This window comes from Microcaecilia unicolor, chromosome 8 (assembly GCF_901765095.1).
Source record: "Microcaecilia unicolor chromosome 8, aMicUni1.1, whole genome shotgun sequence".
Taxonomy (NCBI): Eukaryota; Metazoa; Chordata; class Amphibia; order Gymnophiona; family Siphonopidae; genus Microcaecilia; species Microcaecilia unicolor.
Window position 1 is genome coordinate 18,899,622 of NC_044038.1, and position 121,896 is coordinate 19,021,517.

At 45.1% G+C, this 121,896-nt stretch overlaps 2 protein-coding genes across 2 annotated transcripts; both read left to right on the plus strand.

Moving 5' to 3' along the window:
- Positions 1-34,004: 34,004 nt before the first annotated feature.
- PSMG3 (proteasome assembly chaperone 3) lies at positions 34,005-44,355 on the plus strand. Its single transcript, XM_030212703.1, has 3 exons — positions 34,005-34,124; positions 40,121-40,362; positions 43,714-44,355. Exons 2-3 carry the CDS (start codon positions 40,147-40,149, stop codon positions 43,864-43,866), a joined length of 369 nt encoding a protein of 122 aa, XP_030068563.1. The 5' UTR covers positions 34,005-34,124; positions 40,121-40,146; the 3' UTR covers positions 43,867-44,355.
- Positions 44,356-58,216: 13,861 nt separating this feature from the next.
- On the plus strand, positions 58,217-112,620 carry TMEM184A (transmembrane protein 184A). The gene is made up of 9 exons (XM_030213068.1): positions 58,217-58,691; positions 80,316-80,567; positions 90,784-90,949; positions 94,359-94,449; positions 94,758-94,833; positions 95,337-95,428; positions 97,883-98,052; positions 101,315-101,512; positions 111,601-112,620. The coding sequence occupies exons 2-9, from the start codon at positions 80,316-80,318 to the stop codon at positions 111,846-111,848; spliced, it is 1,293 nt and encodes a 430-aa protein (XP_030068928.1). The 5' UTR covers positions 58,217-58,691; the 3' UTR covers positions 111,849-112,620.
- Positions 112,621-121,896: the final 9,276 nt, after the last annotated feature.

Here is a 121,896-nt window from a genome sequence, read left to right on the forward strand (position 1 = left end):
AGAAGCCTGCGCGGCCGCGTTGCTGATCTGCAAGGGCAGGCTTCTATACTACTTTAAATCATTTCTATAGCGCTACCAATCGTACGCAGTGCTTCACAATTGAGCATGAAGAAAAGACAGTCCCTGCTCAAAAGAGCTTACAATCTAAATCAGGACAGGCAGATAGGACACATAGGGAAAAGGGACTATTGAAGAATAACAATAATGCCAGCAAAGTCTAAACTCGAGCCTAAGCTACCAAAGGCCGTAAACCCTATTTATATATTAATTCTTGCCATATATGCACATCCATGCTTATCAGTATTGACAGATTAGTCTATAAGGAAAAGGACGTCGCCTGTGGTGTGCCTCAGGGATCTGTCGTTCGGCCGACTCTTTTGTAACATCTTTGAAAGTGATATTGCAGAAGGACTGGTAAGGTTCGTCTCTTTGTGGACGATACCCAACTCTGAAATAGGGTAGACACCCCAGAGTGGGTGGATAACACGAGGAAGGATCTAGCAAGGCTTGAATGCTCCAGAAATTGGCAAATAAGATTTAATACTAAAAAAATGCAGGGTCATGCACTTGAACTGCAAATCTCCAAAGGAACGGTATAGCAGTGGCATAGCTACATGGGGCCCTGCCCCCCCCCAATTTCTTGTAGACCCCTGGTTTTGCTGGTGGGGGGTCCCCCAACCCCCACCAGCTGAAGTGTTGTCCAGCGCCGGTCTCCGGCGCCGCGTTGCCTGCCCTGTTTTGTCTTCCCCTCACGTCCAGCATGCTCGCATGCAGGATGTGAGGGGAAGACAGAGCAGGGCAGGCAATGTGGTGGCACTGGAGACCGGTGCTGGACAAGGGGTTCAGCTGGCGGGGGTTGGGGACCCCCTGCCAGCCAAGGTATTTGCTGCGGCAGTGGGTGGGGAGTGGCAGGGTGGAGAGTCAGCGGAGGGCAGCAGTGGGGCTGCAGACCAAAATGTGCCCTCCCCCTTCGTGAGGTCTGGCTATGCCCCTGTGGTATAGTATAGGAAGAGAAGTTCTTCTGTTGTCAAAAGACAAGCAGGACTTGGGGGTGATTGCATCTGATGACCTTAAGGTGGCTAAATAGGTAGAAAAAGGCAACAGTCATAGCCAGAAGGATGCTCAAGTGGATAGGGAGAAGCAGGGGGAAAAAAAGAGATAATAGTGCCCTTGTATATAAGTCTCTGGTGAAACCCCATTTAGAATACTGTGTTCAATTCTGGAGACCACACCTATGAAAAGCTATAAACAGGATGGAGTCGGTCCACAGGATGGCTACAAAATTGGTCAGTGGCCTCTGTCATAAAATATATAGGGGCAGACTTATAGACCTCAATACGGAAGCAAGGCGGGAAAGAGGAAATATGATGGAGACATTTAAATATCTCCATGGCATTAATGTACAGGAGATGAGCCTTTTTCAAATGAAGGAAAATTCTGGAATGAGAGGGCATAGGATGAAGTTAAGTAATCTAAGGAAATACTTTTTTTTACGGAATAGCCTCCCAGTGGAGGTGGCGGAGACAAGGACTATATCTGAATTCAAGAAAGCGTGGGACAGGCACGTGGGATCGCTTAGGAAGACGAGGAGCTGGTGTATGCTGTGGGCAGCCTGGGTGGGCCATTTGGCATTTATCTGCCATCATGTTTCTATACTCCATTTCCCTGTCAGAAGACTTCGTTAGTACTATAATTTCGGCGCAGTTGAAAACAAGCTTGGACTATTTTAATCTGATTCTATGATTGCAAATGACTGCTTGGCATGTAAGAAACGCCCCTGAGAAGTTAATGTTTCAGGTAATGGAGGCCACTGGTACTGTAGATGCATCATTTCACTTTGATGTAGGATTCCAGCATTTCTGACGCGCTAACGTTGCCACCCTTTGACTCCGAATCAAACAGGCACAGAAGCGTCCCCTGTGTACGAGTCGGTCTTTTGTGCAGCTGCAGAATGGGAGAGAAGGGATGAAAATCTACGTGCAGGAAGTTTTGCTTTCTGAAGGGAATGGGTTTCTTAGCGAGATGAAAAATGGATACCATTACCGCATGCAAAAGCTTGAATTGCAACCTGGAGAAAGAAGGTGCACCATCCCTCAATGTTAGTATACCGGGCATTTGGCTCATTGCAGCTATGAGTGATGTTAAAAAAAAAAAAAAATCAAGTCACCCATCCTGGTTATTAAACAGAAGAGCCTAGAAAATATTTAGCCATGAGTCTTTGCTGCCCTCTAGTGGATTTCAACATAGTAACATAATAACAATGAAGTTCATTTTCAAAAGATTTAGAAGATGAAAGTAAATTGGATCTTTGAAAAATTTAGCAGGGTGGCCGAGGCCAGGGTTAGAATGGGGGAAGGGGGAAAGAAAGTTAAGCAGTTATTTCCACCACTTTTCAGCACAAACTTCCTGATCTGGTCAACCAAACCTAGGCACAGGAATACATTGGCAGAGTTCAACTGCTTTTGGGGGGCACCAATGGGGAGGCAAGAATGACTTTTTATTAAATTCTCCCTGCCCCCCTACCAGGCTAGACACCAGTGCCCTCCCCTTCCTAATCCTAACGCTCTCTTTCTTCCTCCCTATATCAGACTTCACCAGCTTCTATAACTCTCCCACCTCTTGCTTCTGCTCCTCCACATTGGCCAAGTTGATTGCAACCTCCTCCTCCTTCTGGCCCTTACAGGCTGAAGCCAATGTCTCTTCCTTTCAGCTTATACAAGCCAACACAAAGAGACTCAGATCTGGCTTATGTGGACTGCCAGAAGGCCCCTTAAGTTGCAGGAGGTGTTGATCTCACATCACCCTCAAACTGAGAGCTGACCATGGTGCTTGTGTCTTGAAGCCAGAGCTTCTACCCCCTTCCTTCCTTCCTTCCTTCCTTCCTTCTGATGTAAAATAAATCCTTGCAACCCAATTTCCCTTTCACCTGGGCAAAATCACCTTAAGCCCTAATAGCCTTATTCCCTTTTCTCAGACTATTGCCCTCAAGTCTCCCCTCACATGCCACCCAGAATCTTCCAAGGTATAGCCAGTTGCCTACAGTGGGCCATGACCCAACCAATTTTCCCCCTCAGAGCATCAACAACTATTGATTTTTTTTTGGATTTAGCTCACAGTGCTCACAGTGAGTTATATTCAGTCACAGTAGGTATTTCCCTGTCCCCAGAAGGTTGGCAGATCATGAAACCCACATGACTCCACCTGTCCTTGAACTAAAGAACTGATATGCAGTCCTAGAAGTGGAGGTGAGAAAATCCCAGAGAGAGGTGGAATCGGAGCTCGAAATCCCTAAAGTTAATGACCACTAAGAGGCAAAAGGTAGTGGTGGTTAGCGATTCTCTTGAGGGGTACAGAGGCGTCCACCTGCAGACCAGACATGATGTCCCAGGAGGTGTGCTGTCTGCCAGGTGCCAAAATTTAAAGATGTTACAAAACAGCTTGCAGAGACTCATCAAGCCTAATAACTATTATCCAATGCTGCTCATCCATGTTGGCACAAAAGATACTGCTAGGTACCCTTCCAAATATATCAAAAGTGACTGGGAGAAAGGGTGAAGCAGACAGGTGCACAGGTGGTGTTCTTGTTAATCCTTCCTATTGAGGGCAGAGAAGCTCACATCCTGCAGATGAATATGTGGCTGTGGAGATGGTATTGTCCACAGCTTCCTGGAACCATGAGATGCTTTTCCAAAGGCTGCTGTGCAGAGATAAGTACATAAGTAATGCCACACTGGGAAAAGACCAAGGGTCCATCGAGCCCAGCATCCTGTCCACTACAGCGGCCAATCCAGGCCAAGGGCACCTGGCAAGCTTCCCAAACGTACAAACATTCTATACATGTTATTCCTGGATTTGTGGATTTTTCCCAGCGGTTTATGGACTTGTCCTTTAGGAAACCGTCTAACCCCTTTTAAACTCTGTTAAGCTAACCGCCTTCACCACGTTCTCCGGCAACGAATTCCAGAGTTTAATTACGCGTTGGGTGAAGAAACATTTTCTCCAATTTGTTTTAAATTTACTACACTGTAGTTTCATCGCATGCCCCCTAGTCCTAGTATTTTTGGAAAGCGTGACCAGACGCTTCACATCCACTCATTCCACTCCACTCATTATTTTATATACCTCTATCATGTGTCCCCTCAGCCGTCTCTTCTCCAAGCTGAAAAGCCCTAGCCTCCTTAGTCTCTCTTCATAGGGAAGTCGTCCCATCCCCGCTATCATTTTAGTCGCCCTTCGCTGCACCTTTTCCAATTCCGCTATATCTTTCTTGAGATGCGGCGACCAGAATTGAACACAATACTCAAGGTGCAGTCGCACCATGGAGCGATACAATGGCATTATAACATCCTCACACCTGTTTTCCATACCTTTCCTAATAATACCCAACATTCTATTTGCTTTCCGAGCCTCAGCAGCACTCTGAGCAGAAGGTTTCAGTGTATTATCGACGACGATACCCAGATCCCTTTCTTGGTCCGTAACTCCTAACTTGGAACCTTGCATGAAAGAAGAGAAGTATGTTCAGCAGAAGACTAGCTAACCTACTGAAGAGGGCTCTAAACTAGAATTGATGGGTCAGGGTGATCAAAGCCCCCAGGTAAGTGAAGTATTAAATACCTCTACACAAATGGGCAAAAGAGGCAACATCTGGAAAGCAGTATATACTAATACCCAAAATATGGGAAATAAGGAAGGATTTAGATCTTCAGGCTGTGATGGAAGATGCTGATTTGATTTTAGTGGCAGGGCTGCCGATTGACACAGCTGGGCCCAGGGCAGAACCGGACCGCCGTGCGCCCCCCCCCCCCCCCCCACTTGCTCTGCTGCTCCCTCCCACCCCCCTAACCTTTATCTCTCTGCATCCAAGAGGGCCAGCAAGCCTCATCCTGCCTGCCTGCTCCCATGGTCTGTCCTCTCCTGCTCCTGTCCATGCCAGGAGTCAGGACCTGGATGATTGCATTAATGTGATATCACGCTAATGCAATCAACCGGTCCTGGGCGGATATAGTTATACTGGGCTTTAATCTGTTCAGGAAAGACAGGGTAGGAAGAAAGGGAAGGGTGGCATTATAATGATAAAGATAATATTAAAGCCGCAGAACTGCAAGACTTACAGGATAAGGAAGAAGCACTGTGGGTCAACCTGGAAAAATAGAATGGCAAATGTATTTACATTGGTGTGAGATACAGGCCTCCTTCACAGACAGCGGAAGAGATTCAAAATATAGCTGTGAAAGGGAAAGCAGGTGATTTTATTACATCACATGTTTGATTGGGGTATCCCTTTTGCGGGCTCTAAGGGGAAGCTATTCCAGAAGTTGGTAATGGAACACACGTGGGATGGGTAGGGTTCCCATATGGCTCCAGAAAAAAAAAGAAGAGGAAGACACATTGATCCAGGCCGGGTTTTGCTTCCATTGAAAGCAATGGAAGTAAAATCCAGATTTGGCTCAATCTGTCCTCCTTTTTCTGGAGCCATATGGTAACCCTAGGGGTGGGGCCATACTGGACTTAGTGCTCACTAATGGGAAGAGTGTTTCTGATGTTATAGTAGGTGATCATCTGGCATCCAGTGATCACCAGGTGCTGTGGTTTAATATTAAGATAGGTGTGAAGAGGGTTCATTCAGAAGTGAAAGTTATTATTTATTGCATTTGTATCCCACCTCTTTGCAGGCTCAATGTGGCCTACAATTCGTCGTGGATACTGGAAATAGAAGAGACTATGCATTTGGTTTTACAGAGGGTTTTGGGTTACATGGTGGTGAAATACATGGTTGTATTAAAGCAAAAGACATTATAAGACATTCCTATATATATGAAAGATTGTACAGTTACAAGTGTTGGTCTTTGTGATATATTTTGTCGAAGAGATAAGTTTTCAGTAGTTTACGGAAAAGTTCTAGACTTTAAAAAAAAAAAAAAACTAACTTCATTCAGATGGTGGATTACCTCAAGCATTTGCCTGGATGGGAACATTTGGGACAAGTTGGAAAGCAATGGGCAAAGCTGATAGGAGCTATTGTCACGCAACAAATATTTTTGAAGGAAAGTAAATAGAAGCAAGAGGAAAAGGAGGATGCTTTGGTTCACCAAAGTAGTAGCTGAAAAGGTAAGGAAAAAAAAGGTTAGCTTTTATAAACTACAAGAGATCACAGAAAGAGGAAGACAGGCGACAATATCTGGAAAAGCTAAGAGAAACTGGTAGAGTAGTCAGGAAAGCCCGTTGAGGGCGCCCAAAATCGGCTTTCGATTATGCTGATTTGGACGACCCTGAGAGAAGGACGCCCATCTCCAGATTTGTGTCGGAAGATGGGCGCCCTTCTCTTTCGAAAATAAGCCTGATGCCCCCCCTTTAGTTCAGGGGTCGGGGTGGGGAGAGGTTTAGTTAGGGGTTGGATTTATTTTGAATGTTACACTTGAACCACTGTATGGGTATATTTGCTTGTATGTCAAATTCTTTAATAAAAAGATTTAACATAAACTCTGTCACAGTTTTATTGTCAGGTCTCCTTGCTGGTGGAATATTCCAGGCATCTTCCTCCCTCTCAGTAATGAACTATTTTCTCATGTTCCCTTTGAACCTTCCTCTCTGGTACTTCCTATCCTAAGCCCCTTGTCCTTGAATTTATTTTCCAATGGAAGGTTACATCTTCCTGTACCTCGCAGAAACCTAGACTCAAAGTACTGTAGTCAGCTTGCTCACAATTTATGGACATCTAAGCAGTGATAGCGAATAAAACAATCATTGCACTTCTTTAAAGCAGACCTACTTTCAGAACCGGACCTAGCAATTGTGGGGCCCTGTGCAGACCAGTTCAGTGGGGCCCCTCCCCCACAAGCCATAAATTATCAGAGTTTAAAAGGAGGTTTAGAGCTCTCGGAACCCCACCTCACCCCATACCTTGATGTGCATCCAGTACGTTTCAGTAGAGAGTAGCAGACAGCGGCAGCGATTTTCATATCCAGTCAGCTGCCGAGCCCAGAGCCTTCTCGCTGCTGCAGAAGCAGGAAGTGACATCAAAAGGGGGCAGGACCCAGCAGCGAGGAGGCTCTGAGATTGGCAGCTGACGGGATATGAAAAATCGCTACCACTGCCTGATGCCCTCTACTGAAATGTGGATGCACATTAAGGTACGGAGCAAGGAGGTGTTCCAAGACAGGAGGACAGACGTGCCAGAGATGCGGGGCCCTGTGCAACCTCCCCTATCGCCCCTGCGTACTTTGATTCAATCAAGTGTGTGGCAGGATCTTCCCTATATGAAGCTGTGCTGCCTGGAGTGCTACACTTACTTCTAGTTGTCACACTATCTGCAAATGAACTAGGTGTGAGTGGAGGGATAGCCTAATGGTTTTAGAAGCAGGCTAAGAACCAGGGGAGCCTGGGTCAAATCACACTATAGCTGCTTGTGATCTTGGGCAAGTCACTTAACCCTCCACTGTCTCAGGTAGAAATTCAGATTGAGCGCCCTCCAGGGACAGAAAAATAGCCACTGTACTTGAATGTGTCACCACTTTGATGCAGTGATATAGCAAGAATAGGGTAGTGCCCCGGTCCACCCCAAGTGCTGGCAGTAATGGGGTGCATCAAGCAGTTGCAGAGCCATAGTCTACATGCACACAAATATAAGCTCTGTCAGCCCCCTGCTCCCTCCCCCCCCCCCCCCCCAACATCAACTTCCTGTTCCGGGTCAGGGGACTGGCAGAGCCAACAACCACCTGCTTGTAGACTGCAGTTCTGCAACTGCTCAATGCACCACTTTATTGCTTGGAGGGGGGGGGGGGGAGAGACGGGTAATACACCTGGAGGAAGGGAGTGTGCTCCACCTCAGGTGGTAACCAAACTAGGTACACTACTGCTTTGACGGCTTGCAAACAGTATATTAAATAAATATGATGTCACTTGAACATAACTCCAATGGTAAAAATCAATCTGAAGCTTAAGATAGGAATAAATGTTCACAGACACCAGGCACACCACTTGTTATAGTGCGAGAACGGAGAGAGGACGAACATTACACACTTATCACCTTTAAGTAAATCTTTCAAATCCCCAGTCCTGTCTTCATTTTAAGCAATTGCCCTCATTCATACATCATTTACCTCTACAAAGTTCAATGGCATCATTACCTCATTACCACTGAGATTAGCCAACATTTATGACATTTCAACAGTCTAAAAATTGTTAAATCTCTCTCATTAGTGAAGCAGAAGTAATTATAAGACATTGGCCATGCTTTGCTAGACAAGGCTTTAAGCCGATAGGCTCTAGGGAATTGTGCTTTGCAATAGCATTCCACGAGCTGGCCAGGGAGGAGACTGGATACGTCAGAAAGCTTTGTGTTTTTGGAGATGCTGTTTTCATTTAAACGATTAGAAATACATACTATTCTATGCACGGAACCTTTTCTCTTATTTTATGTAATGAGCGTCTGGTGGATGGGTTAAAAACCTCACCTTGGTTACTGGAGTTAACACCACCTCTGTATTTGCAGATAGTGTGACAAAATCATTTATGGAGATGCCCCGACCTACATGCTAGACCTAGTGGACCTACCACCCAGAAACGCAGAAAAATCTTCCCGCACCTTTCTCAACCTACATTTCCCCAGTTGTAAAGGATTAAAATACAAACTAACTCATGCGACCAGCTTTTCTTATATGGGCACACAGCTGTGGAACGCACTTCTAACTCACCTGAGAACGATCAACGAATTAACTAACTTCCGCAAATCTCTGAAGACTTACCTCTTTGACAAAGCCTACCACGAGAACCCATAACACAACACCCTTCCGACTTTAGGCAGAATGTATCTCTCTACAACTAATTGATCAAATCCTCTTGTCTTCCTTGACTTCTTTGTATCACCAAATGTATACTCCATCCTGTATGGCGATGCCACAACAGGTCTTTGTAAGCCACATTGAGCGTGCAAATAGGTGCGGAAATGTGGGATACAAGTGAAAGAAATAAAATAAAAATAATATTTTATTGCACCAAGGTAGGATAACCATAGAAAATAAATAAGTCAGGGGTCCTTTGTAAAAGGCCCACTGAAAAATGGCTTGCGGTAGTGTAGGCGTGGGTTTTGGGCACCAATCCATTTTCAGCACACCTGTGAAAAAGGCCTCTTTTTTGCCAAAAATGGACGTGCGGCAAAGAATCCGGGCGGTAATGACCTACGTGCCTCAAATGCCACTTGGCGCACATCCGTTACGCATGTCCGAAAATAAAAAAACATTTTTCAGATGCACGTACCAGACGTGCGCCAAAAATGAAATTACCACAAGAGCCACACGGTAGTCAGGCGGTAACTCCATTTTGGCATGCCTTGGGCGTGCGTAGATGCTTACGCAGCTTAGTAAAAGGACCCCTCAGTCCTAGACATAGCCTGGTTGTACAAACCTCTAAGGCTGTGCTCTATGTGAATAGCGGAGACCTCTAGTGGCTGAAGTAGTGTACTGTGATTTGTGAATACCCTGCACTTTCTAGAACAAAGGGAGGGCTGACCTGACCACCTGTAATGGCTCTACTAGTGAACTGTGATTTGGAAATACCCTTACAGTTTCCAGAATAAAGGCCGGGCTGTTCTGACCAGTGAGGTAAACATAAGAAGAGACCCCATTTAGAGAAAGTCTGGGATTAGTATAAGACCCCCCCCAACCCTGTTTCAATTCTTTGTTTTTGGCTCTTATTTCCCAGCCACTGAACTGGTTCTGTCTGTGAGGGAATCAAGAACTTTAAGTAGCACAGGAAATAGTGAAAAGTGACAGGCTGAGCTTAGGCTTCTGCATTTGCCTTGAGAAGTGATCTGGAATGGGGAGCCAGGCATACCACTGCTTATAGGGAGGAGGAGAAAGGAGTTAAGCAGCTGGAAAAACAAGAGAACAAAAAGGGACCAGGGTCCTGTGAAAGCAGGAGAGGACACAGAGTATGGTTCTTGGGCTCTACAAAATAAGAACCACGCAGTGAAGAAACTGACAGCGGTGACTACATCTGGTGTAAGCCAGCAAGGGACAAGGAGGGAAAGAGTCCTGAAAAAAATGGACTGTGTTTGCTGTTATTTTTCTCTCTGCCTTACTGTGGTTATGATTTGTATTCATTTGTTTTCTTCTGAATAAAAACCTTTTTTGGTTCAGAACCCCAGTTCTAGCCTGGACTGAATTACTGAACAACAAGCAAGGGAACAGCAAACTCCCACAGTGCTCAAAGCAAACCAAAATGAGTGGAAGAGTAACGTTCCAGGAAATCAGTCTACAAAAGTGTGAAGTCCAAAGCTTCTTCAAATTCTTTATTCTTCAACAAATATTCCAATGTACATATAGTCTGAGCCCGATGAAAGTGCATGGAGTCTTGACCCTACACGGGCCATGTTTCGGCATAAAGACCCTTCATCAGGGGTCTTCCGTAAACGCTTCAAGAGAAATAAATGCAATTGGAGAGCAGTGCTGTCAGCACCAATGATAAAACTGTCCACTGGTATGCACGAAAATCTTAACATAAGTTTGAAGTACAGGATAGAGAATGACATGGGGACGGGGAACCACAGTAACTACGGGGATGGGGATAAACTTTGTCCCCATGTCATTTTCTACTTTGAAGCCTGTTAATGAACTGGACTGTTATTGATGCCTACAAAGATATTTTGATTTTTTGGAAAAACAAGCAAACATACTGGCCACAACTAGCAAAATTTGCATGGGGGATCCTGTACATCCTGCTACCAGCACATCTTCTAAGAAGACATCTTCTATTGCAGGAAGGACCGTGGAAGACAGGAGAGCTAGACTGAATCCTCAGATTGTTGATGATTTCTTATTTATCCACAGATTAAAAAAAAAACATAACAGTGCTTTATAGGGCACATTTTTCCCCTCTAGGGCATATAGAATGGGTTGTATTTTATATCCCTGGACATTTTAACAGTGTGAATTAGGATTCCTTGGTGTAGTAGAAATTACCTATTGTTGGGGTTGGAAGGGTAGAGGGTGGTGGTGAGAAGGAGGGTTATTATAGCTGCTCGCTGTTATTACTGTTTTCTATTTGTAATTTATACACAACAGTTGCACAGCATATTGTTCGTTTTTATAATTTTAATAAAAAGATTTAAATATAAAATCATAAGTGTTCGAGGCTTCTGCAGATGAGGACAGAGCCCAAGGGGACGGGGCGGGAACAGAACCTGCGGGAACGGAGACAAACTTTGTCCCCATGTCATTCTCTAGTACAGGACACCAAACATCCAAACCAAATTTTAATACGCTCTGGACGTCAGACTTTTTTAGACTGATTTCCTCAATTACTGAATGACAAGTGGAAAGTACGGAATGTTTTTCCCAGTGAAAGTAGTTACAACATAGACCCACCAAAATTAGTTTATTCAAATAATCCCTGCGAGGACAACTCCAAGAAAGAAAGGGTTGCATATTGAATGCAACAAACAAGTTATTTACTTGGGTGGGGGTGGGGGGAAGACAGACATTATAATGTAGTATACTCTGCCATACTTTGTATTGTTTACATATTTTTACTACTGTAATTGTCTATTGCTTAAGTTTGACTTATTCTTCTTGTACACCACTTGAGTGAATTCCTTCAAAAAGGCGGTAAATAAATCCTAATAAATAAATATCTTGTCAGAACTCTACACCACAAGCACTGCTAGGGAATCCCAAAGGTTTTTCTCTTTACATTAGACTTCTATGGGGAGGTGCACCACCGAGCTCGGTGCACCACCGAGCTCAGTACACCCCATCACCAGTAGCCAGAGAACCAGAATACAGAAGCAGCTCAAACAAGGTGAACTGGAGAAACACACAGAGGGGCATAATCGAACGGGGCGCCCAAGTTTTCATGAGGGCGTCCTCGCAGGAAGGCCCCCGTAAAGGGGCGGGGCAACCCGTATTATTGAAACACGATAGGCATCCATCTTTCGTTTCGATAATATGGTCGGGGACGCCCAAATCATGAAATTTAGGTTGACCTAAGAGATGGTCGTCCTTAGGTCATTTTTGAGATGGTTGTCCCCAGTTTTCGGCGATAATGGAAATCTTAAAAATGACCAAATCCAAGCCATTTGGTCATGGGAAGAGCCAGCATTCGTAGTGCACTGGTCCCCCTCATATGCCAGGACACCAACCGGGCACCCTAAGGGGCACTGTAGTGGACTTCAGAAAAAGGTCCCAGGTACATGTAGCTCCCTTACCTTGGGTGCTGAGCCCCCCAACCCCCCCCCCCCCAAAACCCACAACTGTACACCACTACCACAGCCCTTAGGGATGAAGGGGGGCACCTACATGTGGGTACAGTGGGTTTCTGGTGGGTTTTGGAGGACTCACATTTACCACCACAAGTGTAACAGGTGGGGGGGGGATGGGCCTGGGTCCGCCTGCCTGAAGTACACTGCACCCACTACAACTGCTCCAGGGACCTGCATACTACTGTCAGGGAGCTGGGTATGACATTTGAGGCTGGCAAAAAATATTTTTTTTAGGGTGGGAGGGAGTTAGTAACCACTGGGGGAGCAAGGAAAGGTGATCCCCAATTCCCGCCGGTGGTCATCTGGTCAGTTCAGGCACCTTTTTTTATGCTTGATCAGGAAAAAAATGGACCAAGTTAAGTCGCCCAAGTGTTCGTCAAGGATGCCCTTCTTTTTTCCATTATCGGCCGAGGACGCCCATCTCCTAAGCACGCCCCAGTCCCGCCTTCGCTACACTGCCGACACCCCCCCATGAACTTTGGTTGTCCCCGCGACGGAAAGCAGTTGAGGGCGCCCAAAATCGGCTTTTGATTATGCCGATTTGGGCGACCTTGTGAGAAGGATGTCCATCTCCTGATTTGTGTCGGAAGATGGGCGCCCTTCTCTTTCAAAAATTCACCTGATAGGGAAGTCCCTGTGATAGCAGACCATTAGCTCATTTATTTATCTATTTCATTCATGACATTTATACCCCACATCATAGGCGGTCGGTGGCCCAACTGTTTGGGGAGACTAAAGGGGCGGGGTAAGGGGTGGGGCCATGGGCGGGGCTTACATCCATAATTGTCTGACAACACACAGAAAAAAAATAATAATCACAATTAATACCTTTTATTAAATTTAGATATTAGATATGTATCATATGTCAAAGAATAAAGTGGTTGCTCAAAGCATATACTAACCACAATTGCTCAACTGCAAAACACTATGCACAACTTTGTGCAAAAACACGCTCATAACCTTACTGTACCATAAATATTACACTGGGCAGAACCTAATACACCAACATACAACCCATACAGAAAATGCAGACCGTCAACAATATGAAACAAGGGCTCATAATATCACAATTCTCATGTAGAGCCACAAAACACCCTTTTAGGGTGGCTAGTGTTCACAATGAGTCCTTTTATTAACGACCATATGTAGATCCTTCAAGAGGTAGTGTGTCATGATTTAGGCTCTACACCCTTTCTGATGTTTTGGTGCCACCTCAGTAAGGCCAACACACAATCTCTCCACTGCAAAACACTATACACAAACTTGTGCAAAAACACTCATAACCTTACCAAACCATAACAGTACTAATTCCAAGGACAGGACAAGCTACAACCTTATGCGTGGAAAGGCAGCACTGTAATTACACCGGGCTCTAAAACACCAGTACACTACCTAATGAAAAACAAAACAAAAAGGGCTGCAAATACTACACACTAGCAGAATACTGCACCTTGATCACACATGAAAAACACATGACACAACAGATATGAAGGCAAAATACTGAACTGGAAAGCTACCTCAAGAAGTCAGACTCAGCATGCAGCAATACTAGAATAATTGAAACTTGCAAGCAAAATATCACAGATGCACAATTCCAGGGTCCCCCTCCCTCCCCCCTCCCTCACAGACAGTTCCAGGGTCCTCCCTCACAGGTCCAGGGTCTGTCCTCCCTCCCTCCCCCCCTCACAGACAGTTCCAGGGCCAGAGCTGAGAGACAGAGAGAAGGCAAAACAACTAAAGCACGGAGCCCAGCCTGCAATGCTTTTTCTGCTGCTCTAACACCAACGAAGTATGATAGATGACGTTTAAAATTTGCAGGAAGCCTGGAACTCGAAGGGAGGAGGGACAGCGGGAACAAATTTGACTTCCGGTGGGTGGAATATTGACGGAGTCGGCGCCTATGACTGCAGGGAGGGAGTGATAGGGATAGATGCTGCATTGGGGGGGGGGGGGGGGGGGAAGATAGAGAGAGAGAGAGAGAGATGCTTGGGGCTTGCGTCTGGGGAGGCTTAGCCTCCCTAAGCCTCTTATACCGGGCGCTTATGCCCCACATTAGTCCGAAATAGACTCAAGTGCAATGTGGCTTACCAACAATAAGAATAAAACATAATAATGTACAGAATATAACACAAATGATAATAAGTTCAATAAGCAAATTAATACACGTGCAGTAAATAACGAGGGATTTAGACTCTCTCTATTTACTAATGCACTTAAGCAGACATTCCCATAAATGTGTTAAAATTTGTGCTTGAACCAATAATCTAAAATGTTCTTTATAAAACTACAATCTTTTCACACAAAGGGGCTCATTTTCAAAGCACTTAGACTTACAAAGTTCCATGGGTTACTATGGGGCTCATTTTTGAAAGAGAAAAGTATCTAAGAAGTGGCACAAAGCAAAATTTGGACATTTTTCTCACATAAACATCCAAATCAGTATTTTCAAAACCTATTTTCTATGCAATTTGTCTGCAGTACGTCCAAATCTCAAGGGGGCGTGTTAGGGGCATGTCAAGGGTGGGATTTGGGCGCTCCTAAGAAGTAGACATTTTTCAGCCATAGTGGAACAAAACATCCAGGACTAAAACGAAAACATTTTGAGCTAGACATATTTTTAGAACAAATAAGCAGTAGCGTAGGAAGGGGGGGGGGCGGTGGGGCGGTAACCTGTTCCGGGGCAGAGAGAGCAAGGAACCAGCGAGGCGCCAACACCCCCCAGCGGCGTGCACTCGGCGGATTGGCTCTCCTGCCCGCCCCTCACCGCCTTCCAGGTATGTACTCGGGGGGGGGGGGTTGCGCAGCGGCGACCCGCCCCGGGTGTCAGCTGCCTTCGCGACGCCACTGCAAAAAAGCCACAAAAAAAAAGTGGCCTAAATGACCAGATGACTACTGGTGGAATAAAGGAATTACCTCCCCTTACTCCCTAGTGGTCACTCCCCCCCCCCCTTCAAAATGTAAAAGAGAGTACATACCAGCCTCAGATGTTATAGCCAATCCTATTAGAGCAGCAAGCAAATCTCTGGAGTAGCCTAGTGGTCGGTGCAATGCACTGTGGAGAAGGGGACCCAGGCCCATAATCCACTCTAACGGTTACACTTGTGGTGGAAAGTGTGTGTCCTCCAAAACCCACCAAAAACCTACTGTACCCTAATATAGGTGGCACCTACAGCCATAAGGGCTATTGTAGTAGTGTACAATTGGGTACAGCAGGGTTTTGGAGGAGTGGCTTAGTGGTTAGGGTGGTGGACTTTGGTCCTGAGGAACTGAGTTCGATTCCCACTTCAGGCACAGGCAGCTCCTTGTGACTCTGGGCAAGTCACTTAACCCTCCATTGCCCCATGAAAGCTGCATTGAGCCTGACATGAGTGGGAAAGCGCAGGGTACAAATGTAACAAAAATAAAATAGATACTATTGGAAATTCTACATGGAATGTTGCTACTATTGGAGATTCTACATGGAATGTTGCTATTCCACTAGCAACATTCCATGTAGAAGGCTGCACAGGCTTCTGTTTCTGCGAGTCTGACGTCCTGCACATACGTGCAGGACGTCAGACTCACAGAAGCAGAAGCCTGCGCGGCCACATTGGTGATCTGCAAGGGCCGACTTCTACATGGAAAGTTGCTACTATTGGAGATTCTACATGGAATGTTGCTAGTGGAATAGCAACACTCCATGTAGAATCTCAAATAGTAGCAACAGTGGAGGAGTGGCCTAGTGGTTAGGGTGGTGGACTTTGGTCCTGGGGAACTGAGGAACTGAGTTCCATTCTCACTTCAGGCACAGGCAGCTCCTTGTGACTCTGGGCAAGTCACTTAACCCTCCATTGCCCCATGGAAGCCGCATTGAGCCTGCCATGAGTGAGAAAGCGCGGGGTACAAATGTAAAAAAAAAAAAATATCCACTACTCTTCAAGCTTAACCTGTTTTCTCCGTTCTATACTTTGTAATCCTACTGCTATGTAAGCCGCATTGAACCTGCTATGAGTGGGAAAGTACGGGGTACAAATGTAAAATAAATAAATATAAGGGAGCAATGGTGAGAAGTGTACCTTGGCGATTTTAGATGAAGTCCACTGCAGTGCCCCCTCATGTGCCCCACTGCTCTCCTGGGGTGTTTATGTGCCCAGTCTACTAAGAATGCAGGCTCCTCCTACATCCCAATGACTTGATTTTGTGCATTTTTCACTTGGACTTTTTTTTTTTTTGATGGACCAAAAAAGATAAATGCACAGAGCACAAAGACATATAGCAAAACGTCCAAAGTTGGAGTTAGATGTCACATCGAAAATGCCTCTCTATGTAACTTCGCAAGTCTAAATGCTTTGAAATTATGCCTCAGAGTTGGCAGAGCCTCCAATAAGTTCAAAATAGAAATCTATGGATACATCTATATCCACAAAAACTTGACAAACATCTAAACGAAGTTACGCAATCCTAATTCTTCCCACCAATGGTAACTTCTTTATCCAAAAGAAATCACTCTAACCAGGGGCGGGCAACTGGGCAGTGTCCAAGAGCCCAGAGGTTCTAGGGGGCCCAGAGGCTCTGCCTGGATGCCCGCTGTATACTACAACCCTCCCTGGTCCTACGCCGTTGGTGATCTAGTGGCCTCTGGGGGGGGGGGGGGGGGGGAGAATATGTTCTGTCAAGACCCGCAAGAGTACCGTGGGAAGACTTGGCTGCCGGCAGGCAGGGGAATAGTGACAGTGCAGCGAGCAGGAAAGAACATGCTCCCCCTCCCCCCACACAGAGACCACCAGGGCCCTTCAGGTAGGACCAGGACAGCGGTGGTGGTGGCTGCGATGGTAGGGGGACGGAGATGTTGGGCAGCAGCCAGGCCCAGACCACCCTCAGAGCCTGGGGGTCCAGACCCCTCTCAGTCCGCCCCTGACTAACTGAGCTGGATCAAAGAAAGTATACTGATTAATTGAAAATTTCATGAGACATCTACAGGGAAACCACACAAAGAAGAAAAAATGTAGCCCCCCCCCCCCCCCCCCCCCATAGCAAATGTCCACTCCTGGTGCAGCTCTAGCCACATAATTTGTGGCCACAAAATTGAGCTTCCTTTTGCCAGAAAGAAGATTTGAGAAGTATAGCCACATGCAAAAGTCTGGAGTAGGCTGTTTGCAATGTGAAATTTCAGTATCATTAGCATTCATTTCACTTCTATTTTTTAACATTTGTGCTTGTTTATTTATTGAGATTTAAGTGCCTTTATGAAGAGACTCCGCCAAGGCATTGTAGAGCAAGCACAGCCTGGCATAAAACTTACAATTTTGTTAAACAGCATAACAACGGTGAAAGGGTGTCAGACAATCATAAACAGAATCAATGAGGTAAATTTGGAGATGGCAAATTGAAGCCTAGAAATAGGAGTAACACGATGCATTATCAGAAATATACACATTTACCAGTGCTGTAGAACAATCGTATAACAGAAATATGACAAACGTCAGTAGAATGCAAATGATAGATGATTTAGCACATTCATATCACAATATTTAATGTTATTATTCTTTGTGGCTTCCTGCACATTCTGTAATGCTGTTTCAGTCAAATAAATGTTACATATCTGAAACAGCATACAACACAGGTACTGATCTATACATTGCAATTTCAGTCTCACTCAGCTGTTATGTCCATGACGTTATGGAAGAGATTCTATATATGGCGCACAGAAATCATTTTCGCCTAAGTGTATTCTATAAGATTTACCGTATTTTTCGGACTATAAGACGCACCGGACCATAAGACGCACCTAGGTTTTAGAGGAGGAAAATAGGAAAAAAAAAATTTCCTTTTTCCCTCCTCTAAAACCTAGGTGCTCCGGTGCGTCTTGTCCGAGTTCGGGATCGCCCTCCCCCCGGCCCTGTCACCACTTCTCCCCTACTCACGTCACGCGATCTTCCCTGGTGGTCTAGTGATGTCGGGGCAGGAAAGAATTGAAGTCTCGGCGGCCATTTTGAATCTCGCAGAGACCGTCAGGCAGCATACAGGAGGACGGAGAGCAGCGCGCTGGGCAGGAAAGAGGGGGCTCTTTCCTGCCCCGACGTCACTAGACCACCAGGGAAGATCGCGTGACGTGAGTAGGGGAGAAGTGGTGACAGGGCCGGGGAGAGGGCGATCCCGAACTCGGGGGGAGGGCGGGAGGGAGGGAAATCGCTACCTTCGGACTATAAGACGCACCCCCCATTTTCCTCCCAAATTTGGGGGGAAAAAAGTGCGTCTTATAGTCCGAAAAATATGGTAGGTCCGGTTTATAGAATATGCCTAGTTGATAATCGCAAAGCCTAAAACTACGTGCATCCATTTACACCAACGAAAACGTGGCGTAAATCCCTGCACATAGATTTATGCAGAGTGGGCCATATTTTATAACAATGTACGTAAATTTGGGAACACCCATGAAACGCCTATTTCTCCACCTATAACCATGCCCCTTTTTTGGACGTGTGCATTCGAATTTAGGCACAGTGAGTTACAGCATACGCTTAACAAGTTATGCGCGTAAATTCTAATTATTGCCAATTATTGTTTGCTAAGTGCTGTTATCACTGATTGGCTTGTTAAGCCAATTAAGTTATGCACTTTGTTTATAGAATATGCTTATATTTAGGCATGCAACGCTAGGCGCGATATATAGATTAACACATGCGCCCAGCTTCTCCTACACGAGCACACAACTGTGGAATGCACTGCCACCTTACCTGAAGACAATTTACGACCTAATCAACTTTCGTAAACCACTGCTCTCTTCAACAAGGCATACCACAATGATCAATAATAGGAACTGTAATGTATCATCACTTACCTGATATTCTGAATGTTTTCTTTCTATACCCGATTGCTTAATTCTATTATGTTATCCTTGTTCTTTATGTAATACCAATTGTATCTTTTACTCCGGAATGGCGAATGACTTGACGGAACATTATAAGCCACATTGAGCCTGCAATTAGGTGGGAAAATGTGGGATACAAATGCAACAAATAAATATATAGAATCTACACTATATGATTAAAATAAAGATATCATTTAATGTGTGCTAACTGTTAGCACACACTAAGGGCTTGGTTTGCTAAGCCACATTATAGGCGCATTAGCATCTTTAACGCACTTTAACCATGTATGCACCTTCAATATCCCTATAGGCGTCTACACAGCGCGCGCCTTAATTGTAGGCACGTTAAAAATGCTAACATTTTTTTTCTCTTCCTTGGGGCGGGTTAGGAGGGGTTATTGGGAGTATCGTTTCTAAACTACATAAATATTGAAGTTCACTGGGTTCTAGTACCTTATTTGGGGTTTCTTACTAAGCTCGACAATATATTCATCCTGACTTACTTTTTGATTGCCACTTTAATGTTTATAATTTGTTTATTCTCCTAATTCTGAATAAAGACTTCTTTCAATTAAAAAAAATGTCAACACACCTTAGTAAACAAGGCCCCTTAATGTGGGAGCACAACGCCTCTTAAATAGAAGGCGGTAAGTGCTCATGTGTTAATATTTTTGCAGGTCTCATATGCCAATGGAAAAATTAGCATGGGACCTGCTAAAAAGAAAGAAAAACTCATTTTAGGAACACCTCAGAATGGGCTTTTAGCATGTGCAAAATGTACAAATGGTCTGTGCTAAGCCCATTTCTTCGTACGTCTTAGTAAAAGCTCTCCTTTATTACTAGCTATTTGAATAGAGATGTCATATTAAAATTATATCCATACAAAGCTAAGCAAGAGCGTATGATGACAAAGACTATGCTTTAATAATCATTTCCCCAATGAGCTGTCAAGTAAAGGTGAGGCCAAGTGTCTTCAGTTACAAGGACATAAGGTTTTATGGGACAATTCCCCCACAAGCCTTAACAGTTGTTATGAACAAGAAATATAATGAAAAAAAACAGGAAACTGTTAACAGCATAATCAATTTTGATTTAAAAGAAGAGTGATTGGTGCCTTCACTTCCATCTTCCATCCCGAGACAACCCGAAATGTAAGATCATTAGATCTGAAACCCCAATCAGCTGTTGGCAGTATGTAAAACAGGTATTGAGACACTAAACCTGTCCAAGTTTAGTTGTAAAATATTGTATATGGATACTCAATATCATATACCAGAGGGGAGGTTAAAACAACTATGGGACTGATATTCAGAGAAAATTGAGAACATCGGTATTAGGTGACTAATTTTAAAATGTTTGTCTAACCTAAGCTGTCAATGTTTTATTGTGAATAACTAAATTGCCATTTGGGTGTATGTTAGTGACAGTTAGTAAGTATTTGGTAGGTCAGCCTTTTTAGACTTACAAGCAGCCTTGCACCGTTTTGTCGCTGAATGCACCGCTTTAGAAAATGGTGGCTGGTGACCACTTGATCCCAGGCTGCAATGAGTGTCCTTGTCAGCTCTAGGAAAAGGCACAACAACCTGCTGTATTTTCTGCATAAAGTAACTCAAATGTACATCAGGTGAAAAGGGTAATTCCAAAGACTCTACTCCTCTAGCATCAGTTGGAGAACAGAGTACAGAAAACAATTCCTTAGGTCGATTTAAAGACTCCATAAGCCACTGCTGATAATACTTCTCCCTCTCATTGGAGACAGCCATGGTGAACTCATTTAACTTTATGAAATAGAAGTCTTTCACATCCTGATCCCTAGACTTACGCCGTTCCCTTTCAATACACCTCAACTCTTGGCACACACTCTTCAATCCAGGGGGTACCCAGGAACCGACGTTCCTACCTTCTATTTTCACAATCACTTTACGCCTAGGGGCTAGAATATCTAAAGCCATCGTTAAAGACTCATTCCAACGCATTATACCTTAAATTTCACTCACCAAATTCTGGCAACCAATGCAGAGGAAGTACAATTGGTTTTATACGATCAAACTGATTTGCTCCAGTCAACATTTGGCAGCTGAATTTTGTATGGCTTGCAAAACTTGGCAGACCAAAAAGCATGGGATTACAGTAATCTAGTTTGAATAAAACAAGTGCCTAAAAATCCCAACCACCGGCTCTGGCACAGACCGTATAAGTCTGCCCAGCACTATCCTCACCTCCCAACCACCAGCCCTGCCTCCCAACCACCGGCTCTGGCACAGACCGTACAAGTCTGTCCAGCACTATCCCCACCTCCCAACCACCGGCCCCGGCACAAACCGTATAAGTCTGCCCAGCACTATTCCCGCCTCCCAACCACCAGCCCCACCTCCCGATCTCGACTAAGCTCCTGAGGATCCATTCCTTCTGCACAGGATTCCTTTATGCTTATCCCACGCATGTTTGAATTAGATGTTGTTATGCATAGTATAACTATTTGGACCAGTGAAAAACATACAAAATCAGCCATTGGGATGTAGGAGAAGCACTGCGGTGAACGTCACAAAAAAGGAACCAAGTACACGTCTCACTGTTACCCCCTTATATTGTATAGTGAGCCCTTCAAACCCCACGAAAAACCTACTGTACCCAACTATACACTACTTTGATAGCCCTTATGGCTGAAGGTGTCACCTATATGTGGCTACAGTAGGCTTTGGGGGGGGGGCTGACACTTCACCACAAGTGTAATTTGTAAGCCACATTGAGCCTGCAAATAGGTGGGAAAATGTGGGATACAAGTGCAATAAATAAATAGCCTTTAATATCCTACACAACCATGAATGGAAAAAAAAAAAAAAAAAAAAAAAAAAAAACTTTCCCCCGATATTCAAAATCATTAAACTAGCCAGGAACAGCTCCTGGCCAGTTAAATGGTACTTAGCCAACTATTCAGGGAGAGATAGCCATCTGTCTCCCGCTGAATGTCATTGGTTAGCAGCTAGCCAATATAACTGGCTATCTGCCGATTTTTAGCATGCGTTTGGTGGCCATTTTTGGCTGCATGTATGCCTAGAATATCTTTGGCTAGTTTGAACTTAAACCAGCCAGCTCTGAATATCAGCTTGGCCAGTTAAGTTCAAACCGGCCAAAAATAAACCGAGTATCCAATACCAGTCACCGGAAGAAGCCCAACATTGAATATCTGGCATTACTGCTGACCGTGGGAGTTAATCTAAATCCCACTGTCTGAATATCAGCCTCACTGAGACCAACTGTTTAACAAATGGTCTCACTGACATCCAAAATCACACCAAAACTCCTGATATTTATTTGTTGCATTTGTATCGCACATTTTCCCACCTATTTGCAGGCTCAATGTGGCTTACATAATACCGTGATGGCGATCGCCAGTTCCGGTATGAGAAATACAGAGTGGTATTGTGTTAGAGATCATGAGTGGCAGTGGAGGAGTGGCCTAGTGGTTAGGGTGGTGGACTTTGGTCCTGGGGAACTGAGGAACTGAGTTCGATTCCCACTTCAGGCACAGGCAGCTCCTTGTGACTCTGGGCAAGTCACTTAACCCTCCATTGCCCCATGTAAGCCGCATTGAGCCTGCCATGAGTGGGAAAGCGCAGGGTACAAATGTAACAAAAATAAAAACAAATAAATTAAGTAATCAAGGATGCAGAGTTAAGTTTTGTCCAGTTCTGGTATAAGTTTCGTTGTGTTGCAGGGTTCAGGTGTTTGGGTTGGATCGTTGTGGAATGACTTTTTGAACAAGTTGGTTTTTAATGATTTCCTCTGCCTACAGCGGACGCTCTAGCCTAATTCCTGTCAACGGAGCTCTGGTTCTCTTACTCTGTCTGTGCTCCTGGCACAATGTGTATTTTGAGGAGTTTTGCTTGCTCTCCTTTTGTTTGTGATCTGCGTGTGTGTGTGCTGGTTGTAACCAGCGTGTCCTTGATTGCTTCTCTGCAGTGCCATCTTAGTTCTCATTTTCACATAATTGGAATTACTTTTGGAGGCTAAAACTGAAAGGTGGTCCATGGGACCAGGAGCAACACGGAGCCTTTCACCTCCAGCTCGAACTCAGCCAGGCTCTGTAGTGAATGAAAAATCAGCAACATATTATAGCTGTCAATATGATATGCATAATGCATTCCCATTCAAAAAAAAATATTCCTGGGCTATGAAGCCATGAAACAGACATCTGTTGCTTTACAAACCTCTTAGGATTTTGGACATTTAGCGGAAGCAACAAAGGCAACTGCTTGATTTAATCCACCAAGCACTACTGCACAAATTCAACACATTGTGGTCCCTAAATTAGAAAATCTGGTGAAATAAAAGTACAGGTCTCGGCACACATTACTGCTGTGGAGAAAATGTTCTCAGAACTTTTCGACTTAAATGAACTGTAAAGGAAACAAACTCTACTCTGGTTCAGTATAATCTTGGGACGAGAAGAAAATGAGAACATAAGGAACATTATTTAAAAGGTAAGAATGTTATGTTATCCAAAAACAATGTTCCCTTCAAATACCTTCTCAATAGAATCTCAGGGGACAAGATAAAATATTGGAAAATTCTAAATTCTTAAAGTTTTAGAACTCTCAGAAGTTTGGGGCTTAAATGAAAGAACTGTAAAGGAAACAAGCTCTACTTTGGTTCTGAATAACCTTGGGATGAAAAGAGAGTGAGAACATATGAAATATTCTTTAAAATGTAACAATATTACATTACGGCTGTAATTTTAGCTTGGGTGGGGGGGACTCTGATTCTCCCGAAATTTCTATGGTCCCTAAGTAGCGCTATACAAATGCTAATAATAATCTCTCTACATAAAAAACGCACCTCCAACGTTCTAATGAAGCCGGAACTTCCGTAGCTGTGTAGATCGGTTTTGGCCATGAGTGTGTGCCCCGCCCTCGCGTTACAACGTGATGACGTCGAGGGCGGAGCACTCACACTCACCAAGTCACCGTTGGAGGGAGAGAAGGAGGGAGGGTAGGGGATTACCTTGCTAGCGCCCGATTGTCATGACGTCGAATCGCATCGCTCAGACGCATAACGGACCTATCCACCACCCGAACAACATCAATTGCCAGCACAGAGAAGACGACAAATGTGGCTGCCGTCAGCACAGGTACGCTAAGGGGGAGGGTTTTCTGCAGGAAGGGGGGGCGACAGGGTCGCGGCACGGGGCTCAAGGGGTCAGTAATGCCGAGGGGGGGTGTGAGGGGGCCTTGAACTGGGAGGGAGGGAAGGAGGGGGTCTGCAACTCAGAAGGAAAGGAAGGAAGCAAGGGAGGGAGGGGGGTCGAAGGGGGGGAATACCTTGCTAGCGCCCGTTTCATTGCCTACCGAAACGGGCCTTTAGTAATAATAATAATACTATTGCTATCAACCAAGTAACATGCATGAGGCTCTGTGCATTCAGCTGCTTCACTCTAGAAATATAGAGCAGCACAACTTTAATGCTACAATGGAAACGTCTTACCTCACCTTCCATTAAAAAAAATGAAGGGTCCTTTTGCAGAGTCATGGAATCGGAGGTAGGGTATTATTATGGATTAAGAACTGGTTGAAAGATAGGAAGCAGAGAGTAGGATTGCGTGGCCAGTATTCTCAGTGGAGGAGGGTAGTTAGTGGGGTCCCGCAGGGGTCTGTGCTGGGTCCGTTGCTTTTTAATGTATTTATAAATGACCTAGAGATGGGAATAACTAGTGAGGTAATTAAATTCGCCGATGACACAAAATTATTCAGGGTCGTCAAGTCGCAGGAGGAATGTGAACGATTACAGGAGGACCTTGCGAGACTGGGAGAATGGGCGTGCAAGTGGCAGATGAAGTTCAATGTTGACAAGTGCAAAGTGATGCATGTGGGTAAGAGGAACCCGAATTATAGCTACGTCTTGCAAGGTTCCGCGTTAGGAGTTACGGATCAAGAAAGGGATCTGGGTGTCGTCGTCGATGATACGCTGAAACCTTCTGCTCAGTGTGCTGCTGCGGCTAGGAAAGCGAATAGAATGTTGGGTGTTATTAAGAAGGGTATGGAGTCCAGGTGTGCGGATGTTATAATGCCGTTGTATCGCTCCATGGTGCGACCGCACCTGGAGTATTGTGTTCAGTACTGGTCTCCGTATCTCAAAAAAGATATAGTAGAATTGGAAAAGGTACAGCGAAGGGCGACGAAAATGATAGTGGGGATGGGACGACTTTCCTATGAAGAGAGGCTGAGAAGGCTAGGGCTTTTCAGCTTGGAGAAGAGACGGCTGAGGGGAGATATGATAGAAGTGTATAAAATAATGAGTGGAATGGATCGGGTGGATGTGAAGCGACTGTTCACGCTATCCAAAAATACTAGGACTAGAGGGCATGAGTTGAAGCTACAGTGTGGTAAATTTAAAACGAATCGGAGAAAATTTTTCTTCACCCAACGTGTAATTAGACTCTGGAATTCATTGCCGGAGAACGTGGTACGGGCGGTTAGCTTGACGGAGTTTAAAAAGGGGTTAGATAGATTCCTAAAGGACAAGTCCATAGACCGCTATTAAATGGACTGGAAAAATTCCTCATTTTTAGGTATAACTTGTCTGGAATGTTTTTACATTTGGGGAGCGTGCCAGGTGCCCTTGACCTGGATTGGCCACTGTCGGTGACAGGATGCTGGGCTAGATGGACCTTTGGTCTTTCCCAGTATGGCACTACTTATGTACTTATGTACTAACGTGCGTCAAATTGGAACTACTGCCCGGCTACCACGTGCCCTGGGTGGTAATTCCATTTTTTTATGCACGTCCAAAACACACGGTAGAAAATATTTTCTACCACGTGGCACCTACCCGGCAGTAAAACGGCAGTTTACTTGTGCTGCCGCTTACCGCCCAGTTAGTGCGTGAGACCTTACCTTCAAGTCAATGGGTGGCAGTAAGGTCTCTGGCCAGAAATGGATGTGCGCTGGTTTTAATTTTTGCCGCACGTCCATTTTCAGCCACAAAAAAAAAAAAGGACTTGTTTCCAGGCTTGCTGAAAAATAGACCTGCGCATATCCATAACATGCGCCTACACCAGCGCAGGCCATTTTTTGGCATGCCTTAGTAAAAGGCCCCCTGAATGAGGTAATTACATTTGCAGATGACAACAAAGTTATTCAATGCTGTTAATTTGCATGTGGATTCTGAGATTGCGAGAGGACCTTGCCGGATGGGGAGACCCTGGGCATCCAAATGTCAGATGAAATTCAATGTGGACAAGTGAAACGTGATGTGCATATGGAAGAATAACACATATTATAACTTCATAGTGCTGGGAAGTACCACCCAAGAAAAGGATCTAGGTGTGCAGTGGCAGCCAGGGCCGCAGAGAGGGGGGGGGGGCCCGGCACCGGGGTCAGGCCGCCAGCACTGCAGTCTCAAAGCGGCAGTCGCAGATTGCCTCTCTTCTGGCCTTCTCTCCCACCCTCGCGGAAACCGGAAATTACATCAGACTAGGGCAGGACACAGGGAGGGAAGGCCAGAAGAGACGCGATCTGCGACTGCCGCTTTGAATGAAGGGGGCCCGGAGCCATGGAGGCAGGCAGGTGAGACCGCAGACTGCAGCAGCGGGGGGAGCGACGGGGGGGGGGGGGGAACGGGGGACAGAGGTGGGGCGGCCTTGCCCCAGGCCCGGCCTAGTCGCTCAGTGGCCCTGGTGGCAGCTAAAAAAGCAAACAGCAATTATTAGGAAAAGAATAGGGAGCAAAGAAAGAATATCATAACACTTCTTTATTGTTCCATGGTACAACTGCACCTTGAGTATGTATGTATGTATGTATGTATAGGGTTACCATTTTTTGTCCTTAAAAAAAAAAAAGAGGACACTTGCCCCGCCCCATTTCACACCCTTGCCCCGCTCCACACCTCACCCCGCCCCCCTGTCGCATTTTCCCCTCCCCCTGGTCACCCCCTCACCTCACCTCCCCTCCCCCTGGCCCCGTCACCACCTCTCCCCTTACTCACGATCTTCTCTGGTGGTCTAGTGACTTTGGGGCAGGAAAGAGCCCCCTCTTTCCTGCCCGGCGCGCTGCTCTGCATCCTGTATGCTGCCTGTGACGGTCTCGGCGAGATTCAAAATGGCCGCCGAGAATTGAAGTCTTGCGAGGCCGCTTCAATTCTTGGTGGCCATTTTGAATCTCGCAGAGACCGTCACAGGCAGCATACAGGATGCAGAGCAGTGCGCCGGGCAGGAAAGAGGGGGCTCTTTCCTGCCCTGAAGTCACTAGACCACCAGGGAAGATCGTGAGTAAGGGGAGGGGAGGTCCGCCGCCCGCCCGCACGTATGTCAGCGTGAGCCCGCCCATTTGTCCAGAAATCTGGACAAATGTGCAGGCTGGCCAAAACCCGCCCTGACATGTCCTCAAAAAGAGGACATGTCCGGGTAAATCCGGATGTATGGTAACCCTATGTATGTATGTATCACCATCTTAAAGAAATCCACCCAAGATGGAATACAATATCTGGAAACATGCAATATCAACAGAAAATATATATCTTAACGCACAGTGGCCTGCAGTAGTGGCTGGGGAAAAGGCCATTTTTCAACGGGCCGGGAAATGGGTGTGTACAAGAATTAAAACTAGTGCATGCCTATTTATGGCCTGAGCCCTTTCCGCCAACCAGGGGCATAGCCAGACTTCAGCAGGAGGGGGGGTCCAGAGCCCGAGGTGAGGGGGCACATTTTAGCCCCCTCCCCCCCCCCGGCATCGCCGACCCCACCACCACCACCACCTTTGACCCCCCCCCCCCCCCAGTGCCAACCCTTTTGACCCCCCTCTTCCCGCCACCGCCAACTCTCCTACACCATCGGGTACCTTTGCTGGCAGGGGTCCACAACCCCCGCCAGCCGAAGTCCTCTTCTCCGGCGCAGCCACGTTGCTGATCTGCAAGGGCAGGCTTCTGTTTCTGCGAGTCTGACGTCCTGTTTAAGTTAAGAAAATCATTTCCATTTCTTTCACAATCTACTTAAATTACTTCTCATCCAAACCCAAATTCTTTCAGATAGCATTTTTAGAAGTTAGACAGAAGTATATTTATTTCACAATATACTTTCACTACATCTTATCTAACTCCAATTCTTTCACCATATGTACAAAAATTATTAGTTTGAATTAAGTAGTAACTACTTCAATAAATACAAGGTTAGATAAACAATTCTGGACATAAGTAATGCCATACTGGGAAAAGACCAAGGGTCCATCGAGCCCAGCATCCTGTCCACGACAGCGGCCAATCCAGGCCAAGGGCACCTGGCGAGCTTCCCAAACGTACAAACATTCTATACATGTTATTCCTGGAATTGTGGATTTTTCCCAAGTCCATTTAGTAGCGGTTTATGGACTTGTTCTTTAGGAAACCGTCTAACCCCTTTTTAAACTCTGCTAAGCTAACTGCCTTCACCACGTTCTCCGGCAACGAATTCCAGAGTTTAATTATGCGTTGGGTGAAGAAATATTTTCTCTGATTTGTTTTAAATTTACTACACTGTAGTTGCATCGCATGCCCCCTAGTCCTAGTATTTTTGGAAAGCGTGAACAGACGCTTCACATCCATCTGTTCCACTCCACTCATTATTTTATATACCTCTATCATGTCTCCCCTCAGCCGTCTCTTCTCCAAGCTGAATAGCCCTAGCCTCCTTAATCTTTCTTCACAGGGAAGTCGTCCCATCCCCGCTATCATTTTAGTTGCCCTTCTCTGCACCTTTTCCAATTCTACTATATCTTTCTTGAGATGCGGCAACCAGAATTGAACACAATACTCAAGGTGCGGTCGCACCATGGAGCGATACAACGGCATTATAACATCCTCACACCTGTTTTCCATACCTTTCCTAATAATACCCAACATTCTATTCGCTTTCCTAGCCGCAGCAGCACACTGAGCAGAAGGTTTCAGTGTATTATTGACGACGACACCCAGATCCCTTTCTTGGTCCATAACTCCTAACGTGGAATCTTGCATGACGTAGCTATAATTCGGGTTCTTTTTTTCCACATGCATCACCTTGCACTTGCTCACATTAAACGTCATCTGCCATTTAGCCGCCCAGTCTCGTAAGGTCCTCTTGTAATTTTTCACAATCCTGTCGCGAGTTAACGACTTTGAATAACTTTGTGTCATCAGCATATTTAATTACCTCGCTAGTTACTCCCATCTCTAAATCATTTATAACTATATTAAAAAGCAGCGGTCCTAGCACAGACCCCTGAGGAACCCCACTAACTACGCTTCTCCATTGTGAATACTGCCCATTTAACCCCACTCTCTGTTTCCTATCCTTCAACCAGTTTTTAATCCACAATAGGACATTTCCTCCTATCCCATGACCCTCCAATTTCCTCTGTAGCCTTTCATGAGGTACCTTGTCAAACGCCTTTTGAAAATCCAGATACACAATATCAACCGGCTCCCCTTTGTCCACATGTTTGTTCACTCCTTCAAAGAATTAAAGTAAATTGGTCAGGCAAGATTTCCCCACACAAAAGCCGTGCTGACTCGGTCAGTATACTTCCAAAATAATTTGCAAGATAATATTTTTAAACTATCACACTGGCAATTTTACATGAATGAAAGGCTGAACATTCTAAACGAAGTAGCAGATATTTTGTTAATTCAACTGAGAAATAACTATTTATAGTTCTTTCACAATCTACATACATAACATCTTTTCTAACCCCAATTCTTCCATACTGAGTTTCTAACTATTAAACCAATTTATATTTCTTTCATAATTTACTTACATTGTATCTTATCAAACCCCAATTCTTTCATGCAGCGTTCTTAGCTGTTGAACAGGTTAGTATGTATTATTGCACAACCTGCCCTTACTGCTTAAGACTCACTATCAATTATCCATCCTCCAATTAGCAGGTAAACTTTTCTTGACCAATCACTTCACTGCATTATTTAACATTACCAATCAGTAGTTAATATAAACATGACATAATCTTCATCATCAATCAACAGCTCCAATCTACTGCAATTCCAGATCGTTACTCAATTCAGCTGTTTGTAGCATAATCACAACATTCTTTTGATTGTCATTATTAGCAATAGAATGCACGCCATTCAATTAAATTGTTCAAACCAACTGGTTCCAATGAATTCTGGTGGTAAATCCATTTTTGTTCTTGTTGTAGGAGCTGCCTTTCCCTGTCTCCACCTCTGATATTAGATGTCACCACATCAATTATAAAACATTTTAAATTATCAAAAGTATGACCAAACTTACTACAATGACTGACTAAAGGTGCTTCCATCCGTTCTCTCTTAATATTACTAAGATGTTCATTTAGTCATATTCTAAATACTTTTTAAAGTCATGTGGATTTACAAAAGATTTTAACTGCAGAGTTATATTACAGTTTTTACATTTACCACATTTGAAATGACCTACCGGAATGTTGTTGTTTTTTTTCTTAAACCCAAGTTTTGGATTTGATGGACTTATAATTTCTTGCAGAACTGTATTTTCTAGAGTAGCAAGTTACAAGGGGGAGTTAACACATAGGTGAATTCAGGGATGTGCATAGAAGATATTTTCCTTTCATTTTGTTAAACATTTTTTTGTTTACCTTTTAAAAATTAAATAAACAACAGAATTTTTAAAAAGGAAAACATGCTGCATCTGGACTGCACTGCACTCAAGATCCCTCTCCCCTCCCCGACATCACTCTGAGCCTCCCTGTTATCTTATTTCATCCGTCTTCCGAAGCAGGAGAAATCCCTAGTTGCTAATGTCTTCCTGTTTCTATTTTTTAAAATGATATTGGCCAACACCATTTTGAATAATAATGTGCTTTTCTGGTAATTATTTAAAAAAAACAACAACAAAAATGAATTAAAAAGGGAAATTTCATTAAACCTACCCATTTTGTTTCAAACAAAAGCACGTTTCTAGTAAATTTAAGTACTATTGGCTTTACCTCATTTTTAGCAGGGCTTTTTTTTGAGGGGGTACTGAGTACCGGCACCTTTTCTATTGTCTGCTAAAATTGACCCATGGTCCCCAAGTGTTAATGAAAGATTTCAGGCTCTACACAACAATTCTGCCTTGCCATAGATTCTGTGACTGGTTGCAGGGGGCCTGGCTATTGTAGGGTGGGTCGCTCAGCGATCACCCCATTCCTGAAGGGTGGCCTAGCATTTGAGTACCGGCACCTTTTTTGGTAGAAAAGATGCACTGACTTTTTAGACAAGAGGAAGTACAAAGAATTAAATCCGACCTCTATCCCTAGAAGGAAAAAGAGAAAGAACTGGTGAGGGGTCTACTCTGCTACTGCAAAGCACGTCAACATTTGACAGTGATTCACAGGCCTTGCTTCGGTTTTCAAGCATATGAATTCAGCAAAGAGTCTTTGGTGATATGCCCAGATAATTTTTTGACAATGGACCTACGAATATGGCGTGGGATTTGTTTGGAATATATGTACGTGGGTGGTCAAATGGAAAAACATATTCATCAGTGGAACAAAAATATCATTACCACTGGCACAGATTAAAAAAGGGAAAATTGATCATGCTTGCTCAGAGACTAGTGGGAGTTGATTTCGAAAGCTGCCTCATTCTGTTATTCATTTAATAATAAATTCTTTTATTAATGAAGGGGACAGATTTTTCAGATGTGAACATGCCAGTTAAGATGCAAGGGAGCTTGTTAGGAGAATATATGTGAGTGTGATGTCTAGGCTTGCTGCAAGGGAGTAGGGGATATGGGGGTATCAGTTTCAGAATAACTGCTGGGGACTCTGCTGTTTTTCAAGATCATTGGCTATATTATCTTACTAAATTATAGATGTTTCATATCAAAATGCACAGAAATAAATGGAAAATTTTAGTCATACCTGTTAATTCCCTTTCCTTGACTTCTGCTAGACTCCTACCAGCACGTAGAGGAAGAGAAAATGAGCTCTTTCACTGACGTCACAGCTATAAGGGCTGGTGCAGACAGGAACTCTTCAGTATGCCAACACCAAAGCAGCTCAATGTGATGGATAAACCCCAACATTTGGAAAAACCCCTTAAGGGACCACTGCAGAAGACATTGTTTCTGGCAACACCAACCAGACTTACGAGCAGTATTAATCTATTTGCTCTCCCCTCTGCAAGAGGCAAGAAGAGGCTTAGACAATTGGAGAATTCACTGGCATTTCAAGAGGCACAGTCGGGCGAAGACATATCTCCTTTATTATTGAATGCCACTGGTTATTAAGATTTTAGGCGGAAGATTAAGCATTACCTTTTTCGAAAATTTGTAACCCAATGATCGTAACATTGTTTTTAACTGTAAGTTGTGCCTAAAGAAAAGAGATATTTCAAAAGTAAATGCTGAGCGACGCGGTCCACTGGGCTATCAATAACAGTGTGAACCGAGTATCTGAAGTCTTTTATTTATTTATGTCAATTTATATACCGTATCTTATTGCAACTGCAAGACAGAACGGTTTACAGTTTGTAAAATAGAAAAAGAACAATACAACATTATATGTACAGTTTGGACAAACAATGGAACTCCAGCAAAACCAAAAATTAGCTACATAAGATAAAAACAGTATAAATCATGATTTAGTATACAGGAAGGCACCGCAAATACAGAATTGAGTACATAATATAAACTACACAAACATAAACAGTACAAATTATGATTTAATATACATTGAAGATACCCTTTTATAACCTCGTAACACGTAAGATATTAAGAAGAGAGATTTACTTGCTAGTAGTGGACTTGTATATATTTCTTTGAAGCAAGTACCAGGTATAAGGTTAATTATAATATACCACTGCAATCCACAAAACAAAAGGAGCAAGTTCTCACATGCCATCTTTTTCTTCTGGTGTAGGCATAGGAAAAAAAAAAGATTTTAAATGCTCCCAGGCTTCAACCTAATTCAAGTTTAATGTGGGATATAAATGTCAATAAATAAGTTATTAAATTTTATTTTATTTATTTGTTGCATTTGTATCCCACATTTTCCCACCTCTTTGCAGGCTCAATGTGGCTTATATAGTACCGTAAACGGTATTAACCGATTCCGGTGTGAGCAAATACAAGGTGTGAACAATATCAAGGTGATATTATGGTAGAATGAGGTACATGTGTGGAACAGACAGTTGGGGAGAACTTTGGGGGGAGAGGAAGAGTTAGGATAAAATAAGTAGATAGAAACAATGAACGTTGAGCACCTGATTCTCATAATATGAGATCTGTTTTCGTGGCCCTTTTCCAGGAGAAAAAAATCTCTGCACGAATATAACAGTACTAGGGTATGCCTATTACCAGCCCCTCCAAATGACACATGATTACGATTTATAACAAATTACTACTCTACCTTTGAAAAGTTATTCCGTTATTACACTTCCTCTGTGTACATACATCCGTAGACTGCACAAGTCCGCAAGTTTGAAAATTTTATTTATTTATTTTATTTTATTTATTGTATTTGTATCCCACGTTTTCCCACCTCTTTGCAGGCTCAATGTGGCTTACAATATATCACGGATACTGGAAATAGAAAAGGGTATACATTTGGTTTTACAGAAGGATTTAGGGTTACATGGCCATGAAGTACAAGATAATGGCACATTAAATATAAGTGCTACCAGCAATGCGGTATATAAAAAAACTTAAATAAACATAAACACTAAAGAACGACAACGTGGATGTAGCAGCTCATAAGTTTGCTTGTTTTGTTTTGCGTGTACGGCGATGACGGCGGCGCGGGAAGGGGGAAACTGAAGCTTCCCTAATTGGTTTCAACGTGTTGACGTCACTTCGTCTCCTGATTTATCCAAGCTCTGTGTCTCGTACTGTTTCTTGTTCTCAATCTAACCTCCTTGGTCCTGCCCTCTTCTGACGCAACTTCCTGTTTCCAGCGAGGCGGACGGGACGGAGGGAAGCGTCCAAGGAGGGAGAGAGAGAGGTTGTGTTAGGGAGCAGGGGACGGGACACCGGAGAAGAAAAGCTGTGGGATTGGTGGTGGGCGACCTCAGGTACGATTTGGATGGGAAGTAGGGGCGTGTCGAATCGCGGACAGGGTGGGAGGAGACACGTTGGACCGGGGAAACCGAAAGAGAGAGGGAGAGATGCCCCCCCCTCAGAATGTGTGTAATTGGGGTTCACAGTACTAATTGATAAGAGGAATTATTCTTGATTTGTTCTCCTCTCCATTCCTTTCCAAGAAAAGCATGGCCTGACCCATATTTTGCTTAACAGTATCAGCCACTACACAGCTTGAGGGCAGAGTCGAAGATTGATTGTGTTCTTTGGTTTGTTTGGGGGGGGGGGGGGGGTTGTTTTTTGGGTCCTTCAACCAAAAAGGTAATTTGCTGCCCCTGCCACCTCGTACTAATCCAAGGATTTCAACGTGTTGCTCAGATTGAGTCCAAGATTCATTGGGTGATGACACCTAATATTGACTCCAAGATTCATTGGGTGATGACTCCTAATATTGACCCCAAGATTCATTGGGTGATGACACCTAATATTGACCCCAAGATTCATTGGGTGATGACGCCTAATATTGACTCCAAGATTCATTGGGTGATGACTCCTAATATTGACCCCAAGATTCATTGGGTGATGATTCCTAATAGTGACCCCAAGATTCATTGGGTGATGACACCTAATATTGACCCCAAGATTCATTGGGTGATGACTCCTAATGTTGACCCCAAGATTCATTGGGTGATGACTCCTAATATTGACTCCAAGATTCATTGGTGGGTGATGACTCCTAATACTGACCCCAGCATAACATACATTTTTCCTAGTCTCAGCAAAAGTGACTTTCACAATTAAGTATAGCAAAAGGAAAAGTAAAAAAACATACTGGATGCACATTGTCCAGAATAAAAAGGTCGTCATCCTTAGTTTTACTAGGGTTAAGTACAAGCTGCGGTAAGAAGGGCTCTGCGGTAGGGGCGGTGACCATTTTCCTGCACGCCAGGGCCCTTTTTACTGCAAAAAAACCCAAAAACAAATGGCCATGCTGTAAGAATACTCTTACCGCGTGGTGAGGAGCACTTACTTCCACCCATTGAGGTGGTGGTAAGGGCTCCCATGGTAATCCGGCAGTAACCAAGCAGTGTTCAGCCCTGCCCAATTACCGCCGGGTTAGCACCACTGTAAAAATTCCAAAAATATTTTCCGGTGCGCTGGAAATGATGCGTGCTTAGGCCAGAACTACCACCGGTGGTTGCGTTGGGCCAGCGGTAGTTCTGTGTTGCCATGCTGCAACCCTTTCATAAAAGGGCTCCTTGGACTAAAGGTAGTGATAGCGCTGGTACTTTAGGTAAAGATAACACCCCTGCTGCAACTGCAGGCCACGGTGAATCTGTTTGACCCACTGAGGCAGGAGACAAATCACAGAAAGTAGTGAAAGTCTGTGATGACTAACCACAGCTAAATGACCTGCTGAAGATAAAACGGAGATTATGTACGGCTACCTTGCTCTTTGCCACATTAAATTTTATCAGCTATTCAGATGCCCCGTCCCAGGTTCACCAGGTCCCCCAACAACAACTCATAATTCAGTCAAGGTTTAAAACTTTGAATACAGTTATAGTTGCAGTTATATTACGCTTATTCCTGAGATTAGTTCTAAGCAGTAACAGTAAAAGAGATCTAGATCAACTATCTAGGAATTGAATGCCAACAATCAAAGAAGAAAAATAGTTTTGTATTATTGTTCCCCTATTCAGATTATATATATATATATATATATAAAACTCACCCTCAACGTTCTGAAGACAGTGACGTCAGTGAAGCCAAGCCCTGACTTCCCTCAAAAAGGTTTGAAGGTTGTACCAAGCCCTGACTTCCCTCAAAAAGGTTTGAAGGTTCGTGGTGGTGAAGCCACCAAAATCGCTCCGGGCCCCGCCCTCGAGGGCGGAGCAATGGCAGAACAACGAAGGGGTTGGCAGGGAGGGAGGCGGGGGTGGGTGGGAAATTGCTACGGGCCCCGCCCTCGAGGGCGGAGCAAGGGCAGAACAACGAAGGGGTTGGCAGGGACCGAGGGAAGCGGGGTGGGGGTGGGAAATCGCTACGGGCCCCGCCCTCGCGTCAAACGTCATGACGTTGAGGGCGCAGCAATGCCACAACAACGAAGGGATTGGCGGCGGCGGGGGGGGGGTGTTGCCAACGAAAACCTTGCTAGCGCCCGTTTAATTTGCTCAGAAACGGGCCTCTTTTACTAGTGTATAAATATGTTTAAAAGCACTGGTCCAAGTACAGACCACAGGATCACTGTATTAGTTGCCTTTGTTCCTTGGGAAAACGAACCATTTAGATGTACTCTCTTTTTTCTATCATCAGTCCTCAAGTCGAATGTTGCCTTCTATTCCATAACTTTTTAATTTCCTGATGAGTCTCATGAGAGACGGTTGGGAGGCAGGGCTAGTGCTGGGCAGACTTATACGGTCTGTGCCAGGGCTGGTGGTTGGGAGGCGGGGCTAGTGCTGGGTAGACTTATATGGTCTGTGCCAGAGCCAGTGGTGGGAGGCGGGGCTGGTGGTTGGGAGGCGGAGATAGTGCTGGGTAGACTTATACGGTCTGTGCCAGAGCCAGTGGTGGGAGGCGGGGCTGGTGGTTGGGAGGCGGAGATAGTGCTGGGTAGACTTATACGGTCTGTGCCAGAGCCAGTGGTGGGAGGCGGGGCTGGTGGTTGGGAGGCGGAGATAGTGCTGGGTAGACTTATACGGTCTGTGCCAGAGCCAGTGGTGGGAGGCGGGGATAGTACTGGGTGGACTTATACGGTCTGTGCCCTGAAAAAGACAGGTACAAATCAAGGTAAGGTATACACAAAAAACTAGCACATATGAGTTTATCTTGTTGGGCAGACTGGATGGACCGTGCAGGTCTTTTTCTGCCGTCATCTACTATGTTACTATGAGAGAAGTAAAAAGAAATTCAATAAATACAATTACAGGAACTATGTGGCCCCAAAAATAACACCTCTTGCTCCCCACAAAAATAAGAGCTCAGCAGCTCCAGAATAATACTTTTTTTTCTCTCTCCATCGAAAACCAGTAGAACTCTGCAGGCCTAACAAAACACCTCCCAGCGCCACACAAACATTAACAGTGTTCCTTCCTAAGCTGCTCTTACCCCTTCCTCATTTTGCCCAGCAGCTCTTGGCTCCTAGTTCTCTATTTCAGCACTCGTTCCCTTCTTTATGTCCCTCACCTCTCTCTCTTTTTCCCCTGCTGTCCTTTCATCCCTAGGCTTCTCTCTTCCCCCGTGGCTCCCCATCTCTCTTTGCCTCCCACTCTTTCCCCATGATTCCACTTTTTTTCACTTTCTAACCAGCACAAGTATTCTTCGCCCAACTCTTAATCTTTCTCCTTTCCATAGTGCTCAACAACACCTCTCTCTTCCCCCATAGTCCAACAGTGCTAAAGCCTCTCCTTAGTCCCTTCTGCCTCCTGTGGCCTTCTGACGATCTCTCCAGTGAGAGTTCAGTGGTAGCAACAAGCTTCTTCGGTATCAGCTGCATGTTTGGCTAGTTCAGGTCAGGGGAAGAGGAGTTTCCCAGCTTGGGAGTTTTGTGGTGGGTGGGTGGGTGGATGTGGCACTCCCAAAAATGAATTGGGCTGAGAATGCCTGCTCTGAAACATGAGGCAGCAGCACAACAATGGAAGCTGAGTAGCAGTTGCAAAATACATCTCCCTCTACATGCCTCCCACGTTTGCTGGGCCTGTCAGTGTCTATTATGCTGCTCTCCTTCCTGATTGGCTGCTGATAAGTGAGTCATCACTGCTTCCTTTTCTGATAAGAAAAGGCGCTCGCCTGGAGGATATTAGCGTTTACAAGTTGAGCATATTAGCTGGAACCCAAAACTAGCCCTAAACTGCACACGGTGTTTTCCCGCACAGTGGGGAAAGAGATTAACCCAATTTTAGCTGTGAAATAGCCCATTCTGGCCACACTGGCTGCTTCTCGGCCGTCCGCTCTGCATCCCTCAGCACAATTCTCTTCCTTCTGCCAGCTAGTGGAAGAAAGCTACTGACTGGCTTTGGGTGATTGCTAATCGGTCTGCCAGCCCTCCTTGATGTAGCCTGTGCCAAGTTTTCCTAACTTTAGTCTTGTTGAATCTGATGAATTGTGGGGGAAGTTATGTGGGCGTGTAATCCTGGTATGTAACTGTTAAGACCCCTTGCCATGACCATTACTAAACAACCAAAAAGTTTCCCTTTTTCTGGAGACTGAAGAAATTATTGGGTCCAAATAGAAGGAACAAGGACCATTCTATGAAAATAACAGTACATTAGTGACAGGGCCACCGAGAGACTGGGCGGGGCCCGGGGCCCTGCCCCCGCTGCCGCCCCCCTCAGTCCACCGCCGGGCCCCCCTGAATTCAAATCATAGTGCCTCACCTCGACTTCGCTCCGTGTGAAAGAAGTGCAGCAGTCTGCGGATCGCCTCCCTTCAGGCCTTCCCTCCCTGTGTCCCGCCCTCGCGCAAGTTACATCAGACGAGGTTGGGACACAGGGAGGCAAGGCCCGAAGGGAGGCGATCTGCAGACTGCCGCTGCTGCGCTTTTTTCACAAGGAGCGAGGTCGAGGTAAGGCACTATGATTTGAATTCAGGGGGACCTGGCCCGGTGGAGGGGGGGGGACTGCGGCGCTGGGCCCCCCTAGGAGGCCCGAGGAATTTTGTCCCCCCTGCCCCCCCCCCCCCCGGCGGCCCTGACTAGTGAAGCTACTATGTGAGTTGCAGCTGTGTGATCCTTCCCATCAGAGTGACGTACAACAATTCTGGACTTGTCAAATGAAGGTACTTTGATGTATGCGCAGAAAAATTGTTTTTAAAGACATTTGCTTGTACTGATGCAGGCTATTACCGAAATACAGCCATGTAGGGTCACATTCATTGTTGATTTAATCTTGGGCAGACTGGATGGACCATTCAGGTCTTTATCTGCCATCCCTTATTATGTTACTACTAGTAAAAAAGCCCCGTTTCTGATGCAAATGAAACGGGGGCTAGCAATGTTTTCTTCTGTGTGCATGTGGGAGTGTGTGTGTCCCTGCCCTCTGGCCTCTCTCCCCTCCCCCCTCTGAGTCCTTCACTGTTACAGAGCCAGCGATTTGATTTCGTGCTCTGCTGTTTTCCTTCACTGACTGTTTGTGTTACAGAGAGGGCGGGGCAGACACTCATAGGGAAACCGGATATCTCGCCCCCTTCACACTTCCGTCTGGAGGCTTCATAGAACGTTGGTGTTGCTTTTTATATAGAGAGACTAGTAAAAAAGGCCCGTTTCTGATGCAAATGAAACGGGGGCTAGCAATGTTTTCTTCTGTGTGCTTGTGGGAGTGTGTGTGTCCCTGCCCTCTGGCCTCTCTCCCCTCCCCCCTCTGAGTCCTTCACTGTTACAGAGCCAGCGATTTGATTTCGTGCTCTGCTGTTTTCCTTCACTGACTGTTTGTGTTACAGAGAGGGCGGGGCAGACACTCATAGGGAAACCGGATATCTCGCCCCCTTCACACTTCCGGCTGGAGGCTTCATAGAACGTTGGTGTTGCCTTTTATATAGAGAGATGTTACATAATGCTAGTTGCCTATTGCTGATCAGATGTTCTCCACCTGGCTTCGCTTGTGTTATCACCTACGATGTCGCTCTTAGCCTCTTTGTGATCACAGTTTACTTTTAAATCTTTACAGAACCTACTCATTTTGTCAAGAAGCGAGTGACGTGTGCTTTTGTGGAATTGCACTGTTGCTGGTCAGTTGGGTTGATCCTACATGATTGATTCCTACCCTTTTTTTTTTGCATTGGCTACTGACCTTTGAAATGGATGCTTTATCTCCAGCATCCTCACTTAAGAAGATTAACACTGACCCTAAAGCAATTGTGGTTATGTCACCAGATGCAGCAAGTGCTCTTTTTAATATCTTTAAAGCAGCTGGTGAATAGAAAAATAAAGGGTATGATAAATATAAAGACTAGATTGTCTTAACTTTTTTCTTCGTCTTTGTTTTTTTTTAAGCTTTGAGTATTATTAAAATAGCTGTCATGGAAACCAAGCCCGTTGTCGAGTCGAAGCAAGCGGAGGAGGTGATCCGTGCTATTCCTACACAGGTGGTCTGCACAGCCTTTAGTGACCTCATCCTGGTGGTGGTGACGCAGTATGGAAAGATGGGGACCCTCGTCTCTATGACACCCCACATTGTATCTACTGACGTTGGCAAACCTACACTTACCACGAGAGTGCTTCTTGGCTCAGATGAGGTAAGTTTCTCTGGAGGCTGTATTATTCTCTTTAGAACCAACATACACATCTCTACTATAATAAAAGGCACCCTCAACGTTCTGAAGCTGACTCCGTGGCTTCACTGAAGTGAAGGGTTCGTAAGGATCGTTAGGTTCGTCGCTCTGTAACCATCTGTCTCGGCCCCGCCCTTGCGCCTCTGATAGGTCCTCCGCCCTCGACGTCATCACGTTTTGACGTCGAGGGCGGTGGACCTATCAGAGGTGCGAGGGCGGGGCTGAGAGAGATGGTTACAGAGCGACGAAACTTATGAACCCTTCACTTCAATGAAGCCGCGGAGTCAGCTTCACAGTGTTGCAGGTGGGCGGCGGGAGGGGAGGGGGCAACTACCCTGGAACTGGGAGAGAGGGACAGGGGGGGGGGGGAACGACCCTGGAACTGGGTGGGTGGGTGGGTGGGCGGACCCTGGAACTTGGACGGGGGCCGACCCTGGAACTTGGAGGGGGGCCAGGCAGACCCAGAAACTGGGAGGGGGGGTGAGAAGGGGGGAACTACCCTGGAACTGGGTGGGTGGGAGGGAGGGTGGACCCTGGAACTTGGAGGGATGGAGGGGGCCCCTGGCACACACTCTCATTCTCACACACACACCCTCGCACACAGTCTCACTCTGTCGCACACACTCACACATTCACTCTCTCTGTATCACACACTCACTCTCACACACACTCTGTAAAACACACACACTGTGAGGAAAACCTTGCAAGCGTCCGTTTCAGAAACAGGCCTTTTTTACTAGTATAGAATAAAGGCTAGAGGTATACGGAAAGACAAATGATTCATGGAGTGTAGCAAGGCCCTGTCCGGGCCTTGTTTTGTTCATTAGCGTTAGAAGAATGATCTTTACTTATTTGTTTATAAGACAAAGATAAGCAGTCGAGTGGATACCCCTGAGGAAGTAGATAGGATAGAAGAGGTCTAAAAAAAAAAAAAGCTTGAGAAATGTTTGCTTGTTTGGCTGTTACGATTCAGTGCAAAAAAAAGGGGGCAACTGTGAATTTGGGTTCTGAAGTCCAGAGGAATGATATACAGTAAGGGTGAGATACTTAACTGGGAAGGAGCCCTCAGACTGCCTGTGCGGCATCTCAGGGTAGAGCCAGAGGGATGCAGGATGTACAGGGAGAGGCATAACCAGCAGAAGAAAAGAGGCGACAACACTCCTGTACAGCCTTGTTAGTAAGACCTCATCAAGAATATTGTGTTTTGATTTTGGAGCAGATAGTGAGCACCATTACAAAATAAAATGGAACAGAACGAATCTGTTTATCTTTGTCCAATAAAGCTATAAAAAAAACTAAGAGGCTGATTGTTCAAGGAACAACCTTGTTCCTTTTGGCAGTTTGTGGAGGAGTAGCCTAGTGGTTAGTGCAGTGGACTTTGATCCTGGGGAACTGAGTTCGATTCCCACTGCAGCTCCTTGTGACTCTGGGCAAGTCACTTAACCCTCCATTGCCCCTGGTACAAAATAAGTACCTGAATATATGTAAACTGCTTTGAATGTAGTTGCAAAAACCTCAGAAAGGCGGTAAGTTCCTTTTCCCTTTCCCCCTTTCCCTTATGACATCACAATATCAGAAGTGAGCCAAGTATGGGGCAATCAAGCCATTGTGACATCACTGATGAGGTTGGCTCTTATTGGTGGAATGAGTGGAGGAGTAGCCTAGTGTAGTGGACTTTGATCCTGGGGAACTGAGTTTGATTCCCACTGCAGCTCCTTGTGTCTCTGGTCAAGTCACTTAACCCTCCGTTGCCCCTGGTACAAAATAAGTACCTGAATATGTGTAAACTGCTTTGAATGTAGTTGCAAAAACCTCAGAAAGGCAGTATATCAAGTTCCATTTCCCTTTCCCCCTTTCCCTTATGACATCACAATATCAGAAGTGAGCCAAGTATGGGGCAATCAAGCCATTGTGACATCACTGATGAGGTTGGCTCTTATTGGTGGAATGAGTGGAGGAGTAGCCTAGTGCTTAGTGTAGTGGACTTTGATCCTGGGGAACTGAGTTTGATTCCCACTGCAGCTCCTTGTGTCTCTGGTCAAGTCACTTAACCCTCCGTTGCCCCTGGTACAAAATAAGTACCTGAATATGTGTAAACTGCTTTGAATGTAGTTGCAAAAACCACAGAAAGGCAGTATATCAAGTCCCATTTTCCTATTTTAAATTCTAGAATGAATGTTGCTACTATTTGAGATTCTACATGGAATGTTGCTATTCCACTAGCAACATTCCATGTAGAAGCCTGCCCTTGCAGATCAGCCACGCAGGCTTCTGTTTCTGTGAGTCTGACGTCCTGCACGTATGTGCAGGACGTCAGACTCACAGAAACAGAAGCCTGCGTGGCCGCATTGCTGATCTGCAAGGGCAGGCTTCTATGTGGAATGTTGCTAGTGGAGGAGTAGCCTAGTGGTTAGTACAGTGGACTTTGATCCTGGGGAACTGAGTTCAATTCCCACTGCAGCTCCTTGTGACTCTGGGCAAGTCACTTAACCCTCCATTGCCCCTGGTACAAAATAAGTACCTGAATATATGTAAACCGCTTTGAATGTAGTTGCAAAAACCTCAGAAAGGCGGTATGTCAAGTCCCATTTCCCTTTCCATCAATAGAAATCGTGGAGGGGTGCTGGATTAAGTATGGGATCATTTACCCATGAAGCTAAAGGACCAATGAGGAAGAAAACAACAAACTGACTTGGTCAGGGAGAGAGATCATGCAATCAGTGGGGCTTATTTGGCTGGTATCTGGGATACATTCTTGCAGTGCCGTGGAATTGGGCAGATTGAATGAATGGATTAGTTTCTCACTCCCTCTCTTCCGTTATTACTATGTTACTAGTAAAAGAGGCAAATGAAACGGGTGTTAGGAAGGTTTTCGTCGCCAACACCCCCCCCCCCCCAGCCAACCCGTTCGTCGTTCTGCCATTGCTCCGCCCCCACCGTCATGACGTTTGACGCGAGGGCGGGGCCCGGAGCGATTTCCCCCCCTCCCTGCCTCCCTGCCAACCCCTTCGTTGTTCTGCCATTGCTTCACCCTCGAGGGCGGGGCCCGGAGGGATTTTGATGACTTCACCACCACGAACCTTCAAACCTTTTTGAAGGAAGTCAGGGCTTGGCTTCACTGACATCAGTGTCCTCAGAACGTTGAGGGTGAGTTTTATTATAGTAGATTATGAGCCTTGAGGAGGAGCTTATTGACTTTCAGATACTGTGAGCTACTGTGGTCTTTATTTTTATGTTCTTTATAGAAGGAAAGTAACGATTCTCCTTTGCAAGAAATGGATGGATGATCTACTAAAGAACCTTTGTGTTTTGCAGCCCCTCGTGCATGTCTTTGCGAAGAATCTGGTGACGTTTGTGTCTCAGGAATCTGGTAATAAACCAGTTCTCCTGGCACTGGCCTTGAAGGATAAAAGTATAGAGGGGGTGAAAGCCTTGAAGGAGCTGATTCGGAGATGCCAAGTCTGGTGAGATGTGACCAGCAGAAGTCTCATACATATATCCACAAAGACTGGGATTGTCATTCATACACAAGTCTTGGACAGTGGTTGAGAGTCGCTGACACGCCCACACTCACACCCCTTATGTAAATAAGGCTAGAATCTGTATGAGGAGCATATTTAGGGGGTTGGGGGAACGAATCATGGCAACTGCCTTGGACCCTCCTGCTGCCAGAGGGCAATGGCCCGTGAAGCAGAGATAACAGCACCAGGTGAAAACGGACAGGTCCCTGTTCCTCTATCTCGGGGGTGGGGCAGCCCAGTGTCAGCTCTGCTTTTTTGAAATGGATCAGAATTGGTGTGCATTCCAAAAATAACTTTTTCAAGCTTAGAGAAGAGATTGGAAGACATGCATTGGGGACATGCAAATGACCTTCTGCCCTTCTGTAAAAAAGCAAAACTCTCTTATGTTTCTGCATGTAAAAGTAGAAATACAGAGAAAGTAAAAACACTTTTTTTTTATCATTCACAATAGCTTATTTCATAATTAATGTTACTGGATTGTAGTCATGGTCCAAGGGGAACTAAGCTCACATATTGCTTTCTTGTACAAATTGTTACATCTTTGAGTAGTAACAAAGTGACATCACATTTGTAATTTTTAAAAATTGTAACACGCTACCTCTGAGCCCCTGTTTGAATAGCGATTTTCATAGCCCCCTTGATAAGACCCTTCTGGGTGGTTAATTTCAGGTAAAACTGAATTTTTAAGAAAACTAATGTACAGTTGAAACACTTGTGACAGAGCCTCAGTAGACCCAAGTGAGAGGTTAGAGGTGCCTGAGAGAGTGAAATGGGCAACTCTTGTTATGTGTACGCAAAAGAAAGAGGAAAGAATTTTTTAATAGTACCTCCAGATTCTATATGTGGTGCCTAAAATTGCATGTGTAATTTGAGTAACAATAATTGGACGCTAACAACCAATTATTGCTGTTAATTGACTCCAGTTAGGATTTGCAAGCGCATCTTCCTAAGGGCTATTCTATAAAGATGTGCGCACAGATCTTTTAGGGCGTAACTGAAAGAGGGGTGTGGCCAAGGGAGGGCATGCCGAAAGGGTTAGCCCTTCTCTGCACCAGGGGGAGGGACCGGGACACCCGAGTTTAGCATCCCAGAGGCTGGAGAAGAAAAAATTAATCTCTTCCTAGCCTCTACACTGGATTCCCCCGGCACAGAAGGGTAATTTTTTTTTTTTTTTTTAACGTAGAGAGAGACTAATGGGCTCACCTTCTGGTGCCTGCTGGAGACTGAGAAAATACTGAGGCTAGGGTCACATGGTCAGGGCTCTTATTGGCTCTCTAGAGTCAGAAGTCTCTGTCTCCACCTGCTGGAAGGTGTGCACAACCCATCAGTCCAACCCTGGGCCGGTCCGGAGGGACGCTAAGGGAAAAGGGTGTGGGAATAGGCGGTTCAAAGGTGTTCACTAAAGATGCACACAGTATTATAGAATTGGGGGGGGGGGGGATCTGTGAGAATTTATACCAGGTTTCAGTTTGGTGTAAATTCTGACACCCATAGTTGGTTGTGGATCCTGGTGCTATGCTCCAACTTGGAGCACCGTTTTTAGAATAGTGCTCAGCGTGCCTTTTTTTTTTTTTGCGCCCAGATTTGGCTACTATTTTCTAGTCCATAATGTGCAACAATACTGCGACCTGCTGTAAGGATTTCAACCTAGACAACTGTTTGTCTAGTATGTTAAAATGCATTCCTAATATAAGAACAGAGTAAAATCTCACAGTTACACCACATGATAATCCCTTCTTACTAGAGCTCGGTAACTTCTTTTTTTAAATATATATATTTTTTTATTTATTGAGCATAGGCCAGCTTAAGGAACAGAATTAGAGGTTTTGGAGTCGAGCTCAGATCTTCTCCATGCTATAATGCAGCAGGCTGTGATGCCAAGTGAAACAGTGTGAAAAATTATTATTATTAATTACATTTGTACCCTGCGCTTTCCCACACATGGCAGGCTCAATGCGGCTTACATGGGGCAATGGAGGGTTAAGTGACTTGCCCAGAGTCACAAGGAGCTGCCTGTGCCTGAAGTGGGAATCAAACTCAGTTCCTTAGTTCCCCAGGACCAAAGTCCACCACCCTAACCACTAGGCCACTCCTCCTCCATAGTAAATAGAATTACAAAGTCTTGAAGGAGAATGTTACAAGTTGTAGTAAACATAGTAGTAGTGGGGTTTTGAGGATATGTAAATTGAGCATGGACAGGTAAACAAAGATAGGATGAGCAAAAGAAGAAGAGATTAGGAGGGGTAAGGAGTAGGAAGGATGGAGAGGAAGAGATTGAGGAATGAGCATAAGGAGATTGTGAGACATGGTCAAAGGTATAATAATCGTCAGGACAGGAATCATGTGGGTGGGCTTAAAAAGTTAAGTTGGGTCATTAGGGTAAGCTTTCTTGAAGAGATGGGTCTTCAACATTTTCCTGAATGGTAGCATGTAGTTTCCAGGTTGGTGGAAATGTTTAAAGAGCATGGCTCACCAGAGGAGACGCACGGAGTCGAACACGGGTGTTGTACAGGATGCTCTTTATGAAAAGTAAGCAGACTTTGTGATGTGCAACCAGGGAGTAATTCTATAGAGCAGGCGCACTAATATTTACATGAAGATTCCACTTGTAAATGATTAGACTAATGCAGGGTTCTCAATCCTCGGGTCATACCTAACCAGTCAGGTTTTCGGGATCCCCACAATGAATTAGACTTGAGATATGTTTGCATGCACCACTTCCATTCTATGCAACCCTCTCTCATGCATATTCACGGTGGGTATCCTGAAAACCTGACTGCATAGGTATGGCCACTGTTCCCTCTAAGCTGAGCGGGAATCTTCCAACTGCATTGCTACCAGTGTGGGGTGGTGTTTTCATATTGTGTTGTCATTTGCTGGGGACAGGCAGGTTGCCTGGCCCTCACTATTGAAAATATAGTGAAACAGCACCCTCTACTGGCAAGACTCTAGAAGGAGGACTCCCACTTAGCTTAGAGAGAACAGTAGCTGTGTCCTATGGACTGGGCTGAGAACCCCTGGAGTAATGCTATATAAGTGAGTGGAGGAGTAGCCTAGTGGTTAGTGCAGCGGACTTTGACCCTATGGAACTGGGTTCAATTCCCACTGCAGCTCCTCGTGACTCTGGGCAAGTCACTTAACCCTCCATTGCCCCGGGTACAAATATGTACCTGTATATACTATGTAAACCGCTTTGAATGTAGTTGTAAAAACCAGAGAAAGGCGATATATCAAGCCCCATTCCCAAGTGCTATTCTGTAAATAAGTTGCATATCTTCCATAGGTGAAATGTAGGTAGGACTCTCACACGTAACTTATAAAATATTATAAAATTGCATACAAATCTCCGGCATTTAGGTGTGCCTATCATACATGCGTATCTACCCAGTCACACTAGTTTTCTCTACAGGAAAGTTGGCCCCACCAAAGCTGCACTGTTAAGAAGTGCCCTTTCACAGTTTACTCTCATCCTCTGGATAAGCAACAGCTATCAGTGTCTTTTAGATCAGTCTGTTAAGACTGCCATGCTTATCTTTTGCAGTCATCAAGGCCTAAGTGACAAGTCACTTATGCGTGCTTTGTTTCTTTATGAAGATAGTACTAGTAATGCAAACAAATGTCACACAATTGCACAGTTTTACAGTCTTTCCTTATCGTCTGACCAGAAAAATAGCTCTCTGTTCTGTAAAGATTGGAGAGACACGATGCTTTATCATGATCACCGTTACAGCGAGCGCTTATCCTGTAAAATGATGACTTGGCAAAAGAGCTGAATGTTTATTGCCAGCATTTAACGTCAGCTTGGCAGCTTTGTCATTTGCATTTTAGATTTTAGATACCAAAGCTCTTTCTAGAGGCCTGCCTTTTAGAAGCAACATCTTTGCACCAGAAACCAATGTCGGGGCTCACTGTTAAAGCCCTCTGCAGTATTCTGAGAAACGGTACGCGGAGTGGCAGGCACAGGTTCAGGCAAGAATATCACTGGCTTCAGGTTGTCTTTATTACAAAAGAACGATTAGGTCAAGGTTAGCTATGCTTTAGTTTTCAAGGCTTGCTAATCATTATTTATTTATTGGGATTTATTAAGTTTTATTATTATTATTTGTAGCATTTGTATCCCGCATTTTCCCACCAGTTTGCAGGCTCAATGTGGCTTACATTTGCCGTAATGGCGGCTGCCATTTCCGGGTAACAGAATTACCATTGGTAATGCATACGTGGAACAGATAACGGTAAACCTACATACATGGTAACATACAAGTAGCATAGAGAGGTAATCAGTCAAGTGGTAAGATTCTATTTGCCTTTATGAGCAGGTACAGTTTAACATCAAACTTACAATTTTGTTAACAGCATAACAATAGTAAAATGAAAACGTAAAGACGTAGACAAAGAGGAAAACATGAAAGCAGCAATTGAGACCTAGTACTAGGAGTACCATGAAACAGGATCAAAAATACACACATTTAACAGCACTGAAATTCAAAAATAGAGATATAATATGATGTAAGCGTAATAGTGATGGACTATCTAATATGCACACAATTAGTACAAGGGAATAATATTGCTATGATACCAATGCTTTTTTACAATACAGCTTACCATATAGCTGAGGGGCCTAATGCAGATATATAGATGGGACAAGAGGCATGATACAGAGTCACTTGGGATAAATAAATGTGTGGCTAAACTAAAAGCAAGTTCTTTGTACAGTTTATTTTATTTATTTATTTGCTGCATTTGTACCCCACATTTTCCCACCTATTTGCAGGCTCAATGTGGCTTACACTACGTTGCAAAAGGTATAATCATAAACTGAGTAAGAGGTATGGTCTAATTTAACATTACACATAAACGTAAAGGAATCCTGCTCAGAAGGAAGGGATCCCCAGAAGCTTAGCCGATGGTGGGAGGCAGGGCTGGTGGTTGGGAGGTGGGGATAGTGCTGGGCAGACTTACACGGTCTGTGCCAGAGCTGGTGGTGGGAGGCGGGGCTGGAGGTTGGGAGGTGGGGCTAGTGCTGGGCAGACTTACACGGTCTGTGCCAGAGCTGGTGGTGGGAGGCGGGGCTGGAGGTTGGGAGGCGGGGATAGTGCTGGGCAGCCTTATACGGTCTGTGCCCTGAAAAAGACAGGTACAAATCTAGGTAAGGTATACACATGAGTTCATCTTGTTGGGCAGACTGGGTGGACCGTGTAGGTCTTTTTCTGCCATCATCTACTATGTTACTGTGTAAGAAATTAGGTAGATAGGTCAGTAGAATTATTTACATAACACAAAATAAAACAGGTAAGATATAATGACCAATAGTGATAATGTGATTAACATAATCAAATTAGAAGGGATCAGTATTAGTTGGTTTAGATGTAGAATGGAATCAAGTCATTAAGGAGGATTTTTATTGTAAGTCTCTTCAAAAGGTGCGTCTTCAATAACTTCCGGAAGGTTGTCAAGTCATGCGTTGTTTTTATAGCATTCGGTAGTTTATTCCATGATTTTGTGCAAAGGTATGTGAAGGTAGATGCGTGTAGTGATTTGTATTTGAGCCCTCTACAATTGGGGTAGTGGAGGTTCAAGAAGGTACGTGATGAACTTTTGATGATTCCTGCAGGTAAGTTACAGTGGGTGTAGCAATCTAGTCCAGGTGCAGAATGGGTGTTATAGTCAGTCACCCTTTGTAGTAAAGACTTGGGAGAAGAACCAGGTTTTTTCCTGCTTCCTGAAATAGAGGTAGTCTTGAGTTATACGCAGCCCCTCTGGGAGTAAATTCCAGAGCATGGGGGCTACTCCTGAGAAGGCTCACTGTCGGATATCACATCCTTTTGATGAGGGGATGGATAGTGATGCTCCTTGAGAGGATCTTAGAGGTCTCAAAGGTGTTTAAAGAGCTAACTCATTCTTTATGTATTCTGGCCCATTTTGTCTGAGGGCCTTGAAAATCAAACAAGGCCCTGTTTACTAAGCAGCGTTAAGGGCTCGCTAATAGTTGCCCTTAGGAATATATGGGCGATTAGTGTTTAGCACGCACAAAAAATGCTTAGCACGGCTTAATAAACAGGGCCCACAGAGTTTCAGATTTAGCCCTGTAAGGTACTGGTAGCCAGTGTGGTTTTTGCAGGAAGGGTGTGATGTGGTCACGCCGCTTGCAGCCTTCTATCAGTCATGCTGCAGCATTCTGAATTAGTTGGAAATGATGTTATCATGGCATGGACCACTGTGGTCAGACTCGTCTTTTCAATATATGTAGAGAGATTTCCTAGTTGCCATAGGTGGTGGAGACCATTTTTATACTTCAACATTTTTATTGATGGTATAACAAGTTTAAGAGACATCCATCGCATGATACATTAAAAGCAGTTTGAATTTGCAGAATCAGAGTGAATGATGAGTCTAGCAGTAGCCCAAGATTCCTGACCTGTGATAATTCAATTCTTGTATACCCCTAATATACCCTTTCCAGGGTTCAGTGCAGTTTACTTTCTAGGTGAGGCAAAGATAGTGTTAGTGTGAGGTATGAGAAACATTACAGACCATTGGTGTAATGCATGAGACTAAAACTGTTAAAGGAAAGGATAATGGAGGTTACTAGGAAGTAGGTGTCATGATGGATTATTACGAAGCAGTCTTCGGGAAGAGAAAGTTTTTTAGCCTCTACCTGAAGTTGAGGTAGCTGTTTTCTGTTCTGATGGGAATAGGTACAGAGGTCCATATTTTGACTCCAAGTACGGGGAATAGAGAGCTGAAAATCTATTTTGAATTCTCTTTTGAAATGGCGATGCTAGCATTACTTGTTGTTTCAGTGTGTTAGACTGGACTAGATATAGCGAAGCGGTCTTAGCAGTTCAGAGGTGAAGCCCTGTAAGATTTGAAAAACTAAACAAGCAGCTTTGGACCCGAGTCTTTCTGCTATGGAAAGCCAGTGTAGTTTATTTAGATCAGTTGAACCACTAGTATTTATGGTATTTGTCCACGTGTTAGGTTCCCAAAGAGTCTCTGTTTTGCTTGGGTTCAGGCAAAGTCTGTTGTTGTTTTGCCCATTCCTGAGTTGCGGTTAGGCAGGCAGACATTTTACTCCGAGAGTAGTTGCACATCAGCAGCCTTTACTCACCCCTGTTGAGAGATTCATGAAATGATTTGAATGATTCAAGAAAACCTATTCCCAAAATATGTATTGATTGGGTCACAGCATGGAAGGTGTTCTTGAAAATTGGTTTCTTATTGTGTAGGCCAGTTACTTCTCAATCTAGTCTTCAGGGCCCACCCTGCCAGTCAGGTTTTCAGGATATCCACAGTACAAATGCATGCACTGCATCCTTGGTATGCAAATCTCTCTCGTGTATATTCATTGTGGATATCCTGAAAACCTGACTGGGTGGTGCCTAAGGAATGACACAGGGACCTGTGGTAACCGCGGGGATGGGGCCGAACTCCGTCCCCGTGTTATTCTCAACTTGGAAGGCTGTTAACGGACTGGACCGTTATTTTTATGTTTGAGCGATGCAGACAACAATATTTTGATTTTTTTTTTTTGAAAAACAAGCAAACATGCTGGCCAAAACTGGCAAAATTTGCATGGGGGATCCTGTACGTCCTGCTACCAGCACATCTTCTGAGAAGACACCTTCCATTGCAGGAAAGGATTGTGGAAGACAGGAGAGCTAGACTGAATTCTGAGATTGTTGATGACTTCTTATTCATCCACAGATTAAAAATCCTAACAGTGCTTCATAGGTCATATTTCTCCTCTTCTAGGGCATACAAAACGGGTTGTATTTTGTACCCCTGGACATTTTAACAGGGTGGATTAGGACTCCTTGGGGTAGTAGAAGTCCGCTATTGTTGGGGTTGGAAGGGTAGAGGGTGGTGGTGAGGAGGGTTATTATAGCTGCTCTTTGTTGTTTTCTATTTGTGATTTACTAACAACAGTTGCACAGCATATTGTGCTTAATTACTTTAATAAAAAGATTGAAATATAAAATCATAAGTGTTCGAGGCCAGAGACAACCTGCAGGGATGGGTTTGGGACGGAGACAGAACCCACAATCTTTGTCCCTGTGTCAGTTTCTAGTGCTGCCCCAAGGTCAGAGTTGAGAAACACTGGGCTAGCCTGTCTATCGTAAGAAAGCATGGTGGAAAGCTTTCTGATCTCTGCTGAGAAGGTAAGACATGCAGTTTGCGATACACTCATGTAATTATACTTGTTGGCGTTCTGTGATGGTATTTTTTTTTTTTCCGAAACATCCCTGAGCTGGTGCACGATGTTCTATTCATTGTGGATATAAACAGGACTAGAGCTTCTAAAATAACCACCTTATTCTTCTAACAAATATTTGCCCTTTTTGTGGCCAAGCTATCGTGCTATTTCCAGATGTGGCCGATCCTATTCAACTAAGAAAAACCTTTCTGAAGCTGAATCCTAAAGCTTTAGCAATAGGGGCAACGTTTTTTTCCGTCGTACGATTCCCTTATGTGGCTGTACCACATGAACTTTATTCTTACCACAACATCAATCTGTATTTGTTTACACCGGAGTCTGCAAACGCCTCTCCGGTACTATGTAAGCCACAATGAGCCTGCAGATAGGTGGGGAAATGTGGGATACAAATGTAACAAATAAATAAAATATTCTGAAAACCTAACTGGCAAGGGGGCAATCCAGGACTGACTTAGGCAACACTGCCTTAGAGTAACCCAGCAAAAGTTAAAGGACACAAACAGCACTGCTCTGCATATTTCATATGGGTAAAATCATATTTAGCTGCATGCTTAAGAGCTCCAGCCACAACCTGGTTGACTGCACTAAGCATTTCCTTCTGCTTCTTTAGATGTTCAACTCGCAGAACCAAGCCAAATTGCAAGGAAAGAAAATACTACTACTACTACTATTTAGCATTTCTATAGCGCTACAAGGCGTACGCAGCGCTGCACAAACATAGAAGAAAGACAGTCCCTGCTCAAAGAGCTTACAATCCAATAGACAATAAATAAATAAAGTAAGCAAATCAAATCAATGTGAACGGGAAGGAAGAGAGGAGGGTAGGTGGAGGCGAGTGGTTACAACATATTTATACAAAATAGTATAAATCATGTGTGCAGTATTACAATTAGTACATAAGAGCATAAGTATCACCACACTGGGACTGACCAAAGGTCCATCAAGCCCAGTTTCCTGTTTCTAACCATGGCCAATCCAGGTCACAAGTGCCTGGCAGATCCCCAAAAAGTAAAACAGGAATAAGCAGTGGATTTTCCCAAGTTCATCGTAATAGCTTACGGACTTTTAGGAACTTGTCCAAGCTCTTTTTTTTTTAAACCCTGCTAAGCTAACTACTTTCACCACATTTTCTGGCAATGAGTTCCAGAGTTATTTATATGTTGAGTAAAGAAATATTTTCTCTGTTTTAAATTTACTAATTAGTAGCTTTAAATAATACTGCAGTGGCAAGATGTTGTATAATAGCGGTGTGAGTAGGATAGTCACAGGTTTCATAGTTTAGAAATGGGATTGTTGAGGACAAAACTGATGACGACATTCTGTCTCAAATTTCTCTCCCTTTATTTGAGAAGACTAGATCTGAAACAAATACCACTGCACATTTCATTTGAAACACACAGAAAAAGGCAACTCATGCACCAAAGTTGTCGATGAACTCATCCAGTGAGAAGATTAAGTTTGCATTCCGACTATAACTCGTTTATATGTCCTTTTTAAAACGTAGTAGAGATGTCTGTGTGCCAGGAATCTCATCATCATCACTTCTGTTTGTTTAACAAATGTTAATGTAGTACACAGAAGGCATAATTGAAAAAAAATTGAACACTCAGTATATTTTCCTAGAAATTTTCAGATGATGGTACTGCATTGTAGCACTTTATCAGACGGTTAAAAAAAAAACATTTTAACTAAGTGAGACCCACAGTGGATCACAAGAAACACCACCTCTTGAGAAAAGTATCCAAACCAGGCCTTCTTGGCCACTGAATGTCAGTGCTAGGAGTAGGGTGGGGAGCAGGAGAAGGATGGAAAACTCCTAAAGCAGCCTGCACTTTGGATGTGGAGGGGGCAGCACTGGCAATGATTAACATCAGGGCACCTTCCAGAGCCTGGGCTTACAAGGGGAACGATCTTGAGCAGAATTTGAAGCATTCTCCAATGCTTTTCGGACAGAGTTCAGCAAGAGGTGCACAGAGTCAAGACAAGTAGTGAAAAAGAGATCACCACAGTCGTAAGCAGTTTGGGGTCATCTCTCACTTCAGGAGGTAAAGGCATTGCACGTGCATATGTCAGGAGATGACAGACAAGATCTAGGCTCATTAAACGAAGACCAGAGAAAATAGGCCACGCTTTGTGCTAATGAGGAATGACTGAAGATTGTTCAGTGGGCCACAGCAGTTGGAAAGCCAAGTATGGTCTAAGGCCTAAAATTCCTGCCTCTCCATTGCCCTCATAGCCTCCCCTGCACTGTTATTTGCAGACGAATGTCACATCATTCTTGCAGGTCTTAGGCTGCTGCCCATCTTTCTCTTTTCTTCCTAATGGGTTGTACGTGTGCATGCCCCTAAGAAGACTCTGACAGATACCATTGATGGCAAGAAGTGGAGGAGTCTAAGTCCTTCAAGTGGGAAATAGCCATTTAACAAAAATGTTTTTTTTGAAAATGGCTATGTGCTAGACGTTTTTATGCTCTGTGCTTTTATCTTTTTGGTCCATTTGTTGAAAAGAAAAAAAAAGTCCAAGTGAAAAACACACAAAATCAAGCCATTGGGATGTAGGAGGAGCCAGCATTCTTAGTAGACTGGGCACACAGATCCTAGGAGAGCAAAGGGACACCCCTAGGGGGCACTGCAGTGCACTTACAACAAATGCTCCCAGGTACACATCTCACCATTGCTCCCTTATCTGGTCTGCTGAGCCCTCCAAAACCCACTATCTCCAACTATACACCAGTACAATCGCCCTTATAGGTGAAGGGAGCAGCTATAGGTGGGTACAGTGAGTTTTGGAGGGCTCACAGTTTCTACTATAGGTGTAACAGGTAGGGGGAGGTATGGGCCTGGGTCCACCTGTCTGCAGTGCACCGCACCCACCACTCCGCTACTCCAGGGACCTGCATATAACATCTAAGGCTAGCATAGAGGTTGGTAAGTAATGTTTTTAATCACATTTTTTTAGGGGTGGGAAGCAGGTTTGCCAGATGGGCGGTTTTCCGCAACCCGCCGTGGGAAACTTTTGCCCGCGGTGGGTTGCGGTTATTTGGGCTGGTTTTGTTTTTTTTGGGGCGGGTTTTGGGGCGGTTTTTCAGCCGGCGGGGGGTGGGGCTAATGGTGACAGGCGGGGTTTATGACGTTTTGGGCAGGATGATGACAAGGGGTGGGGTTGATGACAGCGGGGGTGGGGGTGATGACGTTGGGGGTGGGGTGTGTGCGGTTTTTGGGCGGGTTTTGGGTCGGAATTTTTTTTTTTATATGGCAACCCTGGTGGGAAGGGGTTAATGACCACTGGGGGGGGGGGAGTAAGGAGAGGTCATCCCCGATTCCTTCCAGTGGTCATTTAGGACACGTTTTTGTGGCTTATTCATTAATAAAACAGACCTAGACCAAAACGTCCAAGTTATAGCCCTGGATGTTTTTGTTTTGTTCCATTGTGGCAGAAGAACATCCAGGTGTTAGAAACGCCCAGATCCTGCCCCCTTGTGATTTGTGCTCACTTCTGACGGACCTCATAGAAAAACATCTAAAAATTGGTTTTGAAAATACCAATTTGGATGTTGTTTTTTTTTTTGTGTGAGGAAAACGTTCAAATGCAGATTTATGCCACTTTTTGGATGTTTTTCACTTTTGAAAATGAGCCCCATAGTAAACTAAAGAGCGGCAGTGCTAGTGAAAAGCACCAGGCTCGCCTCCTCCAGCCTTCCCTTCGTTCCTTCTCAGTGTCCCGCCTTCCTCTGACGTCGTTTCCTGTTTCCGCGAGGGCGGGACGCTGAGAGGGAACGAAAGGAAGGCTGGAGGAGGCGAGCCTGGTGCTTTCACTGCAGGTAAAAAAAAAAATATATATATTTAAATGCAGGGCGGCAGGAACAGAAAGCAGGGCTGTCGGGGAGCTAAGGGCGGCAGTGGCGTTCCTAGGGGGGCTGACACCTGGGGCGGATTGCCGATGCACCCCCACCCCGGGTGCAGCGTGACCCCCCCCCCCCCCCGGGTGCATGCCGCTGGGGGGGGGGGGGTGCTGCGTGCCTGTCCGCTTCGTTTCCATGCTCCCTCTGCCCCAGAACAGAAAGTAACCTGTTCCGGGGCATAGGGAGCACAGAGTGAACGTAGCGGACAGGCGTGCACGCAGGGCAGACCGCCCCCCCCTTTGGTACACCACTGAAGGGCGGGCAGGTGAACTGGCCCTAGGAAAAAAAGGTGCCGGTACAAAAAAAAGCACTGGTCTTTGTAGTCCATGATTCTTTCCATTGAAATCAGTTCTGCAGGTCCCATAATGCGATAGGATAAGATTGGCAGAAACCCAGGACTGACCCAAAAGTCTCCCTCCTGGAATGGGTAACTTGGCAGCTCTGGGGGTGAGTGTGCAGGGTCAAAAGCAATAATTTCAGCTGATGTCAGCAAGACGTTGAAAAATGTACTTGTTCCTTGGGTTGGGTATATATGGGGGGGGGGCACCTAGATCAAATTTTAATTTGGATCTCAGTTAAAGGTAGAAGATTCTCCTAGTTAGTTTGGTCAGTTTTTGTTACAAGGGTTTGCTCTTACCCAAAAACCTACATCAGATACAATTTTAAACTTGTGAACCCCAACGTAAGACTTCCCCCCCCCCCCCCCACCACCATACGCATATATTTTTAATACCGTTTTTTAAACAGAAAAATATCACAATCCTCTTGCTTTCTACATACGGCCCTGCCTTTACTAGTGTTGCTTAAGTGATATTTGAACAGTACTACTACTCATCATTTCTAAAGCGCTGCTAGACATACACTTGAACATGAAGAGACAGTCCCTGCTCAACAGAGCTTACAATCTAATTAGGACAGACAAACAGGACAAATAAGGCATAAGGAAAAAGAGTAGCAAGATTCCGGAATCCCAAGGAGTAGCAAGATTCCGTGCAGAATCCCAACAGTAGCAAGATTCTGGAATCCCAAACACTACTACTACTATTACTTATCATTTCTATAGCACTACTAGACGTACGCAGCGCTGTACACTTGAACATGGAGACAGTCCCTGCTCGACAGAGCTTACAATCTAATTAGGACAGACAAACAGGACAAATAAGAGATAAGGACAAAGAGTAGCAAGATTCCAGAATCCCAACGAGTAGCAAGATTCCAGAATCCTAGAGTAGCAGGATTCCAGAATCCTAAAGACTACTACTACTAATCATTTTTATAGCGCTACTAGACGTACACAGCGCTGTACACTTGAACATGAAGAGACAGTCCCTGCTCGACAGAGCTTACAATCTAATTAGGACAAACAAACAGGACAAATAAGGGACAAGGACACAGAGTAGCAAGATTCCGGAATCCCAAAGAGTAGCAGGATTCTGTGTAGAATTCAAAGAGTAGCAAGATTCCATGTAGAATCTCAAAGAGTAGCAAGATTCCAGAAGCCCAAAGACTACTACTACTACTACTACTTATCATTTCTATAGCGCACTTGAACATGAAGAGACAGTCCCTGCTCAACAGAGCTTACAATCTAATTAGGACAAACAAACAGGACAAATAAGAGATAAGGGAATATTAAAGTGAGGATGATAAAATAAGGGTTCTGAACAAGTGAATAAGGGTTAGGAGTTAAAAGCAGCATCAAAGGGGGGGGGGGGGGGGATTTTAGCTTAGATTTGAAGAAGCAACTGTAAACTGTTTATTTCACTGAAATAGCTCTTTAGTATAAAATAAAGGGGTTTTAAAAAGCTATTAATTTCTGCCAGGATCTAAATGGAATATGAATTCACCATTGCTGATTTTCTTGCCACCTATGCAAGCAAGATGTGGGTCAACTGATGAAAGGTAGGGCTGGGGGAGGGGCAGGTCAATCACAGCAGACCACACTAGGGAGAATTTCGGTGCTGATCCCAAGGGACTGGGATTTGGAGACAGGGGAAAGTGTTTCTAGGACCGGTGAGAAGTAGCCAGGAACAGTGGGGGAGAGAAGAGAGGCGATTGCAGGTAAGCAAAGGGCTGCTGGAGAGAAGGGAGTGGTTTGAAAAGCAGGTGCTGTTTGTAAAACGAGTAATCGGATACCGAGGAAGTCGTAGTAGAGCTGCTGGGGAGAAGGAGGAGTTTAGGATAGGTGAGGCTGCAGTTAAGAGCTGGAGTGTGAAACTAGTACGGGGGTTGCAACAAGTTAAAGGCGTGGTATAGACAAGGCTGGCATCTGATTCTGAATCAGGGAAAGGGAGCAGACGAGGAAGGAAAGAAGGATCTTTCTAGGTTTATTTAAAAAGAAAAGGCACTGAGGGAGGGAGGAGGGGGGGGGGTCTTACTCCGCGTAGCCTGAAGTGTACGCAGCTGAGCGTTCAAGCATCGATCGTAGGACATACGGGCAGCGCCAGGAGATCTGAGGGTTAATCCAGGAGGAGGCGGCAACCCTGGTCTAGAAGTAAGCAGGGCTGTAGGACAGCAAAGACTGTCCTAAGCTGCGATACATGTTGACATCAGAAGCAGTTTCATCCCACGGTCGGTTAGGTCGGAGCAGAAGGCGGTGGACTTGAAAGAATTCGTTCCCGGAGCCGGACTTTAGTCTCTGAGAGAAAGACACGAAGTAAGTGCTACAAGGACTTCACTGCTCTCGCTCTTAACTTTCTCTAACCCCTTCCTTACTATGACCTGCCCACGTACCCAGCCCCTCCCCTCCTGCCCCTGGCCAGTTGAGAAATTTGATCGAGTATTTAATGGTTCGGCTAAAGCCTCGTAGAGGTTCCCAAACCTGGTGCTGGAAGTACCCTAGTCAGGTTTTCAGGATATCCACAATGAATATACATGAGAGAGATTTCCATGGACTGCCTCCACTGTGTGGAAATCTCTCTCATGAATATTCATTGTGGATATCCTGAAAACCTGGCTGGGTGCCTCCAGGACCAGGTTTGGGAACCACTGAGCTACAGATAAAGGAATCAAATGTTGTTTTAAGGAAGCTTCTATTTTGTCCTGAAAATGAAAGGGGTTATTTTGACTTTCCTGTCTATTTTAGTGATCAGTGTGGACAGTGATGGCATTATGAGGAATAGAAGCACAAGTAATATTTGATAACTCTCTGCAGGATGGAGGAAGAGCTGACCTCAGGGAAGGGTTGTTGGTCCTCCATTATTGCTCTGGAGCAGGGGTTCTCTCAACCCAGTCCCTGGGACACACCTAGCCAGTCAGGTTTTCAGGATACCCACAATGAATATGCATGAGATAGATCCTCCATGGTAAACAAATTTATCTCATGCATATTCATTGTGGGTATCCTGAAAACCTGGCTGGGTTGAGAATCCCTGCTCTGGAGGGACGCAATTAAAGGTGAACCTCCAGGATAGCAGTCTTGGGAAAAACTCAGGGGTTTCCTTAAAAAAAATACAGATCGATTTATCAAGCTAGTCTACATGCCCATCCCTAAATGTATGCGTGTAAATTATACTATTATGCAACTTACATGCATATATACATAGTAACATACATAGTAGATGACGGCAGAAAAAGACCTGCACGGTCCATCTAGGCTGCCCAACAAGATAAACTCATATGTGCTACTTCTTGTGTATACCTTACCTTGATTTGTATCTGCCATTTTCAGGGCACAGACCTGTAGAAGTCTTGCCCAGCACTAGCCCCGCCTCCCAAGCACCAGCCCCGCCTCCCAATCTCGGCTAAGCTTCTGAGGATCCATTCCTTCTGAACAGGATTCCTTTATGTTTATCCCATGCATTCCGCTACCGTTTTTATCTCCACCACCTCCCGCGGGAGGGCATTCCAAGTCCAACTGTATGAATGTCCATCAGCAAAGCACGGTGCATTCTTTTCTCGTTAGTTAATATTCTGTAAGAGGTCATTTACTGCTACTACTTATCATTTCTATAGCGCTACTAGATGTACCTTTGCGCAGTCTAAAACTAGATGGCTCTTTTATACAATTATCCCCAAAGAGCATGGCTCACCAGAGGGATATGCTATGTCAGACATAGACAATGTATAAGAAAAGCAATTATACTTCAAGACAACACATATTCACAGTTTACTCCAAGGAGGTTTAATTGACAGGAGACGGCAAAAGTGTGCTTGGTCCATTATCTGACCTGAAGCCAGTTGGCGAAACTTGCCACCATATTGAGTCACCTAAAACAATAGCAAATGCTTCTTAGAAATAAGGACTACCTATGCATGGCTTGGCATGGACCAGTTGTTTGCTTTGTTTTGAGGGTATCAAGATGGTGGCTCCGGCTTCAGCCTTTCATGTCTCCTGTTCATTAAACCTCCTTGGTTTACTCCCATCCTTTCAGTAACTATCAGGGCCTTTTAGGTTACTCTATGAAGACTGGCATATCGGCTCATATCAAATGATTTATTGTATCCGCTTCTCATTAGTGTTATATATTGCTGGGAACTGTAATACAGTCAATTGGAAAAGGTGCAGTGAAGAGCGACTAAAATGATAGGGATGGGACGACTTCCCTATGAAGAAAGACTAAGGAGGCTAGGGCTTTTCAGTTTGGAGAAGAGATGGCTGAAGGGAGACATGATAGAGGCATATAAAATAATGAGTGGAGTGGAACAGGTGGATGTGAAGCGTCTGTTCACGCTTTCCAAAAATACTAGGACTAGGGGGCATGCGATGAAACTACAGTGTAGTAAATTTAAAACAAATCAGAGAAAATGTTTCTTCACCCAACGCATAATTAAACTCTGGAATTCGTTGCCGGAGAATGTGGTGAAGGCGGTTAGCAAAGCAGAGTTTAAAAAGGGGCTAGACGGTTTCCTGAAGGACAAGTCCATAAACCACTACTAAATGGACTTGGGAAAAATCCACAATTCCAGGAATAACATGTATAGAATGTTTGTACGTTTGGGAAGCTCGCCAGGTGCCCTTGGCCTGGATTGGCTGCTGTTGTGGACAGGATGCTGGGCTCGATGGACCCTTGGTCTTTTCCCAGTGTGGCATTACTTATGTACTTATGTACTAATGCTTGCAATGTCCAGGTTTCATGAAAATGACTTCTTTTAGCAAAGATACAATTTGGGCCTCTGCAACTGAATAATAATTTAATTTTGGCTCTGTTATTTTGTGATAGCTTCCAATTTATTTTTTTTAAGATGGGTGAAATTAATTAGCATGCACACAAACCAATGAAGCATGTACATGATACAGGTCTTCCAATACATCAGCCCTCACTTCCACTCTGCATTAGCTTGATAGCTTAGCTAATTATCTTATTTTAGATTATATCCAGGAGACAGGAAAATAAGTGGACTATGTGAATGTAGTCATTAAACCCTCGAGAGAGATCTTTTGAAGTATTATTGTATACAGGCATTAATAGTCAGTCATTGGACTGTTATTGTACAGTTTAGACAGGTCGTCAACATATTAACATTTAGAAAAATACACGTACAACCTTTGTGTGCTGGCCTGGCAGCAAGTTCATGTTGTCTGGACCTCATGAATGCTTCCACAGGGGCGAAGAGGAAAGAACGGTAGGTTCACTTCTGTAAAATTACATGTATGCCTCTAGTTATTAAATGCAGATGGTCAGGATGGGTGCTCGTTTTTTTTGCAGATAAACCCAATTTTGTTATCTAGATAAACTGAAGAAGGTTCTGCCTTCAAAAGCTTGTAAAAAAAAATCTATTAACTTTTTTTGTTTTTTGGACTAACTTATCACCTTATTTTTGTTCTTTTGATTTATTTCTGTTTATTACCTTTAAACTGTATTAGCGCGGCAGCTAGACTGCTTTATCCACATCTGCATTTAGGGGCCCTTTTACTAAGCAGCGTAACTACCTGCACGCGCCAAACATGCGTCAGTTCTGAATTACCGCCCGGGTGGTAACTTCATTTTTGACGAGTGTCGGATACGCGTGTCAGAAAATTATTTGTATTTTCTGGCGCGCGGGTGGTAATGGGCATTTGAATGTGCATGGACCACTACCGCCCAGTTAACGCCTGAGACCTTACCGCTAAGTCAGTGGCTAGCGGTAAGGTCTCAGACCCAAAATGGACGCGTGCCAATTTTCATTTTGCCGCACGTCCATTTTCGGTCCCCCCCCCCCCCCTCCATAAAAAGGCAGGTGCTGAAAAATGATTTTGCGCACGGCCAAAACACGTGCCTACACTACTGCAGGCAATTTTTCAGCACGCCTTAGTAAAAGGACCCCTTAGTATCCAGATTATAGGGCCTGACTATCAGAAATCTAGTAACCTTACTTAAACTCCTTTGTTCTGATCTGTAAGCAGTAATCAGCCAGTCATAAAAGTCAAAGGTAGTGTAGAAAACAGAAATAGCGTCATCTTGGTAGCCCTACAATTACAGAGTGCCGAGGGCCTACAAAGATTTTAATGCCAACCTGTCTCTCAGAGCTCTGGAGTCTATTCCGGGTAGCGATGGCCCAGCCGGCTATCTGAGAAAGTTCTACCTTGTTTACTGCCACAAGCTAAGAGCAGGAAGCTTGAATTGTTCAGCTGGGTGATGTGTTGCTAAGAGCCTCTACACAACAAATGACCATGCCCTGAAAGCACCTGTGTGAAGTCCTGTTTCTGATGTGATATATATTTATTTATTATTATTTTATTTTTGTTACATTTGTACCCCGCGCTTTCCCACTCATGGCAGGCTCAATGCGGCTTACATGGGGCAATGGAGGGTTAAGTGACTTGCCCAGAGTCACAAGGAGCTGCCTGTGCCTGAAGTGGGAATCAAACTCAGTTCCTTAGTTCCCCAGGACCAAAGTCCACCACCCTAACCACTAGGCCACTCCTCCACTGTTGCTACTATTTGAGATTCTACATGGAATGTTGCTATTCCAACATTCCATGTAGAAGTCGGCCCTTGCAGATCACCAATGTGGCCGCGCAGGCTTCTGCTTCTGTGAGTCTGACGTCCTGCACGCCTGCGCAGCCTTCTACATGGAATGTTGCTAGTGGAATAGCAACATTCCATGTAGAATCTCCAATAGTAGCAACATTCCATGTAGAATCTCCAATAGTAGCAACATTCCATGTAGAATCTCCAATAGTATCTATTTTATTTTTGTTACATTTGTACCCCCGAGCTTTCCCATTCATGGCAGGCTCAATGCGGCTTACATGGGGCAATGGAGGGTTAAGTGACTTGTCCAGAGTCACAAGGAGCTGCCTGTGCCTGAAGTGGGAATCAAATTCAGTTCCTCAGTTCCCCAGGACCAAAGTCCACCACCCTAACCACTAGGCCACTCCTCCACTGTTGCTACTATTTGAGATTCTACATGGAATGTTGCTATTCCACTAGAAGTCGGCCCTTGCAGATCACCAATGTGGCCGCGCAGGCTTCTGCTTCTGTGAGTCTGACGTCCTGCACGTCAGATTCACAGAAACAGAAGCCTGCGCAGCCTTCTACATGGAATGTTGCTAGTGGAATAGCAACATTCCATGTAGAATCTCCAATAGTAGCAACATTCCATGTAGAATCTCCAATAGTATCTATTTTATTTTTGTTACATTTGTACCCCCGAGCTTTCCCACTCATGGCAGGCTCAATGCGGCTTACATGGGGCAATGGAGGGTTAAGTGACTTGTCCAGAGTCACAAGGAGCTGCCTGTGCCTGAAGTGGGAATCAAATTCAGTTCCTCAGTTCCCTAGGACCAAAGTCCACCACCCTAACCACTAGGCCACTCCTCCACTGTTGCTACTATTTGAGATTCTACATGGAATGTTGCTATTCCACTAGCAACATTCCACGTAGAAGTCAGCCCTTGCAGATCACCAATGTGGCCGCGCAGGCTTCTGCTTCTGTGAGTCTGACGTCTTGCACGTACGTGCAGGACGTCAGACTCACAGAAACAGAAGCCTGCGCAGCCTTCTACATGGAATGTTGCTAGTGGAATAGCAACATTCCATGTAGAATCTCCAATAGTAGCAACATTCCATGTAGAATCTCCAATAGTATCTATTTTATTTTTGTTACATTTGTACCCTGCGCTTTCCCACTCATGGCAGGCTCAATGCGGCTTACATGGGGCAATGGAGGGTTAAGTGACTTGCCCAGAGTCACAAGGAGCTGCCTGTGCCTGAAGTGGGAATTGAACTCAGTTCCTCAGTTCCCCGGGACCAAAGTCCACCACCCTAACCATACAATACCAGTCCAATGGGAATTTCACTCTCCTTTTAAGTCATGTGCCTGTATCCCCTGGAGCAAATAAACCGACATCTGTGTGTGCTTGCATTTTCTTATGCTAATATACATTCTTGTATATGCTCAAGTTGCTTGCAGATCCATTTTTCAGCATGCCTGCAAACAATGCCTTTTTAAAAGAATTTTTGCTGAAAATGGACGTGCGGCAAAATCAAAATTGGCACACGTCCATTTTGGGTCTGAGACCTTACCGCCAGCCATTGACTTAGCGGTAAAGTCTCGCGTGGTATGTGGCTTCGTTCTGTTTCTGATGTCTGTTGTTGGCTGATCTGCAAGGCTTCGTTCTGTTTCTGTGAGTCTGACTATACGTGCAGGACGTCACACTAGAACAAAGACCTGCACGGGATTGGGAAGAGGACCTCGGCTCGGCTGGCGGGGGTTGGGGTCCCCCGCCAGCAAAGGTAGGCAGTGGTGGGAGGGGGAGGGGGGTCACAGTTGGTGGCGGGGGGGTTCAGCAATGCCGGGGGGGGGGTCGGTGGTGCCGGGGGGGGGGGCTAAAATGTGCCCCCTTACCTCAGGCTCTGGACCCCCCTCCCGCCGAAGTCTGGCTACGCCCCTGTTATGCAGTCTCTAGTAATTACTTGAGTTTGATTCTGTCCTATACTGTTTGGTGTCCCTCATTAGGTAATTAGCAAGGAGATAAGGTTTTTTTTTTTTTTTTTTTTTAAATCACTCGATTTTCTCACTTACAGTGAGTTTTTGCGACTGATTGGTTTTTCTACTTTTTCTCCTTGCTGGAACCAATGATATAAACGGGCTCCTAAATTGTTAGAGATTTCTTGATACATCTGTATTTTTCCTCTTTCAGAAGATTTGAGGTTCTGTTTTGTTTAATTGTTTTCTATTTGAGAGACACCCGCAAACTATTAATTCAAGCTTTCTAAGTCTATGGTATAATATACTGTAAAATTTTATATGTAAGATTTTGTGTGCCACATGTTTTAAGAAATGGTTGTGTACAGCAAGTGTAATCGGGCATTTTTATTAAGCTGCATTAGGCAGAAACACAATATGTGAATGCCAATATTATTCTTATTAATCACTATTTGCCCTAATAATAAGGCTTCAATGTGATGTACAAATAAGAATAACGTAATTGGACATGGAATGTTCAGCAAAATAAAAAAAGAAAATAATTAGTAACAACGTTCAGAAAAATGACATCCCTCTTTACTAAGCTGTGCGCTAATGCCGACGCAGCCCATTCACTTTGAACGGGCTGTGTCGGCATTGCAGTTCAGCAGCTGCGGCTTAGTAAACCAGGGGGTATGTTTTCAATGTTTTTTGAAATTTAAAATAATTTATTTTGACGCTAATAACTGATTTCCAAAGTCATATCATATAACAACTGCAAAAAGTCTAACAAGATGTGATTTACTAAAAAAAACACAGCAAAGAGAATAAGTTATTGAAGCGGATCTAGGAGAACGACGGAAAAGGGATTCAGAAATCGGACTAATCGATAAATGTGAAGTGGAACCATAAAATAGCAAACCACAGGACACACTTGGGCATTCTACAGTAACTGCCAAACGTCTGTACTACCAATGTGCTAAAAAAAAACCCCGTGTTTGAGGGGATGCGTCGCAGCCCTGTGCCAACCAGGTTAGTGCGTCTAAATTACCGCACATGGGGCCCCTTCTACTAAGCCGCATAAGCATCTATGCATGCACAACGCATGCCAAAATGGAGTTACTGCCTGACTACCACGTGGCTCTTGTGGTAATTTCATTTTTAGCACGCGTCCGATACGCACGTCTGAAAAATATTTTTGTTATTTTCGGATGCGCGTAATGGACGGGGCACCGAGTGGCATTTGATGTGCGTTGGTCATTACCACCCAGATTCTTTACTGCTAGGTCTATGGCTAGCGGTACGGTCTCAGACCCAAAATGGATGCACGGCGATTTTGATTCTGCCGCACATCCATATTCGGCAAAAAAATGGATTAGCGCGTGCCAAAAACCCATGCCTACACTACCGCAAGTCATTTTTCAAGGCGCCTTTGTAAAAGGACCCCTTGGATAGCTCATGAGTCCTCACCAGCTACAAAATTGGTGGTGATAAATGCACATACTGTAACTTTTCAAAATGACCCTGTTGGCAGGTTGCCATTAATACAAAATAGCCATTTTGTTTTTGCTGCCATAAAAATTGCCTTATGGCTGCTTTTTATTGCAGCTTGGTAAAAGGACCCCTTCGTGAGAGAATAACATTTATAGAGGGTTTTTTTGTGGGGGGGGGGGGGGGGGGTAAATGTGTATTACTATTAAAGTTGCCAAAAATTGCAGGTGCCAATTTGGGCATGTGCCCAATTTCCACATGCAATTTAGTTGACTAATGAGCTAATTAGCACCAATAATTGGCTTTTTAACAAGCAACTGTTGCCACTGATTTCACTTTCCCGCAAGTCCATTTTCATCAAAATTTTTTTTAAAAAGGCCTTTTTTTTTTTTTTTACAGGTGCACTGAAAAATGATTCTGTGCGCCTCCAAAACTCGCGCCTACACTATGCACCTTAGTAAGAGGACCCCTGAATTTGCTTTAGGCAGGGAGAAATAATACTGGTTAGGCCAGTTAAATCTTCTTATCTTAGATGGGTGTAACTTGTTATCTTTTCCATTTTCTGTTTTTTTTTCCCCATATGATTCACAATGTAAGAATACTTGAAGTTCACAACTCTTGTTCAGTAATTATTTATAGACCTCTCCCACAGAGAGGTCTGTGAGTTAAAATCCTGCTTACTGTGCAGTTTAAGAGAGTTAATCTTTCTCACCTTCTCTGCCACTTCAGCTCTCAGGGAATGTTTTTCAAGTCCACGGCTCTCGGCAAGAACATAGCTCGGCTGCATGTGTTATGTGGAGGAACACCATTTTCCTTATTTATAACTTACTAGAAATACAGGTGCAAAGACAGATTCTTTTCTGTTTCGATATTTCTATACCGCCTTTAACAGAGTCTTCAAGGCGGTTTACAAGCAAGAGAATATCCTAGATGGACGTGACTGGCATTATTACATAGTAACATAGTAGATGACGGCAGAAAAAGACCTGCACGGTCCATCCAGTCTGCCCAACAAGATAAACTCATATGTATTACTTTTTGTGTGTACCTTACCTTGATTTGTACCTGTCCTCTTCAGGGCACAGACCGTATAAGTCTGCCCAGCACTATCCCCGCCTCCCAACCACCAGCCCCGCCTCCCAACCACCGGCTCTGGCACAGACCGTATAAGTCTGCCCAGCACTATCCCCGCCTCCCAACCACCAGCCCCGCCTCTCACCACCGGCTCAGGCACAGACCGTATAAGTCTGCCCAGCACTATCCCCGCCTCCCAACCACCAGCCCCGCCTCTCACCACCGGCTCAGGCACAGACCGTATAAGTCTGCCCAGCACTATCCCCGCCTCCCAACCACCAGCCCCGCCTCTCACCACCGGCTCAGGCACAGACCGTATAAGTCTGCCCAGCACTATCCCCGCCTCCCAACCACCAGCAACAATAGACTACTAATATACATTTAGTTAAACTTTCACCTTATCTTATTCCTGAAGAGGGTAGACCTTTTTCAGGGAAAGGTTGAAACACAAAAAAGCAGATCAGTAGAAAAAATTATTTAATAATGACAACCAAATATTCAAATCAGCCCAAATATTTGGTTGTCATTAATAAAGTAATTTTTTCTACTGATCTGCTTTTTTTGTCCTTCCATCTTGGAGTTTGCAGATCGTTTGCCTTGCTGTTTTCTTGAAGCACATTTAGGACAATCTAGATGTGCTTGGTTAAAAACAAAAACACCTCCAGGTGATCTGCAGTTCTATGCAAAACAAATTTAAAATACACAGTCAAAGAAAAAGCATCAAATACAATGAAGCCAAATAAACTTTTTTAAAAAGTAATGCACTGTAATAAGACAGCTCTACCTGTTCAATTTTTTTCATCCTTCAGTACCTCAAATGGGATGACCAAAGCACAAATCATGTATCACCTGGGATAACAGTCGAAATAACCAAGTGACCCTTTTACTACTAACCGGTTACTGTTAGTAATCTGTAACCTGTCATTAAAGTAATCTGTAGTGCCTAAAGATTGGAGGGTGGCCAGTGTGATGCTGATTTTTAAGACGGGTTCTAGGGATGATCCAGGAAATCACAGACCGGTAAGCCTGACATCAGTGCCAGGTAAAATAGTGGAAACTATTATAAAGAATAAAATGATGGAACACATACATACATAGTAACATAATAGATGACGGCAGAAAAAGACCTGCACGGTCCATCCAGTCTGCCCAACAAGATAAACTCATATGTGTATACCTTACCTTGATTTGTACCTGCCTTTTTCAGGGCACAGACCGTACAAGTCTGCCCAGCAGTATTTCCCGCCTCCGGCTCTGGCACAGACTGTATAAGTCTGCCTTCCACTATAAGTCTGCCCTCCACTATCCTTGCCTCCCAACTACCAACCTCTCTTCCCCCACCTGCTCCGCCACCCAATTTCGGCTAAGCTTCTGAGGATCCATTCCTACTGCACAGGATTCCTTTATGCACATCCCACGCATGTTTGAATTCCGTTACTGTTTTCATCTCCACCACCTCCCGCGGGAAGGCATTCCAAGCATCCACCACCCTCTCCGTGAAAAAATACTTCCTGACATCTTTTTTGAGTCTGCCCCCCTTCAATCTCATTTCATGTCCTCTCGTTCTACCGCCTTCCCATCTCCGGAAAAGATATGGTTTAATGGGACAGAGTTGGCCTAGGGAAGCCTTGTCTCACCAATTTGCTTCATTGCTTTGAAGATGTGAATAAACGTGCATAAAGGTGAGACAGTTGATGTGGTGTATCTAGATTTTCAGAAAGCGTTTGACAAATTTCCTCATGAGAGACTCCTGAGAAAATTAAAGATTCATGGGATAGGAGGCAATGTTCTGTTGTGGATTAGGAATTGGTTATTGGACAGGGTTAAATGACCATTTCTCTCAATGGTGGAGGGTGAATAGTGGAGTGCCATAGGGATCTGTACTGGGACCGGTACTATTTAGAAAGTGAGGAGGACGAATGAGGATACCAAAAAATATATTTATTCATATAAAATGACCCGACATTGGCAATTGCACACGCTTTTTAGGAGAGGAGCATATCAGGCTTGTTCCTGGCCATCACGTAAAAAATTTTTTTTGAGGAGACCCAAGAGAGTTCTGCTATATTATATTTTCACTGTGCACGTTTTACATCATACTACTCCAGGTTGTTAAAGACCCCTGAGGCAGGCCTTTGGGCCGAAACACGGCCGTGTCGGGTCATTTTATATGAATAAATATATTTTTTGGTATCCTCATTCATCCTCCTCACTTTTTTGTTCTATATCTCACGGTTCCGTGAGGGTTTTTACCTCCTTTTTTTTTTGTTCTGACCGGTACTATTTAACATTTTTATAAATGATCTGGAAATTGGATCAATGAGTAAAGTGATTGCATTTGCAGATGATAACAAAAATATTCAAGGTTGTTAAAACCAGGGGCATATCTGCGTGGGGCCACAGGGGCCTGGGCCCCTGCAGATTTCGCCCAGGACCCCCCTACCGCCGTCAACCCTCCCCCGCCGTTGCCGTCACCTCTCTCATTCTGGCTAAATGTATTTTATCAGTGACTTGGAAAATTGTTTGTAGATAAGTGAAAGAGCACGATAACTTGAAGACTGATCTTCAGCATATGTTACATGTTTGTTTCCTGGGTTGTTTTTTGGGGGGGTGGGGGGAGGGGAAGAGCTGGGGCTTGCCAATTTTTCTCCTTTTCCTTTGGGCTTCCAATTCAAGAGCTACCAGCTTCTGGTGCGATGTAGCACCATGAGCCTTTAATTACAGCTTCTTGGGGGGGGGGGTGGGGGGTTATACACCCAGCCTTCACTTGTCATCCAGATGTTGATGTAACAGACCTTGGGTAGGGGTCACACATTGTGGTCTCTCTCAAAACATAATGTGCACTCTGGGTGTAATCACAAGGTGTCATTTGTGTAGGATCATTGCCTCTGCAGCTCCCCAGCTGCAACTGGTGTGAGGAGCAGAAGCCTGGGCCAAGAATTGGAGCCAGGTCTCCTACACGAGAGTGCACAAGGGATGTGCATTCACAGCACTCATTTGACTTCTTACTGTGTCAGGACAAGGTCTCTGCTAAATCAATTTAATGCACATATATAATCAATTTTCATGCATGAATTTATTTTTTATTTTAAAAAAAATATGGGAAATGAACAAAAGAAAAAAAAATCCCAAACTGAAAACACAGATGTTTTGCTCTGCATAGCACTACCACTGAGCCACCAAACCACCCCTGCCCGAGTAATGTTAAACTAATGGACCGCACACTGGGTAAGTCAATAATAAAGGACTATGAAAAATGGTGCTTGTAGACGTGCAATTAATCACAAATGAACCATATAGGAAAACATAAGGTCAAGCACACTGTGAGAAAGGTCCGGGTGTAAAACAAAACATCAATATCGTCTGAGACTGTTCCATTTTATTTATTTAGATTTGGTTTAACTATGTGTGCTCAACATTCTCGCCTACCAGCCATAATTTTCTTGTAATGACGGCTCTTTACTTCCTCTCCTGACTCCTTTCATTCATCTTGCAACCCCTCATGCGTTAAAGAAAATACCGGTGTAATGGCTGGAGAGGATATCGAGTAAAGTCCATGGCCATCCTCCCGCTTCCAGCTCTTTAACTTTCAGTAAATCTACATATGACCTAAGTAAAGCATGAACTCAAATATATAGATGCAAAATGAGTTTTATCTTGTTGGGCAGCCTGGTCAGGTCTTTATCTGCCGTCATTTTACTGTGTAATATATGTGGAAGTGACCAGTTCTATAGCAGCACTAGACGAATTACCAGTGCGTTTTTTTTTCTAGCAAAAAAGGTGCCGGTCCTGAAATGCTAGGCCACTTTTCAGGGATGGGGTGATCACTGAGGGACTCATCCCACAATAGCCAGCCCCCCCCCCCCAACCAGTCACAGAATCTATGACAAGGCAGAATTGGTGTGTAGAGCCTGAGATCTTTCATTAAAGCTTGGGGTCCATGGGTCAATTTTAGCAGACAATGGAAAAGGTAATGGTACTCAGTACCCCCTTAAAAAAAGCCCTGCTAAAGAGTGACAAGATTCCATGCAGAATTTCAAAGAGTAGCAACATTCCATGTACAACCCCAAAGAATAGCAAGATTCTGGAATCCTAAAGAGTGACAAGATTCCATGCAGAATTTCAAAGAGTAGCAACATTCCATGTAGAACTCCAAAGAATAGCAAGATTCCAGAATCCTAAAGAGCAGTGTGTTTTTTCTAGCGAAAAAGGTGCCAGTACTCAAATGCCAGGCCACCCTTCAGGGGTGGGGTGATCACTGAGGGACTCACCCCACAATAGCCAGGCCCCCTGCAACCAGTCACAGAATGTATGACCAGGCAGAATTGGTGTGTAGAGCCTGAGCTCTTTCATCAAAACTTGGGGTCCATGGGTCAATTTTAGCAGACAGTGGAAAAGGTGCCGGTACTCAGTACCCCCTCAAAAAAAGCCCTGCGAATGACACTACACTTAACACTCAATTATCTAATAGCCAGATTAAATCGTTCCAGATCCACCAGTTATCTTCTTCAAGTCCACAAAAGATTTAAAGAAGTTCCAGTGCAGAAAATGCATATTTCACGTCTAAATAACAAATTATACATTTACAAGGATATGCTAACAGACCAGGAGGTCCCAGAGATCTAACTCCTTCCCTCAATATCAAAAATTGCTTCTTTCTGTCCTGAGTAGATGTTGTAACATCCGGAAACATCCACAAAATAAAAGGTGTGGCGTTCTTAAAAAAAAAAAAAAAAAAAAAAAGTCTCATTATTGCGTTGAAATCTTATTCAAACACAAACGAAACCAACCAATTAGCTGTTGTAGAAACTTCTGATAATGAATCTTCTAGAATTGCTGACACTCGAACGTTCTATGACAAGTGGCTGGGGGAGTTGGAGATACTTTCAAGTTAGTGGAGTGGTCGTGCAATGGTGGAGTGGTGTTAGCTCAAGTTCTATTTTTCCCTTATAGCAATCCCCCCCACCCCTCCCAAGGAGTTGTCTTCATTGCAGTACCACTGTGTCAGTAAAGCAGATGGAAGGTCAGTATGGAAGTCATTGGTGAGGCTCCACCTGGAGTAACGTGTTCAGTTTTGGAGGCTGTATCTTGCTGAGGATGTAAAAAGAAATGGTCCAGAGCAAGCCGACAAAAAATGGTATGGGGGCTTGTACCTAAAGACACATGAGAAGAGACTGGAACTCCTGAATACATAGACCCTAGAGCAGTGGTTCCCAAACCTGGTCCATGACAGAAATTTGCATGCAAATCTCTCATGAATATGCATTGTGGATATCCTGAAAACCTGACTGGCTGGGGTGCCTCCAGAACTAGGTTTGGGAACCACTGCCTTGCAGGAAAGAAGGGATGGGGAGATATGATACGGATGTTTAAATACTTGAAAGTTATTAATATAGATGCAAATCTTTTCCAGAGAAGGAGAAACAGTAAAACTTTGTTTTACTTTTTAGCCAGGCCCAGTGTATAATTTTTATATAGATGAATAAAACTGGTGTTTTCAGTTCTCCCTCCCCCAGTGATCTTTCATTAAACGCTTTAACTGTCCTTCCCTTTGTTTATCCTGTCATCCAGTGGAGCTAGCAATTGGAGGTGGAGGGAAGGAAGAGAGTGGTGCTCCGCTGCATAGCTATCCAGGGCTGGCGGGGGGAGGGGGCAAAATTCCTCTGGCCCAGGCCTCCAAGGGGGGCCTGGCCCCCGGGGTCTCTCTCTCCTGCTCCTGACTGGACCCGAGTAATCGTGGCCTGACAGGAGCTGGAGAGAGAAAACTCCGGCTCCGGGCCCCCCTTGGAGGCTAGGGAGGACCTGGAGCTTCTTCTCCAGCACTGCCCTTCTGCCCATTGCTGAGCGGCTGCTTTTCCTCTCAGGGCATGCTCGGTTTCTCTCAGGCGTGTATGTTCGGTTTTGAAACCGAGCATGCCCTGAAAGGAAAAGCGGCCGCAGGGGCAGGCAAGCAGTACTGGAGGAACACGTCTTCTGCTGGCGGGGCCTCGGAATCCCCCCCCCCCCCCCCCGCAGCAATGGGGGGAGGGAGTGGCAACGATCAGGGCCGCCGAGAGCCGGGCCCGGGACAAGGCCGCCCCCCGGGCCCCCCCACCCGAGGTCGCCACCCACCTGAGATCGCCGGGCCCCATCCACCCGAGGTTGCCGCCCACCCGAGATCGCCGGGCCCCCCGCTGCCCGCCCACCCGAGGTTGCTGGGCCCCCCTCCACCCGCTATCGGGCCAGGCCCTCGGAACTAACCTTAAGCCTCCTTTCACTTCACAGCAAGCAGCGGCAGGGCAGACCTCCCCGCCTTCCTTCCGTGCCCCGCTCTCACGGACGTTACGTCAGGCGAGGGCGGGACATGGAAGGAAGGAGTGGCCTGACCTGCTGCTGCTGCTTGCTGCAAAGTGAAAGGAGGCTTAAGGTTAGTTCTGGGAGTGACGGAGGGTGGGCCAGGCGGCAGCAGCGGCGCCGGGCCCCCCTGGAGTTCCAGGCCCCGGGACTTTTGTCCCCCCTGTCCCCCCCTCTCGGCGGCCCTGGCAACGATCAGAGTGTAGCCCCAGGCCCGGTTTAGTCTCTCAGCGGCCTTGTAGCTATCACTGTAAGACAGATGCAAAGACAGAGCTGTGATATGAAGGCAGGCATGGGGGCCAGTTGAAAAATAATGAGGGGGGAGAGTCTTTCCAATGTTCCTCCAATAAACACATTTTTTTTTCACTATGGGTGTCTCTTTTCAATCAATTAAAACCTAAATTCAAAAGCCCTAAATACCTACATTTTAGTTTGGTGTATTGACTTGATATCTTGTCCTACATAAAAGAACAGACTCAACATGGTAACACAAAATATGATCCTAATGGAATATGGGTCATTAATTGCTAACAAAAATGACAGATTTCCCCAGCACAGCTGGTGGCTAATTACAGTCCACTTCTGAGATTCCAGACTTTAATAAGCCCCTGAAGTTTCAGCTGTAATTAGTAGTGTTATAAATGATTGATTCTGTTTTAGAACATCCATAACCCTCTCTGATTCATCTGTTGCTTCTGTAGGAGAGTGTAAGTCGGCTTTTTCTGTTTCACCTTGAAACGGGCTCATAAAACAGTCATTAACCAGCGCTGATGATTCATTTCAGCAAGCTGAATTGACAAAAGAGAGAGAGACTTTTTTTTTTTAAGTGCCTGTCCAAGACTCTGGCTGTAAACCTCTGTACTGAGAAGGATGGGCAGAGAATGGGCAAGCCTGAACTTCCAAGGTAGGAGGTGTAAAGATTAGTACCAAAGATAAACACAAGAGAAAAGTTGTAGAGTTGTTTGCATGTATGCTGCTTTTATTTTAAACTTGGTTAGGGCCAGGTAATCCACCTAGTTGGATGAACAATGAAATCCCACAAATCAAATAGCAAAAAAAAAAAAAATAAAACAGGAGTGGAAAGTGGACCAATGACTCCAGAGACTGGGACAGGAGGGTAAAACGAGAAAACCTTTATTGCAGACTCGATACTGAGTATTACTGTTCTTTCTGCACAGTGTAAATGTACTTTGCAGAAAGAGCAGTAATACTTCCGCTTTTCCGTCTAAGCCCCGTTTGATAGAGCAAAAATACATGCTGTTAAGATTGTAAACTTTCAGGTCTTTTTCAAGACCCCACAATCTCTCAGACGTATTCCTTCTGACTTCATCTCACAGAGACTCCTGAGGCAGGCCTGTGGCCGAAACACGGATCTGTGTCGAGTCTGTAATAAAGGTTTTTTTTTTTTTCTTTCATTTTACCCTCCTGTCCCAGTCTCTGGTCTTTGGTCCACTTCCCACTCCTGTTTTTTATTTGTTTTTTGCTTTATTTTAAACTACATAGCCTTGACGGTAACCAATATGTTGGGCAGAGAGGCCAAGCAATCTCCAGCATTTCCCAAACTCTCTAGTGGCTGGTGCTATGTTGGACCATGGCTCCAGGGGCTCTGAGATCTAGTGCCATAAGCAATTCAACAGGGCTCTTCTGGGCTTATATCATAGTCTCTGAATCCAGTCACTAGAGTCCAGATGATCAAAAGCCCCGTGCTGTTCCAAACAGCGCCCTAAAAATAGCGCCGGGACAGCTTAGGGCTTTTCTGTATCGATGATCAAAGATAATGCATGCAAATCTTTGATTATTATGTTTTAGTGCGGGAGAATTGTGCCGAGCATGCGCTCAGCACAATCCTCCCGCACTTGTTTGACAGGTCTGGGCTGTCAAAAGCCCAAACCTGTCAAACAGCCTGCCGAGGCCCGAACAACGAGGCCGCCACCGCCGGGCAAACCGTCTCCCACCCTCCCACCCAGCGATGGGGGGTGGGGGCCAGAGGTCCAGTGGACCTCTGGTTCCCCTCCCCCCCACATCCACGTAGGGCTGGAGATCCGGTGGGTCTCCAGCACCCCCACCCCCTGAACCCACAGAAATCCAAGTGGCCACCTCCCGAAAAACGCTGTCCTACCCTCCCACCCAGCGACGGGGGAGGGGGCTGGAGGATCGGTGGGTCTCCAGCCCCCCAGACCCCCACAAATCGTTGATTGGCCGCCTCCGGCCAAAGGATCGCCCACACCAACTCCTCCCCCCCAGCATTCTACGTAGGTTCCCTGGTGGTCCGTGGTGTGGTGTCATGAACCCCCCCCCTCCCGACCCCCCCTACCTTTTGTTGGAGGAGGGACGCAGCCTGCCTGCCTCCCTCCTCTTCTAGTCAGTCGACGCCCAAATGGCGGCACCCAGCCCTGCCCATTGCATCCTGGGATGCGCTGGGAATCGCTCCCTTACATGGTCTGTAGCCCCATCGCTGGGTGGGAGGGAAGGACAGCGTTTTTCGGGAGGTGGCCACTTGGATTTCTGTGGGTTCAGGGGGTGGGGGTGCTGTTTCAGGCGCTCGAGGGCTCTGATCATGGGTCAGCTGCAAACTCTGGCGCTAGTATGGCGTTAACAGCCTCTAGCGCCGGAGTTTGCTTTTGATCATGAGGGCCTAGGTGTTTTCGGTGATGACTTTCTCCTGTGAACTTTGCCTCAGCTACATCCAAGATGCAGAAGTGCCAATCCAGGAATTGAACTGCATGGCGGCATGGAGCACAGCCACTAAGTAGCAGACCTGACCATATTTTTTATATCTTTTTATTAGCTAATTATTTTAAAATCATATAATTTTGTATAGAGCATACCAGAAACATGCAGCACTGTGCAGAGACATATACGAGATGATCCCTGCAACTTACGGTCTAAAACAGACATACAAAGAGGTAGGAGGCTTAGGGCCCCTTTTACGAAGCTGCGTAGGCAACCTACGTGCGCACAATAAGTGCCAAATTGGAGTTACCGTGTGGCCCCATGCGGTAATTTCAGTTTTAGCACGCGTCCGCTGCGCGCATCTGAAAAATAATATTTTTTTATTTTCTGGCGCGTGTAGCGGATGCGCACCAAGTGGCATCTGATGCGTGTCGGTCATTACCACCCAAATTCTTTACCGCTAGGTCTATGGCTGGTGGTAAGGTCTCAGACCCAAAATGGATATGTGGCAATTTTGATTTTGCCACACGTCCATTTTTGGCACAAAAAAAAAAGAGGCATTTTTTGCAGGCGCGCTGAAAAATGGATCTGCGTGCTCCCAAAACCCGCGCCTACACTACGGCAACCTATTTTTCAGCACGCCTTTATAAAAGGACCCCTTACAGTTAAACAGAAGGCCACGATTAGGAGGGAAAAATGGAAGTGGATGGATTATAGGGAAAAGTAATTGGATAAAAAGGCAGAAGGAATTGAGGCTTCTTAGTTTTATATAAGAAAAGCTAGTGGGGTGGGTGGTTTAATTCTATGTTCTTAAAAGTTCTTAGTAAGATTCTTAGACCCTAGATTCCTGTGACACATCTGGTGAGATTCTAGGGCAACAGAAAATTCTGCAGCAGTCTTGTACATTTGCATGCATTTGAATTATTTTGCATCCTATATAATAAAACACACCTCCAACATTCTGAAGCTGACTGCATGGCTGAGGCATTCCTGCTCTCTGTATCCATCTCCTGAATTGACATCACGTACTTCCGGGTTCATCACAAGCAGAAGTGACCAACCACACGAGGTTTCTCGGCTTCAGAATGTTGGAGGTGTATTCTATTAAATAGGATTGGTCAGTTCCTTGAAGCACAGCCAGAGCTCAGCCTCCTGCACAGTAACGCTCAGACACCAGAGAGAAAGAGGGGGGGCCTGACACCAGAGGGAGGGAGTGGGAGGTATCTCTGTCACACACACACTCTCTCTCACAGTCAATATCTTTCTCTCTCTCACTCTCACACACTCTGTCTCACACTGTATCAAATTCACTCTATGTGTCACACAGTCACTCACACACTCTCTTGGTCTCATACACTCAGTCTCACAGAGAGTCTGTGTCTCACACACACACACACTCTCTCTCGCACACACTGTATCTGTGTGAAACATACTCTCACACTGTGTCTCACATACGCACTTGCACACACTCTCTCTCTCACAGACACACTCTCACCCAGACTCACTCTCTCTCTCTCTCACACACACACAGTCGCACATTCACTCTCTCTCTCACACACAGGCACTCTCGCATACACTCTCTCAAACATACACACTCCGAGAAAAACCTTGCTAGCGCCCGTTTCATTTGTGTCAGAAACGGGCCTTTTTTACTAGTATTCAATAAATCAAATTTACTTTGAATAATGAAAATAGTTTTCCAGTTTCGCTTTGTATTTGATTATTTGATTTTCTACTTATGGGAGGAAGGCCAGGGTTAGATATGATGGGGACCCAGCCAGCTTTTGCAAGCTGTGGCTCTTTCAACTTCCTGTTGGTTTCAGGCCCCCTGTGACACGGGGGACCCAGAGCAGTTGTCCTGGTTGCCCACCTCTAATCCTGGCCCTGACTGGGAGTTTAATGGATGGGAGAAGTTGGAGAAAAAGAGGGAAGATCTAGAATGGGGTGAAGGGGGGGGGGGCAGACTGGGACTGGATAGACGAACAGGAGCAGGTTATTGGTGTGTTTAATTTGTTTGGAAATTCCTTTTGTATCATGATGGGTGTGAGAAAATGGAGCCCTATTGGGATTATTTTGGCCAGGATACCAAAGATAAGCCTGAACAGAGCGTGAGCACCCACAGAAATGAGATTCACGAGAACAGAGGGCATGCTGGTAATGGTCTATGCCCAACTTTTATTCCCATAAACCTAAGCAGCAGAATGGGGAGGGCCATCACCTCATATGCCATCAGCAACTAGAAAGTTTAAGGGGAGGATAGGGCCAGAAGTTGGTCTCCCACTCTAACTAGGGTTACCATATGTCCGGATTTACCCGGACATGTCCTCTTTTTGAGGGCATGTCCGGGCAACCAGACGGATTTTGCCAATCTGCCCGTTTGTCCGGATTTCTGGACAAACGGGCAGGCTGGTGGGTGGGCTGTCCTATAGGATGGGCCACCCGCCAGCCTGCCTGTTTGTCCAGAAATACGGACAAACGGGCAGATTGCTAGCCTCCCCTCCCCTTACTTACTAGTGCCCTGGTGGTCTAGTGACCTCTTCCGCCTTCGGGACAGGAAAGAGCCCCCTCTTTCCTGCCCGGAGCGCTGCCCTGCATGCATACTTCCTGTTGCTGATCCTCGGCGCCGATTCAAAATGGCCGCTGAGAGTTGAAGTGACCTCGCGAGACTTCAACTCTCGGCGGCCATTTTGAATCGGCGCCGAGGATCAGCAACAGGAAGTATGCATGCAGGGCAGCGCTCCGGGCAGGAAAGAGGGGGCTCTTTCCTGCCCCGAAGAGGTCACTATAGACCACCAGGGCAGTAGTAAGGTAAGGGGAGGGGGGTGACGGGGTATGTGACAGGGGGCGGAGTGAGGTGTGAAAGGGGGTGGGGGTGGGGCATGTGTCCTCCTTTTTGGGGGACAAAATATGGTAACTCTAACCAAAAAGGTATTGTTCTGCTCCTACCCAAAAAAAAGTTCAGTAATGTGAGCAGTATAATACATTTAGAACAAAATAGGAGACTAGGAATAAGATCCAAACAATTCATTTCAACTTGGCTGCTGCTTTTTTCCCCTGTTGCATCCTCTTTCGATGGTATACCAGCATCCCCCTTCTTGTCCTAAAATATATTATTTCTTACAGTTTTGCCTTTTAATTCTAGAAGTAACGGTGGATCCCCTTTTAATTACAGCTGTGCTCCCTATTTTTGAGGATGTGCTTCTTGGAGTCCACCATGCAATTGATCTTGGTGTGAGGAACCACAAGGGTCTGATTTTTTTTAATAGGAGGAACCCTGCTATCTCATGAGATCAAAACACTAAAAATGAAATAATTTTGTTACAGAAAATATTGTTTCCCTCGAGCAGCAGGCTCTGAATGGGATGCCTAAGCGGAGAGTCCAGGCAGTACCAGGGTAAGGTTAAAGATTTATCCGGACAGATTGGTGGCAGGCACAGCTAGGATTTCCTCCTTCTGTTAGATTAATGGATAACCAGATCCTGGTGGAGAAGCAGGGAGGAGACAGGGAGACACAGGAGGAACAAACATTAGGGTCTAGAGAAAAGTGAGGAAAAAGTCTTTCTTTCCCTTGGTGGGGAGAGCGAGAGATGTTAAAAACACATGTTAAGATTTTCTTTATTCTTAATTCATCTCTACTGCAATCCATGTCGGAGACAAAATGAATTTTGGTGTAGCAGTTAGATTAAAGCAATATGCGGTAGTGCACTGGATTCCCCTCAGTTGTTTCTTTTTCCCTGTTACCCCCATTAGACTCTCCCTTTCCCTCCCTGGTTTCCTCTAGTCTTCCCATATCCTGTGTGTAACTGGCCTGACTCAGTCCACGCTTCCCTTTTCACTCCCTTTCTCATCTCCTGTGTTTACTTTTTCCCTCTCACAGATGACTAACGCTACTGACAGGACAGATCTTCACACTGAAAACAGCACACTGCTTTCCAGCCTCCCTAGAGACACTTTTCACACTGTATTTTCCCCTCTCGTGGACTCTCTACCCCTGGACCCTGGGGGAATGGCCCAGCTGAGGGTCAGCCAAAACGCTTCCCAAGAAGGAAGGCACTTCTTGACCACAGCTGCAGCTCAGGGCATCTCCGGCCTATTCGTGTGGTCAGCGTTAATTCTCACCTGCCACCAGGTAAGCAAGGGAGGATGGCGAAGACCAATTGATGTCTTAATGTGTTTTTCCTGCAGACGAGGCCCTGGGGAGATTTAAGTTGCAGTAATAACACAGCCTCTGGGTTTATATGGTGCCTCTATCTCAAGCACTTTACAGACAGGTTATGTGAATAACTTAATGAGAGGTGTGACCGAATTATTTGTACATTTCTGCCTGTGTCTACTAGCACTACGGAAATGATAACGTATAAGTGATTTGAAATAAAGGGCATGATCACCGGACTCCGATTCTGAGCTTAAAATCCCAAACAAAGCCTACATTGAAAATGAAGTCATACAAAAGCTAGTCAGTTGATACCTATTTCAACACAACAGTGCCCTCCTTTCTTCCCTCCCCAAGTAGAAATATTTCTCGTTTCTTCAATTTAATAATGCTTTTACAGGATAGATGGAAAAAGGAAGTTAAAGGGAAATACGGTTCTGATTGGGGTTGTTAGGGGAGGGGATGGGTGATGTCTCTAGCTGTCACAGACCTGGAGATGTTGGCTTGCAAAATGGACTTTGCCCTTGTGTCTGCTGACAGGCTAATGTCCCTTTCTGGTGTTTCTGCTGCTTGACTTTGTCTGAAATATGAGTCGTTCAATGACTTGGAAGACTGCCAGGAACACCTGTTGACTGCGGATTCTTGGAGAGTTACCAGCCACCCAGGACAGGGGCATTTATCTAATAACATAAAGACATTACAAGCACCATTTCTTTTTAATATCTTTAGGGGAGACAAACTTACTTGGACCTACACCAGGATGATTATGTTCCTAATGAGGGCAGCCCCCCCGAGGCAGACCGAGTTTTTGTTTTGGATTAAACCCCCCCCCCCCACCCCCCCATGATTACTCTCTGCCACCCTCAGGCCGTCTGGTCACCCGTAGGCTCTCTCCAGGCCTACCTTAAGAATCCCTGGTGAGTCCACTAGGGACAGAGAAAGTATCTATATATATATATGCAAACCACTTTGGTTGTACCCACAGAAAGGTGGTATACCAAATACGTGACACCGCCCCCCCCCCCCCCCCCTCTTTAGTGACATCTTCAGGGGCAGGAATGAAGCCTACTCAGTCCTGCCCAGTGTCACTCCTCCTTCAAAATGGCTTCCAGAGGCAGTCTTGTGAGACTGTCGCAGGAGGTCCTGGCATCCATGTTGAGATGAGAACAGGTATAAGCAGGAGCAAATCTCAATATGGCTGCCAGGACTTCCCTTGGCAGTCTCACAAGCCATTTTGAAGGAGGAACCAGTTGTGTGCAGGAGCAAATGGGGATCATTCTGTGCCCATTACTCACCGATGATACAGTAGGTCTAGGAAGGGGCTGCCACCAAAGTGAGGTTCGCAAGGGAGCTGCTGCTGGGGGGGGGGGGGTTGCAAGGGGGTTAAGGGGGTTTCTGCTGAGGGGGGGGTGGGAGGGGGGCTGCCGCCGGTCTGGAAGTAGGGCACTTTTTGGTTGGTAAGAGGGCAGGGCCAGTTTTGTTCATCTTTGGTTTCGGCCAAAACCAAGCAGCCAATTTCAGTTGCAAATTTGATTTTGGCCGAAACTGAAGATCCTGGTTTTTGGTTGGTCTCTAGTCTCCCTTTCCCCCTATATTCTACAGTTGCTGTATCTTGACCAAAAGGCCAAAGATGAACCTTCCTCAGGTTACGGCTCTGACCAAAATGAGGCCAAGAAACAATCAAGGCTGACTCAAAGGTATCCACAGGACAGGCCCATCCCACTAGGCATCTGCCTAGGGTGGCGGATTTGGGGAGGGGGGGAACAGAGAGTGTTGGGGAAAATGAGAGAGTGGATGTCTTGAGGATAGGAAATTGCCTAGGGTGGCGGGTTTGGCAGGGGGGAACAGAGAGTGTCGGAGAAAACGAGAGAGTGGATGCCTTGAGGATAGGAAATTGCCTAGGGTGGCGGGTTTGGCGGGGGGGAACAGAGAGTGTCGGGGAAAACGAGAGAGTGGATGCCTTGAGGATAGGAAATTGAAGGGAAGACGTGCTCACTTCTACGAGTCTTCAGGGCAGAATAATTAATAGCCTCCATTTTAATATGCTGTATGCTATGCTTTTTTGCAAAACCTTTTTCTGCATTGGGTACCCAGAAAGTTGAGGACAGATGTCATGTTAACTATACACTTTGTGCTAGTTTTCTGCATATGTGCCCCCATGCTTGAATGTAATTTGCTGTATCTTGGTCTACCTCTGCTTGTGTGTTGAAATCTCTTCAGGTAGTCCAGAATGTGGGGGCATGCCTATCCTTGCTTTTACCATATTACTCTTTATCTTAAGGAGTTGAATTGGCTCCCTATAGACTCAGAGGTGCAGATGAAAACCTTATTCCTTATTCACCATGCATTGCAAGGTGATTCTACTTACTATCTATCTTTGACTGACTCAAGATTTATACATCAACAGAGTCCTGAGATGAGAGGGGGTGTGATTCCTTGAAACTTCCTTCTTAAGGAAGATAACTTATGAGGATACAAGGTATTGTGCTTTTGACTCCTAACCATGACTCTCTTACTCAACACCCTCACTTATCACCCCTACCACTGCAATTTCCCCACCCCTAGCTGTCTGTTCGTCTGTCCAATTTAGATTGTAAGCTCTGTTGAGCAGGGACTGTCTTTTTCATGTTGATTTGTACAGCGCTGCGTAAGTCTAGTAACACTATAGAAATGTTTAATAGTAGTAGTAGTACTTATGAATGAAACATGCTTCCAGCTGTTTTTAGAGCACTGTCTAATACTACCGTTTTTAAGAAGCAGTTGAAGAGTCGCTTATTCTGTTTGACATGTGGCATTTTAGATTTTGGCAATTGTTGATCTGATGAATATTGCAAGGCATGCTATTTTCAGCTAGTTATGTTTTTATTTTATGTGCTTTGTATATTGAGTTTTTGTTATGCTTTCTTTATTGTTTTGTGATTTTTTTTCTTTTTTTCTTTTTAACGCTTTGTTTTTCATTATGTATGTATCTCTTGTGGTGATCCCAGGCTGTCCTGGTCACAGATCCTCAAATTTTAGGGCCCAGTGCCCTCTATAGGCCAGTGAGACAACCCTGCTAAGGCCGTATTAAGCTGTCACTCTACCTGCAAAGTCCTCACACACGGCAGAACCACACTAAAACTTTCCAAAAAGTAGTTGTCTTGTCTGAAAGGAAGGTGAGCCCTTAGGTCCCGCAAGGCCCCGAAGGACCTCAAAGGACAGCCGTGCAACCCCAAGTCTTCACCCGTGGCGACCGCCGTTCACCAAGGGTTGAGCCCCCAGCTGCAGGCGGTCAACGGGACTTCTGGAACCGCGGGGTTGACGAACTGACCCAGACTGGAACCAGGAGCGAAGAGGGCAGAAGGAAAATGGAGAAGTCCAAAAACAGGCAACAGGTCAGGGCAGGCAGCTCACAGCGTAGTCAGAATCAGGCAAAAGGTCAAGGCAGGCGGCTAGCAGAGTAAACCAGGAACAGTCCAAAAGTCAAAACCAGTAGAGCAAGGAAACCAACTGAGAACAAGAATGAACGGAGACTGGCCTTGGGAAACAGAACCTGAAGCAATGTCCTATCTCAGGCCTGCTCCTTAAATACTGCCAGCATTCAACCGCCCAGCCCCCATAAACATAGCCGGCCAATCAGAACCTGGTTACCGACAGAAACCTTCGATTGGCTCTGTCTGACCTCCCAGGCGGGACTACAGCACTGGCCTCCCAATCTAACTCCTCTGAGGCGGAGCTTCGGGTTCCCACGCTCGAAAGTGAAGGAGACGCCGGCCATCACGCCTCGGCGCCCTTCCCCCCACTGGCGCAAGCACAGACCCCATAGCCGGCGATCGAGAGTCCAGCAGCCGCAATCGCCGGGCCTCGGCCCCGGACTGGGCGGCCATCACTGCGGCCTCAAGAAAGCCGGCTTCACCGTGGTGGACGCCGGCTCCTGCTTCCCGCGGAGGAGCAGCCGGAGGGAGCGACGGATGTGACAGTAGTAAATGAAAAGGTAAGGAAAAAGAGGTTAGCCTTTATAAACTACAACAGATCACAGAAAGAAGAAAGGTGACAATATCTGGAAAAGCTATGAGAAGCTGGTAGAGTAGTCGGGAAAGCAAGGATGCCAATGGAAGAAAAAATAGCCAGTACAGTAAAATGGGGAACAAGACAGTTTTTAGATATGTTACTGATAGCAGGAAGTTCAAAAGTGGCATTGTGAGACTCGAAGGTGAAGGGGAGGAATATGTAGAAGCTGATAAAAGATAAGGTGGAAATGCTTAACGCATTTCTGTTCTGTGTTCACAACTGAAGGGTCAAGAGCAGGACCGCAGAAGATGAACACAAATAGGAATGGAGGGATGGTAGTCCCTGAACGATTTTCAGAGGACTGTGTTCACGAGGAGCTGGCTAAGCTAAAGGTGGACAAAGTGATGGGGCCGGATGGCATACATCCGAGGGTACTGAAGGAACCTCAGCTCTGCTGGCTGGCCTTTTCAATGCTTCTTTAGAGTTGGGAGCGGTCCCGGAGGACTGGAGAATAGCAGATGTGGTCCCTCTTCACAAAAGCGTAAGTAAGGAAGAGGTTGGGAACTATAAAAGGTTTTGGAATCCAATCATTTACAGGACCTGAGACAACATGGTTTTACTAGAGACAGGTCTTGTCAGACAAATCTGATTGATTTCTTTGACTGGGTTACCAGAGAGTTGGATCAAGGGAGAGCGCTAGATGTGACGTTTTTAAATTTTATCAAAGCCCTTGACACAGTTCTGCATAGACAACTAATAAATAAACTGAGTATCCTCAGTATGGGCCATAAAGTGATTGACCGGGTTAGGAATTGGTTGAGTGGAAGGTGATAGAAGGTAGTGGTAAATGGAGCTTATTCTGAGGAAAGGGATGTTACTACTGGTGTGCTGTAAGGTTCGGTTCTTGGGCTGGTTCTTTTTAACCATTTTTGTAAGCGATATTGCATACACCACATGAAAGATCTGAAACACAAAATTGCTGATCTGTTTGTTAGTGATCTGTAACCTGTCGTTAAAATAATCAGTAGTACCTAAAAATTGGAGGGTGGCTAATGTAATGCTGATTTTTTTTTTTTAAAAAGGATTCTAGGGGTGATCTGGGAAATTACAGACCGGTAAGGCTGACTTCAGTGTTCGGGAAAATAGTGGAAACTATTATAAAGAATAAAATTACAGAACACATAGACAAACATGGTTTAATGGGACAGAGTCAGCATGGGTTCAGCTAAGGGAAGTCTTGCCTCACCAATTTGCTTCATTTCTTTGAAGGCGTAAATAAACATGTGGATAAAGGTGAGCTGGTTGATGTAGTGTATCTAGATTTTCAGAAAGCTTTTGATAAAGTTCCTCATGAGAGACTCCTGAGAAAATTACCAAGAGTCGTGGGATAAGAGGCAATGTTCTTCTGTGGATTAGGAATTGGTTATTGGACAGAAAACAGAAGGTAGGGTTAAATAGCCATTTTTCTCAATGGAGAAGAGTGAATAGTGTTCAGGAAAGATCCGCAGACAAGTGGAGAACTCGAACGCCCCACGGGAGAACACAGGTACAGGAGAAAGTGGGATGTTTGACCACAGAAACACAAAGCCTGGAAAGATGGATCTTAAAAACACTTGTTTATTGATTAAAAATTACTCGACACAACAGTTGTGTTTCGGCCGTTAGGCCTGCATCAGGAGTCACTCTTGACGAACGTCTAGTGGACGCACTGAACTGTGCGCAGCAAGATGTTTCGTGTAGTCCGTACCCACATTGCTATGCAATGGCACCAGCTCAGGTACCAACATTGTATGTGCAGGACGTCAGACTCGGAAACAGAATGAAGCCTTGCGCCGGAAGAAGAGGACCTCAGCTGGCAGGGGATGGGGTCCCCCGCCAGCAAAGGTAGGCGACGGCAGGTTGGAGGCAGGAAGAGGGGGTTGAGAGGGTTGGCAGGGGGGTCCAGGGTCAAATCTACGGGGCCCAGGCCCCCGTGGTCCCACGTAGCTACGCCACTGCTACTGCCGGCCCAATGCAGCTGCCGGCGGTAGTTCCGCCCCGAGCATGCCATTTCTTTGGGGAAAAGGAAAACCCTGGAAATGCCTTGCGCAGCGCTAACCCGGCGGTAATCGGGCATCGCCGTGTGCTGCCCAGCTACCACCAGGTTAGCACCGGAGCCCTTATCGCCACCTCAATGGGTTGCATTAAGTGCTGCTGCTGCTGCATGGCCACGCAGTAAGAGTTCTCACTACGTGGCCATTTTTCTTTGGCTTTTAACGGCTGCCTAAAAAATGGCCCTGACTTGCAGGAAAAACATCCCCTGCCAGCGCAGAGCCCTTTATTTATTTATTTATTTAGATTTTGCTCACACCTTTTTCAGTAGCAGCTCAAGGTGAGTTACATTCAGGTACTCTGGATATTTCTCTGTCCGAGGAGGGCTCACAATCTAAGTTTGTACCTGAGGTAATGGAGGGTTATGTGACTTGCCCAAGATCACAAGGAGCAGCAGTGGGATTTGAACTGGCCACCTCTGGATTGCAAGACCGGTGCTCTAACCACTAGGCCACTCCTCCACTCAGCAACATTCCCTGTAGAATCACCAATAATAGCAACATTCCATGTAGAATCTCAAATAGTAGCAATGTTCAATGTTCCACTGCATGAACCACTAGGCTACTCCTCCACTAGCAACGTTCCATATAGAAGCCTGCCCTTGCAGATCAGCAATGTGGCCGCGCAGGCTTCTGTGTCTGTGAGTCTGATGTCCTGCAGGATGTCAGACTCACAGAAACAGAAGCCTACGCAGCCGTGCTGCTGATCTGCAAGGGCAGGCTTTCCAAATGGAATGTTGCTAGTGGAATAGCAACATTCCATGTAGAATCTCAATTCGTAGCAACATTCCATGTAGAATCTCAAATATTTATGTATTTAGATTTTGCTCATACCTTTTTCAGTAGTAGCTCAAGGTGAGTTACATTCAGGTACTCTGGATATTTCTCTGTCCCAGGAGGGCTCACAATCTAAGTTTGGACCTGAGGCAATGGAGGGTTAAGTGACTTGCCCAAGATCACAAGGAGCAGCAGTGGGATTTGAACCGGCCGCCTCTGGATTGCAAGACCGGTGCTCTAACCATTAGGCCACGCCTCCACTTTTCTGCAGCTTGGTAAAAGGGCCCCTTAATGCTTTACATTTCCATATGCTTAAAGAGTAGAAGTTAACTCTAATTTGCACCCCTAACTTCCTCACATGGCAAAGTACTTCCTAGCTTCTTGTCACTCTCTCTACTCCACTTTTGAATTTCAAGTGAAATATTATTATTATTATGACATTTATATCCCCCGTTATCCTGAAAATAGGCTTGAGTTTTAAGACCAGTTCAGTGTTTCTCAAGCTGATAAGGGCTAACCATGAAAAAGCAGACAAACCTAACATATGAATGAGATTAGGAGACAGATGATGTCTGATTTATTTTCTACTGCCTACCTGAATTTCATTCCTACCCAACCAGTTCCTTTTATTATTATTATTAACATTTGTATAGCGCTACCAGACGCGCGCAGCGCTGAACACCTGACACAGAGAGACAGTCCCTGCTCGATAGAGCCTATGATTTATATTATTACATAGGTAAGCAACCTGTCCCAGCCAATCAAATACAGTCATTGAAATCCTGACATTTGTATTGGAAAACTTGAAAGCTTTTAAAGAGGAAAAGGAGGTGCATTGAAACATTATGATACTTTGGCTAAACCTATACTTGACTTCCAGATTGAGCTGAATGGGGTTAAGTTACCTCTGGGTCAAAAGGTGCAGACTTTGGGAGTCTCACTGGGTTCTTTGACACTCAGTTCAGATTCCATCAGTAGCAAAGAACTTTATTCACAGTTTAGGACTAAAAGACATTTTTGATCATCTTTATGATAGGATCATTTAGCTACTGTAACCCAGATTATCATGGGCAGATTATTATAACATGGTTTATGTGGGTCTATTTCAGAAACAGGTAAAAAGATTACATCTTATACAAAAGACAGCGTCCTATTTGGTGGAGTTTGAGGGGACTTTGTGGATATAATCATTTACCCCTACTACTAAGAAAGTCTTGCATTGGTTGCCTATGGAAACATGCATTAAGCTTTAGTCGAGTCCCGATTTAACCAGCCTTTTGGTTATCCAACAGTCGGTAATCCAGGCTCCTCTCCCTGAACAGTAGCAGCCATGCCTCCCGGAACGCCCCCCAAAGTTGCTCCTCCCCCACCCACCCAACCGAACAGTAGCAGCCGCACATCCCACCCTCCTCCACCCACCCGTACGCCATCCCAAGCCTACCTTTGAGTCACTAGTGGTCTAGTGGTGAAGTTCATGCAAGAGGCGGACACTAGAGGTAGCTGTAGCTGTTTTGAAAGTGGAGTCAACGTGGGCAGGGGCAACTGGGGATTGCTCCTGCCCCAACTTTACCACGGACTGTAAGGTAGGTCCAGGGGGGGCCTACATGTGAGTAGGAGAAAAGGCACTTTATTGGGGAAGGGGATTCAGCAAGCACAGCTGCTACTGTTTGGGGGAGGGGAGGGAGAGATGCTTGAATGTGACGGTTGTGCCCTAACAATGTTCAGATTATTTATCTAGCATTTTCAGGGCCCCTTTTACTAAGCCGCATTAGGCTCTACGTGTGCCCAATGTGCGCCAAAATGAACTTACCGCCCGACTACTGCGTGCCTCTTGCGGTAATTTCATTTTTGGCGCATGTCCGGAAAATATTTTTTTTATTTTGGAGCGTGCGCAGGTCCTTACCGCGCAGATTCCTTACCGCTGGGTCTGTGGCCAGCGGTAAGGTCAGACACCCAAAATGAAAGCGTGGACATTTTGATGTTGCCGCATGTCCGTTTTCGGCAAAAAACTTTTAAAAAGGCATTTTTGATACGTGCGCTGAAAAATATTTCTGCGCGTTCTCAAAACCCGTGTCTACACTATCGCAAGCCACTTTTTACCGCGGCTTTGTAAAAGGACCCCTCAGTTATCTGACAACCTTTCAGTGCCATTTATATCAGATAATGGGGACGCTACTGTACTAGTTACGACTTTTTAAGACACTATGGTTTGAATGCTCAATATTTATGCGAAAACCTTGTTGCAGAGTTTAAAAAGGGGTTAGGCGGTTTCCTAAAGGACAAGTCCATAAACCGCTACTAAATGGACTTGGGAAAAATCCACAATTCCAGGAATAACATGTATAGAATGTTTGTACGTTTGGGAAGCTCGCCAGGTGCCCTTGGCTTGGATTGGCCGCTGTCGTGGACAGGATGCTGGGCTCGATGGACCCTTGGTCATTTCCCAGTGTGGCATTGCTTATGTACTTGCGTGGGATATGCATAAAGGAATCCTGTGCATAAGGAATGGATCCTCAGAAGCTTAGCTGAAATTGGGTGGCGGAGCAGGTGGGGGGAAGAGGGGTTGTTGGTTGGGAGGCTAGGATAGGGGAGGGCAGACTTATACGGTCTGTACCAGAGCTGATGATGGGAGGCGGGACTGGTGGTTGGGAGGCGGGAAATACTGCTGGGCAGACTTATACGGTCTGTGCCCTGAAAAGGACAGGTACAAATTCAAGGTAAGGAATACACATATGAGTTTGTCTTGGGCAGACTGGATGGACCATGCAGGTCTTTTTCTGCCGTCATCTACTATGTTACTATGTTACTTATGAAACTTTGGATACATAGGGACCAACTGTAGCTAGATTAGTACCCTCAGATTATGGGATATATTGGGTCAGACTGTCTCTGGGTACAGAAGGATTACATACGTTTCGGAAAGCAGTTGATAACGTGGTTACTTAGATGGTTAAATGGTACTGATTTAATACATTGGCTCCTATCCAATTTACTGGAGTTTTTCATTTTAATTTTATGAAGCTTGTTGTTGGCTAACCTTTGTATTGGTTATTTATTGTATTGCTAAAATACTGCATGAGCTGTGTTATTTTATGTGATTATACACTATTACTCCCACTGGGGTGTGTAGAGATTAAGCTATTTTAATATATAAAAATAAACAATTGACGGAGCTTCCAATCTGGTAGCAGAAATTTGCTTACAGCTGGCTCGGATTGTCCACATAATCTGTCTCCTAACGGGTGATTTGCATAGTATAATGAAATACTGTATTTAATATGCACAGTGGAATAGCTATTACAAGTTGGGTTTTTTTTTCCTCTGCGGCTTTGCAGATCTACCTGCACTTGACTAATTACACCGTTCCCAATGAGCAGCGATATATCATCCGGATCCTGTTTATTGTTCCCATCTACTCCTTCGACTCTTGGCTCAGCCTCTTACTCATTGGCAACGACCAGTATTATGTGTATTTCAACTCTGTACGAGACTGCTATGAAGGTAAGGATGGCAAGACTCTCTGATACAAGAGCTTCAGGGACAGAATCAAAGTTGAGGGTTAGGAGGCTTGTTCTGGAATAAAGTAGAGAGTATGGAGAAGGGTCTTTGGGGAAAATGAGAGAGACGGGGTGGAGAAGGAGGACCTAGAGGGACCAGAAGAAAGGGCCTTGAGTGAAATGAACATCAGCGGTTGGAGGGACACCAAAAATGAATTTTAAAAAATGGGATCAGAAAACAACAAAAACTCTTATCTACCTATCCTGTTTGTAAAATGTAAATTTAGGTGTTTATTTTCCAGCTGATTTGCGGGTTTAAGTATACAAAAAAAAAAAACAGGTTTAGGCAGGAGTACACTGCAGCCCACCACTGAATATTTTTTCCGGTGGAATCAAATGTGATTTGATTTACCGTATTTTTCGGACTATAAGACGCACTTTTTTCCCCCAAAATTTGGGAGGAAAATGGGGGGTGCGTCTTATAGTCCAAAGGTAGCGATTCCGGATCGCCCTCCCCTACTCACGTCAGCGATGTTCCCTGGTGGTCTAGTGACGTCGGGGCAGGAAAGAGCCCCCTCTTTCCTGCCCAGCGTGCTGCTCTCCGTCCTCCTCCGTCCTCCTGTATGCTGGTTTTAGAGGAGGGAAAAAGAGGAAAATTTTTTTTTTCCTTTTTCCCTCCTCTAAAACCTAGGTGCGTCTTATGGTCCGGTGCGTCTTATAGTCCGAAAAATACGGTATTTAAACGGTTTACAATAAACATATTACAACTAAACATGGGGCCTCTTTTATCAAGCGGCACTAGGGGTTCCCAGTGCCAGTGGTGTAGCCAAGGGGCCCACCCACTTTGGGCTCAGGCCCACCCAGTAGCAGCACCTATGATGTGGCTGGCAGAGATCTCCAAGCCCCATCAGCCGAAAACTCCCAACTGTTCCTCCTGCATACATTGTAAATAGTAGATCTTTGCCTGCAGCGACTGTTACATACTGCGGATGTCAGGAAGTATTTTTTCACGGAGAAGGGTGGTGGATGCTTGGAATGCCCTCCCGCGGGAGGTGGTGGAGATGAAAACGGTAACGGAATTCAAACATGCGTGGGATGTGCATAAAGGAATCATGTGCAGCAGGAATGGATCCTCAGAAGCTTAGCTGAAATTGGGTGGCGGAGCAGGTGGGGGGAAGAGGGGTTGGTGGTTGGGAGGCAAGGATAGTAGAGGGCAGACTTATACAGTCTGTGCCAGAGCCGGTGATGGGAGACGGGACTGGTGGTTGGGAGGCGGGAAATACTGCTGGGCAGACTTATACGGTCTGTGCCCTGAAAGACAGGTACAAATTCAAGATATGAGTTTATCTTGGGCAGACTAGATGGACCATGCAGGTCTTTTTCTGCCGTCATCTACTATGTTACTATGTTACTATGTATACTGCTCGCACCGGCCCCACAGCCTTCTCTCTGATGTATTCCTGCCTATGTATCGGAGGGAAAGCTCTGGGGCCAACATGAGCAGTGTCTATTTGTTGCTGCTCGCTGAAAGTGAAAATCCTGCTATTTAAAAGGTATATAGGGGAGGGGGGATGTTTGAGAGACCATGTGGCATGCAGGCGAGAGAGGGAGAGACCAAATCATTTGTGGGACAAGGTGGAGTTTTTCTGCCCACCCATCTTGGGCCCAGGCCCACCCGAAATTGGGTGTGTGGCTACGCCCCTGCCCAGTGCAGCAATGCCAACAAAGCTCATTCAAAGCCCATCAGCATTGCCACACGGGACCCACTAGTACAACTTGATAAGAGGCCCCGAATTTGCAAAACATAAAAGAGGTAAAGATTTCCAATAGCATTCAATAAGACTTACATAACCAAAGTAGTCCTACGTTTCCAAAAGCATGTGTAAAAATATGTACATTTGTGTCATACGAGAGTTGTGAAGACAACCCAGGGGGGAGGGGTGATAGAGCACTAGGGGAAGTGGTGTTTTTATGGTGTGTGTGTCGAATAAGGGAGAAATTCTATATATGATGCAAAATGTTAGGTGCAAAAACACATGAATGTGCCCATTTATAGAATAACACCTAGGTGCTTCTGTGTGGATCAGCAAAGAAGGCGTGGCCGTGGGAGGGGCATGAGTGGGTCGGAGTGTTATAGAATAGGTCAGATCTGTGCCTAACTCGCACGCCAGGATTTACACCTGGCTTCAGTTCGTGTAACTCCTCGCACCCAAACTTGAGTGAGGATTACAGCGCTACACGCTGTTCTGTAAAGGGTGCCAATCCCAGAACACCCATGATAGAATATCGTTTGGTACCGAATTTTGAGCACCATGTATAGAATTTTCCCCATGCACCTATTTTAACTAACTAATGGTTAGTGCAGTGAGCTGAGATCCTGGGGAACTGTGACCCTGGACAAGTTATTTAACCCTCCGTTGCCCCAGGTACAAAAAAATCCTTAGCCCCCTTTTACAAAGCTGTGCTATTACACTGCCGCGTGGCAATGCCAAACAACCCGTTCAAAGTGAATAGGCTTTGTCGGCATTGCCACACCGCTTTGTAAAATGGGGTCTTAGGTTGTGAGCCCATTAGGCGAAGGGAAAGTACCAGCATATACCCCCAAATTCAGGACGTCAGAAATAGAAGGAAGCCTTTTGCGAGCAGAAGAGGACCTCGGCTGGCGGGGGATAGGGTCCCCCGCTAGCAAAGTTAGGCGACGGTGGGTTGGTGGTGGGAGGGGAGTCGAGAGGGTCGCGTCGGGGGGGGGGGCAGGGCGGGTGAGTGTCTGCAATGGCAGGGCGGTGTCGGCGACACGGGGCGGGGCTAAAATGTGCCCCCTCACCTCGGGCTCTGGACCCCCCTCCCGCCAAAGTCTGGCTACGCCCCTGGCTGGGATATCATCTAAGCATATTTTATATACCACGCCTAAATCTAGAATACGCTTCGGTGGAAATTTATTCCACATGCATTTTTCAGGCCCAGTGTGTACAGTTCTGCCTACATCTAGTAGCACTATAGAAATAATCGGTAGTAGTAATAACAGATATCTCTTCTCGCTCTCGCTGGGGATGGTGTAATTATTCAAATGCAGGTATATCTATGATACCAAACAAAAAAAAAAATTAGCCTTGTAATAGTTATTTCATCATGTCAATTACATTTATTTCATTATACAATGGAAATCATCTGTCAGGAGACCTATGTCAGGCAACAGTTTAGATGTAAGCAAGTTAATGCGATCAGACTGACGGTTGAACAGATTGGTAAAATAGTTCCTCCCGCACCCAACCCCACCATATTACTAAATGATTAGTATGCATTAGGCTTGAGTATTTAGTTTTCTTCCTCTTTTATTGTGTGATTGGAATTTTTCTGAAACACATTTTTATTTTCAAAGGCCGTTGTACTAATATTTTACTGTCTGTCCGCAGCGTTTGTGATTTACAGTTTTCTCAGTCTCTGTTTTGAGTACTTGGGAGGAGAGAGTGCCATCATGTCAGAAATCAGAGGAAAGCCCATCAAGTGAGTAAAAATACACAGGGATCGCCTTCGCCGGGGTGCCTCTAACTGTCCTCTTTCTCTAATATATAAGCATTGCCATATTGGGTCAGACCAAAGGTCCTTCAAGCCTAGTATCCTGCTTCCAACAGTGGCAAATCCAGGTCACAAGTACCTGGCAAGATTCCATGATGCAGAGATAAGCAGTAGCTTTCCCCCAAGTCTACCTTAATAGCAGTCTATGCACTTTTCCTCCAGGAATATGTCTGAATCTTTTTTTTTTTTTTTTAAACCTAGCTAGACTACAGTTTTGTTATGCTCCCTTTTTCCAGGTCTAGTTGTCTTTATGGAACCTGCTGTCTACAGGGAATGTCCTATTCCATCGGTTTCCTCCGATTTTGTAAGCAGGTGAGTGTGTATCAGCAGCAGAACATCTACAAGAGGGACGATGCGGCCTAGTTCAGATGCAACACAAAAGCAAAAAAAATGGGGGGTAGACCTAGTCGCTTCCAACACAAGGGTTCTTGTTTATTTCTAGTCAAAGAACTCTTGACATATAAACGCAATACACTCAGCAAACACCTGCCTCAGGAGGCATCAATGCAGTTCAGGTGTGTGGATAACACAGGAGTAACAGTCTCTGGTTCCAAAATGAGGAAACAAATTTAGCACTGTCAGTCTGGAACGATGATCAGCATTTTTTTTTGCTTTTGTGTTGTGTCTGTTGGTGCGCTTGGGGCTTCTTCTGCGTTTTGGGGGCCTAGTTTTGAGATACGCATACTCTTTGGTCCTTTTGGGCAGTTTCTGTAGAGCTAATGCAAATTTTCATTGCAAGTCCCGAGGTTCATGCGTCGACTATTGAAGAGATCGGGTTAGACTGATCAGGTCCTATTTGTTTCTTCCTTCCACAGGCAACGCTGCAGTTTTGTATTGTGAAACCCATCATGGCGCTGGTTACCATCGTCTTGCAGGCATATGGAAAATACCATGACGGAGACTTCAAGTGAGAGCTTGGATGGGATAGGGAGAGGGGATAGATAGGCCTTCTGACTGGGATTTGGATGGCTCATTTGGCTTTCAAAATTCAAACAAAAATCAACTCTTAACGCAATACCACCCTATCTCTTTTTCTGGATATGAACTCCTTATACTTGACTGCTCAATCTACTGTATCAATTAAGATCTTTACTGTAATACCACTGTATCTCTCACTCCGGGAATGGTGATTGTCATGACGGAACAATGTAAGCCAAATAGGTGGGGAAAATGTGGGATACAAATGCAATAAATAAATAAATAAACACTAATTCAGCAAAAGATGCCTTGAAAAAGACAACCTTTAAAAGTGAAAACAAAAATTCACACTTTTTCATTCATTCACACTGTCAAAATTTAGAAATATTTGGAATATTTTATTCTTAATGGAGGAAAAAGACCTCAAAAGTCTGCACAGCGGCAAGAGTAATTTCTTCGTGCCGGCACTTTATAGACCACGTTGTTATCATAGATCAAAAAACCTCCACTTATTTTTAGGTAAACTTTATAATTTTTCATCTTTTTTTTTTTCAAAAGCATTTTTATCGTGAAAAACACATATCAGGAATACAAATGAAGTCACTTAGGGCCTCTTTTACTAAGGCACACTCACGTTTTTAGCGCACGCTAAAATTGTGGGCACGCTAAATGTTAGAGACGCCCATAGGAATGCATTGGCGTCTCTAACGTTTAGCGTGCGCCAAAAATGTGAGCGCGCCTTAGTAAAAGACCCTCTTAGCTTTCAAATTGCCCAACGATGCTCTCCGTTTCACTCTGAGGGGCATAATTGAAGGGCGCCGGCCATCTATTTGGCCGGCGCCGCAAAGAGCAGTCCCGAACCGTATTATCGAAAAAGATGGCCGGCCATCTTTCCTTTCGATAATACGGTTCGGGCCGGCCAAATGTCAGAGATGGCCGGGTTTGAGATGGTCGGCCTCGGTTTTTGCCCGTAATGGAAACCGAAGCCGGCCATCTCAAACCCGGCCAAATCTAAGGCATTTGGTCGTGGAAGAAGCCAGCATTTGTAGTGCACTGGTCCCCCTCACATGCCAGGGCACCAACCGGGCACCCTAGGGGGCACTTCTAAAAATTAAAAAAAAAAACATAAAAATAGCTCCCAGGTGCATAGCTCCCTTGCCTTGGGTACTGAGCCCCCCAAATCCCACTCCCCACAACTCTACACCATTACCATAGCACTAAGGGGTGAAGGGGCACCCACATGTGGGTGCAGTAGGTTTAGGGGGGGTTGGAGGGCTCCCATTTACCACCACAAGTGTAATAGGGGGGGATGGGCCTGGGTCCACCTGTCTAAAGTGCACTGCACCCACTAAAAACTGCTCCAGGGACTTGCATACTGGGTATGACATTTCAGGCTGGCATAGAGGCTGGCAAAAAAGTGTTTTTTGGGGTGGGAGGGGGTTGGTGACCACTGGGAGAGTAAAGGGAGGTGATCCCCAATTCCCTCCAGTGGTCATTTGGTCAATTGGGGCTCCTTTTTGAAGCTTGGTCGTGAAAAAAAAGGGACCAAGTAAAGGCAGCGAAATGCTCGTCAAGCCCGGCTTTTTTTTTCCATTATCGGGCGAAGCCGGCCATCTCGTGAGCACGCCCCCATCCCGCCTTTGCTACCCTATCCACACGCCCCCTTGAAGTTTGGCCGGCTCCGCGACGGAAAGCAGTTGGCGCCGGCCAAAATCGGCTTTTGATTATATCGATTTGGCCGGGTTCAGAAGATGGCCAGCCATCTCCCGATTTGTGTCGGAAGATGGCCGGCGATCACTTTCGAAAATGAGCTGGTCTATGTAAGGCTTCTTCAGGGGACTAAGTGCTTCTGGAACAAATCCATCCTTAACCGCTTTGTTCCAAACAAATATTACTCTTACTGCTGTGCAGACTTTTGAGGTCTTTTTCATCCATTAAGAATAAAAAAAAATTCCAAATATTTCTAAATTTTGACAGTGTGAATGAGTGAAAAAGTGTGAATTTTTGTTTTCAGCTTTAAAGGTTGTCATTTGGTTTTCAAGCCATAAGCACCTGGAATAGTCTGTCCAGGGACATTATGGCAGCATCTTCTCATGCTCCTCCCAAGTGCTAAAGATAAGACTTTTTTATTCTCTGTTACCATTATATTACACGTTGTTTTGATTACTTTTTTTGTCTGGGCAACAGCTGGTTATCTGGAATCCACTGTGAGCCCTGATTTAGGAAAGTTTGTAGAATATAAGTATATTGATTGGACTGGATTGTTGTAAGTTAGCAAAAGAAAGGAACTCTTTATTTATGCTGTTATCTGGATTTATTTTCCCTTTATTAATTACTGTTGTATTTATATTACCTTTACTTATTGATGTTGTATTCTCATGTTTTAAATTAAAATAGGCTACAATTAACATACTGATGGGGGTCCTTTTTTTTTTCTCCACAGTGTTTCCAGTGGATATCTGTACATCACCATCATCTACAACTTTTCCGTCAGCCTGGCTCTCTACGCGCTTTTTCTCTTTTACTTTGCCACCAAGGATCTCCTGCGCCCCTTTGAACCTGTCCTCAAGTTCCTCACCATTAAGGCTGTGATCTTCCTCTCCTTCTGGCAAGGTGAGAACCCCTTCTCTTTCCTCGTCAGTTGCCATCAAAGTATAGAGTAAGTGTGAAAACAAGCCAAAATGGCATCTTTGCTAAAATTTAAGACGACCCCCAATTACCTGAACCTTGTGACCTTGGATAAATCACTTAACCCTCCACTGCCTCAAGTATAAACTTAGGGGGCTCTTTTAGAAAAGTGCACCAAAAAGTGGCCTGTGGTAGTGTGGGTGCGTGTATTGGACACGCAGTGGACCATTTCTCCAGCGTTTCTAGAGGAAAGGGGGGGGGGGTTGGGCCAGGAAATGGACGTGCAGCAAAACGAAAACAAGCGTGCATTTATTTATGGCCTGATCCCTTAATGCCACCCATTGACTTAGAGGTAAGGGCTCGCACGTTACCCGCACGGTGACTGTTCAGGGTGCGCCAACTGCCAATTACTGCCAGGAACCCCCCCCCCCCCCCCCCCCCCGCAGTAGAAAATAGAAAATTATTTTCTACCATGTGTTTTCAGCGCACGCCAAATTCAGAATTACCGCCAGGCGCATGCACTAGCCAGGCAGTAATGCCGATTTGACATGCGTGTAGGTCCTTATGCACTGCTTGCAAGTTCTGTAGAGACAGGAAGATACTTTGTGTACCTGAAAGTAACTTGCCTTGAATTACTGAGAGAGGCATGAGCTAAATCCAAAAAAGATCCCCTTCTGCTGGAGTTTCTCAACACCTTCCCAAGTTGGAGCCCTCACTGTCAAACGAGTCCAGCCAACATTTTGGAGCTATATACGACTATTTAAGGACCCAAATATGAAACTCTCTCTGCACTAGAATTTTTTAAAATAGTACTGAATAAGATAGTTTATTAAAATTTTCTTACACAGATCACAGCAGTTTACAATATTAACAAAATAAAATATAAAGGAAAGGAACCCCATTAAAATATTTAGGGCCCCTTTTACCAAGCAGCTTGGAAAAGAGATGGCTGAGGGGGATACGATTGAGGTCTACAAAATTCTGAGCGGTGTAGAACGGGTAAAAGTTTTTCACTGTTTCAAAAAGTACAAAGATCAGGGGACACTCGATGAAATTACATGGAAATACTTTTAAAAACAAATAGGAGGAATTTTTTTTTTCACTCAAAGAACAGTTAAGCTCGGGAACTTGTTGCTGGAGGATGTGCTAACAGCGGTTAGCGTATCTGGGTTTTAAAAAGTTTTGGATAAATTCCTGAAGAAAAAGTCCACAGTCTGCTATTGAGATAGACATGGGAAGCCACTGCTTGTCCTGGGACTGGTAGCATGGAATGTTGCTACTATTTGAGATTCTGAATGAAATCTTGCTACTCTTTGAGTTTCTGCATGGAATCTTGTTTCCCTCTAGGATTCCAGAATCTTGCTACTCTTTGGGGTTCTACGTGGAATGTTGCTACTATTTGAGATTCTGAATGGAATCCTGCTACTCTTTGAGTTTCTGCATGGAATCTTGTTTCCCTCTAGGATTCCAGAATCTTGCTACTCTTTGGGGTTCTACGTGGAATGTTGCTACTATTTGAGATTCTGAATGGAATCCTGCTACTCTTTGAGTTTCTGCATGGAATCTTGTTTCCCTCTAGGATTCCAGAATCTTGCTACTCTCTAGGGTTCTACATGGAATGTTGCTACTATTTGGGTTTCTGCCAAGTACTTGTGACCTGGATTGGCCACTGTTGGAAGCAGGCTAGATGGACCATTGGTCTGACCAAAGTTGGGCAAAGTACTTAAGTAACAGTAAAACTAAATGTGTATTTTTAATACTAAAGTAAAAGTACAATGAAGAACACATAAAAATTTTACTCAAGTGAAAGTAAAAAAGTTACTGCCTAAATAATTTTTTTTGAGTAAAAAGTAAAGTACTTTAGCTACAGTGAATGCATCTATTGTTAACATTTTTATCCCAACAATTTTATTGCTCTACTTCACTTTTAGTAAAAGTAAATTTTGAAAATGGCAGTCACTCATGTGATGTTCAACAACTGAACTATCAGGAAGTGGATTGTTTAATCTGATTTAAAAAGTTCCTTCAAATCAGGCCAGGCCACAATACTACTGATGCCTTTTAACTGGGTCCGCAGGTATTGATCAAGGGAATCTCTGTCTGAAACACTTGACTTCCTTAGTGCAAAGAATGTTTTATCATCATCATCGTTGTCGTTACCTGCATTAGTAGTAGCGCTAATTCATCACTTGCATCTTCATCAGTGGCGTTCTTTGGTCGGCAGCCACCCGGAGTGGATCGCCGCTGCATACCCCCTTCCCCCCCCGGGTGCAGTGTCGTTCATCCCGTCTGGGTGCAGCACGACACCCCCATCCCGGCACAGCACTTCCAAGTCCCCCCCCCCGGGTGCATTCTTCTTACCTGCTGGAGTGCTGAAAGCAGCCGCGTGGCTGTCTGCTCCGCTGCTTCCCTGCTCCCTCTGCTGTTACTTCCTGTTCCGGGACAGAGGGAGTAGGGAACCAGCAGAGCCGACAGCTGCATGGCTGCTCCCTGCACCCCCTCCTGCAGCGTGCACCTGGAGCGGACCGCCCCACCCTCTGTACGCCACTGATCTTCGTCTTTCTCATTGTCATGTTGACCAATTACAGAGAAGGCTTTCACAAAGTGGAAATCGTTGTCTGTTGTGGTCCTAACAATTTTTTCATCTGATGGCAAACTCTGTTTGAATATGTTCAAGAACTGATGCAAGAATGTTGACTGTATGGAAACTCTTCAGTCTTAAGGCCAGGCCAGCAGACTATCAATCCAGTGGACAGTCAACGCCAATATAAAATATTCCATGGGATGTCCAGCAGTCTGTTGTGATAGAGACATATGTCTATTCACCAAGAATTGTAACCACTTTTCAGCTTCATCTAAGTGTCCAAACTCATCACTGTTCTGTTTGGTTGGAGACTAGTAGCCAGTTCAACAAGCATAGGCGACTCCACTGTTCTTATAGGCTGTATTTCCTGTTCCAGGTTTTGCTGTTTCATTTGGTTTACTGAGGAATCATCATTTAAGTCTCTCTGCCACATTTACTTTTTACTTTTTTAACTGCAATCATCAGAAGTAACTAGGTAAAAGTAGTAAAAATTGTTAAAACTATTATTTTGGTAAAAGTAACAAAACTTTTACTTAAGTAATGTAGCTAGTTAGATTTACTTAGTCACTACACAACACTGGGTCTGACCCAGAATGGCTATTCTTACGTTATTGTGTTTCGGAGACCCTGTACAGAAAGTGCTGATTCCTGTTTGTTGTCTAGGGATGCTGCTGGCTATACTGGAGAAATGTCGAGTAATCCCTGAGATTCAGATCATTAACGGGAGAGAGGTGGGTGCAGGGACCGTGGCTGCAGGTTACCAGAACTTTATCAACTGCATTGAGATGTTGTTTGCTGCCATCGCTCTGCGCTATGCTTTCACCTGCCAGGTTTACAGGGAGAAAATGGAGAGCTCAACAGGTAAGAACGCTTTTACCACACTACCTAGTGTCTCAGTATGAAGAAAAGCCCATTATTGAGTAGATAGTTGTAAACCACTGTCGCTATCCGAAATAGGTTAAAGCGGAGGTGGGCAACCTTGGTCCTCGAGGGCCGCAACCCGGTAAAGATGTCAGGATTTCCCCATTTAATATACACGAGATCTGTTTGCAAATGATGGAGTTAGTGCATGTTAAACTATTTATAATGTAGTGTAAGAAGACTGTTACCGGGAGAGGAGAGACAGTCGCCAGGAGTGTTCAGCTGGCGGGGCTTGGGGGAGCCTCACCAGCCACATCAGAGATCACCATTTATAACCAACCCAGGCCCACCTTGGCTATGCCACTGCTCTGCTATAGTAGCTTAAATAAAAGCACTGACACAGGTGATTTGTGCAACAGAAGGATAACACTCATTCTCGTGCATCTGAGGCTTTTGGTATCTTAACAGAGCCAGAGGTGCGGGGCGGGGCTGGTGGTTGGGAGGCGGGGCTAGTGCTGGGCAGACTTCTACGGTCTGTGCCGTGAAAATGGCAGGTACTAATCAAGGTCAGGTATACACAAAAAGTAGCACATATGAGTTATCTTGTTGGGCAGACCTGATGGACCGTGCAGGTCTTTCTCTGCCATCATCTCCTATGTTACTATGAGGGGCATAATCGAACGGGGCCGGCCAAATTGATGGCCGTCCATCTTTAGGGCAGGCGCCATAAGCGGGCGGAGCCAAGCGTATTTTTAAAATACGCTTGGCGCCGGGCAAATTGCTCGCCGGGTTTAGAGGAGAATCGCCGGGTTTATATGAGATGGCCAGCTTCGTTTTTCAACCATAATGGAAACCGGGCCCGGCCATCTCAAACCCGGCGAAAAGCAAGGCATTTGGCCGTGGGAGGAGCCAGCATTTGTAGTGCACTGGCCCCACTCACATGCCAGGACACCAACCGGGCACCCTAGGGGGCACTTAAAAAATTTTAAAAAAACAAAACAAAAATAGCTTCCAGGTGCATAGCACCCTTACCTTGTGTGCTGAGCCCCCCAAAACCCACTCGCCACAACTGTACACCATTACCATAGCCCTAAGGGGTGAAAGGGGCACCTACATGTGGGTACAGTGGGTTTTGGAGGGCTCTATATTAACCACCACAAGTGGAACAGGTAGGGGGGGAATGGGCCTGGGTCCACCCGCCTGAAGTGCACTGCACCCACTAAAAACTGCTCCAGGGACCTGCATACTGCTGTCAAGGAGCTGGGTATGACATTTCAGGCTGGCATACAGGCTGGCAAAAAAAGTTTTTTGTTTTTCTTTAGGGTGGGAGGGGGTTGGTGACCACTGGGGGAGTAAGGGGAGGTGATCCCTGCTTCCCTCCGGTGGTCATCTGGCCAGTTGGGGCACTTTTTTCAGACTTGATCCTAAAAGTAAATGGACCAAGTCTGGCCGGCGAAATGCTCGTTCGAGCCGGCCTCTTTTTTTTTTTTTTTTCCATTATAAGATGAAGCCGGCCATCTCGTACCCTCACCCCATCCCACCCCCATCCCGCCTTCGCTACCCTACCAACACGCCCCCTTGAAGGTTGGCCAGCGCCGCGACGAAACAGCAGTTGAAGCCGGCCAAAATCAGCTTTCAATAATACCGATTTGGCCGGGATCAAGAGATCGCCGGCGATCTCCCGATTTATGTCGGAAGATCGCCGGCGATCCCTTTCGAAAATAAGCCTGTATGTAACTTACTAGATGAGAAGCAGGAGCTGGGGCTTATTGGTGACCTTATGGATTCAAGTCTTGTCACTTTTTCATGTGTGAAGAGTGTAGCCTGAAGCGATTCATTGTTCCACTTTCTGGAAATGAGTCTCCCCACAGCATGGCAGATTGTTTCAAGTTTATTTAAAACTTTCTGTCCCGCCTATGGGAAAAACCTTTCAGGCGGCTTACAATCAAAATTTAGTGGTAGTTAAGTAAATTAAATTTGAGACAACAAAAGGAACCATAGGAAAAAAACGTAGAAGTATAATATATAGATAGGAAAGGGTTTGAACATCAAGGTAGATGCATTTGTTTTGAAAGTCACAGTGGAACCAGTGCAATCCCCTCACCCCCCCCCCCCCCCCCCCCCCACACCAGGGGCGTATCTGCGTGGGGCCACCGGCCTGGGCCCCTGCAGATTTCGCTCTGGACCCCTCTACCGCCGTTAACCCTCCCCCGCCTACCGCCGTCACCTACCCCCGAGGTCCGCTTCCTCCTGCCGTTTTTAAAAAATATTACTTCAGCTGGCTGGGGACCCCAACCCCCGCCAGCCCAGCCGAGGTCTTCTTTAACTTCTTCATCCTCGTGATGTGAAAGCTGCATCCTTCCAGTTGGACGGAGTCTGACATCGCAGCACATTGTACGTGCAGGATGTCAACGTGCTGCGATGTCAGACTCCGTCCAACTGGAAGGATGCAGCTTTCACAGCACGAGGATGAAGAAGTTAAAGAAGACCTCGGCTGGGCTGGCGGGGGTTGGGGTCCCCCGCCAGCTGAAGTAATATTTTAAAAAACCGGCAGGAGGAAGCGGACCTCGGGGGTAGGTGACGGCGGTAGGCGGGGACCGTGCAGGTCTTTTTCTGCCGTCATCTACTATGTTACTATGAAAGGGTTGACGGCGGTAGGCGGGTGACGGTTAACGGCGGTAGGGGGGGCGGCGGCCGGGGGGCTATAATGTGCCCCCTCACTCTAGCCCCTGCCCCCCCTACCGCCGAACCTCAGATACGCCCCTGCCCCACACACACAAAAAAGCATTCTTCAATCAAAAGAAAAAGCATCCTTAAAAAAAGGTTTTAAAGTATGTAAGGAATGACATTGCCTTAAATGAATTGGCAATGAGTTCCATAGTTCTGGAGCTTGAACCAGAAATATGCTGTGTGTGTGTCTGGTATGTTCATGATGTATTTCTCTATAAATAGAAACATTGAGACGATGATGGTGTCAGGTCTAAGACATGTAGGAACATAAGGAAATAAATAACACGCTAAATATAATGGTTTGTTTGAAGTACAAATTCTGAAAGCTAATAGTAACATTTTATATGTTTGCAGCGTGCGATTTGGTAACCAGTGAGCATTTTTTAAGTGAGGCATAACATGGTTAAATTTTTTTAAGTCCATTTATAATCTTAATAGCTGTATTTTGAACAATTTGTAGTCGCTGACGGTCTTGAGCATGCAAGCCCATGTATAAAGAGTTGCAGTAGTCTAGTTGACTAGTGCGTAAGGATATTTAATGATAAGGGGTAAATCAAAGACTGGACAGATCTGATTAATGGAAGCCTAAGATTGTGTTTGCACCTAGTGCTCTCAGTGGACAGGGACCCATGTTTCCCCCCCCCCCCCCCACCACCACCACCACCACATACACACACACACACAGTGGGCCTGCTAACTGCATAGGAAATGGTGATTTGGATAATATTGTACAACATTATCCATGAAGAACAGGTCTGATGCTGAATCAAATCCCTTGGCTTTCATGCCTTCTCTCTTACTAGATTCATTTTGGTATTTGATTTTCTTTATGGGCCTTACTTAGGGAGTAAAGGGAATACCCTCTTTCACAAGGAGGACAATTTTCGATAAAGGGAATACCCTCTTTCACAAAGAGGAGAATTTTCAATAAAGGGAATACCCTCTTTCACAAAGAGGAGAATTTTCGATAAAGGGAATACCCTCTTTCACAAAGAGGAGAATTTTCGATAAAGGGAATACCCTCTTTCACAAAGAGGAGAATTTTCGATAAAGGGAATACCCTCTTTCACAAAGAGGAGAATTTTCGATAAAGGGAATACCCTCTTTCATAAAGAGGAGAATTTTCGATATGACGTCTAAGTCCAACTTTGGATATTTTCCTCAAAACGTCCAGAATCCAGATAGTAAATATAGCCTTCGAAACAGCAAAGCACTTTTTTTTTTTAATGGCCACTTGCTAGAAGTTTTAGTGCTCTGTGCATTGATCTTTCTGGTCTATTGTCAACAAAAAAAAAAAACATTCAAGTGAAAAATGCATAAATCAAGCCATTGCCAGCATTCTTAGTAGACTGGCCACACAGACATCCCAGCAGAGCAGTGGGACACACTAGGGGACACTGCATTGGAATTCACCTAAAAGCTCCCAGGTACGCCTCACTGTTGCTTCCTTATATTGTATAGTGAGCCCTCCAAAACCCACCAAAAACCTACTGTACCCAACTGTACACCACTACAATAGCCCTTATGGCTGCAGGTGTCACCTATATTTATTTATTACATTTGTGTCCCACATTTTCCCACCTATTTGCAGGCTCAATGTGGCTTACGTAGTACCGTAGAGGCATTCGCCAGTCCGGTAAAGAAACAAATACAGGTGGTATTATGGTTGAGTAAGGAACATATGTTTCAGTTACAACGGGAATCAAGGAGAGGAAAGATTATTTAGTGTGGTGCAGTAGGTTTTTGGTGGGTTTTGGAGGGCTCACACTTTCCACCACAATTGTAACACTTAGAGTGCATTATGGGCCTGGGGATCTACTTCTCCATAATGCACTGCACCAACCATTAGGCTACTCCAGGGGCCTGCTTGCTGTTCTAATAGGACTGGCTATAACATTTGAGGCCATCATAGAGACCGGTATGCACTGTTTTACACCTTTGGAGGGTTGTAGGTCAGTGACCACTGGGAGAGTAAAGTGGGGTCATTCCTTTATTCTTCCATTGGTCATCTGGTCATTTAGGGAACTTTTTTGTGGCTTAGTGGTTATAAAAACAGGTCTAGCTCAAAACAACTTAGTTTTAGTGCTGAACGTTTTTCAGCCATAATGGAACAAAACGAAAACATCCAGGTCATAGGAACACCCAAATCCTGCTCTTAACATGCCCCCGATTATGCCCCCTTGCGATTTGGATGCATTGCAGATGAATTGCATGGAAAAAGTCTGGAAAATGGGTTTCAAAAATATTGATTTGGACGCCCAAATGCTGCTTTATGCTGCTTTTTAGATGTTTTTGTCCTTCGAAAATGAGACCCATAGAGGGGCATTTTCGATACGATGTTTTAGTCAAACTTTGGACATTTTGCGCTAAACGTCCAAAATCCAAATACAAAACGTGACCATTTTCAAAACTGCAAAATGCTTTTTTTTTTTTTTTTTTTCCGAAAATACCGTTTGTAACAAGTTTTTGTGCTCTGTGCATTTATCTTTTCAGGCCATTTTCGAAAAAATAAATGTACAAGTTAAAAACGCAAGTCATTAGGATGTAGGAGGTGCCAGCAGACATCCCAGGAGAGCAATGGGGCCCCTAGGGGGCATTTCTGTGGACTTCATGTAAATGCTGCCAGGTACACATCTCACCATTGCTCCTTTATCTTGTCTGCTGAGCCCTCCAAAACCCACCCAGAACCCACTACACCCAACTGTACACCGCTACAATAGCCCTTATAGGTGAAGGGGGACCTATATGCGGGTACAGTGGGGTTTTGTAATGAGTTTGAAGGCTCGCAGTTTCCACCACAAGTGTAACAGGTAGGGGGAGGTAGGGGCCTGGGTCCACCTGTCTGCAGTGCACTGCACCCACCACTAGACTACTCCAGGGACCTGCATGCTGCTCTATAACACAGGAGGCTATCATAAGAGTCTTACTATTTTTATTCACATTTTGGGGGTTGGGAGGGGGTCCGTGACCACTGGGGGGGGTCATCTCTGATTCCCTCCAGTGGTCATCTTGTCATGTAGGGTACCTTTTTGTTCCGTATTCTTTCTGAAAATAGGTCTAGACCCAAAACGTTTTCACCCTAGACATTTTGGTTTTGTTCCGTTATGGCTGTAAAATATCAGTGTTACACAACCAAAAAAAGGGTGGAAGAGAACCAAGTCCAAGAGATCAGTCCAATATAACAGGATAAGATGCTCCAAACACAACTTTATTTGGACCCTACACAGTCCGTGTTTCGGCTACAAGAGCCTTCCTCAGGGGTCAATCGATGAGTGCTCAGCTTTTTATCGATTGATGATGGAGCTCAGGAGTATCTTGTTTTAGTCGGGACTACACGCATCCTGATCAAGATACTCCTGAGCTCCATCATCAATCGATAAAAAGCTGAGCACTCATCGATTGACCCCTGAGGAAGGCTCTTGTAGCCGAAACACGGACCGTGTAGGGTCCAAATAAAGTTGTGTTTGGAGCATCTTATCCTGTTGTATTGGACGGATCTCTTGGACTTGGTTCCCTTCCACCTTTTTTTGGTTGTGTTTCACTTTTGTGGAGAGTGTGAACCCCATTTGTTTCTTGAAATATCAGTGTTAGGCATGCCCTAAGCCCGCCTTTGAGTCCCCAACACACCCCCTTGTGATTTGGATGCACTACAGACAAAATGCATAGATAGGCATCGGCACAACAGGTTTCAAAAATACTGAAGAAATGCATCCAAATGGTGCTTTATGACACTTTTTGGATGTTTTTCTCTTTCGAAAATGAGCCCCTCTTGTCTTATTTAAAGCATTGTCCTTTCTGTTCTCCGCCATGGCACTGGGTACCTTGGATGCCCTTCTCTCAATGTGTCAGTTGACACTGAATTTACACTACTGTATTTTACAACAGCTATTCCAAGTTCTCAGATGCCCCCCTCAGCCTCTACTGTGCACCAAAGCCCCACAGGCATAGCATCACAGAGCGCAGAAAAATCCATGAATTTCCTGGAAGTCTAGTTAAGTATCACATAAAGACAGGCTGCCTTCAGGCTGAGTTCCCCTGCAGTATTTCATGCTGCCAAGTTTTGTTTTTGGCTTTTTTTGTTCTTTCTGCTGAAAAAAAGAAATTTAGAGCAGTTACACTAAAACCAGTCAGAAAGCAGCAATTTCCTGTTTGATTCCTGAGCAGAAGGTCAACTCCCCCCCCCCCCCCTAAAATTGAATGTTACGCATCTCAGATCTTCCACCTCGTGGAGACTGAGCAGTTCTAGCATAGAATTAAACCATCCTTGTAATAAGCGATGCTTAAGGTTGTCCACTGACCTGAATTTGATTCCTGGCTGAGTTGGCCAAGGCTAAGAAAGATGCAGAGGCTGCATTCACAGCCTTTTGCAGTGGCATTCCTTGGTCGGCTGCCACCTGGGGAGGATCGCCGCTGTGCACCCCCCCCTCGGGGTGTAGCGCATCATCTCCAAGCCCCCTCCCCCCACCCAGGTGCATTCTTCTTACCTGCTAGGGTGCTGGGAGTAGCCGCACGGCCGTCTGCTCCGTTGGTTCCCTGCTCCCTCTGCCCCCTCTGCCCTGGAACAGGAAGTAACAGCCCCCACCGCCCCACCCTCGGTACGCCACTGGCCTTTTGGATGGGGAGGGATGCCCCAGTCTTTGTGTATTGACAACTCCTTGTGGCAGGTGCATGATTAAAGGGCTCTGGAAGAAGTTTGCAACCATAGCCCTAGCCAAGAACGATTACTGTATTGGCTGGGCTGAGCTGGGGGGAGGGAATGGGACTTTATTGTGCAATAGAAAAGAAAACCTAGTGTAATACCCCATGTTACAATAGCGCTTACAATGATAGATTTTTCCAGAGGCCCTGGGGGGAGGGAGGTCCCTCCCAGTGGGCTGGTGTGAATTTGGAGGCCTGCCCAGGGGAGGGGTTGGCCGAGCAGTTGCAGAGACAGCAGGGGTGGAGCTGAAAAAATAACAAAAGGGATTGCAGAGAGGTACATGAGGTCTTTGGTTGCCTATACCCCTGCCAGGACCCTTGCGAGTATTTGGGGGATCCTGGAGTGATTAGAAATAAATTCAGACTGATTAAAGGAGTAGTTGCTGCCCCTCTAAAGTAGCAACTGAGAAGGAGACAGAGTTTCAGGTGAATAAGGGGAATCCATCCTGGAAGCGGGAACCATAGTAGGGGAAGTCTGTTCAAGGCCGGGGTGCAGCCCTGCAAGGTGCATTCCTGGAAGTAAGGACAGCCTAAAGGGTCTGTGTCTGAGAGAGTTGGATTGATACCAGGAGCAATAAACAGCCTTGGATTTATTCTTGACGGTTAGCTTAGCAGGGTTTAAAAAAAGGTGTGGATAGCTTCCTAAAAGAAAAGTCTATAAGCCGTTATTAAAATGGACTTGGGGGAAATCCACTGCCTATAAGCAGCATAAAATGTATTGTACTGTTCTGGGATCTTGCCAGGTACTTGTGACCTGGATTAGCCACTGTTGGATACTGGGCTTGATGGACCTTCGGTCTGTCCCAGTATGCCAATACTTATTTAGGATGGGTGAAGGGCAAGAGTCTGTGTAAATATGTACAGCATTGACTTACTTCAAAGAGTAAAGGGAAGTGGTTGAGATTACTACGGATGGTCTTGGATGTATAATGCACATAAAGCGTTCTGTCAAGTTTAACTGTCTTTTGCTGAAGTTACAGTAAAGTTGTTTTACATTGAATAAAAGACTCCTCGAGTGCGGAGTGCAGAGTGCTTTATGGCATGAGCGTGAGAACATTTTGCTCTTAGACTGAAATAGGAACACCACCGAGGCTCTCTCAAGTTCCCAACACCCCAGACCTCTATTCAGGACCATGGATCCACTCCCAAGCTGGACTGCAGGCAAATTGGGACTGTGAGTGCGGTGTGTGTCAGTGATACCCTGTTGACACTGTAACTGGAGAGAAGAGAGAGAATAAAAAAACTGTTTTCCCTATAACCCAGGTTGAGGGGTTGGTGTAGGACCCGGGTTACAATATATAAATACAAATTAAGAGTAATTTATTTTTATGAATGTATTTATGTTACATTTATATTTAAACTGACTCAAGGTGATTTCAAGCCCCACAGAGGTCAGCTTGCATTGAGCTGGAAGCCGAAAATTGTTATCCCCCCACCTCCCCACCGAGAAAAAGGTGCATGTCTTTTTTTTTTTTTTTTTACAAGGTTTGAGCATGTTTAACATATGATTTTATTTATTTATTTGCTGCATTTGTATCCCACATTTTCCCACCTCTTTGTAGGCTCGATGTGGCTTACATTATGCCGCAGTGGCGATCGCCATTAATGGAATGAGAAGTACAGAGTATTATTACAATTAAGGTACAAAAATATCAAGTAAAATTAGAAGTAAATAAATAAATAGTTCATGTCAGGAATATGAGATCAAGGATAAAGTATAACGTTCAATAATAACAATGCAGTGGAGGAGTGGCCTAGTGGTTAGGGTGGTGGACTTTGGTCCTGGGGAACTGAGGCACTGAGTTCGATTCCCACTTCAGGCACAGGCAGCTTTTGTGACTCTGGGCAAGTCACTTAACTCTCCATTGCCCCATGGAAGCCGCATTGAGCCTGTCATGAGTGGGAAAGCGCAGGGTACAAATGTAACAAAAAATAAAATAGATACTATTGGAGATTCTACGTGGAATGTTGCTACTATTGGACATTCTACACGGAATGTTGCTACTATTGGACATTCTACATGGAATGTTGCTATTCCACTAGCAACATTGCATGTAGAAGGCTGCGCAGGCTTCTGTTTCTGTGAGTCTGATGTCCTGCACGTACGTGCAGGACGTCAGACTCACAGAAGCAGAAGCCTGCGCGACCACATTGGTGATCTGCAAGGGCCGACTTCTACATGGAATGTTGCTAGTGGAATAGCAACATTCCATGTAGAATCTCCAATAGTAGCAACAGTGGAGGAGTGGCCTAGTGGTTAGGGTGGTGGACTTTGGTCCTGAGGAACTGAGTTCGATTCCCACTTCAGGCACAGGCAGCTCCTTGTGACTCTGGGCAAGTCACTTAACCCTCCATTGCCCCATGTAAGCCGCATTGAGCCTGCCATGAGTGGGAAAGCGCGGGGTACAAATGTAACAAAAAAAAAAAAGTAACCAAATTAAAGAGTTCAGTGTTGGCTTGTTCTGGTACAGTTTTGATGTTCAGTCTTTTATGAAGGATTCTTTTTATAAGTCTCTTTGAACAGGTTAGTCTTGGGACATTGAAGTGCAACAGCGTCAAGAAACAAGCATGCTTATATTTTTTAAAGAATCCAGTTGGCCATGCCTAAACTGAAATTGATAATTAGTCTCTTAATTCTCTCTCTTACTTATTGTGCGCAGGGAATGTTGCACCGATGCAGAGCATCTCCAGTGGCCTGAAGGAGACCATGAGTCCTCAAGACATCGTGCAGGATGCCATCCATAACTTCTCCCCTACGTACCAGCAGTACACACAGCAGTCCATGCAGGATGCCGAGGTCAAGTCAGCGGGGCAGAGCGGGCAGCCAGATCTGAGCAGTGGCCACCCTGGAAAACGGAAGAAACAGATCGAGAAAATGATGCTTATCGCCTCAGACGATGAAATGTAAAGTGTGCCATGGGGACGAGGATTGCTGAAGCAAGTGCCTGTTCTTGGGGGAAACCCTCCCCCCCTTAACTTTTTATTCCCATGGAAATAATATAAATAAAATTCACAGGACATGATATCGCTGTGAAATTTTGAGTTTTAACACATGTTGGGGGTGCGTGAACATGCAAACTGATAGGCCTGTTGTCCATCCTTTGCTAACTGGCTTTTATATCATTTATTCATTGTCTTGCCTTTTTTTTTTCCCCCGCTACGTTGTTTCATAAACCATTCCGTTATTAATTTAAATTTTTGCACCACACTTTTTTTTTTTTCTCTACAAAGCCTTCTTGCCTGAGGATTTTTCTGTTTGTTTGGATAGACCAATCTCAGCTGGGTGCAGCTACGTTTTAGAAACCAAACGTTGGATAAAAATGTGCACTTGAGGGACAGTAGAGGACACCAGTTTTTCCTGTCCCAAGAACGAAGCTGTGCTCTGAAATGCTAAACCAAATATGTGTGTCACAAACCTCAGCAGGACAGTGAGTGAAAGGCCTTTGATGGCTGGAACGTGTGCTGTGCCAGTGGAGTCTCACTCACTGCTATTCTGGCCAATGACACTGGAAAGGTACGAGATGCAGTGGAGCAGCCCTGGTCTGTCCGAGGAGGCCTTTTTCTGTATGATGTAGGAATGACTATAAAAATGAGGGCTTCAGCCGCTTCTGAGAAGATCCTCATCTCCCCCACCCCCCACCAATAAGTGGATTAAAGATTGAAAATTGTGTTTTGAGCTGTGATTGTTATTAGACTCTCATTTTGAAGGGTTTGGTACATGAATGTATTCTGTTCTGATGTGAGATGGTGACAGACAATTGAGGTATGCGGTATAGGATTTAACCCCCCCCCCCCAATACTCACACCCAGTGGCGTTCCGACCTTAGCTGACACCCGGGGCGGATCGCCGATGCACCCCCCCCCCCCCCCGGGTGCAGCGCGACGCCCCCCCCCCCCCCCCCGGTGAAATGACACATCTTTCCCCCCCCCCCCCGGCGAAATGACACCCCCCGGGTGCACGCCGCTGGGGGGGGGGGGTGCTGCGGCGTGCGCCTGTTGCCCTGTTTCAGTCCGAATTCGCATGTGTTCACTGCTCCCTCTGAGTCTGCCCCAGAACAGGTTACTTCCTGTTCCGGGGCAGACTCAGAGGGAGCAGTGAACACATGCGAATTGCGAAATCGGACTGAAACAGGGCAACAGGCGCACGCCGCAGCACATCCCAGAAGCGTGCACCTGGGGCGGACCGCCCCCCCCCCCCCCTTGGTACGCCACTGCTCACACCTAAGACACAGCCAATGTTAGAGTATTTAGTTGGTTAAAAGTGAACTACTATTGAAATATAACCAGAACAGCTGACATTTTAGGATTCACATGTCAAATACACACCGCCAGGGGCGTATCTGAGGTTCGGCGGTAGGGGGGGCAGGGGCTAGAGTGAGGGGGCACATTATAGCCCCCCCTACCGCCGTCAACCCCCCCCCACCGCCGTTAACACTCCCTCCCTTCCCCGCCTACCGCCGTCACCTACCCCGAGGTCCGCTTCCTCCAGCTTTTTAAAATATTGCTTCAGCTGCCAGCCCAGCCGCGATCTTTAACTTTTTCATCCTCGTCGTGCAGCGCGCTGTGAAAGCTGCATGCATCTTTAGTTCCAGTTGGATGGAGTCTGACGTGAACGTGCTGCGACGTCAGACTCCATCCAACTGGAACTAAAGATGCATGCAGCTTTCACAGCGCGCTGCACGACGAGGATGAAAAAGTTAAAGATCGCGGCTGGGCTGGCGGGGGGTTGGGGTCCCTCGCCAGCTGAAGCAATATTTTAAAAAGCCGGAGGAAGCGGACCTCGGGGTAGGTGACGGCGGTAGGCGGGGGATGGAGGGTTAACGGCGGTAGGGGGGTCCGGGGCAAAATCTGCGGGGGCCCAGGCCCCTGTGGCCCCACGCAGATACGCCCCTGCACACCGCTGGAAGGGCCAACAGCTTTTACTTCTACAAATGCTGCTACAGAGACAATAACAGGGAGACAAAGTTTGTCCCCATCCCCACAGGCTCTGTCTCCGTCTGCACAAGCCTCAAACACTTATTATATTTAAACCTTTTAATTAAAGTATAGAAAGGAACAATATTCTGTACAACTGCTTTTTATAAATCACAAATAGAAAACATTTTTCTTGAGTCTGCCCCCCTTCAATCTCGTTTCATGTCCTCTCGTTCTACCGCCTTTGCATCTGCGGAAAAGGTTCGTTTGTGGAAAGGGGTGATTGCGGTTGTTGAATTTATGGAAATCTCAGGTTGGTGGCTAGGGGTCTGAAGGTTAATTGAGGGGTGCACAAAGCTGAAGGTTCACCGATTCTGCGTCAAAACAGATTGCACGGAAAATTCAGAACCCATAAGTTGGCAGCTGTGTAGTCCCTGCCATATATCTGTGCCAATTCGAAATGCTCTGAGGTTTTAGCAAACCGCAAACTAGCAGCTGTACAGGGGGTTTTTTCAACCTCTTTCCTAAACACTGTTCATTTTTTTTATTACATTTTCATCGGAGATGATAATGTGATGAGCCTTACTGGGTGCAGTACATCGTAATAGGGTTTTGCTAACAGGATGAATTTTCTAATATAGCTATGAAAACATTGTAAAAGCAATAACATGGTTGGTAACAGCTGTGTCTGGAATCATAAAAAGCATGTTCAGTTCATGCCCTTGGAGACACCTGCAGCTAGTTTAATATCATTTATAGAACTGATATTCTGTACTTTACTATCTTTAGCTAGAACAAGATGGATGGCAATTTTAACACAAAATTACAATTTAACAACCATAGAACAAAACCCAATAACAATAACAGACAATAAACAAACCAAATAAAAATTATAAAATATACAACCATCATAGAACCCAGCCTCAAATCTACTAATGCAGCAGTCACTCCAGTCAAGGTCTTTATACATTTTCAAACAGCCAGAGATCAGCACAACTGTACATAGCTTGACATTCCCTTGTAATGCTAGAGGTAAACTGTTCATAAAACTGGAACCCCTCCAGGAAATGACCACTCTTGTCTCCAGTAATCAGAAGCGCCAAGCTGCCGGTTGCTGAAATTTTGAGCACAGCTTGACCTCGCTGTATATGTTTCTTTCTAAGAAAAAGAGGTCTAAACTACCTTTAAACATCCGTTTCTTCGTAGGTAACCAGTGCAGTTCATGTTTTCTGTCCAGGTCTTACTGCGTTTGCTTATATATTTTGCCCCCCTAAAAAAGTATACAGTTGACGTCAAGTTGTAGTAGTTTATGAAAACTGAAATGATACTCGTATGAGTTATCCCTTTCTTAGAATGACTTGGAGAAGATAAATGGAATCCACCTGCATCTGTGGAAGCCTATGAAGTGGCCTGGGGCTGCTGTGTTAAGTTTTCTGCTGCAGGGTCTTGGATCACATTTTTTCCTATCTGCTGGGAATGTGTGTGCTGTTCTGTAATATTACAAGCTGTATTTTTTTTTTGTATCTAAATTATATGGTTGTTCCCGTATCTTGATCTCGTTCCCTTCTAGCACAGCTGCTGTACTGGAAATAATACATTCCTATTAACTTATAAATCTGGGACTTTTTTTTATTATTATTTTAAACCCTGAAAATAAGTTGATACAGAAATTTATGTTTGCTTTTAAAGCACCAGTGTTTCCATTCTCTCTCTCCCCTTACCAGCAGCAAACAGCTAATTTATGTTATCATGGAAAACATTTTGGAAAGCTTCTGGTTTTAGGAAAGATAGGGAGACTCCGAAAAATTATTTATCCTGAGCTAGTGCATTCTTGGCCTCAGCTACCAGCAAAGGTGGAGATCTCTACTGAGGCTTGGGTCAAATTTAGAGGGCAGGGGGGAAAGGAAGATAACCAGAAATAAGTACGGGGTCTCTGGTGACACAGAATGCGGAAATAAGAAAGCTGCCAAGCTATCCAGTTCCAGAAAGGAGATTTTAGGTCACTTCTGACATAGTGGCCCTTCCCATTTTAGCTATATAATAGCACGTGATGAAATAAGTACGTAAGTATTGTCATACTTGGACAAACCAAAGGCCCATCAAGCCCAGCATCCTGTTTCCAACAGTGACCTTATCCAGGTCACAAGGACCTGGCAAGATCCCAAAACAATAGAAAGCATTTTATGCTGCTTATCCTACAAATAAGCAGTGGATTTTCCCCAAGTCCATTTTAATAACGGTCTATGGACTTTTCCTTTAGAAAGACATTCAAACTTTTTTTGAACCCCGCTAAGCTAACTACTCTTACTACATTCTCTGGCAACACATTCCAGTGTTTAATTACACGTTGAGTGAAGAAATATTTTCTCTGATTCATTTTAAGGAGGGCTGCCCTGTCACGCAGTGGGGAAAGAGGTGTCTTCTTACATTTTTAGACAGAAGCATAACAAGATGTGAAATTTCAAGCCCGGGGTCTCGTTTCCCGAGGAGTTCAGGTTACAGGAAGGAGAAAGAGGCTGCCTGGGACACGGCCAGCTGAACACTTTGGCAAGAATGGGCAGTTCAAAACATACTAATATTGGGAAATGTAATGTAACTATTCTTCACTATATTATCTCTCACAAAACAAAGAATAGGTTTTTACATTTTATTATAAATATGTATAATCACAATCTATAAAACATTCCATATTAAATAAAAATCACTCTATTTATTATTCAGATCTTTGGAACAATTAGCTATCCGTTTAACCAATATTGGCTCTGTGAAGCATCCTCAAATGTGGTGAATTTATCTTGCTCAGAGAACAAGATGTCTTTCATCGTTAGTCTCACATTGGGCATTCGATTGCAGCAATCTTTTGGAATTGTTTACAAATAGAATCCTTGAAGCGGCACGGTTTTGACCAAGTGGATTACAAGTAACGTAATACAGGAATATTTGCACTATTCTCTGGATAGATTTGTTTTGGAGATAATTGTCTCAATATTAAAGGGCTCTTGTGATAGAGATGTACAGAACTTGTATAATCTTTTATTAAGTAGGAATACCATAGTTCATAGAGCCGATATGGGGTAAATGGATAGCTAATTGGTCCAGAGATTTTAATAACAAATGGAGTGATTTATATTTAATATGGAATGTTTTGTACATTGTGATTATACATATCTACTATAATAAAACGCACCCTCAACGTTCTGAGGACAAAGGTTCTGAACTCAGGGCACAACAATAAAGGGTTCATAACTTCATGGTGGTGAAGCCATCCCACTATGACTTTGTGCCCCGCCCTCGCGTCAAACGTCATGACGTCGAACGAACCCTTTAACGTGGTGCTGTGACTTCAGAACCTTTACCAACAGAACGTTAAGGGTGACAACGAAAGAATCGCAAACAAGCAGGGGGAGGAGTAGGGAAACACGTGGAGGTGCAACACCCACCCCCGCGCCGCCCCTCCACCAACCCACCCACGAAAAACCAGGCAACAAAATAAGCAAAGCAACAACATGCAGATGAAGCAACACCCACCCCACCCCCATCCCTACCCACCCACTGACGCGTAGCTTTGCCACCGGGGAACCCGAAACCTCGCAAGAACAAGTCCTGTCTTCTGACTCTGACGTGATGTTCAGCATTACTAGCCTCTGCAGGCAGGGCTTCTCTGCGTCTGACGTCCTGCACGTGCAGGACGTCAGACGCACAGAACCCTGCCCTGCACAGGCTAGCAATGCTGAACATCACGTTGGAGTCAGCACAGCACACAACAGAGGACTTCTGCTGGCGGGATTTCGGGTCCCCAGCCAGCAAAACTACGAGACGGTAGGGTGGGATGGCGGCATCGCGTGGAGAACACTCCGACGAAAACCTCGCTAGCGCCTGTTTCATATGTGTCAGAAACGGGCCTTTTTAACTAGTTTATAATAAAATGAGAAAATCTATTCTTTGTTTTGTGAGAGATAATAGGCAGTTGCCTGGGGTTGAAAAGAGCAGCAGCAATAGTAGCTGTCAAAACAAAACAATAGCTCTTGACAGCCCCACTCACTCAAAGAAGCAATTGCACATTTACCTGCAGGAAGTGTAGGCTCTTATATCCCTACAAACAAAAATTTAAAAAGTATAGGGAGAATTTGGTAAAGGTCACCCAAAGTTAGGCACCCGGAATGATGAATGCTAATCACAAATTCTTTAACAGCAGTTCCACAAAAAAGATGAAGTCTGCATTCTCATGCCTAACTTTAGGCACGAAAATTTACGCTAGCCGACGGCTGGTATAAACGCTGGCACCGATGTCCTGGCAGTTAGGCGCAGTAAAGAGAGTATTTATTTTATTTATTTATTGCATTTGTATCCCCCATTTTCCCACCTATTTGCGGGCTCAATGTGGCTTACGTAGTAACTGTGATGGCGATCGCCAGTTCCGGTGTAACAGATACATAGTGACATTGTAGAAGATTTATGAATGATAGACACAGCAGGGAATAAGGAGGAAGGGTTGAGGTGTGACCAGATCGAGTATTAGTTTCGTCGTGCTGCAGGATCGAGGCATTTAGGTTGGGTCGTTAGGGTATGCCTTTTTGAATAAATTAGTTTTTAGTGATTTCCGAAAGTTTGACAGAGTTTATGTGCAGAACTTGCTAAGCATATTCTGTAAGGTTCTGTTCGTAAATTCTAAGATGCAGAACTGAAAAGGGGGTGTGGCCATGGAATGGCCAAGTTATGGGCATTTCTAAAACCTATGTGCAGTGATATAGAACACACCCGCTCCTTGCCTAACTTAGTCGCTGGCATTTACGCCAAGTTTTGACTTAGCGTAAATACCTGCCTAACTTTAGGCATAGTTTATAGAATACTAGGAAAAAATGCCCGTTTCTGAGCGGAATGAAACGGGCGCTAGCAAGGGGCCCCCTCCCTCCGTCCCTCGAAGGTACAGTGGGGGAAATAAGTATTTGATCCCTTGCTGATTTTGTAAGTTTGCCCACTGACAAAGACATGAGCAGCCCATAATTGAAGGGTAGGTTATTGGTAACAGTGAGAGATAGCACATCACAAATTAAATCCGGAAAATCACATTGTGGAAAGTATATGAATTTATTTGCATTCTGCAGAGGGAAATAAGTATTTGATCCCCCACCAACCAGTAAGAGATCTGGCCCCTACAGACCAGGTAGATGCTCCAAATCAACTCGTTACCTGCATGACAGACAGCTGTCGGCAATGGTCACCTGTATGAAAGACACCTGTCCACAGACTCAGTGAATCAGTCAGACTCTAACCTCTACAAAATGGCCAAGAGCAAGGAGCTGTCTAAGGATGTCAGGGACAAGATCATACACCTGCACAAGGCTGGAATGGGCTACAAAACCATCAGTAAGACGCTGGGCGAGAAGGAGACAACTGTTGGTGCCATAGTAAGAAAATGGAAGAAGTACAAAATGACTGTCAATCGACAAAGATCTGGGGCTCCACGCAAAATCTCACCTCGTGGGGTATCCTTGATCATGAGGAAGGTTAGAAATCAGCCTACAACTACAAGGGGGGAACTTGTCAATGATCTCAAGACAGCTGGGACCACTGTCACCACGAAAACCATTGGTAACACATTACGACATAACGGATTGCAATCCTGCAGTGCCCGCAAGGTCCCCCTGCTCCGGAAGGCACATGTGACGGCCCGTCTGAAGTTTGCCAGTGAACACCTGGATGATGCCGAGAGTGATTGGGAGAAGGTGCTGTGGTCAGATGAGACAAAAATTGAGCTCTTTGGCATGAACTCAACTCGCCGTGTTTGGAGGAAGAGAAATGCTGCCTATGACCCAAAGAACACCGTCCCCACTGTCAAGCATGGAGGTGGAAATGTTATGTTTTGGGGGTGTTTCTCTGCTAAGGGCACAGGACTACTTCACCGCATCAATGGGAGAATGGATGGGGCCATGTACCGTGCAATTCTGAGTGACAACCTCCTTCCCTCCGCCAGGGCCTTAAAAATGGGTCGTGGCTGGGTCTTCCAGCACGACAATGACCCAAAACATACAGCCAAGGCAACAAAGGAGTGGCTCAGGAAGAAGCACATTAGGGTCATGGAGTGGCTTAGCCAGTCACCAGACCTTAATCCCATTGAAAACTTATGGAGGGAGCTGAAGCTGCGAGTTGCCAAGCGACAGCCCAGAACTCTTAATGATTTAGAGATGATCTGCAAAGAGGAGTGGACCAAAATTCCTCCTGACATGTGTGCAAACCTCATCATCAACTACAGAAGACGTCTGACCGCTGTGCTTACCAACAAGGGTTTTGCCACCAAGTATTAGGTCTTGTTTGCCAGAGGGATTAAATACTTATTTCCCTCTGCAGAATGCAAATAAATTCATATACTTTCCACAATGTGATTTTCCGGATTTAATTTGTGATGTGCTATCTCTCACTGTTACCAATAACCTACCCTTCAATTATGGGCTGCTCATGTCTTTGTCAGTGGGCAAACTTACAAAATCAGCAAGGGATCAAATACTTATTTCCCCCACTGTACTTGCCTTGTTCGCCCTCCCTCCGTCCCTCGAAGCTACTTGCCTTGTTCGCTGTGGGCCATTTTGGCCCTCGAGTGTCAATAGCTCCGCCCTCGACGTCATGACGTTTTGACGCGAGGGCGGTGCAGACACTCCAGGGCACACCGGATATCTCGGGCGCCTCAACTTCCGTGGAGGCTTCAGAACGTTGGGGTTGCCTTTTATAGATATAGATGCCTAGGTGTATTTTTTTACACCGATTTTTATGACACCATAATGGGGTAAATTTTATTAATGGCACCAAAATTTAGGCATCTGGATGATACATGCTGAGTGCAAATTCTACAACAGCAGTTCTACAATGATCACTCGTTATAGAATACTAGTATAGGTTTGGAATTTCATGCCTATTTGTATCCAATAACCACGTACCTAATTTCCATTCATGCCCCTCCCATGACCACGCCCACTTTGGAATCAAGCGTGATGGAACTTAGGGATTACAGAACAGGGTGTAAGGCATTTCTGTGCATAACTACTAAACAAAAGAACAAAGGAACAAAAGAGAGAAGGTGTGAAGAGTTAGAAGGTGCTTAAAGTCTGGAAACAGTATGTAAATTCCAGGAAGCCCTTGACACACTGCACTGATTCACTCTGCTGAACTAACACTACTCCAAGAAGAGTGCTGGAGCGACTTTGTTGTGAACACTGTGCTCCTGCTTGATGTGCTTTAGAAGATTTTTATGATTTATAAGGACTATAATTTGAACCTTTAAGGACGATATCTAAGACACAAGTGGAAGATTTGAAATTGAGGAAACAACAATTGGGGAGCATGTACACAGATTATGGATATATAGAAATGTGCCCACACAAGGTTTATGTGAATGGGTGGTGAAGTGAAGGGTGTGACTGGGCAAGTTCCGGAACTTACACAGCATAAGTGGTTTTATGTGATATATGTATTGTAATAAAAGAAATTAAATATTTTAAAGGAAGAACGTTTTTTGTGACATAACTAGTAAATGACATCAATTAGTGTTTAAGGTCAGTCGATCTTTGTTGCCAATTAACCTGTTAAGTTAGATGTGGAATTCTATGCCTAATATAAAATCTGAGGTATAATATCCAACTAAGTATTTTAAAGGATTATTATGGGATGACTGTGATTGTTGAGATTAATTATCAAAATCTCAGGGGAGAGGGTGTGAGGTTGAAGATTCACCAGGGCCAGTTAAGGTACGCTGGTGGGGAGGGGGGCGGTGTCATGCAGGACAGTGGGGCCAGGTCTCTGCTGGGGGAAGTGCAGCAGACCAGAGGGACTCCGTTTCTGCGGCAGGGAGGGGAGAAGTGTGTCTTCTACTGGTCGGCAGGCCAAGGTTGGGGGTGTTGAGTTTGCTTCTACTGAAAATGCTAATGCATTTTTGGTAGAAAACTAAACCTGGATTTCAGTGCCACCTTGTATGGGAAGATAGTTACTGTGATGGCACTTTTATGAAGAGATTCACCCATGGCGGTGGATGTGGCAGCTCTCCTTCAGCT

Bases quoted from the DNA above. Each gene is read 5' to 3' on its own strand.
- PSMG3 (XM_030212703.1), top strand. From the start codon at position 40,147: ATGGAAACCAAGCCCGTTGTCGAGTCGAAGCAAGCGGAGGAGGTGATC. The intron at 40,363-43,713 runs GTAAGTTTCTCT...TGTGTTTTGCAG, and splicing joins TGCTTCTTGGCTCAGATGAG to CCCCTCGTGCATGTCTTTGC.
- TMEM184A (XM_030213068.1), top strand. From the start codon at position 80,316: ATGACTAACGCTACTGACAGGACAGATCTTCACACTGAAAACAGCACA. The intron at 94,834-95,336 runs GTGAGTGTGTAT...TTCCTTCCACAG, and splicing joins TCCTCCGATTTTGTAAGCAG to GCAACGCTGCAGTTTTGTAT. The intron at 98,053-101,314 runs GTGAGAACCCCT...TTTGTTGTCTAG, and splicing joins CTTCCTCTCCTTCTGGCAAG to GGATGCTGCTGGCTATACTG.